The sequence below is a fragment of the Nuphar pumila genome, chromosome 6, assembly GCF_984573655.1.
Source record: "Nuphar pumila chromosome 6, dmNupPumi1.hap1.1, whole genome shotgun sequence".
NCBI classification, from domain to species: Eukaryota; Viridiplantae; Streptophyta; class Magnoliopsida; order Nymphaeales; family Nymphaeaceae; genus Nuphar; species Nuphar pumila.
This window is the reverse complement of record NC_143254.1, coordinates 10,929,722-11,059,543: the sequence shown is the minus strand read 5'-3', so window position 1 is coordinate 11,059,543 and position 129,822 is coordinate 10,929,722. Positions and strand designations below refer to the sequence as shown.

At 37.5% G+C, this 129,822-nt stretch overlaps 3 protein-coding genes and 1 pseudogene across 6 annotated transcripts; 3 read left to right on the top strand and 1 right to left on the bottom strand.

Moving 5' to 3' along the window:
* The first annotated feature begins 19,412 nt into the window (after positions 1 to 19,412).
* On the top strand, positions 19,413 to 22,763 carry LOC149833947 (uncharacterized; annotated as a pseudogene). The gene is made up of 2 exons (XR_016432488.1): positions 19,413 to 19,654; positions 21,514 to 22,763. The product of XR_016432488.1 is annotated as an uncharacterized LOC149833947 (transcript).
* A 7,683-nt stretch (positions 22,764 to 30,446) lies between these two features.
* LOC149833946 (glutamate--glyoxylate aminotransferase 2) lies at positions 30,447 to 50,478 on the bottom strand. 3 transcript variants are annotated; one of them, XM_090011125.1, is made up of 14 exons: positions 50,185 to 50,478; positions 49,109 to 49,254; positions 42,367 to 42,432; positions 41,832 to 41,949; positions 41,625 to 41,706; positions 40,716 to 40,803; positions 39,652 to 39,810; positions 33,075 to 33,248; positions 32,856 to 32,987; positions 32,491 to 32,556; positions 32,202 to 32,266; positions 31,658 to 31,749; positions 31,431 to 31,587; positions 30,447 to 30,803 (listed from the first exon to the last, which is right to left on the bottom strand). In XM_090011125.1, exons 2-14 carry the CDS (start codon positions 49,226 to 49,228, stop codon positions 30,674 to 30,676), a joined length of 1,449 nt encoding a protein of 482 aa, XP_089867251.1. In that variant the 5' UTR covers positions 49,229 to 49,254; positions 50,185 to 50,478; the 3' UTR covers positions 30,447 to 30,673. The 3 variants fall into 3 exon arrangements, with proteins under 3 accessions (XP_089867251.1, XP_089867252.1, XP_089867253.1); XM_090011126.1 differs by having other exon boundaries at positions 49,109 to 49,229; positions 50,185 to 50,407; XM_090011127.1 differs by lacking the exon at positions 50,185 to 50,478 and adding an exon at positions 50,120 to 50,136 and having other exon boundaries at positions 49,109 to 49,229.
* A 27,243-nt stretch (positions 50,479 to 77,721) lies between these two features.
* LOC149833945 (Tetratricopeptide repeat (TPR)-like superfamily protein) lies at positions 77,722 to 79,313 on the top strand. Its single transcript, XM_090009241.1, has one exon. It carries the CDS (start codon positions 77,722 to 77,724, stop codon positions 79,009 to 79,011), a length of 1,290 nt encoding a protein of 429 aa, XP_089865367.1. The 3' UTR covers positions 79,012 to 79,313.
* A 41,249-nt stretch (positions 79,314 to 120,562) lies between these two features.
* LOC149833944 (glycerol-3-phosphate acyltransferase 1-like) lies at positions 120,563 to 122,398 on the top strand. Its single transcript, XM_090009239.1, has 2 exons — positions 120,563 to 121,294; positions 121,523 to 122,398. Exons 1-2 carry the CDS (start codon positions 120,569 to 120,571, stop codon positions 122,396 to 122,398), a joined length of 1,602 nt encoding a protein of 533 aa, XP_089865365.1. The 5' UTR covers positions 120,563 to 120,568.
* Positions 122,399 to 129,822: the final 7,424 nt, after the last annotated feature.

Here is a 129,822-nt window from a genome sequence, read left to right as displayed (position 1 = left end):
GTTGGACGAGTTAGGTACTTGTGGTTTTCGTATTTATAAAGATAAAAATTCAATAAGGCCTCATTTGTTTCATGCAACTTACATGGGAAAGTGATGAGCTGACTACCCTGATGTAATCCTTTCCCACCATGAATGAAACAAACATCAAATCATTAGGTTGAAACTACAATGTTCTGTATATTCATTTTGACATACAAGTTTAATGGGACTCGATTCATGGGTGTTATTTGTTTAACCCAAGCCAAAACATTAGGTAGTATTTGCAAAATGAAAAACTGGTGGATACGTTCATTAGGATAGAGTTTTTGTGGTCACTCAAAGTTTCCCTTTGTGGATCCTGCTGTGAAGCTTTTACCAGTACCAGCTTCAAACTATTCTGTTGGACAATGATATCAACGACCAAGCTAATAGATGTATCACCGACCTTTTCCCCATTTCCCACATGCAAGCAAGCGTGAGAAAAGAGGCAATTTGATTCTGAATCGTGTTTGAGGCCCATTTTATTCATTTCTCATGCGATTCCAAATCACATTGTCCACCCTATGATTTGAAAACATATGATTCTCGTTCACATGAGATGCTGGCATGAATCGAATGCTAAAACTCCCGGGTGCTGCTCAATGTATGAAGCACCTGTCTCTTTTTAATGAGCCCCTTTATGAAATAAGGTTGATAAGATATGGATTAGTTGCCTTCTAAGTTCTAAACAGTACCATCCATCAAATGTATATGAATTATCATGGCTATAGCGCGGATAAAATAGTTGGACTGGTTAGAACCATATTATCCTGACTGAGGTGTCTTAGCTTCGAATCGCAGTGGGGCTACCGCTAAAGCTACTCAGGATTATCATCAAGCTTTGTTCTCATGTATCCGGTTGGTAAACCCTTGAGATCCCCAAAGGACTATACCCAACTTTGACCTTTCCGCAATTGATGCCCTTGGTGGCTTCCAAGCTCGTGACATCCCCGTAGACTTGGTGGCATTCACAAGTCACCTCTACCAGATGAGCGGAGCCCCTGTGGGTACCTTGCCTTCATGTTTATTACTTAAAAGTAAGGGGGAAATGAATGTGTGATATAATGTCGAATACATATTCTGGAAGGTACTTGTCAAATATGAATCTAATCTCTCTCCCCCAACCCCCATTGCACAATGCATGTGCACATATATATATATATATATATATATATATATATATATATATATAGAGAGAGAGAGAGAGAGAGAGAGAGAGATCATGTAAATGGCAGATCTGCAATTATACTATGTTATGTGCCGTACGTAATATGTTTAGTTATGGCATGGTATTTGATATAAATAGTTCATCATCTACCATTTAAAGTGCCAAATTTATGATACTTGCATCAGAATGAATTACAATATCTCATATCAACAAAGGAGAAAAAAAAACAATATCAGGCGACTGCATGTAATAGCATCACCAATTTTATCAAAAACAATATCATTTTTTCATCAAAAACACATGATCCAGATGTAGATTCATCGTAAATCAACCATGCCCAACACATTTATAGGGTATGAACTGCGAAAAAAAAATACCGAAAGGGCAAAAAAACCAATTTAGCACGGATCGTTTAGCACATATCAATTTCACACCTACCCACTATATATATATATATATATATATATATATATATATATATATATATATATATATATATATATATATTGCTGTGATGTGTTATGAAACCGATTTGCAAGAAAATTTGGATGGTCATTACATCGACGAAAAATCTTGGCTAGTAATGGCCATGTATCACCATCATACTAGGGTGAAAGGTTTGTGCATAAAGAAGAGAGAGAGTCATTAAACAAGAGATAGAGAGTGTATATTACTTTTGAATCATAATATATAGTAAAAAAGTTATTATTATATTTCATATTTATAAAATTTAAAATTTGGCAAAAAATATAAATCTAAAAAATAAAAATAAAATTAATAGTATTCTATATACTTTTAGAAAATATTAATCAATAACTTTGACAAATAAAAAATTAAAATCAATAGTATTTATGCGATTCAAATTTAAAAAATATTAATCTATAATAAAGTAAAAACTAACTACCTTTCCAAATTAAGTAGATTATATGTTTGCTTTAACTTTCATTATGGTAGACTCTACATAGTAATTTTATTGTTTTTTGGCATGTATTTAAAAGTAGCATATTTTTGATATAATATTATTATATAATCAATATTAACATGACACCAATTTTAAGAGTATAATTAGATAAATTTTTATTACTTTATTTTAGAATTTAACTAGTTATATAATTTAATGTGGCATTGACAATGTTGCCAGTTAATCATGATTTTAGCGATTAATCATGATTTGATAAGGAATTTGCATGCCAAGGTTGACCGATTTTTCTCCTGATTAACCATGATTTGCGGAGGGTAAGTCCTGATTAATTGCCAGAGGATGAGTGTGGTTACTAAGAGTCTAGAGATGAATGGAATATTCTAAGTAGTCAACATTTTTATCAAAATAAGAAAGTGCATAACTATTATCAATATAAATGATATCATGATGTCGTAGTGAAAGATGGTAAATGAAATGCTTCTTAATCTATGGATATTTTTGTCAATAATGACATAAAAAACAAAGAAAGGGAGGTACAACTGCTTAGCCATGCTCTGAGTGCAAGTCCAAAGCAACCACATCCAACTATTTCACTTGATTAACTTCTTTTTGTTGAAAAATATTTTACTTAGTGGGTTGGGCAACTGAGCATGGACCAAGTGTGCTTGGAGGCATGCGTTATATGCGTTATCTTTCAAGTGATAGTTGACCCACATAAGATCATTTTTTTGGTGCAATGGGTGTTCGTGCAACTTTACTCCCAGGATACAACCAAGCTTTCACCTTCTGAAAATTCGACTATGCCTTGCACTGGGTGTGAATGATATCCTCGATGAAGACCACCTTGAATAGCCACATCTATGGCTATTAGATCTACATTAAAACGATTTTCAAAAACTCAAAATGGTGTTTTGGAAGATTGGTTTTGAGAAAACGATTTGAAAAAGACTAGTTTCAAAACCTTAAAAAGCAAAAATTATGTGAATAGTTAGATCTGTATTTTATTGAATTATTTAACATATATAATGAATATAGAAGGATGTTGTTGAGTGTTTTTCCATGGATCTTAATGTTATAAATATATCTCTTGCATAGATCTTGGTTAAAAATATGCTAAAATCATTTTGAAGAAGGTTTTGCCAAAAATGTTTTAGGGTTTTCATGTTTTATGATAAAGAAAGTTAATCTGATTATATATGGTAGATTAGTACATGAATATCATGTAGCATGTTATTGCATAAATAATCCATGATTCTATACTATTTTTATGTCTCTTGTAATTCTTGCACAAATGAAATTGTATTTGAGATATTTCATGGAGGTTTTGTATTTTTTGGATTATGTTTGTTAATGTTGTAGCAAAATTAACTTAAATATGATCAAAGACGTGTTGTATGATATTGTAAATATGTTTAGAGCATCTAAAAATCGTGATTGTATGAGTTTCATCATATTTCTTGTTTTTGCTTAATAGATTTTGCATGAGTTTGAATCTTGGTTATTTTTTTGACCAGTTTTAGAAAAAAAATCTATATCTCTATAAAAATGAAGTCAATAAATAAAAATAAAATATTAAAGTATTCACATCTAGGGTTCAAATTTAGAATTTTGTTTCAACCCGTTTGGTTTCATTTTGAGGTCGAAACATCTATTGCAACTGAGCATAGATTTTTTATCCTGTTAGAAGGACAGTTCTGACCAACGATTTTGAAAGTTCTGAAACCCCAATCAGAACTAATCAAAATAAATTGTAAAATATATGGGTGAAAGGTAACATGTATAACAAGATTCTGTAAAATGGATTTTGTCAAAAGATTTTTTTGTAAATCTTCAGAAATTCTTCAAACCAAAATAAATTTGTGCAGTTGACAGAATTTGTTTGATACTTTTTCTGAACAAGGTTCAGTCCTAGATTTTTTTTATTTTATTACAATAAATTTTGCAAATCTGTTTTATGGACTTTGTTCCTAAGATGATGGGAAAATCTCAATAAAATTTTGATAGTTAAATTCGATACCTATGATTTTTGGTGGGGTTTCTAAAATCTAGTTAACAGAGATCCAAACTGCACTGTATGGCATGTATTGATGCTGGATTGTATTTTATTTTGTGCAACATGTTATTGATGTTTAAATGAGATATTAGACTGATATGGATGTTAACTGAATGCATCTCATTATTGATTGTATTGGGCATGTCTAAATATCAATGATTAGCCCACTTTGACTGTGTACATGCATATTGATTGCATCATTGTATTGATTTTATGGTATAGACTAATCAAATGCATGCATTGAGTGCCATAAATATTGTTGCATATGAACTCTGAATGTGGTTGCATATTTGCATTGAGACTATTAACAAGGGAGTTAATTCATAAATCAAAAATAAAATTAATTCTCTTGTGGCTTATTGAGAGAGTAAGCTTGATACTGATGGTTCTATGAAATATTAGCTTAACACAAAATGTTACTTTTGTCCCCCAGCCATAGGAACCGTAACCAGGAGAACTGCCATGATTTATCCGTAGTGTGATAGGTAAGACTCATGAAAAAAATTTGATATATCGCGTTGCAAGAGTTGAGAATTCTCTCTATAAAATTATATTCACTTTTCGGAGTAGTCATGCAGGTTAATAAGAAGACACAATTGCTTGAAAATACAAACCTGATCCATGCCTCCATCTGAGAGAGTCTGTGTCGTACCTACAGACAGATATTAGCAAGTGAAACAAAATTATAAATTACATGTAGATAGAACATGTCATGCATCATTTAAGCAAGAAAATAATAAGTGAAGATAAAAAGCTATTCATGCATGAAGGGCTCACAACACTGGAATGGTAAGTCCATGTATATTGTATATGTTTACCCATTTTATAAATGTTTATACATATGAATAATTTATTGTATTGATGTGAATTTCAGCATTAGTGGATGCATATTAAATTAACCTGTTATTCTAATTGTTAGCATGATTTTTATGTTATAGTCTACTAAGATGTGTATTACTTGATTGATATATCTAAGGTTGTGTTTGCATGTATGCTGATATCATGCATTTATTGTAAGTATACTATTTTTTACTCGACTTTCATGAGTCTTACTCATTTTATGAGGTTTTTAGGTAGATTATGATGTACAACTGTGGAGCGGATGCAGAATGCTTAGGTGGCATCGAGAGCTAGTCTTTTCTTTTCTCGGAGATAATTAAAAAAAAATAATTATTGTTATAAAAATACTCTTATATGTATTTTAAAATATTGAAATTGAATTAAATCTTAATGTTCACATTTTAATTCAGTTATGATAATTGATTGTACTCTAACCCGTATACAATGTTTAACCCAAAGAAAAATGTTGTTTTCGTTGTTTTAAAAAGAAAAAAAGGTTTTCTCTAAAATTTAAGAGCTAAAATTTTAAGGTGTTACACAAATTGGGTATGATCCTAAGCTCAAATTGGGTATGAACCCTAAGTCCTGATTGAGTAAGAACCCTAGTATTGTCTTAGGTGAAGCCTTGACCAAGTCAAAGTCTAAGCTCACTAGAGGAAGTACTAGAGACAGAGAGCAGAAGAGAGAATAGTTAGCAAGCACTTAGATAAAGATAGGGAGCAAAGTTCGATTGTGAGAGAAGGAAAGAGAATAAAAGAGCCTTGAGTGTTAGGAAGAATGCAAGAGGTAGGCCTCAACCCTCATAAAGGTCTTAAATGGGAGCCCAAACAATTGGCCGTTATGGGCTTGGGTTGGCTAAACATCCAGCCATAATTGTTCAAATGGCTAGCCCAATAAGGGCGTTAAAAAGAGACAAAAGGGCATTACTTGGGTCCAAAATGACCCTAGCAAGGTTAAGAACATCAAGAACCAGGTTAAAGTCAATGGTCAATGAGCTTGGGTGGCTCTTGGATTGTTTGACCATTGATGTCACATGCAAAGATGTTGGGCGTGGTCCAAACAGATCTTGGTCAATGTTTAAAAAGATTCAAGGTGATTTAAGAGCTGACCAAAGTCCATTAATAAGTTGGCCAATGGTTAGTTTTAGACTTAAGGATTAAATTTGTCCTAAGTACTAAAAAGATTGGTCAAAGACTAAACCGAACCGAATTGAGTCGGGACAAAACTGAATTTGAATCTAAATATAAATCCAACTCCAAGACCAAAGTTCAAGGTCTACGGTCCAAGGTCTAAGGTCCAAGGTTCAAAGTTCAAGGTTCAAGGTTTAATATCCAAGATCCAAAGTTCAATGTTATTTGACAAGCCCAAGATCCAAGCTCCTTGAGGGTCTTGTCCTCCAAGGCAACACCTCTTTGTATAAGGACATGAGAAGTTCTCACAACCTTTAATGTTGGACGAAACTTTTAGGAAAGACAATACACCACTAACTTAAGTAAATAACTTAAGTCAATATAGGAAAATGTATAGTAAACTTATGATAGTTTTAAGTCAAACCCCAATAATTCCCTAGGTGGATCAAAACTATGAAAAAAGACTCAAGGTATTGTTCACAAAGTTTCAATGCATAAATGAATGTATCTTTGGGTTTAAACCTCTATATTTGTGTTACTTAGTCTTTTATAGTATGAGATTCCAAAAGTATTAGCTTTGAATTGAGAATTTTAATTGACTTTTCAGATGTTGTAACACACACTTTCTTCAAATGGTATAGTGTCTACAAGTATACAGAAGTTGCACATTATGGGTCTTGTGTTGTATCTCAGTTTCATGAGTGTATAGATAAAGTCCAAGTTGCATAGAGGATGACTCCCACCTTCACACTCATATAAGTCCATCAAGGGTATAAACTTGCTTGAAACACCCCAACCATAAGGACTATGGATCATATTAAGAGTTCAATTTTGAATTCATCCTCCATACACAGGTTTCGATCACTTGACAACAAGAATGAAAGAGTATTAAGTACTCAGTTTAATCACTTAATGACTTATTCTTTCTATTGAACTACTAGTCTAGGTTTGATCTTTATCATGTGGATGAGTTTTCATTAACATTGATTGTTTTTATGTACTTTAGTCTAATTCCCCTCAATGTCTTAATGATAATTTCTCGAAAAAGTTTCTTTACCAATGGATCCACTAAGTTTTGACAAGATTTTACATATTCAATTGAGAGTACTCTTAAGTAAATTGTTCACATAATTATGTTTTAGACTAATATATCTAGATTTTTTACCATAATTATTACTTTTCGCTTTGTATATAGTTGCTTGACTATCATAATGCATAGCTATCAAGAGTACCAACTTATTTCTTAATGTATTTTCATTAAGAGATTCTTTAGTCACTTGGTTTCAGTGTTAACACTAGGATCGAACAGAATAGCAAAAGATTTACAATCATAATGATGATATTTTCTTAAGATTTTCTCAATGTAGTAGGATTAAGCTAAAGCATATTCATTCTTATGTCTAATCAACTTAATATCAAGTATAACATTAACTAAGCTCATATTTTTTATGTCAAATTTGGATGAAAGAAATTTTTTAGTATTATTTATGCATTCTACATTATTATTCATAATTAACATATCATCCATGTAAAGGCAAATAATTATAACATGGTTACTTTATACTTTATTATATATGCATTTATCAAAGTCATGAATCTTAAACCTGTATGAAATGATTACTTCATCAAATTTCTCATACAATTTTTAGGTGATTTTTTATAAACCGTATAAAGACCTTAACAATCTACAAGTTTTTCTTGACCTAGTACAACATAGCATTCAGGTTGTTCCATATAAATCTTTTCATCTGAGACATCATTCAAAAATATAGTTGTGAATTTTAAATTTGAAAATTGATGCCAAAACAATCATAGTTCTACTTAATGTAATCTTACTAACAGGAGCATAGGTGTTAAAATAATCAAGTCCAAGTTTTTGTTTAAAGCCTTTAACTGCAAGTCTAGCTTTAAACTTTTCAATAGAACCATTAGTTCAAAGTTTTCGCTTAAAAATTTATTTACATCATAAATGTTTAAAATCAGAGGGTAAATAAACTAAAATTCAAGTTTTGTTTTCAATAATAGAATATAATTTACTTTCTATAGCCTCTTTTCAAGGAGCATCCAAAGAGGTCATAGATTTTGAAAAAGAAACTAGGTCTCTAGAGATGAACATCAGAACTAAAGTCTTTTGGTTTTCTCAATCTTTTACTTTTTCAAATTTCAGAATTTTTGGGCTCACAATTTCTTTTTCTTGGATTGTTTTCAATATCTTTTGGAGCTTCAAGTGATTTTAAAGTTAAAAGTTTTCTAAATTTAATTTGGATAGATTCTAAAATAATTTTAGTTTTAATATCTATAAATCTATAGCTTTTGCTATTTTGAGAATATCCAATGAAGATACATGTTCGGATTTTTGAACAAGCTTGATTAATTTTGGTTCAATAAGTTTTACATAAACAATGCAACCCCAAACTTTTAAATAATTAAAGTTTAATTTTCTATCTTTCTAAAGTTCTTAAGGTGTAGTGTTTGACTTAGAATATGAAACTCTATTTAAAATATGATAAGAACTAGGCAAAACATCAACCCATAGATTATATTATATCTCAGAACTTATAATCATTGAATTAATTATATCTATCAGAGTCCTATTTTTACATTTTGTTACACTATTATGCTCAAGAGTATAAGGACCACTATTTTTTCTATGTATCCCATAAATTTTACAAAATTCAATAACCTTATTTGAAAGATATGCATCACCTCTATCCGATCTAAAAGACTTTGTTTTGTAATTATGATTTTTTTTTAACTTTTATTTTAAAAATCTTAAAATTTTTAAAAAATTTATTTTTTGTTTTCATGAGATGGACATAAGAATATTTTGAAAAATCATCAATAAAAGTTATAAAGTACTTATTTTCTCACAAGTTAGAGTATTTTTTAAATCACATATATCACTATATATTAAATCGAGTAATTTTGAATTTCTTAACACTTAAAAATGTGTCTTTTGCAAACTTTACTTGAATACAAGCATCACATTTTTCAACATGTTTAGTGTTACATTTATAAATACTTCTAGGTTATATGTGCTACTCAAAGACTTATAATTAACATGTTCTAATTTAGTATGTCATAAATCATACGAGTCAAGTATATAAATAAAAAATGAATCAACTTTATTGATCAAACTGAGCTTAAACAACCCATTGATGGAGTAACCTTTACCTACAAACTTATAGTTTTTCAACAGTATAATAGTGCTGAATTTCATTAGAAATTTGAGAATGATGTTTTTCCTAATGAAAACATAAAAAATGATTGTTTCTCACAAAAAAAATGACTTATGTTTACTTTTTAATGTTTCTCAATTTCAATTGGTTCGTGATATGTTGGTTGGAGCTGAAGGTCAATTTTTTATCATATCATGCTAATAGTTTTGCGAAATCAAATAGGAGAGGGGGTCTATGTAATACCCCGATCTGGGACCTCAGGAGTCCGAGTTCGGTTGGTATTACTTCCCAGAGGGAAGAGTGCAAAGCTTACACAGTGAAAACGTGGCTAAAAAAAAACTTTTTATTTCATTCTCATCAATCAAACTTTTTCTTACAATTGTTCATCATTCATAATAACTAAAACAATTACATCTTATTCAATGACAAGGAAAGTAGAAATATACCACTGCTCTGCTGAATACTGAAAAAGAACTGCTCACAAGCGACTGATTTAATACCTGGAACCTACAGTTGTAATTAAACACAAATGGGGGTGAGTCTACAACCCAGTAAGAGATAATCATAAGTAAACAAACAACAATTTACAACTGTAGTGGGCTCTAAGCCCCTAGTCTTATTTTAATTCTCGATACACCACACATGTTTGTCTATTTTAATTTCCCCCATTATCATTCTCAATTACTCTCTTTCACACAACTATCACTAGGCTGGCTATACCGGTAATAGCCATCTATGGGCGTAGCAACCCTGTAGAACACCTCAATTCTACATGTTGGCCAGACAATGAACCATACACTCCCAGTGGTCCCCAGACCACCAGGCACTGCAGTGAACCACCACGGGGACCCCACCGGTAGCTAGCCGGGGGATCAAGCTCTCAATCTCGGCATGGTTCATGCTACATCCTAAACATGATGGTTATTAACCATCCATGGTCCTCTAGAGTCTCAAACCAGTGTGAGTGAAATCCTAAGTCATAGCCAAGTTCACACATTGAACAATATTCTCAAATTCAAAGTTCACTCGTTCCCTCACGAGTGGTGTCATGACTAATCACAACAATCTCATTCTCAATCTCATGATGACGTTAGGACTCACACCGCTCTCACTTAGCACGCAATGATGTAGTGTCTCTACATCATTAAATCACCGGCGGCCCACTCTCCATGGTGGCTGCACTTTGGCCGCGAACCAGGTAGCCCTTGCCACAGGTCGCCACTTCTGGGATTTAAGGGGTACTGCATGCTGAACTCTAAATATCCATTCACACCACATGAATGAATTAAATGAGACTCTAATCTAACTTAATCTCATCACAATGCATGATATAAATGCTCAATTAACATGCAATCATAAACACAATCTCTTTCTATCATGCATGACATATTAACACTAACATGCATCTCAAAATAAACATGTATTTAAAGTAACTCATAATTGTCAAGCATGGAATTTATGCATGTCAAGGTCTAACACAAAGCTATCATGCTAATCACATGATCCCTATAGCACTACGATAACAAGCAACGTGTAAAGGGTTTATTCACATCTAAAATCACTTATAACATCCCTTACCTCAAGTGCTGACTCTGTGCTCTATCTGAAATCGAGCCTCACGAAGCTCTAACACCAGGATCTGGTCATTAAGGTAATTTACTTTAATCAGTTCACAAACTTCTTACTAAAATTACTAAATTACCCCTCCCGAATCTTATTAAAGAAACCATAGTTTCTGTATTACTAGTTTGACTGAAGTTCATAGACTATTGGATTCCTCTCTTTAATACGAATCCAACGCACCAAACCTCGCTCGATTCCGAGTTCGGAGTGCGAAGCTATGTCCATTTTACTGAACTGGATCTCACGGATCCAAATGGATCTCTGGCGCATTTCGGATTTCGGGCCAATCCGAAACTATATTCAGATCCAATCTTGATCTGGATCCAAACCCTGTCTGTTTGGATTCAGATCCTTCTCATGACTGGATCCAAAACTGCTGACTGGATCCAGAAAGTCTCACCGGGTCTGAACTGTATCCGTTCCTTTCTGACTGGATCCAGAATAGCCCGACTGGATCCAGGAAAGCTAGGTTGGATCTGGGCCTGCTGGACTGGATCCTGGTCAGTCTAATTGGATCCAGACCTGTCTGACTGGATCCAGGATCATCAGACTGGGTCCAGACCTGCCTGACTGGGTCCAGATCTGAGACTGATCCAGTCAGATTTGGACCTGGTTGATCTGGATCTGAGAGAGGTCCAGATTGAACTGGGTCCGAACTGAAAAACCCAGATCCAGATCCGAAAGGTTTGGTTTGGACCTTGGTTCAACCGGGTCGGTTCAGACCCGATTCGGTCTGAACCGGTTCGATTTGAATCTGAAATAACCGAACCCGGTTTGGCCTGAACCGGTTCAACCCGAACCAGTTCGACCTGAACCGGTTCATCTTAAACCGGTTCGGCTTGAGCCGGTTTGCCCTGAACCGATTCAACTGGAACCGGTTCGCTCCGAACCGGTTCACCCCCACTTATTTAACCCGGTTTGGTCTGGGTGCGACCCAGACCGACTCGGTTCGGTCTGGGTCGCACCCAGGCCGAACATTTTTTTTTTTTTTAGAAGGGCTCTGTCTGGGCGCAACCCAGACCGGATGGCTCGGTCTGGGTCGCACCCAGACCGACCCGGGGTGACCGGACCGAACCGGTCCCCTCGATAAAAGGGGCGGAAGGGCTGTGCCCCTTCCGAATACCGTGACCCTCTCTCTGCATCCACCCACCTGGGTCGACATTCGGGGCCGGCCATCGGTGTTGGTCGGTCGCCGGATGTCGGCCGTCGGAGTCGGCCGCCATAGGGGCCAGCCGACTTCCCCCCCTCTAACTCTGTTTTTTTTTTTCATTTGTTGAAACTCGCCGGCAGCCATGGCTGCCGGCCCTCTGTGCTTCCAGCCGAAGAAGGAGATGGGGGAAAAGTGGAGCTTACCTCGCTGCCGCCGTCGCCGCCGCTGCCGCCGGGTAAGACTCTTCTCTCTCTCACTCTCTTCCTCTCTGTGCAGGGTGTGGAAGGAGACCCTGCGTGGGGGTTTTTATAACCCTCACGCAGGGTGAGGGGGTGAGGATAACCTCGCCCCCCTCCCGCGGATTATGGGGGGTGAGGTTTATCCTCACCCCCACTTGTTACGCGGTTTCCCCCTTTTGGGGGGAAAAACCGCAGTTTTTTTTTTTCTAACTTATCCCCTCCGGCGACTTTGCCGGAGGGGGTTTTACAATTCTACCCCCCTTAAAAGAAGATTCGTCCCGAATCTTACCTGGGAACAACTGTGGAAATTGCTTGCGGATGTCTGATTCACGCTCCCAAGTAGCCTCCTTATTGTTGTGATGACTCCACTTGACCAAAACCAAAGATAACTCCTTGTTTCTAAGCTTTTGAACTTTCGCGTCTAGGATTTCGATGGGCTTTTCTCTCATACTCAGATCATCTTGCAAATCTAATACAGTCTCGACTGTATCCAAAATATGAGAAGGATCTGGCACGTACTTCCGCAACATGGAAACATGGAATACGTTGTGAATTCGAGATAAGGAAGGTGGTAGAGCTAACCGGTATGCTGCCTGACCAATCTTCGCAAGTATCTCAAAAGGTCCAATATATCTGGGGTTCAATTTTCCTTTTCGACCAAAACGCATTACGCCCTTAAACGGAGATATCTTTAAAAACACGTGATCACCTTGCTCAAATTCTAACTCACGACGTCTTTTATCCGCATAACTCTTCTGACGACTTTGTGCTGTGAGGAGACGCTCTCGAATGAATCTCACTTGATCTGTCATTCGTTGAACCATCTCTGGCCCTAACAAACTTCTTTCTCCGACTTCATCCCAACACAAGGGAGTTCGACATCGTCGGCCATACAATGCCTCAAATGGAGCCATGCCTATACTTGCTTGAAAGCTGTTGTTGTAGGCAAACTCCATTAATGGCAAAATGTCATTCCACGAGTCGCTATACTCCAAACTACATGCCCGGAGCATGTCCTCAAGGGTCTGGATGGTTCGCTCTGACTGACCATCTGACTGAGGGTGAAAAGCTGTACTCATTTTTAATTGTGTCCCCATAGCTTCTTGAAAACTTTGCCAAAATCGTGATGTAAACTTCGAGTCTCTATCTGAGACAATTGAATCAGGTACTCCATGAAGTCTCACGATCTCTCTAATGAATAATTGAGCCAATTGATCACACGAGTGAGTTGTCTTACAAACTAAAAAGTGTGCTGACTTAGTTAGCCTGTCGACAATCACCCACACAGAATCCATCCCATTCTTCGTCTTAGGAAGCCCCGAGACGAAGTCCATTGATATATCTGCCCACTTCCACTCGGGTATGGGGAGTGGTTGCAAAAGACCGCCTGGTCTTTGGTGCTCAATCTTCACCTGCTGACAAACTAGACATTTGCTCACAAACTCAGCAATGTCTCTCTTCATACCACTCCACCAAAACGTATCTTTCAGATCTCGATACATTTTAGTGCTACCAGGATGGATGGCATATCTAGAATGATGTGCCTCTTCCATTAACTGATTTCTAAGTTGATCGTCCTTAGAAATGCACACTCTCTGACGAAATCTAATAAGTCCTTGATCATCAATTTTGAATTCTGATCTTTCATCTTCTGAAATCTTATTTCTTACTTGCATTAATTCTGGGTCTAAGGGTTGTTTTTCCCTAATTTGGTCCCACAATTCTGACTTCAATGCGGTCTGCACAAATAATAATCGACCTGGTAAGCATTGAACTTCTGCCTTCTGATGAGCCATCGAGGAGAATAATTCCCAATCTGCAAGTCTAGCTAGAGCTCCTGTCTTTCTGCTAAGAGCATCAGCGACAACATTCGCCTTACCCGGATGATACTTTAACTCGAAATCATAGTCTTTCAAAAATTCCAACCATCTCCTTTGCCTCAAGTTCAAATTTTTCTGAGAAAACAGATACTTAAGGCTTTGATGGTCGGTAAAGACCTCAAATTGCTCTCCGTAGAGGTAGTGCCTCCATATCTTAAGGGCAAAAACTACTGCTGCTAACTCCAGATCATGCGTCGGGTAGTTGACTTCATGCGTTTTGAGCTGACGAGATGCATAAGCTATCACTTTTCCGTGTTGCATCAGAACACAACCCAATCCTTTGTGAGAGGCATCACTATAAATAGTGAAACCTCCAGATCCAGAAGGTAAGACCAACACTGGAGCAGTGGTCAAACGCTTCTTTATCTCTTGAAAACTTTGCTCGCATTTCTCATTCCACTCAAACTTTACATCTTTCTTTGTGAGTTTCGTCATAGGAGCCGCTAACAACGAGAATCCTTCAACGAATCTCCGATAGTACCCAGCTAAACCCAAAAAGCTGCGAATCTCAGTAGGATTCTTGGGTGTAGACCAATTGGTGACTGCTTCAATCTTTGCAGGGTCTACCATAATCCCGTCTTTAGAAACAATGTGTCCAAGGAATGACACTTGTTCTAACCAAAAAGCGCACTTAGAGAATTTGGCATAGAGCTTATGTTCTCTAAGTGTCTGCAAAACTATTCTCAGATGTTCTTCATGTTGCTCCTTTGAGGTAGAGTATATGAGGATGTCATCGACAAATACCACGACGAACTTATCCAAAGAAGGTCTAAACACTTTATTCATCATGTCCATGAAGGCAGCTGGTGCGTTGGTCAGACCAAAAGGCATGACCATAAATTCATAATGGCCATATCTTGATCTGAATGCTGTCTTGGCCACATCTTCTTTCTTAATCCTCAATTGATGATAACCTGATCTCAAATCCAACTTTGAGAAGCATGCCGCTCCTTGTAGTTGATCGAACAAATCGTCAATTCTCGGCAAAGGGTACTTATTCTTTATGGTTACTGCATTCAATTGACGATAGTCGATACACATACGCAGTGATCCGTCCTTCTTCTTCACAAATAAAATTGGAGCACCCCAAGGAGATACTGAAGGTCGAATAAATCCTTTCTCCAATAACTCCTGTATTTGCTCCTTGAGTTCCTTGAGTTCTGCAGGGCCCATCCGATAGGGAGCCTTCGAAATGGGTGTTGTTCCCGGAACTAGATCGATTTGAAACTCAATCTCCCGATCAGGAGGAAGACCTGGAAGATCTTCTGGAAAGACATCATTATATTCACAGACTATGTCTACATCTGATATTGAGAGATCTTCTTTCTCTTCGGTTTTCATGTACGCCAGGAATCCCATGCATCCATTTTCAATATATTTATTGGCCTTCAAACACGATATGACAGTTGGCTTATGCAACTTTCTAACACCCTGGTATGTGAAAGTTGGAGTATGGGGTATCTGAAAGCTGACACACTTTCTTCGACAATCAATAGTGGCATGATGGTCCGACAACCAGTCCATGCCCAGAACCACATTTATATCTTGAAGTCGAGTTGCAACAAGTTCACAGGCAACTTGCAATATTTAGATACACAGTATCCACAATGGTGGTTGCTCCTATAGGTGTCTCTATTAAGTAAGAAACACTCAATCGAGAAGGTATCACTGGCAACCACTTTCTAAAAGTTGAAATGGTAAAACTATGTGTAGCTATATTAAATTAATCGCGTAATAGGCTTCTTATTTGATTCATTTATACTCGTATAAAAATTCTATCACATATTAACGATTACGCCACTCAGTTGCTTAAAAATGTCTTATTTCATTGCTCATCCAAGTACACATAAATAAAATATTACTAAGCAAACAAGAAGAACACAAAGCAAAGTAATAGATAATCGAACTAGACTAAATAAAGCTAAGTATCCCTAAATTCATCGTCATGTTCCTCTTCGATCTATCTGAAGCTTGGTTCTCTTCTTGAACTATTTTGCATTGATTGAAGGTGGGTCGGAGGAGAAGTATTCAAGTCATATTGTGTCTATGGTCTGAATTATTCATCTTCTATTTTCTTCAGCAATAAACTCCTCGATCAGATTTACAATTCCTCAATTGGTTGCACTCATGACAGTCACCTAAATGGCTCGAAACATATGTTGTGTCCTTGCACTAGCCATACAAAACCCTCCCTGAAACGCAAAGTTTGCGCTAAGGGATTATCTCCTTGTAACTTCTCATCAAGCCATCATCTAATCTCTCATCATCTGACCACATACTGACCGAGATCTCTGACGGTGGGATTGGTGAGTCCCACGCCCATAGGGCTATGACTATTGCCCGAAAGTAGTGTCGATGTAGTCATGTCCATACATATCTCTTCTCCTAAATATGATGTAAATTGGTGACGTCGTGGTGTAAGATCTATAACAATTTGAGACATGCTTGCCATGACTTCGGTAGTCATCACCATTGCAGTGATGAACACTTTTCTCTCTCTGACGGAAGGCTCAGCATGGTCTTGAGCCCTTGGGTCTTCGTGGTTTCCTCATTCGCTAGCTATTCCTAATCACGCAACAATCTAATCATTAACGTGCCTAATTCGAGCAGAGACTTACATCTTGTCATTGAGTCTTATTATGAATGATGAACAGTTTTTCTGTGTAAACCTGGCTTTGATACCACTTTGTAATACCCCGATCTGGGACCTCAGGAGTCCGAGTTCGGTTGGTATTACTTCCCAGAGGGAAGAGTGCAAAGCTTACACAGTGAAAACGTGGCTAAAAAAAAACTTTTTATTTCATTCTCATCAATCAAACTTTTTCTTACAATTGTTCATCATTCATAATAACTAAAACAATTACATCTTATTCAATGACAAGGAAAGTAGAAATATACCACTGCTCTGCTGAAGACTGAAAAAGAACTGCTCACAAGCGACTGATTTAATACCTGTAACCTACAGTTGTAATTAAACACAAATGGGGGTGAGTCTACAACCCAGTAAGAGATAATCATAAGTAAAAAACAACAATTTACAACTGTAGTGGGCTCTAAGCCCCTAGTCTTATTTTAATTCTCGATACACCACACATGTTTGTCTATTTTAATTTCCCCCATTATCATTCTCAATTACTCTCTTTCACACAACTATCACTAGGCTGACTATACCGGTAATAGCCATCTATGGGCGTAGCAACCCTGTAGAACACCCCAATTCTACATGTTGGCCAGACAATGAACCATACACTCCCAGTGGTCCCCAGACCACCAGACACTGCAGTGAACCACCACGGGGACCCCACCGGTAGCTAGCCGGGGGATCAAGCTCTCAATCTCGGCATGGTTCATGCTACATCCTAAACATGATGGTTATTAACCATCCATGGTCCTCTAGAGTCTCAAACCAGTGTGAGTGAAATCCTAAGTCATAGCCAAGTTCACACATTGAACAATATTCTCAAATTCAAAGTTCACTCGTTCCCTCACGAGTGGTGTCATGACTAATCACAACAATCTCATTCTCAATCTCATGATGACGTTAGGACTCACACCGCTCTCACTTAGCACGCAATGATGTAGTGTCTCTACATCATTAAATCACCGGCGGCCCACTCTCCATGGTGGCTGCACTCTGGCCGCGAACCAGGTAGCCCTTGCCACAGGTCGCCACTTCCGGGATTTAAGGGGTACTGCATGCTGAACTCTAAATATCCATTCACACCACATGAATGAATTAAATGAGACTCTAATCTAACTCAATCTCATCACAATGCATGATATAAATGCTCAATTAACATGCAATCATAAACACAATCTCTTTCTATCATGCATGACATATTAACACTAACATGCATCTCAAAATAAACATGTATTTAAAGTAACTCATAATTGTCAAGCATGGAATTTATGCATGTCAAGGTCTAACACAAAGCTATCATGCTAATCACATGATCCCTATAGCACTACGATAACAAGCAACGTGTAAAGGGTTTATTCACATCTAAAATCACTTATAACATCCCTTACCTCAAGTGCTGACTCTGTGCTCTATCCGAAATCGAGCCTCACGAAGCTCTAACACCAGGATCTGGTCATTAAGGTAATTTACTTTAATCAGTTCACAAACTTCTTACTAAAATTACTAAATTACCCCTCTTGAATCTTATTAAAGAAACCATAGTTTTTGTATTACTAGTTTGACTGAAGTTCATAGACTATTGGATTCCTCTCTTTAATACGAATCCAACGCACCAAACCTCGCTCGATTCCGAGTTCGGAGTGCGAAGCTATGTCCATTTTACTGAACTGGATCTCACGGATCCAAATGGATCTCTGGCGCATTTCGGATTTCGGGCCAATCCGAAACTATATTCAGATCCAATCTTGATCTGGATCCAAACCCTGTCTGTTTGGATTCAGATCCTTCTCATGACTGGATCCAAAACTGCTGACTGGATCCAGAAAGTCTCACCGGGTCTGAACTGTATCCGTTCCTTTCTGACTGGATCCAGAATAGCCCGACTGGATCCAGGAAAGCTAGGTTGGATCTGGGCCTGCTGGACTGGATCCTGGTCAGTCTAATTGGATCCAGACCTGTCTGACTGGATCCAGGATCATCAGACTGGGTCCAGACCTGCCTGACTGGGTCCAGATCTGAGACTGATCCAGTCAGATCTGGACCTGGTTGATCTGGATCTGAGAGAGGTCCAGATTGAACTGGGTCCGAACTGAAAAACCCAGATCCAGATCCGAAAGGTTTGGTTTGGACCTCGGTTCAACCGGGTCGGTTCAGACCCGATTCGGTCTGAACCGGTTCGATTTGAATCTGAAATAACCGAACCCGGTTTGGCCTGAACCGGTTCAATCCGAACCAGTTCGACCTGAACCGGTTCCTCCTGAACCGGTTCGGCTTGAGCCGGTTTGCCCTGAACCGATTCAACTGGAACCGGTTCGCTCCGAACCGGTTCACCCCCACTTATTTAACCCGGTTTGGTCTGGGTGCGACCCAGACCGACTCGGTTCGGTCTGGGTCGCACCCAGGCCGAACATTTTTTTTTTTTTAGAAAGGCTCTGTCTGGGCGCAACCCAGACCGGATGGCTCGGTCTGGGTCGCACCCAGACCGACCCGGGGTGACCGGATCGAACCGGTCCCCTCGATAAAAGGGGCGGAAGGGCTGTGCCCCTTCCGAATACCGTGGCAGAGGGTCGGCCCCTGCCGACCCTCTCTCTGCATCCACCCACCTGGGTCGACATTCGGGGCCGGCCATCGGTGTTGGTCGGCCATAGGGGCCGGCCGACTTCCCCCCCTCTAACTCTGTTTTTTTTTTTTTTCATTTGTTGAAACTCGCCGGCAGCCATGGCTGCCGGCCCTCTGTGCTTCCAGCCGAAGAAGGAGATGGGGGAAAAGTGGAGCTTACCTCGCTGCCGCCGTCGCCGCCGCTGCCGCCGGGTAAGTCTCTTCTCTCTCTCACTCTCTTCCTCTCTGTGCAGGGTGCGGAAGGAGACCCTGCGTGGGGGTTTTTATAACCCTCACGCAGGGTGAGGGGGTGAGGATAACCTCGCCCCCCTCCCGCGGATTATGGGGGGTGAGGTTTATCCTCACCCCCACTTGTTACGCGGTTTCCCCCTTTTGGGGGGAAAAACCGCAGTTTTTTTTTTTTTCTAACTTATCCCCTCCGGCGACTTTGCCGGAGGGGGTTTTACAGTCTAAAACATGAGACAACCTATCAAAAGAAAAGGACAACGATGTGAAGAGATTTCGAATGAAATCTTTGATAATTTCGGAAATGGCAACAAATAACTGTATGCATTAATGAAAAAAAAAGCTGGTTTGAATTTTTTCCTTTTCTCCCCTTATATTTTTTTCTTTTTGTTCTATAAGTGCATTGGGATTTTTGACATGGTTAGGAAGTCTTGATTTTTTATTGATCGACCTTTTCTGAAAAAAGCCTAATTCTAAAGTATAAAGCCATGGACTTCTTTCATACTTCTAGAAGCTCTGATCTCATCCTTCAGATGGAGGCTACCGTCTATTGGCATATAGCCAAGTAGTAAGCAAAAGGCTTTGAGAGTCTCTCCTGATGGGAAGGGTAACTTATCTTCCAGTGTTGATTATGTTGATAGGCAGTTGATGAAGGCTTATCTGTTTTGCTTTAAAAAGAACGTTGTTCCTGAATTCCCAAAGCTGCCAAACAACGATTTGGAATGTTAACATCCAACTTTAATAGACACTTATCTTTGAAAATTTTGATTGATCGAGTGTTGGGAAACGTTTCCTCCCAAACAAATGAAGTACTTGCCTCCTAATGCAAGCAACAACTTTGCAGTGAATGAATAGATCATCTATTGTTTCAACTTTATACCAACACAGAGTGCATCGATTTTTGCTAGGGAGATACCCATATGTTGCAGACGGTCCTCCCCCCCCCGCAAGAGTTTAAAACTCTCATTGGAGCTCTTACCTGGCTGCTCCCAACATAAAAAAATTTCTGCCCCTCCAAGAAAAAAGAAATATCTTGTTTATGTTTGCCCCCCAACAAAAGTTTCTGGGTCCGTCCCTGGGCCCTGGGTTGGCAAATATTTCCCTGTTGTTGCTAGTATCTGTGTAAGTGCTGCACGAGGGGAGTGATATTTGCACCAGATTGAAGTAGTAAGCGAAAATTCCTCACCTTTTTGTCTTAAAATTTCCTAAGCAGCCCTTGTAGAAAAATGTTTTGTTGGTTCCTGCCAATATAGCTGGTCTCCATATAAGAGAATTGAGGTGGATTAGTGATAGCTTCATCTACTTCATGGAGAATGAACAAATAAATCTTAAAAAATGGATTAAAATCTTCAAAAATGGATTGAAGTAAAACAAGTTTTATTTTACTTTTTCATGCACACTTTCTACTTATATGGTCTTTTCTTACTGCTGCCCTTTCTGCTTCTTGAAGGCTTCATACCACTTCTATTATGGGATTTTCAAAAAACAGGCTATATTTGTGATTCTCTAGATTTTTTCGAATATTATATTTTTCAATCGATTGTCCCGGCAACGGGTGATACTGGTTTGAAGTTTTGAACTAAAAACCGGCAGGTTGACACTACCCACACGCCCATCGTTCTGTCCCATGTATCTCTCAAGTCTCAAAAAGGATCCGGTCCTTTGTCGATCCTAGCCGTCCACCTGAAGCATCTGGACGACTATATCCAAATGAAAATGTGAACTAATCCTAACCGTTGATTGGACGGTTAGGATTGAATGTACGATGAAACCCATCCTACGTCAAAGGACTGTCTCTCACTCACCACACACCAATTCTCTTACAGGCTACAAGCCTTCTCAAAGTGCAACGATGGGCTCCCTCTCTTTCCCCTCTCCCTGTGCTCTCAGAGTGGAGGCACCGTTCCTCACCAACGTCCCCATCCGCCACAAAATCCCACCGTTGAAAACAACCACCAAAACCCCACATCACAAAACCCTTTCCTTCCCCTCAAAACCCTACCAAAACCACCACCCCCATCTCAGAATCCTCAATTCCAGACTCCCCAAATCCTCAAACCACCAAACCCAGCTCACCAACGGTCGAAACCACCAGGAAGAGCATGATGGCATTCCCACCGACCATGTCAAGACCCTGGCCAAATTCAAGAGCAGGCACAACTACATCAGGGTTCTAGAAGTTTCTAGAAGGTTGGACCACTCCTTCTCAGGCTCCAGGCTCCTCCTGCTTGACCGCCCAGGGAACATCCACAGTATCGCCTTCCTCTTCAAACTCCTCATTGATACCTACTTTGATGTCTTTGCCACCTTTCCAGCAATTCTGAGGGATGGCCCATTGGGCATTCTGGGTTTTGGTGCAGGAACAGCTGCCACAATGATACTGCAGTTGTACCCACAAGCTGAAATCCATGGGTATGAGATTGACCCATGTGTTGTTTCAGTTGGTAGGGAATATTTTGGGTTCTCAAAGGTTGAGAAACAGCATAAAGGGAGGATCTTCATATACATAGGTGATGCCCTCTAGGCAACTGTGAGAGAGGGCTTCTCTGGGATGACGGTTGATCTGTTCTCAAAGGGTGTTGTGATTCCTGAGCTTCAAAACTCGGAGACATGGGTGAAGTTGAGAAACAATTTGAGGAAAGGAGGGAGGATCATGGTTAACTGTGGGGGGAGCTGCCTGGAGCCGGAGGATGCGTCTAGAGACGGCGCGTCGATCATGGAGGAGACTCTGCAGGCAATGGATCAAGTTTTTCATGGTCAGTTGCATGTCCTGAAACTTGGGAATCAGAAGGAGGATAGCTGCCTCGCGTTAACGGGTCCGTTGTCGGATCGCGTCGCTTGGAAGCAGGCATTGCCATCTTCATTGAGGCATTATGTTGATATGTGGAGACCTTATCGAGGGTAGATCGCGCCTCCCTCTTTTTTCAAAATTTGAATTTTATAATGATGATTCGCATTTATTCTATCTCTGTTTATATGATTGAATTTCAGTTTTTATTAATATGGATGGTCACTGGTATAGGAGTTTGAAATTGTACGAGACAAGTAAACCAATGTGAATTTCTCTATAGGAAATAAAACCAGTAGAGATGCAGCCTGGCTTGCTGCAAGGCATTTCCTTTGTCAAGTGTGTGCTTTTACTATTGATTGTTACAATCTCCCTCTATATGATTGAATTTCAATTTTTATTAATCTAGATGACCACTGGTATAGGAGTACTGAAAGTGAAAAGATCAGGTGCAATACTATTGCACAAATATTTGTCCATTAATCACCTATCACCCTCTATCTTGGGGACAGGCCTGTCAGTTGTGGGGCCCAAGGCATGATGGAGGGCAATCAGGTGCTTAATGCACAAATTTTGTGCCTTGTGATTGCACCCGATCCGGACAGTATTGAAATCGTATGAGATGAGTAAAAGTAAACCAATGTGATTTTCTCTATAGGAAATGAAACCAGTAGAGATGCAGGCTGGCTTGCTACAAGGCATTTCCTTTGTCAAGTGTGTGCTTCTGTTATTGACTGTTGCAATCTCCCTCTGAGAAGCTGATAGTGCTACTCCATATGTTAGATGCTGATGGTTGTTGAAACATCATGATTCAGTTGTCGGCTTCTTGGACCTGAGGTTGTTGTCATCCAGATCCATGGTGAATTTGTCTGTTTCTGAATGTTTGTTGGAAAACTCTCCTAATTGGGTTGCGAAATAGCCAACCAACCTAAAGAAGAAACTCAAAGCATGGTTAATCCCCAAGTCATGTCATGTCATCAGAGTTTTTCCATCGAGTTCTTTGATGTCTGTGTGGGGAATTTGAATCTTGGTATTCACCTCCCTTAAGTTTTTCAAATCAGCTACAATGTCGCGTTGTGGAGCATCTAAGGAATTTTGTTTTATGAGACATAAACAAGGATTATTTGCTTTTGTTGCTGGTAGAATCATGAGCTTGAAGTAGGAGATGTGACCAGAGTTACCGGAAGCTTCTTAGGTAGGTGGGAAGCGCATTTCCCGGAAACTCGCTTTGAAAGCACAATATTCCTCACTTCTGAAACTTCATGGGAATCTTGATTCCCCTACGCTTCTTCTATGCTTTTCACATGCATAGTCTATGCTTCTTGTATGCTTTTCTCATGTTTCTTTTCATGGTTTTACTCAGAGTTACCGGAAGCTTCTTAGGTAGGTGGGAAGCTCGCTTCCCGGAAACTCACTTTGGAAGCGCGATACTCCTCGCTTCTGAAACTTCATGGGAAGCTCGATTCTTCCACGCTTCTTTTATGCTTCTCACATACATAATCTATGCGTACTATATACTTTTCTCACGTTCATTTTCATCTTTTGTATTTTCTCTCACGCTTTCACTCATTTTTCATGTACTTTCTTTAAATTGGTAACCATCATTGTTAGATTTTAACAAAAATTTAACTCTTTTACAGAAAAATCATGAAATATAAGAATGATCAATTTTATTTTAGTTTTTATTTGTCTCTTGTTTGATTCTATATTGCTTCATTTTTTATTCATATTTTGCTTTTAAATTGAAACTTCGCTTCTCGCTTCGTATAAATTTTAAAATGCCTCGCTTCCGCTTTCCATATCGTTTCCCACTTCCGCTTCCTAGTTTGGCAACCTTGATTTTACTTCTCATGTGCTTTCTCTAAATTGCTAACCATCATTATTAGATTTTAACAAAAATTTAATTCTTTTACTGAAAAATCATGAAATATAATCATTTTGCTTCCTATTCAGGTACCATATTACTTCATTTTTTATTCATATTTCGCTTTCAAATTGATACTTCGCTTTTCGCTTCCTATAAATTTTAAAATGCCTCGCTTCTCGCTTACGCTTCCCGTATCATTTTCTGTTTCTGCACTCTAGTTTGGCAACCTTGGATGTGACTGCCCACGTGGAAGGATGAAAGTGCTATGTAGAAATCAGCTAGAGAAGTTGCATATCCTGTACTGGTTGTATGCGTACAGTGGTAGAAAATTATTGCTACAAGGTCAGGATAAGCACAAGTAGCAGTTAATCATATGGTATACAGAATTAGTTTCCACACAAGTCCGTCCACAAATGTAATGAAATGGGAGATCACAAGAAATATCCCTAAACACAAAAAAAAGACCACTAATGGCAATATACATAAAGTCACAAGGTGCTGAAGTACAATAGCACAAGATAGCATAAAATAAATAATGTGTTTTATTGAAGAAATGCTCTAAAACAGCCATACAATGAGAGGGGATAAGGTCCCCTATTTATATTACAAAGGAGAGCTCCCCAATGGTCACATTTGTGACCATTGGTAAGGATCCCAACAGTCCTATTAAATGGACCAGGTTGTCCATGGTCAAAAGTACAAAAGAATAGGTAAGAAAATAAAAAAGAAAGAAAAGTCCTTAGTGGACGGTGCTAATTACATAAGATAAAAAAGACAAAAATACCCTTGAAGGTTATGACTATTCGTAGATATATATATTTTGATATATATGTATATGATAACATATATATATAAAATCTTAACACCCCCCTCAAACTTACGGTGAGATCACCGAAAGTTTGTTAGGTAGAAAAATAAAATGAGTGAAAAGGGCTTTGCTGAAGAAATCTGCAAGTTGGTACTCCGATGTGATACACGATAACTCAATGATTCTTTTTAAATATTCATCACGAACATAGTGGCAATCCATCTCAATGTGTTTGGTTCTTTCATGAAAGGTGTGATTGCTTGTTATGTAGATTGCACTTTTGTTGTTACAACACATCTTTGAGGATTTCAAGATGAAAACTCTCATGTCTTGAAAAAGAGATCTGAGCCAAACAAGCTCTATTGTTGTCATTGTCATTGCGTGATATGCTGCTTTAGTTGATGATAACGAGGCATTCTAGTGTTTCTTACACCTTCAAGAGATCAATGAATTCTCTAAAAAAATACAAAAACCAATAGTTAAAATTTTATCATTTAGGTTACCACCCTAGTCAGCATCAGTATAAGCAGTTAAATCTAAAGATGAGAAAAATGATAAGAAAAATCCCTTTTGAGATTGTGTTTTTAATGTATCACACAATATTCATAATTACAACCATGCACACTGTAGTAGGGGCATGTTGAAACTGACTTGTTGCATGAACAATGTGAGCGATGTCAGGTTGGGTGACGAAGACGTAGGTGAGAGATCCAATCAATTGATGATATGAAGTAGGATCTTCAAGCAATACGCCATATTCAAGTCTTAATTTTGTATTTATGATTTATGGAGTTTTCACCTTCTTTTCATTTAAAACTCCCGACCTAGCACATATATCAACAACCAATTCCATTTGGGAGAGAATATATCCTCTAGGAGAGTAGGCAACCTTAATTCCTAAGAAATATCTTAAAAACCCTAAGTGAGAAATATCAAAAGTTTTCTTTAAAATCGATTTAATTTTAATAACACATTCTTTGTCATTTTCTGTGATGATCATATCATTAACATATAGAAGAAGAATCACAATTGTAGTATTTGTTTTCTTAACAAAGAGAGCCATGTCAGAATAACAAGAGATAAATCCCAAATTAATCAAAACATTACTAAATTTATCTTATCAAACCTTAGGAGCTTGTTTAACACTATACAAGGCCTTTTTAAGTTTTAATTTTTTTTTGTTTAAATTAACCAGTGAAGAGAGTTTCATGTAAACTTACTCACCAAGTTCTCTATTTAAATTTTTTTTTTTAATATTTAATTAAAAAATTGTTCATTTTTTAATAGAGGCAATGGTAATGAGAGTTCGAACGCTAGTCATTCTTGCGATGGGAACAAAGGTTTCCTTATAATCTATTCCATATTCTTGGGCATACCTTTTAGTGACTAATTTTGCTTTATGTCTTTCTAATAATCTGTCACTTTTGGTTTTGACTTTAAATACCCATCTACATCCTATAGGTTTCTTACCTAAAAGAAGATCAACTATTTTTCATGTGTTAACTTTTTTAAGAGCATTAAATTATATTTTCATTGCTTCATTCCAATGAGGGTATTGTTTGACATCATTATAATAAGATGATTCATAATAAGATTGAAGAGTTATTAAATATCCTCTAAAGTTTAGAGAAAATGAGTCATATGATACAAATCTACTTGGAGTACTAGAGATTCGATTTGATCTCCTAAGTTGAGATTCTTTTAAGGGTATGTTTTGAGAGAACTTGTCAAGGGCACATGGGTGATTACCTTCCTCTCGTCGAGTATACACATGCATATCATTTGATACATTTTCATTCAAACTTTCATGTTGATGACTAACTTCATCGAAAATTGGATGATCAATACTAGAGTTATTGTCCAAAGAATCAAACACCTCAATAAAGTTAGACTCATCATGTCTTGGCAATAGATCAAATAGAAATGAGTAATCAATTTTTTTTAGGTCCTTTGCTATCAAACCCATTTTCATTTTCAAGAAAGGTGGCATCTTTTAAAACATAGAGATTTTTATTTATTGGATCAAAACACCAATACATTTTTGGTTTTCACAATAGCCCAAGAAAATACTTTCAATGGTTTTTTGAGATAGTTTATCATTTTTATGAGTAAACACATAATACTTACAACCAAAGATTCTTAGTTCTTTAAAATCATGTGTCATTTTAAAAAGTTTTTCAAATGAAGAGACATTTTGTAACGAAAACGAATGAGTTCTATTTATTAAGTAAGTTGAGGTTAAAACGACTTCGGCCATTTTTTTTTAGAATGTCCCTTGAAATTAAAAAAGTCTTAGTGGTTTCTATTGTATGTCTATGTTTTCTTTTCGCTAATCTATTTTGTTGTTGAGTTCTAGGACAAGATCTTTAATGACAAATTCTATTTTGTTTCAATTAACTTTGAAAGTCATTTGACATGTACTCTCCTTCTGAATCCAATCTAAGAATAGATATGTTGTTAAGAAATTGATTTTTAACCATTATATGAAATTTCTTTAAGAAAAAAAATACATCAAATTTATGATTTAGAAAATAAATCCATGTGTATTTAGTAAAATATTCATAAAAAATAACATAATAGGAGTAACCTCCTTTTGATATGACCAGTGAAGGATCCCATACATTTGAATGCAATAATTCAAAAGGTCGAGTAGAAATAAAGGTTTTATAGGAAAGGGAATAACTTTCATTTTTCCAAAAATGCAATCTTTACTAGATATATCTTTTTTATTACAAATATTTTTTTAAAAAAAGAAAGAGATACATCTTCGAAAAACTAGGATGCCCAAGTCTCTTATGCCAAGTATTAATATTTTTGTCTTATACGTAATTACAAAATGACTTCGGTGGAAGGGATAAAAAATCTATAAAGTAAAGTTCACCTGAAGATCCTACACGGTGCAATCTTTAGATGAGAAAGAAATTTTGCAACTATGATCGAAAATTTGAGAGACAAAAAAAAATTTAAATTTAATTTTGGAACTATCCCTATTTTTGGAACAATTTTTTTTGATAATTTTTTAAGTCAAGTGTTCCAATACTATTTATTTTTAAAGAAGTTTCATCGGCCATTGAAACATAAGATGAAGTATAATTAGTGCAAATTTAAGAGAGAATATTTTTATGAGGTGTTATATGAAAGGAAGCATTCGAGTCAAGAATTCACAGAACTAGAGGAGATGAAGATGATGCAATGGCGGTATCTGAAGTAGAAGATGATTTGAGAAGTTGTTGAAGTGCCTCCGATATTTGACTAAGCGTATTTTTAATATCTCCTTCATTTTTGCTTGGTTCTTCTTTCTGGGCGTGATTTCTCCAACGAAAACGATTTTGCCTATAAGCTTTAAGCATACCAGTATAATGTGTCCCGGTTCATTACAATGGTGGCAAATGATACTCTTCCTATATCAAATATTATAGTTGAATTCATTATTATAGTTATTTTGTTTTACAAAGTGTGTGTGTGTGGGGGGGGGGGGGGGTTATAGGCCCTTACATCGGAACTCGGCCTAGTAACGACTAAAACATCATCATTCTTATTAGTCATGCCAATGTGAGTTTCTTCTTGACATACTTTGGCAAGAGCATCTTTAAGAGGCATAACCTTGGTTCTATAAAGGAAAGAAGACCTCACTTGTTCAAATTTCGGTCTTAGATCATGAAGAAATTGAAAAAAATATTCCTTTTCAATTTGCACTCTTCTAATCTTAACATCTTTGGGAGCGACCCATTTAGGCTTAAGAAGTGTTAATTTATCCCAAAGATGAGACAAAATACTAAAATAATCACGGACACATGTGTTCTCTTGCTTAGTGGATTTAATCTTGTCTTTACAAAAATATTATCTAGCAAGATCTTTTTGGATATACACAACCTTAAAAAAGAACCAAACTTTATTAGCTTTTCTAAATTTAGCAATGTTGGCACATTTTTATATCAACATTGTTTATAAACCATGCCAATTTTAGCATGATTGTTTTCCCAATCATTTACCTTTATTTAATGTTCATTGATGGCTTTAATGCAATCATCTCCAAAAAGAGCTTTCTCAAAACCTTCTTCAATTTTGGTGATCTTTAACGATGGTTCACGAGTAGTGCCCATCACAAAACCCCAAAGTTCATGATTTTTCATTGTTGAAGCTCACGTCAAGTAGTTGAATTTATTGAGTTTGAAGTTGAGTTATACTCTTGATTCATGCTCCATGACGAAAAAGAGATACGTAGAGAGGAAGAAAAGGCAATACACCTTAGTCACGAACCACAAGCAAGACTTTCAAGGTCAAGAGAACCCAATGAGCTATGATACCATATAATGAAATGAGAGATCACAAAAAATATTCCTAAACATATAATAACAAGGTCACTAATGGGCAAGATACATAAAGTCACAAGGTGTTTAAGTACAATAACACAAGAGAGAATAAAATAAATAAAGTGTTTTATTGAAGAAATGCTTTAAAAAACCATAGATTGAGATGGGACAAGCCCCCCTATTTATACTACAAAGGGGAGCTTCCCAACTGTCACATTTGTGACCGTTGGGGAGGATCCCAAGAGTCCTATTAAATGGACCAGCTTGTCTATGGTCAAAAGTAAAATAGAAAAAATAGGAAAATAAAAAAGAAAGAAAAGTCTCTAGTGGACTGTGCTAATTAAATAAGATAAAATGACAAAAATACTACTGAAGATTATGACTATTTACACACACACACACATATATATATATATATATATATATATATATATATATATATCTTCCACACTTAATTTAGCATTAGACACATCCAACGCATTGGTACTTAAAGTTGATCCCATGTTAATTTGTTTGTGCCTCGTAAAGTCAACTTTGAAGCCAACACCATGTAGTTGAGACAAGGTTTCTTGACAGAAGAATAACAAACTATTAACTACTAAATATGTTGAATATCATAAGAAGGATTACTTATCTTTTGATAAGCCCATCTCCCAATTATACCTTATTGGCCCAAATCACACGCGAACAGAGAGAATAGAAATATCGCCTTAAAAAGGAAGAAGGCTGGTCTGAAATCCTTCCCTTTGCTAATTTGAAAAAGGTTATGCTAATTATGAGTTTAAAGGATGCAGATGCTCTCCTCTCCCTTAGTTTTGAACTTTCACTGATGCTCTGAATCACTAAGTAGCTTTATGTTCTCTATCAAAATGCCGAAGTCATTGTGGAAACATAAGGGGAAGGATGAGGGTCAGGTACAACCAGTGGAACAATGCAAATGAACCTACACCACACAAGCTAATGATGGATATGGAAGGAAAAGGTAAAATCTTAAAGCAGAATATCTATTATTACTTTCCATTTTATGTGATTCATAAGTCAGATTGATACATGTGAATCGGTACAACTTCATTTGATGCATGTCCAAAGCCTGGAAGTGATGAACCACTATCTGAAGCTTACTGACAATTATTGGATAAACTTGTGAACTTGCATCACTTGAACATCGAACATACTGAAACTATTGAAAACTTGTGTAACCATTTGTCCCTCAGAGTCTTGAGTAGCCTCGATAGTTTTCATACTGCTCCATGAATTCATCATTGAATTTCTTGAAACTAGCCATAATTTGGGGCATGTCTTCTTCTGCTGGCAAGATGGTGGTTCTCAAGTGGAAAACCCTGAATCAGAAATGCATGTCATATTCTCTGACAGAAATCTCATCAACTGAATGTAGATAAAAAAAGTACGAATTCATAACACAGACATGATTTATGACCTAAAAGTAGAAGGATCAGAACTTTTTCAAGCGTCGTCGAGAACCTATAGATGAATCCACGTACATGAATTCCCTAGGGTTCAGACAGAAAAAGTCACTTAGACGTTCTGTCGACTATTTGATCCTGGAAGTGTTTCAGTGAATTAATGTTTGAAAAGCATCTCAAAATTAACCTCCATCAGAGATATTTTATTCCATGTTCATCATTCCCAAAATTTTGAATAAAAACTTCATGCTTTTGACAATAATGGTCCAGTATGACTCCTATACCATGTATGTGCACACAAGCATGATCCAGTCATGCATTTAGTTAGTGAACCACGTTAGGGATGTTAACAAAAGTGTAGGATGCTTGGAGAAAAAATAGATGTTCTGGTTGCTAGATCTCTCTGACACATGAATATGTGGTGACCACTGAGAAACCGGCAAATAATACAAATCAGAGCATATCACTTGCTTTAGTTCTGCACTTTTTTTTTTTCATTTATTAACAAAATTGTGCTTCGAAACTTTCTCAAAAGTTGGTTACCCTTCTTTCTGACCAAAGCCAGAGCCTGGAACAGTTGAAATGCCAGTTGCTTCCAAAAGTTTCAGACAATAAAAGACGTCAGGGACTTTTCCAGCTTTCTTTGCAGCTTCAATTGCTCTAGGTGGTAGACCTATTTGTGGAAAGGAATACATAGCTCCTGCAACCAAAAGTGCAATAGATTAATGCATGCTCTCTCTCTCTCTCTCTCAGCAATCTTCAGGGCCCACCTTCTGTGAAATTACAGACTACATTTCTGCAGCTGTTGAATCCATCGGTCATTATGTGTGCTCTTCTCCTTAGAGATTCGAGGACTGCCTTGCTGCATATTTCACCATAAATATTACCACGACACCCTGAATAATGTACATCATATTTTAAAAGCATAGAGCTACAAGCACTTATTATGCATTTATCATGCAGCAGCCATATAGATAACAGGAATAAAATGCCCCTGAACATGGAAATCATACATTCTACAATGGGGGAAAGTGTTCCAGCCATTTGTTTGGTTGATGTCACACTGCCAAGCATGTGAAATCTTGGTTTAGAAAATTACATATTTTTCCTGTATTATTATAGGTAATGAAATGGGGGTACTATGTGTAAATAATGGTTTCATTAGGATAAGACAATTGGGTCAAAACCTTTTCAACAAATCCATGTATGCATGTATAAAAGAGTATTTCTCTTGTATGGGTTCCACCTGCTGTGAGAGAGAGAGAGAGAGAGAGAGAGAGAGAGAGAGAGAGAGAGAGAGAGAGAGAGGTGTACCTCTCTTGCTCATATTTCAGGTATGAGATGTCTCCTGGTTTGGGGGGATTAACCATCAATCCTAACTGAAATGCAGAATTTCATTCTTTATGTAAGAAACCTAAGTAACGCGAAAGGGCCCACACACATTGCATATTATAAATGCATCAGTGAAATACATAATTAACGCATAATTAGTAGAACACAAATAACTTATCAAGCAGGGACTGATACACGTACAACCTCAATCAGATTCAGAATCTCACTTAGTGTGCAGTAACAATATTAGTTGAAGTATGGATTGTCTTACAAATATCTGGCCAGGAACATTTGGACTGAGAGATACTGATGCAACTTTGTAAATTTCATCAACTGTCTGCACCAATCATCAACAGAATGGAGGAAACAAAAGAAAGGAAATAAGTATGTCTGACATACAAAACATAAGTAGTGATGCTTTTCTGGATTTCCCCCAAAAAAGTGATGCTTTTCTGGAGAGCCATTCCATGTTTAATTGAAGAAAAGCAATGCATAAGTACCGGCCATTCACAATCAGTCAGCAGTCTAAGAAAATGGTTTAGGTGAAATGACAAATGACCTAGTAGTTCTTGAATTTAGTGAAGGCATGCAAACTTATTTAGAAAGACAAACAGATATATTTTGCAAATTAAAAACCTTTGGAGGGATGTTTGTCATCTCGAAGTATCCTCCACGTTGTCCACATTCACCCCAATATCCTTTGGACACGGTGTGGAATGACACAAGTTGGACTTCTTTGCTAATGGGTGGGCCCATATCCATTAGAATCTGGTAGTACAAAGAACATTTAAATAGGTTTTAAGGCGAATACATGTAAAAACAGAATAACAATTGACATATTTTTTATAAGTATACCTTCCTCGCGCTTATGAATGGACGCCCATCCTGATAAATATTTTGTTGATAAACTTCATCAGCAAGTAAGACTATATTTTCAGCAAAACAAAATTCCAACATTACTCTCAGGTTAGCTTCACTTAAGCACTGGCCAGTTGGGTTTCCAGGATTTATGATAACCATAGCTCGAACCTGAATTCTCAACAGCATTGTAAATGAGTTTTTTAAAGACATATAATCAAATTGCACAAAATAAACATAATCAGGAACTAAGCACAGAAGCAATATTTGAAACAGATGATTTAATGAAATAATCTTGTATTCTAGAAAATCTCTTTGCAAAAGTCTAAATAAAGACAAAAAAATAAAAAACAGATGAAATCCCCCAGACACCACAAGTAGTGGAATGCCTGGAACCAAAAGAAATGTGGACTACCAACGTGGATTTGCAAACAAGTGACAGTCATGCTTATATGAAGCTAAATTTTACACATTATTGAGAGGTAGTTAAGTTTCTGGGCTTAATTATTTTTCAAATGCATCATAATGGACATGTTAACTCTGATATTGATGTAAGAAAATGAGAATCTCCAAGTCACCAAAGTGGTAAACAAAAGAGCTACAATAAGATCTACGAAGACACCAAGATGAATTCACAAAAAACCATAAATAGGATCACACACAAAATCCACTCAATGGGCACAGAAGGAACACTCACAAGTATAAAAAATATTTTTTTATTCAAGTGGAATCTATGCAAGAAGCATACATTGAAGAGGGGCTTTGCCCCATATTTATACACAATGAGGAGAGGACTCATATAGAGTCGTTGGAGTCCAAACGATTGGGAGCCCAACGACTCCCTATGTTTAGTCAACAAATGTTGACTAGTTCAAAACAAAAAAACAATAAACCTAAAAAATCTAATCCTAGTTACACTCTAGTTATATTACATATAAATATATATATGTACATTTATTTTTAACACTCCCCCTCAAACTTACGATTGGATAACCGAAAGTTTGTCTAAGAGAAAGTAGAATCTAAGAGCAGCTAGAGGTTTGGTGAAGAAATCCGAAATGAAGATCAATAGTGCCGTGTAAAAATTCCTCTCGAGCATAGTGACAATTCATCTCAATGTGTTTGGTTAGTTCATGGAAGGTTCGGTTGTTGGCAATGTAGATGAAACTTTTGTTGTTACAATACAGTCGTGATGCTCCTTTACTCTGAACGCCCATGTCAGTCACCAGTCTCCTTAGCCAGACCACTACCATAGTAATTGTAGCCATGACTCGGTATTCTGATTCAGTTGGAGAGAGAGAAACTTTCTGTTGCTTCTTACACCTCCATTAAATCAACATTTACCTAAAAAACACAAAAACCAGTTGTTGAGTGTCGATTATTTGGATCACTCCCCAGTCAGCTTCAGTATAAACAATTAAATCTAAGGAGGAAGAAGCAAATAAGAAAAGTCTTCAAAAAATAGAAGTTTTGATATATCTAATAACACGTAAAACAATTCTCATATGAATAGTCGTGGGAGCATGTTGAATCTAGCTCATTGTGTAAATCGCATGCAAAATGTCAGGTCTCGTAATTGAGAGATATGACAGAGTCCCGACAAGTTGTTTGTATGATATTGGATTTTCTAGTGGTTCCCTATCATCAATCTTCATTTTAACATTTATAACTTCGACAACGTCAACCTTCTTATTATCTGAAATACCTGACCTGACAACAATGTCTAAAGCAAATTTAAATTAAGTCAGTAAATAACCTTTACAGGAATAAACTTCTATACCAAAAAAATACTTTAAAAACCCCAAATCAGTCATTTCAAAATGTGTTTTGAGAAGTCTTTTAATGTTTTCAACTCCCTATTTTTTACCTCCCGTGATGATCATATCATCTATATAAAGAAGAAAAATAATAATACCTGCATTAGAAATCTTAACAAGCAAAGTTGTGTCAGTTAAGCAAGATTGAAATCCAACATCAAGTATAACTTTACTAAACCTATCATACCAAACCTTTATAGCTTGTTTAAGGTCATACAAAGCCTTATCTAAATGAAGAGCCTTTTCTTTAGTAATAACTATATTAGGCGGTGTCTCCATATAGACTTCTTCAATTAATTTACTATTGAGAAACACATTCTTAACATCTATTTGATATATATGTCATTTTTTTATAAAGGTAAGGGCTACTAAGGTCCTAACTGTTGTCATTCTAGCAACTAGAGCAAAGGTTTCCTAATAATTTATTCCATACTCTTAAGAATATCCCTTGGCAACTGACTTTATACCTTTCAAGAGTTTCATCACTCTTGATTTTAACCATATACCCATCAACAACCTATAGGTTTATTTCTTGAGAGAATGTCTTGGACCGTCCAAGTATTCACCTTTTCTAAGACATCTAATTTTACTCCCATAGCTTCTACCCACTCAAAATGTTCATTTGCTTCAGCATAGTTGGAATGTTTTATATAAGAATGTATTAATGCAATGGAGACTTGATACTTAGGCGAAAATGACTCATTGGACATAAATTTTTCAGGGATTTTTGATACTCTAGATGACCTTCTGGTTTGTATTTCTACATATTTTTCATCATTAGTATATTTTTCAAGAGCACGCGGATGTTCGAAATTACCAAGACTGAAATATTGGATACACTTTTGATCCTTATGAGATTGTTCTTCACTCATCATATTACTTTTAACTTCCTGATCTTCATCAATATCACAATCACCAATCTTTAGAATTAAATCCAACTGAAAAGAATACTCATTTATTTTCTTAGTTTTCTTAATTTAAAAAAAACTTTCTTTTTTTAAAAAAGGATACATTCCTTGAAACATATAGCTTCTTAGTTTTAAAATCAAAACATTTGTAGCCTTTTTGATTATTTGCATATCCTAAAAAGATACAAAAAATAGCACAAGGAGAGAGTTTGTCATTTTTGTCAGTAAAAACACTTACATAAAAAAACTCTCAATCTAGAGTAATCTGGGACTTGTTTAAAAAGTTTTTCAATAGGAGATATGTTTTTCAAAGAAGAAGATGTCATTCTATTAATAAGATAAACTGCAGTTAACGTGACTTCAACCCAAAAAACTTTAGGTACTTGGTTTGTAATAAGTAAAGTTCTTGTTGTTTCTATAATATGCCTATGATACCTTTGAGCTAAACAATTTTGTTGAGGGTAGAAGAACAAGATTTTTGGTGTGTGATACCATATAGGTTTAGGTAATCTTTAAATTCTTTTAATAAAAACTCTTCCTTGAATCAGTGCGAAAGATGAAAATATCATTCTTGAATTAGTTTTTAACTAAATTGTGAAATATTTGAAAATGTGAAAAAACTTCAGACTTGTGTTTAAGAGAATAAATCCAAGTATGTCTAGTAAAATCATCCACAAATATTACATAATACATAATACATAATACCACCATTTGATATAACATGTATTAGTCCTCATACATCCGAATGTATTAACTCAAGTGGCCAGGAAGAAACAAAGGTTCTTTCTTGAAATGGTAATCTCTTTATTTTACCAATAATACAAATTTCACTTGTAAAATTTTCAAAATTACAAAAAATTTTCATCTTTGGAAGAAACTAAATCTTGGATATACTAGGATGACCAAGTCTCTTGTGCCATAGATTCAAATCCAATTTTTTAACATTGCAACAAAATGTATTCTTGGATATTTCCAAAAAATCCATGTAATACAAGCCTCCTTCTCTATAGTCTGGCCTTCCCCGATCAGCTTCCTTGACTGGCGATCCTACACTTGACAACCATGAGAGAAGGAAACATTGCATCCATGGTCAGATAATTGAGAAACAGATAAAATGTTTAAGTTTAATTTAAGAATATATCTAATTTTTGAAATACAAAATCTTTTTGAATTTTGAGAAATGTTTTTAAAATTTTCTATTCCTTTTATCTCAAGCTATGTCACATGGACTCGGCTCCAAGGTTGACGCACCCGCGTCGACACGCACCAACATGGGTGCGGCTCAGACTCGGTCAACCCGACCCTGGGTGTGGTCAACGCACCTAGGGTCATTTTGGTTCATTTTTTGGATTTTTTTTTTAAATTTCTGGGCTACAGAATTAAAAAAAAAAATCTTTGGGGGGGTGGGGGGGGTGCTTCCCCCTTATAACCCCCCGCCAGGGGTGGCCCCCCCCTAGACCCCCGCCCGCTGACCACGCAGCGGGACCCGCGCAGGGGGGAACCCCCCCCCCCCCTCCTGTAAGGAAAAAAACCCTGAATCAGGCTTCACAACTCATCACCTGTCCCCTAATGGGCACAACTTTGACCGAGTCTTTATATATATATAGCCGAGTCCCCGTGTCCAAATTTTTTGAAATTGCGCCACACCCTCACCCATGTGACATAGATCTCAAGAGATGTTCCATCAACAGTGAAAACATTTGACCCAGTTGAGTTATGACATTCGGATAACATATCACTATTTGGTGTCATATGAAAAGAGGCACTTGAGTAAAAAAGCTAAAGAGATTTATCGGGATCAAAGAAACCGAAAGAAAAGACCGCGACTCTAATGGATGAGGATGCTCCTTTGAGTAGAGATTGAAGAGTCTCTACTAATTATGTCAAGGATATGTTTAGATGAATCACTTGATTCTTGTGGAGGTCCAACAGAGGCAACCTTCTTATATGGTTTCTTCAATTTAGGACTATGTTTTCACATGTCCCGGTTCACAACAATAATTGCAAATAATTTTTTTTATTTCATACTCATTGCCTTGCTTCTCATCATTTGGTCTTCCATAGTGTGGTAGTTTGTAGGTACGGACATAGTTTCCTGGTCTAGATACGGCAAGAACCGAGTCATCATCACTCTTAGAGATACACTTTTTAAGCCCATTCTCCTCCATACTTAATTCTTCTATAATGTCTTCTATTGACGGGACTTTCCCTTGACAAAGGAGAACATATTTGGTGGATTCAAACTCTGATCTCAACCCATTAATAAATTGGTAAAAGTGTTTCGCGTCTATTTGATTTTGGAGGAGTTCTATGTCTTTCGAACAATGCTACTTTGGTTCAAGAAGAACCAACTCCTCCCATAGTTCGAACAAACCATTATAGTATTTTTTAATGCTTTTGTCTCCTTGAATCATATTTCGTATCTTATCTTGCAAGTTGCACACATGTGCAATATCCTTCAGAGAATACATTATCTTAAGATAATCCCATGCATTGTTTATATGTTCGAATCTAGCAAGACTTGAATACTTCTTAATGTCGACGCTACTAATGAGCCAAGTAATAATCTTGGCATGTCCCATTCTTAATTCCTTCCACTTCTTTGCATGTCCCATTCTTAATTCCTTCCACTTCTTTTCATAAGTGGTTATTGTCTTATTTTTCTCAACCTCTGTAAGGGGTACCTCTTTCTCACCTTCTACTTTGGTAAGGATTAGTTTGGGTTTCAGATAGGTCCCATCCACTAATCCCCAAAACTCTTTTCTTCATATGATATGCTTCATAATTGAAGCCCATGTTACATAGTTTGAATCATTGAGCTTGATGGGTTTTATGATGACATTTTCATTGTCATCTATTTTATAAGAGTAAAGATAAATAAAAAAACTAGAGAGAAGGAGAGAAAGTATAGAAAAGAGAACAAAAGCAAGGGTGAAAATCACGAGTACTTCACCACCATGCAAACGCCACCGATCAAGAGCACAAACAGTCCTTTTCCATGTAAGCACCACCAACCTATTTCTTGAAAACAATTATGATCATACCACACTTGAATAAGAATTGCAATAGAACTTCAACACTTTCAAATTTGGAGCGGCACACTTCGCAGTGTACCAAAAGCAATTTCAGCTTGATCACCAAGCTTTGATACCATGTAAGAAAATAAGAACCTCCAAGTCACCAAAGTGAATACACAAAAGAGCTATAATAAGATCTATGAAAACACCAAGATGAACTCATAAAGAACCATAAATAGACTCACACACAAAACCCACTCAATGAGCACACAAAGAACACTCACAAGTATAAAAAATATTGTTTTATTCAAGTGAAATCCATGCAAGAAGCATACGTTGAAGAGGGGCTTTGCCCCATATTTATGCACAATCAGGAGAGGACTCATAGAGAGTCGTTGGGGTTCCAACGGTTTAGAGACGTTAGGAGAGCGACTCTCTATGTTGACTAGTTCAAAACCAAAAAGCAACAAACCTAAAATATCTAATCCTAGTTACACTCTAGTTATATTACATATATATACATATATGCATGTATATATACATATAAATATATATATATACATATATATATATATGTACATTTATTTGTAACAATTGTAAAGATAATTAACCCAAAGGATTTACACCCAAGAGGTTCCAACTTCTAACTCAAGCTTCACAGCCTTCACTCATTTCATGTGGCCCATAGCCAAGCAGGTCACAATCTTCTCCCCTATTAGAAAATAGGAAGCACTTGATGAGGTGTGGCTAGTTGCTAGCTTGCATACATGGGTGTTTGTGGGTCAACATGCATGACCTTCCATAGAAAACCCATAAAAGAAGCAAAACTTACAGTTATTCCTTTGTTCCGGGCTTCTGCTACCGCCTGACGTAGGTTTTTTACATCAAGGCCCCAGTTTGCTGACTCTTCCAGGTAATATGGGACAAGCAACCCACCGTACAATGATATGGCAGCAGAATAAAGAGGGTATTGGGGAACAGGAACAAGAATCTGCACATATATGAAAGTAAAACACATGAGATCATGGGTTATCATAAGAATAACAAATGAACTCACACAGAATGTAGATCATTCATATAGTGCTTTGTGCATTCCTACTTCAGAATTTTAATTAAAATCATCATAAAAATGCAGTGTAACATGCTAACTGGATGATCTAGATAAAATTTTAAACCGATTGTGACTCATGTCATGATATAAATATACTCTACATTTTAAACATTCTTTTATGACAAACATCTTGTGCATCTGTAACAAGCTGTATCAACCAAAAGAAAACTTAGCCGTTTATCTTGCAACACACTCCAATGATCTAAATATGTCCTACATTTTAAACACTCTTTATGACACACATCTTGAGCTTTTGTAATAAACCGTAGCAACCAAAAGAAAACTTAGCAGGTTCAATTTCTTAAAGATTTTACGCTTGCAAGTCGGACACATTCATTAGATGTCCGAATGGTTCCATAAAGCCCACCATATAATAATGATGTCGTCTGAAGTTCCAAGGTGGTTCAACCTCTAATGGAAGAACTTTGTGGACGTCACATTTTTCCATAACTCGCTTTCAGTATATTTTTATGGATCTATATTTACTTTGGTGATTTTCAGATTAAAGTCACTCTGAGAGGTTTTAGTTTGATTTAAGATTGGAGAGAGAGAGAATACATCTTCAATCATTAAGTGCATGCCTGATAAAAATAAAATTAAAAATAATCAGAGATGATGAGCTTGCAGCATTTAGTAAATTTCAACTACTAGAACAGGTGTTGGAGGTCCCATTATGTACTGCTGTACAAGTCTCAGATTCTTGAAGATGCATGCAATGCCTTTATACAACTGTTTTGTATGTCTCATTAAATAAATCCTAAAAGTCCATATAACAAAAGCTTTACCCCATCTCTGTTGTTGCGAATGATGGTGTTCAAGATCTGCATTACTCCTTTGCTAGCACCATCTGTGAGATATATGAGTTCCGGATCACTGCCACAGGTGAAACAAAAGGTAACTCATCTTATCTTGTAACTTGTACAAAACTGATAGCATCAGGTCTCCAAACAAGAAATCTCTTAGAAAATAGAAACAAGGTGACAAGAGGACAACCTGTGACAAGTAATGCATAATTGAAATGTGACAATTGCTTTTGGATAAGGAAATCTATTGACTCTAAAAGGCACAATAACACTAGGTCTCCTCTTCTTTCACCATAAGTTGTATTTGGAACATTACCCTTCTGAACACCAGGTAGGAACCAGAGATTGAAACATGAGTGTAGGTGGTAAAAAAAGTATGACATATAGCATAGCCTGACTACTACATTATGCTCATTTTTTCAAAATGTTATTGGCAATCCCTTTCACCATGGGACCTTTTTCCAAATCAAGCATAACTAGAATGAGAAAAAGATAACATATGTTGCATGATATATCTAACAAACCTGTGGAATCCACATATACATAATTACAACATAAGATACAGAGATAATTTCTTCAGAGTATTCATATCAAGAAAGAAAATTCATAGTAAATCACAGGAGAAGACACATGAACAAAAGCAGATGATGAAAAGGCTTCAGAATGTCCTTGATAGCCCTTTCACACATGGCACCTTTATCCGAAACAAGCATACCTAGAGTGAGAACAAAATAAAATATGCTGCATGATATATCTAACAAGCTTGTGGGATCCATGGATACAAAAATTCAACCTTCAGAGGACATATCAAGAAAGAATATTAATGTTATATCAAAGGAAAAGACAAGTGAATAAAAGCAGAAATATTTTGATCAGAAGGCAGCAGAGAACCTTGGATACCCATCACGCCTTTCAATAAAATCAGCCACTTCCTTCCGTATTCCTGGTAGACCCCTTGAGTCACTGTAAGCACCTATTTGTTTAAAGAGGCATGATATTTAGTTAACTGTAATCTGATGATAATTTTGGTTCAGCAACCTTCAAGAGGCTATATTTTGCTCCAAACCAAACAAGAAAACATATAAACACATCACCTACCTAGACCACCTGATGTCAATGAAAGATAATGTTTTGCTCTTGCAATAGCATCAGCAGGGAATACAAGTCCCACATTGGGATCATCCATCAAAAATGGTGCTTGACATAATGCTATCACCTGTAAGTGACCACATACTAAATTATCTAAATTAGATCTTTTCCCTAATTGACTTTGAATAATGAACAAATAAATGGATACATGCCTCTAAGCATTTAAATCTGAAAGAAGAATAAACCAGCATAAAACGTGATTTATTTTTCTTGCTCTGGGAAAAAATGACTGAAATCCTAAATGCACAAAATACATTGAACAACAACAATTTAATACAAAAAATATTGAAAAGGAGAAAATAAGAAAGGAAGAATGGTTAAATTGCATTGTATGTGTTTCGTAACAACCAAAGTTTCTTCAAGTCAAGATCTACATTCATGAGCAAGTAAAAGTTCTACAAAGAACACAAACATCAAAAGAAAAAAAATTACAGGAACACTTCAAGTATCCAAATAGAATATGAAAAATGTAATGGTAATGAACCTGCCGAGGGAATGTAAGTGGCTTCTGTCCTAGAGCATGTGGATTTCCAACATTTGTAAAAATAATCTGCAAAAAATATATGGGATCATGAGTAGACCAAAACTATTCTATTGTTGGAGGCCATTCCAGTAAAAGACATGAAATGATTTTCATGGAAAAAAACAGGATAACATAGTAATAAACAAAATTAACTAAGATTATTAAGGCATACAGCATATTTAGATATTTCAGACTATTTGGTTATAGAAGATACAACCGATCATGCTGGCCCATGTATGAGATGTTCTTTCAACTTAAAAAAGATACTATTGGTTTCTTTTGCCGGTAATTAATATGCAAGAAGGGATACATAGAAACACCTTCAAACAGTTCACGACAAATTCAAGTTTCCATAGGACCATATGGCTCCATGAAAGCTGTCACCATGGGTTTGCAATTATGAGTACACTTTCAAATAGTTCACAACAAATTTCTTCTTTTGCCGATAATTAATATGCAAGAAGAGATATGTGAAAACACCTTCAAACAGTTCACAACAAATAAGTTTCCATAGGACCATATGGCTCCATGAAAGCCATCACTATGGGGTTGCAATTATGAGTACACTTTCAAATATCACAAAAATTTTTCAAATTCAAGTAGTTAGATCTGTAATTTAATTACACAAATAAACCACCAAGCCAACCATGGGAAGGACATAACATTGACAATCTAATTTTATTTCATGCCAGATATCATGTTCAATCTCAAATTTACAGAAGTTTATTGCATTTTGGAAGTCTAACTCTTCATAAGCCACAGAAAACAGCTCCTGTCAAATCACAGTGGCTAAGTACTAAAGCAGCAAAAGCACAATGCTGAGAAAAAAAATTATCCAGCACATATACCTCAAAGAAACAAGACAAAAAAGCCTGTTTAACATGATTATTTGGCCACATGCATGAAGTATTAAAAAAATGTTAAAGAAAAGCTTCAGGCTGCTAGCAAAGAACAGTACAAATATATTAATTCAGCAGTACGAAAGGTAATCAGTAATCACAGATAGAACAATGCCAAACTGCCAATGAAAGTCCTAGGATTTACTGCAAGCTTTCATGTATTTGTTTCAGATACTAAGTGTTACATCCTATATTTTCTTTTTCTCTTTTGAGGATTAATTCTTTCCTATAGATTTTCTTTTGTAAAACGGGGTTCCTGACACTTTTATGTATACATCATAGAGTTTCAGGTAGAGAAGTTTCTGTTAAAATATATGTACTTATCCTAGAACACCATAATACCCGATAGGGGTATTATGGTCATTTCACACAGTACCCGATAGGGGTACTTGTTTTTTTTATTTTTATCATTTTTGTATTTATTTTATTATTTTATTTTTTATTCTTTCTTTTAAGCCACTTAAGGGGCCCCACCATTGAGTCGTTGGGGCACCCAACGGTCACAATTGTGACCGTTGGGGGCTCCCAATGACTCCATGTGAGCCCCCTTTTGGGCACACCTTTTGAGGCCTCCCTTCCTCTCCCTTACTTCTTGTATAAATAGGGGTGAACCCCTTTGTAATTGATATGCTTGAGAGCTCTCTCTCTTTTTCTCAATAAAGAGGTTTTTATATTTTTTCCTTTCTCAAGGCTTGTGTATGTGTTGTCCCTTAGTGGACTTGGCTATTGTCTCTTTTGGTTGTCCATTGTAAGACATTATCATTTTATTTTCGCATATTTCATTACATGGTATTAGAGCCATCCGATTCTTCCAAGGTGAAATCTTGTCTCTCTCTCCACTTCTTTTACATACTCTTATTGAAGCAATGGAGACCAAGATCGACCTATCATTCAAGCTCAATGAAAAAAATTACATAATGTGGGCATCCGCAATGAAAAATAATCTCAAAGGAAAGAAGCTTTGGGGTTATTTAATGGGGATCGTTCCGGAACCTCAACTTAAGCTCACAAAGATGGAAGGGAGGTCAAGAAAAAGCTCTTTAGGGAGATGCTTGCCTCAAAGCAATAGAAGACCATCAACGTCAAGTGGAAGATTGGGAAAGCAACCATGCAAAAATCCTAGCATAGTTTATGAATAATGTTGAACTTAAGGTATGTGCAAATATTGCTAAATTTCGCTGAGCCAATGAAGCTTAGTTTTTTATGAAGGGTATGTATACCCAAAAAGATTTTGCAAGAGCCTATTTCTTACAAGAAAAAGTTAGAACTACAAAACAAGGGAATATGAGCATTCAAGATTACTATAGTGCTCTAAACCCTTTGTGGGATGAGTTGGCCCTTTTAGAGCCTAAATGGGTGGTTATGGAAGATGTTGAGCTTAGACAAAAACAAATGGAACAAGATAGATTGTTTCAATTTTTATTTGGGCTTCATCCCGAATTTGAACAAGTGAGATCCTCACTCCTTCATAGATCTACTTTTCCTCCTTTAGAGGATGCCATAACCGAAATTACTCAAGAAGAGACTCGGCATAGCATGAGTAAAAGCATGGATGATGTTCTTGCCGTATCTAAACCCGGCAATCATGTTAAAACATACAAGCCACCTCATTTTGGAAAACAAGGGAATGGTGGAAGGAAGATGATTATATGTCATCATTGTTATGAGCCGGGACATATTAAACCCACATGCCCAAAATTAAATGAGACTTTCAAGCCTAAGGTGGCTTCCGTTGAGGAATCCTCCACTAAAGAAGATGAAGGCAAAAACGGGGATCTCAAAGACACTCTTGGTCAAATATCTATGGCTCTCCAACAAATCTTAAAGGCTACTTCCTCCACTTCCGGTGCCGCCATTGCCTCTTCATTATCTCCCGGTACATATTCTTGGATTTTAGATTCCAGAGCTTCTTTTCACATGACTCCCCATGAAAATGATATAACCAACGTATGCACCAATTCAAAAACATCTTGTGTCTCTACGACCGATGGAACTTTTCTCAAAATAAATGGCATTGGAACTCTAGATCCTAAAATTTTTCAAAACTTTTTTGTTCCAAAAGTAAGAATAGTTCCTAAACTAAATCTCAACCCTTTTTTCGTTTCCCAAATTGCCGACAATGAATGTGAAATATCTTTCTCATCTCAAGGGTGCTTTGTGCAGGATCTCCAGTCCGGGAAGCGGATTGGGCAAGGCCATAGAAAGGGAGATCTTTACTACATGGATCACTTGACACTCCCTACAAAAACTTTTGTACTTATGTCCAAGATAAAAGTATTGAAACTTGGCATAAAAGACTTGGACATCCAAGTTATTCTAAAATGTATCTTTTTCCTTTTGGAAACAAGTTTTGTAAAATAAAAGATATCAATTGCAAAGATTGCATTTTTGAAAAAATGAAGTCGATTCTATTTCCTACAAGAACCTTTATTTCAACTAGACCTTTTGAATTTGCGCATTCCGATGTATGGAGACCATCTCCGATTTTATCTAAAGGTGGTTATTCATATTATGTGACCTTTATTGATGATTATACTAGATATGCATGGATTTATTTTCTTAACCTTAAATCAGAAGTCTTTACCTTTTTTAAAGAATTTTGTGCAAAAATTCAAAATCAATTTCAAAGTCACATATCCATTCTTAGATCCGACTCCGGAAGAGAATACCTATCAAATGAATTTCAAACAAATCTAAAACAACATGGCATTTGTCATCAAAGATCGTGTCCAAGAACTCCACAACAAAACGGTCTAGCGGAAAGAAAACATAGGCATATCTTAGAAACCACTAGATCATTACTTATTTCTAAAAATGTTCATAAAATTTTTTGGGCTGAATCCGTGTTAACCTCCACTTAATTAATCGAATGCCGTCCTCAAAATTAAATAATATTTCTCCTTATGATTTTTTTTTAAAAATCTCACCCGATTACAATCGTCTTCATATTTTTGGATGTAAATGCATTGTTCTTTTACATAAAAGAGATAAATTATCACCAAAGGCTATTGAATGTGTATTCTTGGGATATGGTGAAAATCAAAAGGGCTATAAATGTTTTGATTATAAAAACAATAAGTTATATGTATCAAAAGATGTGACTTTTTTAGAAGATGAGAACAGATTTGAAATATTAGACAAACAAAATGGAATTGAATATATGTTTTTAAATGATCTTTTAGAAGATACAAATGATGAATCTTTAAGTCATTCAGAAATATTAGAAAACACACATAATTATAAAGACACACATAATATTGAAATATCACCAACTAATAATGTCAATCTACATGTTTACACCTGGCGTGAGCAAGAGAAACCTATTAGTGCTTTAGAAAAATTCTCGTGGCTTAATGAACCTCTAGAAAAAACTTTCCTTAGGCGCTCCTCTAGAGAATCAATCCCACCTAATAGGTTTGTTTCATATGAATCTCTCTCACCAAATTATAGAGCCTGTCTAATAGCTTTACATTCATACTATGAGCCTTCTCATTATAATCAAGTAAAAAATATATCACATTGGATTGAAGCAATGAGGGTAGAACTAGATGCCTTAAAGAAGGCTAAAACTTGAGAATTAGTTCAACTTCCTCCACATAAAAAAGCTATTGGATGTCGTTGGGTTTACAAAGTTAAGACTAAAAGTGATGGTTCCCTAGAACGATATAAAACAAGATTAGTGGCTAAGGAATACTCACAAGAATGCGACATTGACTATGAGGAGACCTTTGCCCCTGTTGCTCGAATGACTAGTGTTCGAACCCTAATTGTTGTAGCATAATCTAAGAAATGACCTATATTTCAATTAGATGTTAAAAATGCCTTTTCTTAATGGTCAATTAAATGAAAAAGTATATATGGACCCTCCGTCGGGAATTACTCTTGAACAAGGTCAAACCCTTAAATTATTAAAAGCTCTATAGTGTCTTAAACAAGCCCCTAAGGCTTGGTATGATAGATTTAGTGCTATCATGATCAAGTTGGGATTTTGTTCTTGTTATACTAACACTGTTCTCTTTGTTAAAACTACAGATAATAGTATTGTTATTCTTTTACTTTATGTTGATGATATGATCATCACAGGTAATGATGAAAGTGGTATTATCGACGTTAAAAATATGTTAAAAGATAACTTTGATATGTCTGATTTAGGATTTATCGATATTTTCTTGGTATGAAGTTGCATACTCTCCCCGAGGGTATATATTGTCACAGATGAAACTTGTTGCAGATATATGTTCTAAATTTGGAATTTCAGATGACAAAAAGGTGGAGACTCCAGAGGTCATCAACGCTAAACTATGGTTGGAGGATGGGGTTCTACTAGATGATGCTACACCCTACAGACAACTCATTGGATCTCTCACCTATCTGACCATCACCAGGCCGGACATCGCTCACGTTGTTCACTCTGCCAGCCAATTCCAGCATGCTCCTACAACTGTGCATATAAGTGTTGTGCTTCAGATTATTCGCAATATAAAAAATACTCTAACTAAAGGTCTATTTCTATCCTCACTCTCTTTATTAGATTTGCTTGCCTATACTGATGCTGATTGGGGAGGAAACCCAAATGATAGAATCTCAACTACTGGTTTTTGTGTCTTTTTAGGAGATTCGCTAATTGCTTGGAGATGCAAGAAACAACGAAAAGTCTCTCTATCATCTACTAAGGCTGAATACCGGGCTATGACAACTACTACAATGGAACTTGTGTGGCTTCGAAGTCTTCTTCAAGATATGGGAGTTGAAATTTTCGGTGCCTCGAAGCTTTGCTGTGACAACAAAAGTGTCATCTATATTGCCATCAATCACACCTTTCATGAGCAGACCAAACATATAGAAATGGACTGTCACTATATTCGTGATGAGTATCTTCGTGGGACAGTTACACTGCCATATGTCACATCTGAATATCAGCTCGTAGACTTTTTTTACTAAAGTACTTCCTGCTCCTCGCTTATTGTTTCTCCTTGGCAAACTTTCGATCATCTCCTCGTAAAGTTTGAGGAGGGTGTTAAAATATATGTACTTATCCTAGAACACCATAATACCCGATAGGGGTATTATGGTCATTTCACACAGTACCCGATAGGGGTACTTGTTTTTTTTCCTTTTTTGTATTTATTTTATTCTTTCTTTTAAGCCACTTAAGGGGCCCCACCATTGAGTCGTTGGGGCCCCCAACGGTCACAATTGTGACCGTTGGGGGCTCCCAACGACTCCATGGGAGCCCCCTTTTTGGCACACCTTTTGAGGCCTTGTGGCCTCCCTTCCTCTCCCTTTCTTCTTGTATAAATAGGGGTGAACCCCTTTGTAATTGATATGCTTGAGAGCTCTCTCTCTCTCTCTTTTTCTCAATAAAGAGGTTTTTATATTTTTGCCTTTCTCAAGGCTTGTGTATGTGTTGTCCCTTAGTGGACTTGGCTATTGTCTCTTTTGGTTGTCCATTATAGGACATTACAAGTGCTTATAGCACTCCTTTTATTTCCGCATATTTCATTACAGTTTTATCCTTTTCCCTCTTGTGGGACCATGGTACCACCACTTCTGTGCAAATTCAGATTTCTTCAAGAAAAAATTATTCCATAAGTTTTGAATTTTTAATTAAACATTTGATCAAAAAAGCAAAGAAGTGATTCTTTCACAGAACATAAAGACATATAAAATGTTTTGTCATTAGGAAGCTACTTTTGCACTAACCAATTCAATACATTAAGATAAAATTATAGATTAATGATGTGTAAATTTCAAAATGAATTTTTTATCACCATTACGAAACAAGAAAGACAGCATTACGTTACCTTCTTCCCTTCTTTCTGAAGCTCAGAAGCTCGGAGATATAGCTCTCCTCTGACAGCATACGCAACCTTTTTCACATTATCATTTATAGTGTCATAGTCTAAGGCCTTTGGTGGTGGCATCCTGGAAAATTTATCAACGTCACCAACTGAAAAATCATCACAGACCAATTTTATTATGGAAACTTTGCATTACCAGATAAATAGTAAATGTAAAAAAAGCATAAGCACATGCAGAAAATAAAATCCAGAAGGCCAAAGCAACAAAGAAATAAAAAATAACACAAGATTTAAATTACATGGTTAACCAGTTTCAATTATAAACAAGAAAAAAAAACAAAATAAATAACCGTACGGAAAACAAACTATCTATAACTTAATAACGTTCAGACATAATTATATTTGACAGGGAAAATTGATTCCGCAGCAAACCAATGCAGCATTCTGATACATGATCCTAAAGAATCCAAATGTCCACTTCTCAAAAGAAGAAAGAATAAGAGAAGGCCAATAAAAAATACATAGAGGAAATGGTTTAAGATGAAAATCTGTGACCTCAAGGATTCAACCACAAACAGCAGATCACATCAATTAATCAGAAGAAGAAGAATGTAAAAGTAAACGAAGAACCAAAACAATTCACAAACATAGGAATGTAAAAGTAAGTTTAAAAGTTTGGAATCAATCATTGGACTTTTTTTAATGAAGAACCAATTATTAGATTAATATCGTCCACGGTGTAATACAAGCAAACGAACAATTTATTGAACTCACACCTGACATTTATCACCACCAAGATTGGCCGTAGAACCCCGAAAAAGCTTCAAGCTAAAAAATGAATTCATCTTTTATGACACCGATGATGACCAACATGCACCATATGCAGAATTCAAGCAAAAAGAGGATAAGAGATGCCTATTAGACCAAAAATACAGACGCCCAATTATTAAAATCTGTCAATGACCACAGTTACGACAAGAATCCTACACAATCGAGAACAAGCAATTCACTCACACCAACTATCGAGTAGACAAAGATACACTATTCGTTGCCTTCGTTATACAGATAGAAATCGATACCTTGTTTTAGAAGCAGGCAGAAAAGAGGGTCCTATGCACGCAAGATGAACAAGAAAGGATCGCAAGATTGACTCTTCCAATGAGGTTGTACCCCAAAAGGAGGAAAGAAACAAGACCCACGTTCAGCTGTGCCCCACAAAGAAAGGAACAAGAACCAAATTGAAGGGTTGGCCTGTATTGCTCCTGTAGAATGGATAACTGGATACTGTATCACCAGAGCCACTGAACGTGAACAAAACCCACCCTCAAATTTAGGAGATAAGAGGGTCTTCTTCAAGGGTAGGGCCCCAGGAACCTCGCACATACGTGTGGACCAGCGTCTCCACCCAGGGATAACATCTCTCTCTCTCTCTCTCTCTCTCTCTCTCTCTCTCTCTCTCTGTAATTGCTTTAGTCTGAGTGAAAGGAGGAGCTTTGCTTTTCTATCCAACATCTCTCTTTCTAAAGAATGACATTTAAGTCATTTGCTACCATAGGAGTCATTATTCTAAGCATAAGACAAAAGTTTAAATTGGAACATACTGGTGGCATTTTTCTGGTAAAAATTGAAATTTTTATTTTTCTGGTGGTCTTATTAGCAAAATGTCGGCAACAAAAGATTAATTAAAATATAAAATAATATTCACAAATAAATAAAAACAAAAATACTTGGCAATTTTTTCTTAAATGACCTGCAAAATATATCACTCTTTTACGTTTTTTCTAAAACATGCCACCATTTGTCACTGTATGATTCTAAGCATGAAAAGATCGTAGATAGAGAAACACAAAAGCAAAGTGATTACTATTGCTCGTGTTCCAAAAACTGTGCAATGATGTTTTCTTTAAATTACTGAATGTCACTTTTGTAGCTTCCAATTTTTGTAGCTTCAGTTGAAAAGCAAACAAGTAACTTCAAAAGGTAAAAGTAACAGGCTGCCAACCAAAGCAATTTATGAAAAAACAAGCATTTATCTTAAATATTCGGAAAACTGAGACAGCCAAATGTAAATTCAATATGCATTACCTACATGTAAATTTCCATTAAAACAAGCAAACACGGGTCCAGCCCCAAAGTGAGTTTATCTTGGCAGTTGGGAGTGAACAATGATGCTGCAATTCGTTCCCTGTCAGGGGTATGCGTGGTATTGTCGAAAGAATCATTTTACACTGCATCAGAGACTAGTCTTTTTTTTTCAATCCATCATGAATGAATGCTTAGTTAAGGAATGTTTTTCTTATATTTTTCGCCTCATATGGAGCTTATATTCAAGGAGTCCCTTCATGAAAGCTTATTCATTGTTTTTTTGTCAGGGAACAATGCTTCGACCCAGCATTGAAAAGCAAAAGAAGAAAAAACAGTCGCACACAAAAACAACAATTTTACATAGTTAGGTCCAGAATTGCTTATGTCCACGACAAAGCTAAACATTCTTCTTTATTGATTGAAATACAATATACGAGCCAGATTACTTCCTTTAAATAAAAAAAAATCTACTAGTGTTGTCAAATATAAATCGTTTTGGGAGTTAATGCCCCCAAACCTTTACCTTACGGGCATTGGAGCTGACCCCATTGTAACCTTCTCATAACTTACTGTGAAATTAGATCAGCAAAAATTAAATATTTATATTAGGAAAGAAAACAGGCTTCACACTCCTCTAACATTTCTCACGATTCTTTTATTGAAAGGAAGACTTGGTCTTTTTATTATCTTGGACACCATGTTCTCATAAAAGGATCATCAGACTTTATGAGGTCTTTTGATCTTAAAATGCAAAGTGAGTTTCCTCTTATTTATATATTTTTAATAAGCAAGTTGTGCAGGGAACAACAAGAGTATTTATTTATACAGAAAAATCAATCACATACAAACATCCTAAAATGCCAGAGCACAAATCTTGTCCTTTACACTAAAATCAAAATGTCTACATGGATTGATATGATAAACTAATAGAAAACCTATTGGTTCTTTCAATTGAATCTTTTGGAATAGCATGCCAAAGATTCATTAAAAGAGAGACATCTATATCTACACGACTAAAGATGGAACGAGGGTAGTCCCTTGCAAAAATGATTAGTGAACTTAAAAAAAAACAAATGACGACTATAACAAACTATCATGAATGTCATTTTTAGAATTTTTAGTTTCTTCACATGTTATGAAGCCACATTTCCTTAGTTTTTCCGGTTCCAGAGGCTATACCTCATGTTTTTAGTGTAGAGTAACGAGGGTAACAAAAATATTCGCGCGGAAGCAATATAGGATCTAATAAAGGCACAATCAAATCACAACATAAGAGTTTACGTGGTTCGGTCAACACGACCTACATCCACGGGGCATAGAGAGAATAATTCACTATAATAAGAGTAGATAGTACAATATAGAGAGTACAACGTCCAATAGCTTGCCCAAAGCTAAAGAGAATAACAACAAAGGAATCACAAGAAGAGATGGATACAAAATTACCTCTCGGGTGCACAACCCGAATCAAAACTCACACCACAACCAACACCTCTCTCTAAGGATCAATGCGTGGTGATGAACATTCTTCTTTCCTCTTCTTTTCTCCACCTCTCTCTTATTTCTTCTCTCTCTACACACTGCACACAACCACTCTGCTCTTCTCCCACCAGCACACAACCTCTTTACCTCTATTTATAGATGATATAAAGTCTTCTAGATGTGAGCCTTCTAGACTCATTCCAAAAACCGAAGGGGTTTTGACCCTTCAACTTTCTGCATTAATGGGAAGTGGGTGGCTATTCTACTTCCCCATATCATTAATGAAAAGATAGGGTTGACCCTTCAACTTCTTCTGCATTAATGAGAAGTAGTGGGTGGCTATTCCACTTTCCCACACCATTAATGAGGGATAGGGCTGGACCCAACATTTAGGTAATTGAGATTGTATCACATTCTTTTATCTTTCCCTGTATTTTAATAGATACTTTCCCTTTCATGGTTGGTGTCCACCAATTTGTCAAGAAACATTTTTTAAAAGGAATTGCCTCACTCCCATTTAGGTCTCCTTGTTGCAGATTCTATAAAAGCTTCTTAGTTCTCAAGTTTTTGGCAAGTGGGAAGAGAATGGAGGAGACATGAGAATTTTATATTGAAATAAAAAATTTAATTAAATGATGAGAATTGTTGATATTCCTTGAATATATGGGCCGATTGGTTGAGTACTCTCTCTCTCTCTCTCCTGCGTATACCCATGATTCCCAATTAGATTGGACATTTGTAGCACCACGTCCAAACATTCTCTCTCTCCCATTATCTTTCTCTGTGGAGGGCGGGGGATATTGGCTACACTCGATTGCACCAAACTTTCTAAGAGAAAACATCAACTTTTCATGTTTTCTTGATTTTTTTTTATAGATCAAGCCCCATAGATATGATCAATATGGTTTGTTTAGCCAAAAGCGAATTTTATACAGTCTAGTTGCATTGTACGAGCAGAATTTTTAAGAGCTTTAAAAATCAGATGTCCAGTGTGCACTAAGATTTCATGATTGATAAAGCCACTCAATTCCTAATAAGTAGACCATGCTGATCACATTTGTGGAGTCAAACTAATCAAATAAAGCTCGCACCTATGAGTTTCATATGAAGAGTTTGGTACTCTAAAACGGAGTCAATATTTTTCTATAATATGTGAGAACTTTATCTAAGAAACTCGACCAAGTACTCCTGAAACTTTGAGAGAAGAGATGCCTCATCGTAAAAGGGATCGCAGTGACCAGTCCAGGACAACTATTTAATAAAAAAAACTGTCTTTGCAAAGTCACAAGACCATGTATTGGTGACTTGATGATGGGGGAACTATTGAGTGAAGCCCCCAGTGAACGACAACCGTAATAAAAATGGTCCCAAGATAGTGAAATACTGAAATTCCTTGTTAGAGAGAGAGAGAGACTCCATTTGTACCATATCTTATAGCAAAAGTTAGAGTGCAAATCAATCAAACCTGCAAATATGATGAGCATGGTTTCACTACAAGAAACCTGTGGATTAGCGACAACCTAAATCCGTCGCTAATCCGTCGCTAAACTGTTTAGCGATGGATTAGCGTCGGATTAGCGACGGATAACTTTCATCGCGAATTTTTCGACGCTAAGTAGTGCCACAACTTATTCACCGCTAATTCCGTCGCTAATTTGCGACAGATTAGAGACGAATATGATCCATCGCTAGTCCTTCGCTATTTTAAATTAGCGATGGATAATATCCGTCGCTAATCCATCGTTAAATTTAAATAAAAAAATAAAAAAAAATGCTCGCTGCTGGCGCGTTCTCCGGTAGGGAGCAATTTTTTTTGTACAGAACCGGCGTCGGGACGCTCTTCCGCAGCGAGCCAGTCACGGCTGGAGATGGGATCCGACGAGGGAGACGGGATCCAGCGAGGGTCGTAGTGGAGATGGGATCCGGCGAGGGAGAGGCGGAACAGACGGTGGAGACTGCCGAGGGGCACCGCCGGGAGGAGCGGTCAAGGCAGACGGCGTAGCCAGGGTTCACGGGGGAGAACTTGCAGGAGGCCTCGGGCTGGACGACGACGCGGAGGATGGAGGTGCCATTGGTGCCCGAGCAGTCTCCACCGAGAGGTGCCTGAGAATGGAAAATGGAGGTGCCGTCGGGCTGGACGACGAGACGACGACAAAGGGATCGCTGCAGAGCGGCTGCAGAAGTTGTGCGTGGTGCGAGAGGTGCCGTCGGGCTGGACGATGAGACAGGGACGGAGGGATCGCTGCATAGCGGCTGTAGAAGCTGCGCGTGGTGCGAGAGGTGCCTGAGAAGGTCGACCTCCGTGGTGTGAGAGGTTGTTGTGCATCGTCAGAGGAAGGTGGGGATGGTTTAAATCGAACGGGAGGAGGAAAAAACAGAGGGAAGAAAATTTTTGAACAGTGGGGAGGGAAAATTTCGTGCCTCAGGCGAGACGGGTTTAAATCGAAAATTAGCGACAGAATTAGCGAGGGAATTTTTCCGTCCCTAATCTGTCGCTAATTAGCGACGGATTAGGGGCAGAAAAATTCCCTCGCTAATTCCGTCGCTAATTAACATTTTTTTGTAGTGTTTTGGCGACAAAAAAACATTGTCGCTAATTTGTCGCTAATTAGCGACGGATTTAGCGACGGATATATTTTCATTGCTAATTTTGCAAAAATTTCAAATGTTAGCGACAAATAGTTTTCGCTCGTTGATCCGTCGCAAATTTGCGACGGAAAAAATCCGTCGCAAATTTCCGTCGCTAATTAGCATTTTTCTTGTAGTGTTTGTTTATTAGGAATTGCACTTTGGATAAATTATTTGACATAAACACATGATTTTTTAATCATGAAATTATGTTGCCTTGTGAACTAGGAAAGGAGAAATCACTTCCTTTAATCCTCTCAAACTGGAACACAAAAAAAAACTAGAAAATCAAACAAGAATTCATAAGAAATTTGGGAAAAATTGAAAGTAGGGCATTGAAACCCTCTTTGCTTTCATTAACCTTCAAAACTCTCACTATATTCATTTTGACACATGAAACTCATATTCGTCTCAGTGGATACCCCATTTCTTAATTAGGTTATACTTTTTTTTCTTAATTAGGTTAGGATCTTACTACTAAGTAGGAAGGATCTTTCTTATACAATTAGGTAAATTAGATATTCAATTACATGAGACTATATTTATGTAGAACTTGTTGACTACATCAATTTTTCCTTTTGATTCATCCTCAAACAAGGAGACAAGTCCCGGTCAAACTTCACTACATATAATATGTAAAACTTTGAGTTGCACGTTTGACCCACTGAATGAGTTCGGATTTATTGGAAATACTACTAGATTATGACAAGTCCAGCTTTCTAAAATGAAGGAAACAATCCAAGCAGTTGGAATAGTCAACAGTTTCTAAAATGAAGGGAATCCCATTATTATTATAACAACTTTTCTTTGTATAATAACATTTTGTAACTTCTGTATATTTAACTCACGTATTCATGAAATGTGAAATGATCACGTCTTTTTCTTCCATATATTTCACCTTACCTTTGAGTTTCACCACACCATAAATTTTATTATGGTAACAGAGCGACTTGTCTAAGGAACTCGATCGGGGCTTCTGAACCATCACATAATTACTCAGTTGCGAATGATGATACGACAAGCCATTACTATCTTCGTCATTCAGATAGTCCAAAAAATCCATTGGTGTCTGGGGTTCTCCTTGGTAAAAATTTTTTGATATGAAAAAGAGCCATGATGATGGCCTTGAATGCCAAGAATAAAATGACATTTGTGAACGACTCCATAGAGAAGCCTATGGAGCCACCAAAGCTTGTAGCCGCCAGAGAAAGATGCAACAACTTAGTTTTTTCATGGATAATAAACTCTATCCATAAGGACTTAGCCAGCAATGTCATTTATGCGAGTTCTGCCATTGAAGTATGGAGTGAGTTGGTGGAAAGATTTTTCCAATCAAAGGCTCCACGCATTTATCAAATTCAATAGGAGATTATAAACTCCCTGTAAAACCCCCTCTGGCAAAGTCGCCGGAGGGGATAGACATTAAAAATTAAAAAAAAATAAAAATAAAAAAAATAAAATAAAAAGGGAACTGCGGTTCCCCCCCCCCCCCCCAAAGGGGGAATCCGCGTAACGAGTGGGGGTGAGGATAAACCTCACCCCCCATAATCCGCGGGAGGAGGGGGCGAGGTTATCCTCACCCCTCACCCTGCGTGAGGGTTATAAAAACCCCACGCAGGGTCTCCTTCCGCACCCCACACAGAGAGACAGAGAGAGAGGGAGAGAGAGAGAAGGCTTACCGGCGGTGGCGACTGCGGCAAGGTGAGTGCCTTCCTCCCCTTCTCCAACTTCTTCTTCTTCGTTTTTTCTTCCTGTTGGGAACTCAGAGGGCCGGCAGCCATGGCTGCCGACGAGTTACAGTTTAAAGAAAAAAAAAAAACAGAGTAAGAGTGAGGGGTCAGCCGGCCCCTATGGCGGCCGACACAGACAGCCGGCCCCTATGGCGGCCGACACAGACAGCCGGCCCCTATGGCGGCCGACTCCGACAGCCGGCATCCGGCGACCGACCAACACCGATGGCCGGCCCCGGATGCCAACCCAGGTGGGTGGATGCAGAGAGAGGGTCGGCAGGGGCCGACCCTCTGCAACTGTTTTCGGAAGGGGCACAGCCCCTTCCGCCCCTTTTTATCGAGGGGACCGGTTTGGTCCGGTCACCCGGATCGAACCGGGTCGGTCTGGGAGCGACCCAGACCGAGCCCACCGGTCTGGGTCGCGCCAGGACTGAGTACTTTAAAAAAAAAAAAAATTTGGTTTGGCCTGGGTGCGACCCAGACCGAACCGGGTCGGTCCGGGTCGCACCCAGACCGAACCGGGTTAAGTGAAATGGGGGTGAACCGGTTCAGGATGACTCAAGCCGAACCGGTTCGGGTTGAACCGGTTCAGGCCAAACCGGGTTCGGTTATTTCGGATTTAGATCGAACCGGTTCAGACCGAATCGGGTCTGAACCGACCCGGTTGAACCAAGGTCCAAACCAAACCTTTCAGATCTGGATCTGGGGTTTTCAGTTCGGACCCAGTTCAATCTGGACCTGTCTCAGATCCAGATCAACCAGGTCCAGATCTGACTGGACCAGTCTCGGATCTGGACCCAGTCAGGCAGGTCTGGACCGAGTCTGATGATCCTGGATCCAATCAGGCAGGTCTGGATCCAATCAGACTGGTCAGGATCCAGTCCAGCAGACCCAGATCCAACCTAGCTATCCTGGATCCAGTCAGGCTATTCTGGATCCAGTCAGAATAGAACGGATCCAGTTCAGACCCGGTGCGACTTTCTGGATCCAGTCAAGCAGTTTTTGGATCCAGTTATGAAATGGATCTGAATCCAAACAGATAGGGTTTGGATCCAGATAAGAGTTGGATCATAAGATAGTCTCGGATTGGCCCGAAATCCGAAATGTACCAAGAGATCCATTTGGATCCGTGGGATCCATTTCAGTAAAACGAGCATATCTTCGCACTCCAAACTTGGAATCGAGTGAGGTTTGGTGCGTTGGATTTGTATTGAAGAGGGGAATTCAATAGTCTATGAGATTCAGTCAAACTTGAAATCGAGAAACTGTGGTTTCTTTAATAAAATTTGGGAGGGGTATTTTGGTAATTTTAGTAAGAAGTTTGTAAACTGATTAAAATATATTACCTTAATGACCAGATCCTAGTGTTAGAGCTTCGTGAGGCTCGATTTCGGAGAGAGCACAGAGTCAGCACTTGAGGTAAGAGATATTATAAGTAATCTTAGATGTAAATAAACATTTTTACGTTGGTTGTTCTTATGTTATTATTGATTAGCATGATAGTTTTGAGAGATCATGACATGAATAAAAAAACCATGCTTGACATTTAGAGTTGAGTTATATACATGTTGATGTGATATGCAAGTTAGTTTTGATATGTCATGCATGATGAAAAGAAATTCGAATTGTGATTGCATGTTTATATGATTGCTAAATATCATCATTGTGATGAGACTATGCTTAGTTTAGAGTTCCATTTAATCTATTCACGTGTGAATAGATACTTTGAGATCAGCATGCATGACCCCTTAAATCCCGGAAGTGGCGACCTATGGCAAGGGCTACCTGGTTCGCGGTCAGAGTGCAGCCACCATGGAGAGTGAGCCGCCGGTGATTTAACGATGTAGAGACACTACATCATTGCATGCTAAGTGAGAGAGATGTGAGTCCTAATGTCACCATGAGATTAAGAATAAGATTGTTGTGAATAGTCATGACACCACTCGTGAGAGAACGAGTGAACTTTGAATGTGAGAATATTGTTAAATGTGTGAACTTAGTTATGACTTAGGATTTCACTCACATTGGTTTGAGACTCTAGAGGATCATGGATGGTTGATAACCATCATGTTTAGGATGTAGCATGAACCATGCCGAGATTGAGAGCTTGACCTCCCGGCTAGCTACCGGTGGGGTCCCCGTGGTGGTTCACTGCAGTGCCTGGTGGTCTGGGGACCACTAGGAGTGTATGGTTCATTGTCTGGCCAACATGTAGAATTGGGGTGTTCTACAGGGTTGCTACGCCCATAGATGGCTATTATCGGTATAGCCAGCCTAGTGATAGTTGTGTGAAAGAGAGTATTTGAGAATGATAATGGGGGAAATTAAAATATACAAACATGTGTGGTGTATCGAGAATTAAAATAAGACTAGGGGCTTAGAGCCCACTACAGTTGTAAATTGTTGTTTATTTACTTATAATTATTTTTACTGGGTTGTAGACTCACCCCCATTTTTGTTTAATTACAACTGTAGGTTCCGGGCATTAGATCAGTCGTTTGTGAGCAGTTCTTTTTCAGTCTTCAGCAGAGCAGTGGTATATTTTTACTTTCCTTGTCATTGAAAATAATGTAATTGCTTTTCTTCTGTTATGAATGATGATCAATGTAAAAAAAAGTTTTATTATGCAATAAAATGAAAAGTTTTTTTTAGCCACGTTTTCACTGTGTAAACTCTGCACTCTTCCCTCTGGGAAGTAATACCAACCGAACTCGGACTCCTGAGGTCCTAGATCGGGGTGTTACAAAGTGGTATCAGAGTCAGGTTTACACAGAAAAACTGTTCATCATTCATAATAAGACTCAATGACAAGATGTAAGTCTCTGCTTGAATACTACATGTTAGTGATGAAATTATTGCATATTTATGAATGGCTAACAATCAAGGAAACAACGAAGTCCCATGGACTCAAGACCCAGTTGAGCCTCTCTTTGTGGGAAGAGATGAATTCTTTGCCGCAATGGCAATGGTTACGGGAGTCATCACAAGCATGACTCAGGTGGTTAGAGAGTTGACGCCTCAGCCACCTCCGATCTACATAATTCTCGGAGACCGGGATGGTTACCGTCAGAACTACCCCTACACTACTCAGGGGCCACATCCTCCACCTTACGAAATGAGAAATCACCAATGCAACTGTCAGAGGGTGAGGGCTGCACGTGGGCGAATGGGAGGAAACCGGATGACGGCACGAGGAGGCATCGGGAGAAGAGCATCTCCGAACACCAACTTTGTGCCTCGGAGAGGTTTTCGTATGGCAAGAGGTCGGGGACGACATATGTCCTGGGCTAGTTATATGGCAGCCATGAGTGGGGGAAACCAGAGGGTTCCACCTCCATTCAATGAGCTTCTGGCTGAAGAAGCTCGGAGAGCGGCTTTTCAGGCAGCCGAAGCAGCTCGGCAAGCAGCGGAAGCCAACCAAGGTGACCCAGGGTTTGGACAGGGGCGAGGAAATTCAGAAGAGAGAGGCGAGGATGAAGACCCGAGTGATGATCCTGCCTCCCCTACTTACACTCCTACCACACCTACCCACGCATCTTCGTCATCATCATACACTCCTGCTACGCCTCAGTACGACTTGAATGCTCCTCCCGAGACTCAGACTCAAGGGAGTACAAGGAACAGGCCCTGCTTCGGATGGATCGAAGAATGATTAGGACTAGTTAGTTTGCTTAGTAGAATAATATTATTTTAATTGCATTGTTCGTCCTTTTTCTTGATTAGAATGTTTCTCAAGTATGAAACTTTTTGGAATGCAATAAAGTGAATTATTTTGCGTAAGATGTGATAAAAATCTGGTGAGATTCCAATGAAACATGTGATGTTAAGTAAGAATTTTACTGCAGTATAAATGGCTACTCGCAGAGAAACTTCGTATCTTTCCAAGAACACGGTAGCAGCTAGGCGGGAAAGGGAAAACATTGGTGGACCGTCTCGTAGGGCACCCTCATCTTCCCCTACTACGGAAGGGGTACGAGTTCAAGGGAGCCACGCGGCAACGCACACGCCGGAGAGATATACTCATCATGAAGGTAGAGAAGAAAGTATGGAGATTCTACCTGGATCCCCAATGAGTCAGAGTACGAGGGTACCGCCTGAGTATACTACAAACCGCATATTGTATGAGCTGCTGCAAACGACTAGGGCACAACAAAGTCAGCCACAAACGGTGATTTCTGGTATCACCTCATGGGCGGAGAGGTTCAAGAATATGCAGCCTCCGCTCTTCGATGGCACTCCTGACGGTGTCGTGGCAGAGAATTGGCTGATGCAAGTTGAGAAGGCATTGAATGCTATCCAATGTCCAGATGATCAGAGAGTTTGGATAGCTGTATCCAATCTGACCAGCGATGCAGAGCACTGGTGGAGATCCATCAGGGACACCTTAGAGCCGGACACTTACTTGCCTTGGTCCACTTTCGTGAGGAGGTTTTACAGGCAGTTATTTCCAAAGTGTCAACGGGTGAAAAAAGAAGAAGAGTTCAGGAAATTGAAGCAGGGTGACATGTCAGACGCTCAATATACTGCACGTTTTAACTCTCTCTCCCGTTTTGCCAAGTCCTTGGTGGCAAATGAGAAAGAAAAGTGCAGAAGGTTCGAGAGGGGTTTGAGGCCCGATATTTTGAGGTTGGTCGGGCCACAACAAATAAAGAAATACAGCCGACTGGTGGACTATGCCTCCAGGTACGAGTTTTGGGAGATGCGGACGGCTGAGAAACCGCAAGTGAAAGAAAAAGTCAAGACGGAAGATAAGACCCAGCATAGCGGTGGCAATATGGCATAATCTTCTCGAAGGAAGTTTTATTCTAAGGAAAGATTTCAGCACGGAAATAAGAGGCATTTCGGAGGACAAAACCCTGGTCAGAACCAGGGTAAGCAAGTCAAGAATGCTGGCAATCAGCAAGCCAAGCGACAAAGGTTCCAGAAGCCGGTCCAGTCTGACAATGCTTGTAAGACTTGTGGTCTCCAGAGGCACGAGGGTAAATGCGACTTGAAGAACGTCAAATGCTTCAACTGCCAGCAGATGGGGCATTATGTTAATGATTGCCCACAGCCTGATCGAAGAAACAACGCTCCACCAAAGCCGAAGCCAGCAGTACCAGGTCGCGCATATGCGACTGCTCTGCAAGAAGCTCTTGCCAACCCTGATGTGGTTGAAGGTACACTTCTTATTTCTGGTGTTCTTGCTCGTGTGTTATTCGACTCAGGAGCCACACATAGTTTTTCTTCTTCAGCTTTTGGGAAAAGGTTGCCAGTGGCACTTTCTCCATTGAGTGTTTCTTACTTAATAGAGACCCCTATAGGAGAAACCACTATTGTGGATACTGTGTATCCTAATTGCGTTGTGATAATTGAAGATCGAGAGTTGCCTGTGAACTTGTTGCAACTCGACTTCAAAGATCTAGATGTTGTTCTAGGCATGGACTGGTTGTCGGACCATCATGCCACTATCAATTGTAGAAGAAAGTGTGTCAGCTTTCAGATACCCCATACTCCAACTTTCATATACCAGGGTGTTAGAAAGTTACATAAGTCAGCTGTTATATTGTGTTTGAAAGCCAATATATATATTAAAAAAGGATGCATGAGATTCTTGGCGTACATGAAAACCGAAGAGAAAGAAGATCTCTCAATATCAGATGTAGACATAGTCCGTGAATATGATGATGTCTTTCCAGAAGATCTTCCAGGTCTCCCTCCTGATCGGGAGACTGAGTTCCAAATCGATCTAGTTCCGGGAACAACACCCATTTCGAAGGCTCCCTATCGGATGGACTCTGCGGAACTCAAGGAACTCAAGGAGCAAATACAGCAGTTATTGGAGAAAGGATTTATTCGACCTTCAGTATCTCCTTGGGGTGCTCCAATTTTGTTCGTGAAGAAGAAGGACGAATCACTGCGTATGTGTATAGACTATCGTCAATTGAATGCAGTAACCATAAAGAATAAATACCCTTTGTCGAGAATCGATGATTTGTTCGATCAACTGCAAGGAGCGACATGCTTCTCGAAGTTGGATTTGAGATCAGGTTATCATCAATTGAGAATTAAGAAAGAAGATGTGGCTAAGACAACATTCAGATCAAGATATGGCCATTATGAATTTATGGTCATGCCTTTTGGTCTGACTAATGCACCAACTGCCTTCATGGATATGATGAATAGAGTGTTCAGACCTTATTTGGACAAGTTTGTCGTGGTATTCGTCGATGACATCCTCATATACTCTACCTCGAATGAGCAACATGAAGAGCATCTGAGGATAGTTTTACAGACACTTAGAGAACATAAACTCTATGCCAAATTCTCTAAGTGTGCTTTTTGGTTAGAACAAGTGTCCTTTCTTGGACACATTGTTTCTAAAGACGGGATTATGGTAGACCCTGCAAAGATTGAAGCAGTCACAAATTGGTCAAGACCCAAGAATCCTATTGAGATTCGCAGCTTTTTGGGATTAGCTGGGTACTATCGGAGATTCGTTGAAGGATTCTCATTGTTGGCGGCTCCTATGACGAAACTCACAAAGAAAGATGTAAAGTTCGAGTGGAATGAGAAATGCGAGCAAAGTTTTCAGGAGATAAAGAAGCGTTTGACTACTGCTCCAGTGTTGGTCTTACCTTCTGGATCTGGAGGTTTCACTATTTATAGCGATGCCTCACACAAATGATTGAGTTGTGTTCTGATGCAACACGGAAAAATGATAGCTTATGCATCTCGTCAGCTCAAAACACATGAGGTCAACTACCCGACGCATGATCTGGAGTTAGCATCAGTGTTTTTTGCCCTTAAGATATGGAGGCACTATCTCGATGGCGAGCAATTTGAGGTCTTTACCGACCATCAAAGCCTTAAGTATCTGTTTTCTCAGAAAGATTTGAATTTGAGGCAAAGAAGATGGTTGGAATTTCTGAAAGACTATGATTTCGAGTTAAAGTATCATCCGGGTAAGACGAATGTTGTCGCTGATGCTCTTAGCAGAAAGGCAGGAGCTCTAGCTAGACTTGCAGACTGTGAGTTATTTTCTTCGGTGGCTCATCAGAAGGCAGAAGCTCAATGCTTACCAGGTCGATTATTATTTGTGCAAACCACATTGAAGTCAGAATTATGTGATCAAATTAAGGAAAAGCAACTCTTAGACCCAGAATTTATGCAAGTAAGAAAGAATATCTCAGAAAATGTAGAATCAGAATTCAATATTGATGATCAAGGACTTCTTAGATTTCGTCAGAGAGTTTGCATTCTCAAAGATGATCAATTTAGAAATCTGTTGATGGAAGAGGCACATCATTCTAGATATGCCATCCATCCCAGTAGCACCAAAATATATCGAGATCTGAAAGATACGTTTTGGTGGAATGGTATGAAGAGAGACATTGCTGAGTTTGTTAGCAAATGTCTAGTATGTCAGCAGGTGAAGATTGAGCACCAAAGACCAGGTGGTCTGTTGCAACCACTCCCCATACCCGAGTGGAAATGGGCGGATATAGCAATGGACTTCGTTTCGGGGCTTCCTAAGACGAAGAATGGGATGGATTCAGTGTGGGTGATTGTCGACAGACTAACTAAGTCAGCTCACTTTTTAGTTTGTAAGACAACTCACTCGTGTGACCAACTGACTCAATTGTTTATTAGAGAAATTGTGAGACTTCATGAAGTACCAGATTCAATTGTTTCAGATAGAGACTCGAAGTTCACATCACGGTTTTGGCAAAGCTTTAAAGAAGCTATGTGGACACAATTAAAAATGAGTACAGCTTTTCACCCTCAGTCAGATGGTCAGTCAGAGCGAACAATTCAGACCCTTGAGGACATGCTCCGGGCATGTAGTTTGGAGTATAGCGACTCGTGGAATGATATTTTGCCATTAATGGAGTTTGCCTACAACAACAACTTTCAAGCAAGTATAAGCATGGCTCCATTTGAGGCATTGTATGGTCGACGATGTCGAACTCCATTGTGTTGGGATAAAGTCGGAGAAAGGAGTTTGTTAGGACCAGAGATGGTTCAGCGAATGGCAGATCAAGTGAGATTCATTCGAGAGCGTCTTCTCACAGCACAAAGTCGTCAGAAGAGTTATGCGGATAAAAGACGTCGTGAGTTAGAATTTGAGCAAGGTGATCACGTGTTTTTAAAGATATCTCCGTTTAAGGGAGTAATGCATTTTGGTCAAAGAGGAAAGCTGAACCCTAGATATATTGGACCTTTTGAGATACTTGCAGAAGGTTGGTCAGGCAGCATACCGGTTAGCTCTACCTCCTTCCTTATCTCGAATTCAAAATGTGTTCCATGTTTCCATGTTGCGAAAGTACGTGCCAGACCCCTCTCACATATTGGATACAGTTGAGACTATATTAGACTTGCAAGATGATTTGAGTATGAGGTAAAAGCCCATTGAAATTCTGGACACGAAGGTGCAAAAGTTGAGGAACAAGGAGTTATCTCTCGTATTGGTTAGATGGAGCCATCACAACAATAAGGAGGCTACGTGGGAGCGTGAATATGATATTCGCGAACAATTTCCACATTTGTTTCCAGGTAAGATTCGGGACGAATCTTCTTTTAAGGGGGGTAGAATTGTAAAACCCCATCCCACAAAGTCGCCGGAGGGGATAGCCATTAAAAAAAAAATAAAAAAATAAAAAAATAAAAAAAATAAAAAAAAATAAAAAAAAATAAAAATAAAAAGGAAACTGCGGTTTCCCCCCCCAAAGGGGGAAACCGCGTAACGAGTGGGGGTGAGGATAAACCTCACCCCCCAGAATCCGCGGGAGGAGGGGGCGAGGTTATCCTCACCCGTCACCCTGCGTGAGGGTTATAAAAACCCCACGCAGAGTCTCCTTCCGCACCCCACACAGAGAGACAGAGAGAGAGAGAGAGAGATTGAGAAGGCTTACCGGCGGTGGCGACTGTGGCAACAGCAGCAAGGTGAGTGCCTTCCTCCCCTTCTCCAACTTCTTCTTCTTCGGTTTTTCTTCCTATTGGGAACTCAGAGGGCCGGCAGCCATGGCTGCTGGCGAGTTACAGTTTAAAGAAAAAAAAAAGTAAGAGTGAGGGGTCGGCCGGCCCGTATGGCGGCCGACTCTGACAGCCGGCGTCCGGCGACCGGCCAACACCGATGGCCGGCCCCGGATGCCAACCCAGGTGGGTGGATGCAGAGAGAGGGTCTGCAGGGGCCGACCCTCTGCAACTGTTTTCGGAAGGGGCACAGCCCCTTCCGCCCCTTTTTATCGAGGGGACCGGTTCGGTCCGGTCACCCGGACTGAACCGGGTCGGTCTGGGTGTGACCCAGACCAAGCCCACTGGTCTGGGTCGCGCCCAGACTGAGTACTTTAAAAAAAAAAAAATATTTGGTTCGGCCTGGGTGCGACCCAGACCGAACCGGGTCGCACCCAGACCGAACCGGGTTAAGTGAAATGGGGGTGAACCGGTTCGGGTCGAACCGGTTCCAGCCGAACCGGTTCGGGTTGAACCGGTTCAGGCCAAACCGGGTTCGGTTATTTCGGATTCAGATCGAACCGGTTCAGACCGAATCGGGTCTGAACCGACCCGGTTGAACCAAGGTCCAAACCAAACCTTTTGGATCTGGATCTGGGTTTTTCAGTTCGGACCCAGTTCAATCTGGATCTGTCTCAGATCCAGATCAACCAGGTCCAGATCTGACTGGATCAGTCTCGGATCTGGACCCAGTCTGATGATCCTGGATCCAATCAGGCAGGTCTGGATCCAATCAGACTGGTCAGGATCCAGTCCAGCAGGCCCAGATCCAACCTAGCTATCCTGGATCCAGTCAGGCTATTCTGGATCCAGTCAGAAAAGAACAGATCCAGTTCAGACCCGGTGAGACTTTCTGGATCCAGTCAAGCAGTTTTTGGATCCAGTTATGAAATGGATCTGAATCCAAACAGATAGGGTTTGCATCCAGATAAGAGTTGGATCATAAGATAGTCTCGGATTGGCCCGAAATCCGAAATGTACCAAGAGATCCATTTGGATCCGTGGGATCCATTTCAGTAAAACGGGCATATCTTCGCACTCTGAACTCGGAATCGAGTGAGGTTTGGTGCGTTGGATTTGTATTGAAGAGGAGAATTCAATAGTCTATGAGATTCAGGCAAACTTAAAATACAGAAACTGTAGTTTCTTTAATAAGATTCGGGAGGGGTATTTTGGTAATTTTAGTAAGAAGTTTGTAAACTGATTAAAATATATTACCTTAATGACCAGATCCTAGTGTTAGAGCTTCGTGAGGCTCGATTTCGGAGAGAGCACAGAGTCAGCACTTGAGGTAAGGGATATTATAAGTAATCTTAGATGTAAATAAATATTTTTACGTTGGTTGTTCTTATGTTGTTATTGATTAGCATGATAGTTTTGAGAGACCATGACATGCATAAAAAATCCATGCTTGACATTTAGAGTTGAGTTATATACATGTTGATGTGATATGCAAGTTAGTTTTGATATGTCATGCATGATGAAAAGAAATTCGAATTGTGATTGCATGTTTATATGATTGCTAAATATCATGCATTGTGATGAGACTATGCTTAGTTTAGAGTCACATTTAATCTATTCACGTGTGAATAGATACTTTGAGATCAGCATGCATGACCCCTTAAATCCCGGAAGTGGCGACCTATGGCAAGGGCTACCTGGTTCGCGGCCAGAGTGCAGCCACCATGGAGAGTGGGCCACCGGTGATTTAACGATGTAGAGACACTACATCATTGCATGCTAAGTGAGAGAGGTGTGAGTCCTAATGTCACCATGAGATTAAGAATGAGATTATTGTGAATAGTCATGACATCACTCGTGAGAGAACGAGTGAACTTTGAATGTGAGAATATAGTTCAATGTGTGAACTTAGTTATGACTTAGGATTTCACTCACACTGGTTTGGGACTCTGGAGGATCATGGATGGTTGATAACCATCATGTTTAGGATGTAGCATGAACCATGCCGAGATTGAGAGCTTGACCACTCGGCTAGCTACCGGTGGGGTCCCCGTGGTGGTTCACTGCAGTGCCTGGTGGTCTGGGGACCACTAGGAGTGTATGGTTCATTGTCTGGCCAACATGTAGAATTGGGGTGTTCTATAGGGTTGCTACGCCATAGATGACTATTACCGGTATAGCCAGCCTAGTGATAGTTGTGTGAAAGAGAGTATTTGAGAATGATAATGGGGGAAATTAAAATATACAAACATGTGTGGTGTATCGAGAATTAAAATAAGACTAGGGGCTTAGAGCCCACTACAGTTGTAAATTGTTGTTTATTTACTTATAATTATTTCTTACTGGGTTGTAGACTCACCCCCATTTTTGTTTAATTACAACTGTAGGTTCCAGACATTAGATCAGTCGCTTGTGAGCAGTTCTTTTTCAGTCTTCAGCAGAGCAGTGGTATATTTTTACTTTCCTTGTCATTGAAAATAATGTAATTGCTTTTCTTCTGTTATGAATGATGATCAATGTAAAAAAAAGTTTTATTATGCAATAAAATGAAAAGTTTTTTTTAACCACGTTTTCACTGTGTAAGCTTTGCACTCTTCCCTCTGGGAAGTAATACCAACCGAACTCGGACTCCTGAGGTCCCAGATCGGGGTGTTACACTCCCAACATGCAAACTTCGGTTGCAGTATACTACACAAAGATAAAAGGACTATGGGATGAGTTGACTTCATACTGCATGTGTGGGACAATGAAGTTCGTCCATGACCTGCATCAACAAGATAAGCTCGTGCAGTTTTTAATGGGTCTTAATGAGAGTTTTGGATTCATATGAAGCCAAATACTACTCATGGACCCATTGTCATTATTACCTAAGGCATATTCTCTCATTGTTCAGGAGAAGAGATAAAGAGAGTTGTGAATCCAACCATCAATCACTAATGATTTTGTTTTTGTTGCAACAACTTCTAATCCTCAAATGCGTTTCCAAGCCAATCCTAAAAATCTATAAGGCCAAGGACATGTTCGCCCCCACTGCGATCACTGCAGTAAAGTGGGTCATAACAAGGCTAAATGCTACTTTCTCCATGGTTTTTCTGCTAAGGTCCGTCACTTAAATTTTGATTCCAATGCCATGAATTTGAATGTCAATGTTGTTGCTAATAGCAAAGAGAAAGAGAAAGAGAAAGTAGTTGACCCATAATTTATACCTGAGCAATGTCAAGCATTCATTGCTTAAGGCAAAACAAAACCATCAGTCAACCTAGTAGGTATTTCCCTTTCTTTCGCTTTTGTCCCATTTTCTCAAGAATGGATCATGGACATCGGCCCCACTGATCACATGACCCATTCTTTTTTCAGTTTGATAAATCTCAAACCTGTAAATTGTCTTTATGTTAAACTGCCTAAGGGGCGTCGATGCCGGTCACCCATGTAGGAGACATTTCTTGATCAGTCACATTAAAATATCTAATGTACTTTGCATTCTCGATTTCAAATTCACTCTCATTTTCATCTCAAAATTGACCCGAGAATTGAAATGTGTTGCCTTCTTTAATCATGATTCTTGTGTTTTACATGACCCTCACTTAAAGCGAGCAATTGGGAGGGGTAAACTGCGAAACAGGCTTTATTTTCTAGAGATGGCTGGTGACTTTGCTTTTTTAGTTTCTTTCACATCTTCTTATCTTTGGCCCTCTAGACTTGGTTATGTTTCCATTGCCCATCTACAAACTTTGATTGATTATAATAAGATTGAATGTCATGTGTTTAATGATCATTGTCATGTTTGTCCTCTTGCCAAGCAAGATCGGCTCTCATTTTCTAATGGAGCCATTTATACTTACAATCCCTTTGAATTGATTTACATTGACATATGGGAGGATATAAAACTGTAGGAGACATTTCATGTTTTACAAATTTTTTTTATCATGATACACAATCAATTTAATACCCATGTGCTCCAAATTAAAAGTCATAATGATGCTGATTTTTTCTCTAAGGAAGTGTGAGCTTTCCTAAATGAGAGAGGGATTCTTCATCAACATAGTTGTGTGTCAACCCCTCAACAAAATGGGGTTGTTGAGTGCAAACATCGTGATTTTCTTAACATAGCCCAATCTCTTCGATTTGAAGCAAATTTATCATTAAAATTTTGGGGTGATTGTGTTTTGACCTCGGCATATCTCATCAATAGGTTACCTACCAAAGTCGTAGCAAGAAAGACACCTTATAAAGTTTTATTTCGTCAAATTTCTTGCTACGATCACTTAAAATTTTTTAGATGTCTTTATTATGCGCATAACATTAATTATACACATAAATTTGACACTCATGCTAGAAAATATGTATTTATTGGATGACATTCCCTTTTCAAGAAAATAAATGTGCCTCAAATAATAACGGAGATAATGTCCTTATCCCCATACTTGAGTTTTATCGAGACTACGCCTAACAGGATGCTTTAGAGCAAACTATTGAGGTACAAACTGATCACTCTAATGTCTCCACCAACATTGATCAACCCAATGTCACCTCCAATGCTGATCCCTCCAATGTCACTACCACTGAAACCCATCTTACCATTTATAATCATATTGTCAATCCTCACCTTTGACGATCTCATAAGTCAAAAAGCACACCAGCATATCTCAAAGATTATGAATGTCACGTTGTAGCACTTTCCAACCAATCAAAGGCAAAAAGTATGAAGGGCACACAATACCCACTTAACAAATACCTTAGCTACCAAAAATTTTCTTTAGCAGATATGGCTTTTCTTGTTACCATTCTTCATTCCCATAAACCAAAAACTTTCTTACATGCAAGATGCCATGGCTGCAAAAATTTGGGCACTTGAAGAAAAACACACATAAAATATTATGCCATTACCACTTGACAAGCGACCTGTCAATTGTAAGTGGGTTTATAAAATAAAGTACAATTATGATGGTACAATCAAAAGATATAAAGTGTGTTTGGTAGCTAAAGGTTACACCCAGATAGAAGGAATCAATTTCAATGAAACATGTGCTCCCGTAGCCAAATTGGTCACCGTGAGATGCTTATTAGCAGTGGCAATCATTCAAAATTGGCATCTTTTTTAACTTAACATTAGCAACACATTCCTTCATGGCGAGCTTGATGAAAAAGTATATATGCAATTGCCTCTTGGATTCTCTCATAACAGGAACAATATGGTTTGCCCGTGAAATAAATCAATTTATGGATTGAAGCAATAATCCATGAATTGGTTTCTAAAGCTTTCTCATGCTCTCAAAGAAATTGGTTTTCTCCAATCTAAAGTCGATTATACTCTTTTTAGCCAGATTATTGGCAAGACTTGCACTTTTATGCTAGTTTATTTTGATGATATAATCGTAGCAGGAAATGATGAAGAGCACAAAAAGTCCTTAAAAGGTCTATTGAGTTCTATGTTTCGGATCAAAGATCTTGGTGTGCTAAAATACTTTCTCGGAATAGAAGTAGGCTGATCCAAACAAAGGTATATTTCTATCTCAAAAAAGTATACTTTGGACATCCTTGATGACATTGGCTATTTAAGGGCACGACCCACAAGTTTTTTGATGGAGCAACACCTTAAGTTGGATAATTCTAAAGGTGAACTCCTTCATGATGCGAGTCAATACAGGCTACTTGTGGGTCGACTCATCTATCTCACCATCATTCACCCATATATTGTTTATCTGGTTCATATTCTCAATTAATTTGTTCATTAGCCTAGACAACCTCACTTGGATGCGATTCTAAGACTCTTGATGTACCTTAAAGGCACACCTAGTCTGGGCATCTTACTATCTTCTACCAGTTCCTTAGAGCTCATTGGATAATGTGACTCAGATTGGGCCGCATGACTAATGACTCGGCGGTCCATTTCAAGGTCCTGTACCATGCTTAGTATTAGCCCCATTTCCTGTAAAACAAAGAAACATACCACAATTTCAATATCTTCGGCTCACTATAAGAAATTTGTGGATTAGTGACGACCTAAATCCATCGCTAATCCATCGCTAACCGGTTTAGCAATGGATTAGCGTTGGATAACTTTCATCACGAAATTTTCGACGCTAAGTAGTGACAGAACTTATCCGTCACTACTTTCGTACTAATTTGCGACGGACATGATCCATCACGAGTCCTTCACTATTTTAAATTAGCGATGGATAATATTCGCCGCTAATCCGTCATTAAATTAAAATTTTTTTTTTTAAAAAATTGCTCTCTGTCGGCGCGTTCTCTGACAGGGAGCAATTTTTTTTTGCACAGAACCTACGCGTTTCGGCGTCAAGACACTCTTCTGCAGCGAGCCAATCACAGCGGAAGAAGGGATGCGGGCAGCTGCAGACGGCCTCTCGCAACGGCCGATCAAGAAGGAGAACGACTCCCCCTGGAAGGAGACCGACAAGCTCTGTGTCGATGGCCAGAGGACCTCCGACGCCCCCATCACGAAATAAACTGTTGGCAAAGGAGTGGACGCGTGGGAGGGGGTAGAGGAGCAGCGTCGATCGGCTGACTGCGAGCTTTTTGGGGTCGTAGTGGAGAAATGATTCAGCGAGGGAGAGGCGGGACAGGCGGTGGAGACTCGCGAGGGGCACCGCCAGGAGGAGGAGGACGATGCGGGGGAGAGGTAGCGGGAGGAGGAGGACGATCCGGGGGTCGACACCATTGTCACGCTCGGAGGGCCTCAGGCGAGGGAGAGGCAGGACGGACAATGGAGATTGGCGAGGGGCATCACCAAGAGGAGGAGGAGGGCATGGGGGAGAGGTAGCGGGAGGAGGAGGACGCTCGGAGGGCCGACGCCATTGTCACGGCTCGGGAGCCCGTTGCGCGTCGTTAGAGGAAGGGCGGTTTAAATCGAACGGAGGGAGGGAAAAACGGAGGGAGGGAAAATTTTGAATGAGGGGAGAAAAAATTTCGCGCCTCAGGTGGGACGGTTTAAATAAAAAATTAGCGACAGAATTAATGAGGGATTTTTTCCATCGCTAATCCGTCCCTATTTAGCGATGGATTAGCAACAAAAAAAATCCCTCGATAATTCCATTGCTAATTAGTATTTTTTTGTAGTGTTTTGGCGACGGAAAAATTTTGTCGCTAATCCATCGCTAAGTAGCGACGGATTTAACGAGAGAAATATTTTTGTCGCTACTTTTGCAAATATTTCAAATGTTAGCAACAAATAGTTTTCTATCGCTAATCCATCGCAAATTTGCGATGAAAAAAATTCGTCACAAAATTTTGTCGCTAATTAGCATTTTTCTTGTAGTGGCTAAAGTAGAATACTTTTTGATGGTATTGCATGTTGTGAGCACACATGGCTAACTTATGTATTATGGGATCTTGGAGTTGATCAACTTCATCCTATCATTTTGTTTTGTAACAATCAGGCTGCACTTCACATTTCTGCCAATCCAGTGTTTCATGAGCAAACAAAATACATGAAATGGACTGCCACATCATTCGAGATAAAATCCAAAATGGAACTTTGCAAACAAAGTATGTTCCATCAAATCTATAATGTGCAGATTTATTCACAAAGGCCCTTGGGTATGCTCACTTTCATTCTCTTAAATCCAAGTTGGGAATGACTGATCCACTTGAGACTATTGAAAATACTATTAGATTATGGTAAGTCCAGCTTGTATTACAGAAATTGTTGGACTTAGTATAACAACTTCCCCATAGATCGCTGGAATCAAGGAGTTGTTGAAGTATTGTCAGAATTCAATGCAGATAGGAGTTGCTAAAATGAAGGAAACGTTCCCAAATAGTCAACAGTTGCTAAAATGAAAAAACTCTCGTTATTATAGTAACTTTTCTTTGTATAACAATATTTTGTAACTTATGTATATTTAACTCACGTATTCATGAAATGTGAAAATGATCACGTCTTTCTCTTCCATCTATTTCACCTTACCTTTGAGTTTCACCACACCATAAATTTTATTAGGATGGGCCCAAAAATGATGGCATCAAATCCCATTGGCGCATAACGGTTGCTGTTGATTTATCACTGCTGGGGTAGGTAAGGCTGGTGGCTGTGTCCTCAACCTGGAGTTTTACCTCACAGGGAGGCAGGCCCATTAAGCGATCTGGTTTTCAGTGAAGGTTCCATCGTCATAAAAAAAACATGCAAAAAATATAAAAGGATCGGATTTGATCAGAGCAAAAGCATGGATCCAACATAATATTTCGACCTAAATTCAATCTAGGTCCGAGAATAATCCCATTATCCAAATCCAAATCTGACCCAAATAGATATTGGATCCAGAACTCAAGTGTCAAATTTGGATCCGAGACCCAGAAAGACAGAATCCATTTTTACCACCTATTGCTTCCAACATCCCCTCTCGTCCCCAAGGTTTCATTCTTCCTCAAGCATTGATAGTTCTTTAATTTCTCAATCGTTTTAGAGACCGCCGATAAAGAGTAATCTCGTTCTTTCTCAACATAATGGGCACATATTTCACGAATAGTCAAAATTTTATCGAGTTTAAACAAACTTTAGCGACACCCGCTTCCGTTTTTGGGTATACCATCTTGCTTATGATGTATGAAATGCCCAAAACATGGTGCCCAACTAGGGGTGGCAATTGGGTTGGCGGGTCAGCATACCTCAACCCGAAGCCGACCCGTTTATTAAATGGGTCGGCTGTGGCAAACACGAACCCGACCCGTTTAATAAACGGGTAACCCAACATGACCCGCCAACCCATTTAATAAATGGGTTGGGTCGGGTAAACGGGTTCTCAGGTTGGCGGGTCGGGTTGATGGGTTGACGGGTCGGGTTGGTGGGTCGACGGGTTGACCCGCCCGCCTAACCCGTTTAAACGGGTCAGCCGGGTTGGCGGGTTGTCATACCCCCAACCCGAACCCGACCCGTTTAATAAACGGGTTAGGCGGGTCGACCCGTTTATTAAACGGGTTGGCTTAAGCCCAACCCGAACCCGCCTAAGAGGCGGGTTGGCGGGTCGTGTCAGGTTTTGCCACCCCCTATGCCCAACTGTGTTCCTTGGGTGCTATGTTGAATTTCATAACCTCTTGGGCCAAAATGTTTTCAGTGTTATTGAACTTGGAACAGATTTTAGCGACTCCCACTTTCGGTTGTGGTGATACCATCTTCATTGTGATGTATCAAACGCCGCTAGACATGATGCTTAATTCCTTTCCTTGAGTGGTGAGTGAATTCACAGCTTTTTGAGCTCATTCTTTCATAGATGCTACTAAATCTAATAACCCGTTGCATGTTAAAATGGTTATCAGCAATGACAACGAAGAGAGAATGAATATTTAATTCTCATTGATGTGTCTTGTACATGATGATTTTATACAAGTTGGGATTCATTACAAACAAAATACAAAAAAAGAGAGAAAAATCTACAAAACAGGTAATTTGCAATTTGAAACCACAGGATCACAAATCTAGATAGGAAATAGGCAACTCTATTTGGCTTTATCTTGATGAGGTCATCAGTCTCGTTTGCAAGGATCACAATTTTTGAAAGTTGCCTTTTCCCTTGACCTAGCATGCTCTTCCTCAAGTTGGAGTGTGGGTATTGATAACGCCTAACTTGCCGTTGAGATAAATGAATTGATCATGCCTTAATGATTTTGTGACACTGAAACAAGCGGTATCTTGATTAGGCCGCTCTCGATATCTTTTCTTATAATGTGGCAATTGATTTTTATATGTTTGGTATACTCATAAAAAACCGAATTTGCTACAATATGCAATGTTGCCGGGTTGTCAGAAAACATCAACATGTGTTGGTGATTGATTAACATGAGTTGATGATGATTGATTCTTCCGTCAATAAATATCTTAACCAAGTCAACTCACAGCTAGCAAGGGCTATAGGTCAAGACAGGAGACTTAGTTTCCAATATAGCGTAATATCATTTGCTCATTCTAAATCAGAATACACTGAGACTGAAGCATCTAAGCGTGGCATTCTTGGTTGGTGCATGCATAAATTGGCTTAATGTATTTACACATAAACTATGTCTGACCAAGTTATAGTAAGGTATATCAACTTCCAGTTAGACGACGATAATGAGTTGGGTCATTTAATAACTCGCAATGCCCGGAGTTGAGCTTGAAATGTTGCTCCACAACAAATTTTGATGGTTTGACTCACAGGTAACCATGGTCCCCAAGATGCATCAGTATATCATATGAGGCACATTTCTTAACAATCCATGCCAATGGATTTAATGTTATGAATAAGTACAAAGGCTAAAGGGATTGAATTACCCGTGAATTCAGGCAATCCCAATCATCAACTAATGGTTGATTAGGTGATCTGATGTTGTTGAGGAGCTTAGGAGCAACGTCGAGAAGATGGCCTATGACTTGGGCACTCCTGTCAGGAATCCCTCAAACCAGATCTGCAAGCTCCAAAACCAGATCTGCCCCAATGAAGCAGGAATCCCTTAAAGAAGTAGGAATCACTTCACTTCGGGAGAAGCAACCGTAGCTCACCGGAATACGGTGATCGGCTCCCGCATCCGCCTTCAGAGCCCGTCTCCTTCTGACGCGCAAGCCACCTGACAAACGAGAGAGAACCAGATCTGAGACTGGTTTCGTTAATGGCGAGAGAAAGGGCGAGAGAGGGAACCAGATCTGAGACTAGTTTCGTTAATGGCGAGAGAAAGGCAAGACAGAGGACTAGAGAGAGATGGCTGGTTTCGTTAATGGCGTCCTGAGAGAGAGAGAGAGAGGACCCCAATAGGCAGGTCGTACAAATTCTTTTATTTCTTTACATTCAAAAGTTAACTTCTGACGCCCTTAACGAAAAAGTTGTGACACGTGGCTTACATATGAAACGGGTAAGGATGGCCATGATGTTCGGATGAGCAGAAGGCTCATTTGCAAAATGACCTGATCTGCTTCCGGATTCATGACCCTGGATGAAGCGAATCTGCTGAAAAGGCTCCTTAGAAGGTGGCCCATGGTCAATACTCTTGTCTTTTTTGGATAACCAGATACTCTTTCCTGCTGTGACTGATTGTGATGAATCTCATGTACTGTGCTTTAGGCTAGTTTCAAGTTAATAATGTCAATAACATTTTGTTTATCATGATGCAGGCCATGTATGTTGAAAATATCTTTTATTATTTTGCAGGTTTTTGATGAGGCTAAATACTGGGCTATGGTGCAAGAAAATCCAACTGAATTTGGCATTTGGACATCTTTAATAGCAATTTTGGAGAAGATGCAGGCTGTAAGTGATAGCTTGTGTAGAAATTTGAGCTCTATAACTTCTAAGAGCTCCTAATCTAGAGGCTTTAAATGTTTTTTCATAACCATTAAGTTCACGGACTAAGAGTTGCCCACTAAAACCATGCAATGGACAGTTGGGAATATTAAGAATGCTCTTGGCATCCATTCTCTCACATCCTCTCACTCTCTCAAAAACATTGCAAGTCCATGCATTCATAATAACGTCCGGGTTATCCCACGACCCTTCCTATGCAACCAGACTCGTTCGGCTATACGCCATTAACGAAAAACTCTGCTTTGCTCGCCTTGTTTTCAATCAAACACCCATCAAGAATGTGTTTCTATGGAACTCAATGATCAGAGCGCTCGCCATTTCTCACCAATTCACCCATGCTTTCTCTCTCTACAGTCTCATGCAGCGATCTGAAACCAAACCGGACAATTACACCCTTGCTTGCATCCTACGGGCTTCCTCTGATAACCATAGTGCTCGAATGGCAAGAATGACACATACCCACGTCGTCGTTTCGGGTTTTCGGCGTGATTCGATAGTGGCAAGCGCCCTTGTTAGTGCGTATGCTAAACTTGGTCAGATTAATTGGGCACACCAAGTGTTTGATGAAATGCCTGAAGTGGATGCGGTCTTATGGAATGCATTGATATCTGGTTATGGGTCTAGTGGGTGTTGGGAGAAAGCGTTGGAATTGTTCAATAGTATGGGGAGTTCCGGTGTGAGGCCAGATGGCTTTACATTTGTTGCACTTGTTTCGAGCTTTTGTGGCAAGAGTTTGGTGAGGGTTGGTGAAGGTGTTCATTGTTTGGTTGTTAAACATGGGTTGGATTCCAATTCTCATGTTAACAGTGGGTTAGTGACCATGTATTCAAGATGTAATTGTTTGGATTGTGCTTATCGTGTCTTCGTTAATTTATCGAACTCTGATTTGATCACATGGTCTTCTTTAATTTCTGGCTATATTCAGTCTGGGGATTTCAGTACTGCTCTCTTCTTATTCAGGATGTTTAATTTCACTGTCAAAAAACTTGATCCGGTAATGGTTTCATGCATGTTGCCTGCATGCGCTAACTTGGCATCCATAGAATATGGGAAAGCGATCCACGGTTGTGTCCTTCGGCGTGGTTTTGAGCTCAAAATTGCAGTTTCTTCCTCTTTAGTACATATGTATTCTAAATGTGGGTTTCCAGCATTGGCGAGACGGGTTTTCGATACAGTTCTGAACAAGAGTGTTGTTGTTTACAATGCAATGATTTCTGGTCTTGCAGTAAATGGGCATGCTCATGAAGCCATCACATTGTTTATGGAAATGATTAATCAAGGTAAATTTCCTGACAATTCAACATTTTCTGCTATTCTCTGTGCTTGTTCCCACCGTGGTTTGCTGGGTGAAGGTCTAAAGTTTTTCAAAGAAATGGAGGACTTTGGCATTAGGCCAAGCTTGGAACATTATGTATACGTGGTGAACCTTCTTGGGATGGCTGGTAAATTGGAAGAGGCTTATATTTTAATTCATGCCATGCCTATGGAACCTGATTCTGGCATTTGGGGTGCACTGTTATCAGCTTGCAGATTTCATGGGAACGCAGAGATGGGCGAGTATGTGGCTCATCAACTCTTCAAGCTCGAACCAAGAAAAACTGCATATAGGGTTATTTTATCCAATTTATACGCTACAAGTGGGAGGTGGAATGATGTTGGGAGCTTGAGAGATGAGATAACAGGCAGTGGATTGAAGAAAATACCTGCTTTCAGTTGCATCGCTGACGGCCGACTGTAATTACTAATAAATGCAGTGGTGTATTAAATTGAGTGTGGTTGCAATAGAAGACTCACAAAAAGCATACATCGGAATCATTAGATTAGTCTAGAGGATGAATTCATTTGGTTTATCATGCTCTATTCACTCCCTTGGATCTGAATTACTCTGTGCCGTCACTGGGTCACTCTAATTAAGAATCTGTTTGCCACAGGTGATGGAATAACATCTATTCTGTATGCTGCCGCCATGATTTTGTAGTGCTCCACGATGTTACAATTTATGAATGTAAATGCGACATAAAGAATAGAATTTGGAATACTTTTGAATCTTTGTTTCACATTTTGAAGCGCAGATGAAACATTATCTTTTCCATACTATCGTAAAACCTTTTCAATCCAGATGAAATACTTTTATTCTTGCAATGATCATACTATAGAGCTAAATTTCATGTGTTTTTCTTTTTCTAGATGATCCCTAGTATACGAGGATCACTTAACAATAGAAAATGAAAGGAGAGCATGAAAACGAAGCATCAAATGCTAAAACAATAACTTGTCATTGAAGAACCACATGAATGTATGTTGCAGTATTAGACTGCATTTTGGTAGACAAATTGGTATTAAACTGCAGTTGGTAGACAACCACATGAATGGTCATTGACACCCAAGCCTTAACAAAGCCCACCTGGTGGGAGTCAAACCTGGGATCAAAGGGTCAGCAGGCTCTGCACCTTCTCCTCAGGCTCACTGCCACTCGGGCAACCCCGGTGGGTGTACAATGGGAATGTTTTTTTATTTTGAAGTTTTCTTGTTCACCAGCTCTCAACTGCTACATGTGCTTCATCCTGCAATGTTATTAAATTCTACTGGCGGAGCATTTTGGCTTTGCTATAATCCTTTAGGTAGCGTTCTTCATGCACAACATTTGTGAAAACTTACCTCTCATTTGGATTATTTTATAAAGAAAAAAAAAAAGAAAATTTTTCAAAAACACATCTACGTTTTGGCAATAATAAAAAACACAACCAAGTTTCAGATATTGTTAAAGACACACCTAAGTATGTGCATGGTTAATTAAAAAGATCCAGGGTTTCCCTACGTCAAAATTTACTGTAAACTGTGCTCTGAAATTACCACTGTGCCCTCTAAATAAGTTTTCAAAAATTTTAATGTCACGCCTACCATCTTACTTCTGATGTCTCCTCTCCCTCTTTATTTTGTCTTTGCTCCTCTGCTTCTCAGTCCCTTGTTTCTCTGCTCCTTGCCTTGGTGATTTTTCGTCACCAAGTTTAGCCCACTTTCTCTTCTAATAAAATCTTTATTCCTTTGTTCAACTAAAAAAGTCTCTTTAAAAGCTGTGAGTTTGAAACAACCAAAATCTGATGATGAGGGGAGGAAGAGAAGAGGTAGGATGGGTGGGTGAGTTTTGCTCACCTTGACCTACAAAATTTCGGCCTTTGTAGATGGAAAACAATGGAAGTGGAAATGCCTACAAAGATGAGAAGAGAGTTTTGAAGGGTACATTTGGACATTTAACCAATTAACTCAACTCGGGTTAGTGAATCTTTAGTGGGACCCTGGGGTTGATTGCCACTATATCCCTAGTGTAGCAATCCATCCTCAAATTGCCACCATGTCTTTGTCACTAATGTTGAACATTGCTTGGCACGATATGATAATTTTAAAATTAGAACATGAAAACAGGGTCACATACACAGATGCAATAAATGCATGCATCTAAGTGCTTCTGTAAAATAACAATCTCAAATAACTATAATTAAAAACATTAGCTAATGAAAGTAAGGGTACGTTCAGCCCTCAACTCGCACTCTGATTTGTAATCAGAGTTTTGATGTTGTGATTTTGAATCAGAATGATTGGACGGCTGCCTAAATTGAAAAACATAATTAATGGAAAATTTTAAAATGAAAAAATTTAAATCCAAATAAGTAAATAAGATCATAAAAAAAATAGATAAGGTTAATGGTACAACAATGATTGTGTGTTAAATTGGTTTGATTAGGATCATGTTATGTCATGTCTGTCAAGTGTCCAAATGTTATGTTAAGTGAAGTGTTCATGTGACAATCCCGAGGGAGGACAGATCAGGTGACTTGACAAAACATAATTTTTTTGTCTTCCATCATTTCAATCACCATCATTCATTGTACAAGCATTGGACCCACCAAAAGTGATGGGTGGTGGTGATTTCAAAACACAAGTATTTGTGTTTTGTCAAATCACATGATCTTGTTCTCTCCTCTAATCTTAGAATGAACTAAGGTCTTGTTTCACTGGGTCCAAACCAGTGCACTTGTGTTTGGTATGATATTTCATAAACCATACTCAGCTCCGTATACTAATGAAACACTATCGTACCTACCCGGATTATTAATTGGGCTACTTTATTATGAAACTCAAATTCAGCAGGATCGAATATAGGTGGGGATTGGGTCGTACCTGACCAATTGACACTGGTTCAAACTTGATCCAAATCCAAATGAACAGTATATAGCTAATTATAACGAACATGTATGGACCATTAGTCCATTACCCAGGCGCAAGGTGAAAGTCCGGGGACTCTAAACATCTGTACCATCAATGTTTCCTAGAAACTCCTTTCTGTATGTGACATCTAGGGACTGGTTTATTATCAGTGCTTCCTCAAATTTGTTAATAAAGCCCAAGTGCTCAAGGAATGCTAAATTGTGAAGATAATATAAGTTGAACTTCTTTGGTAGGATAAAATTTAGACTTTTTTGCTGAAATGAGGAAAATTACAGGAGACTAGTTTTACATGATCCAAAACCCATCAAATGATGGACTCTACATTTTAAAGGCAAATCTGAATTAGAACTTAAAGAAACATGAAATAAATAATGCCTTTATATGAAAATCTTGACAGTCTTAAATTGTAGAACATATTGGAGGTCTCCCTAATTTTACATTGATCTTCTATGATCAGACCCAAAGAGGCTTCATAGGATCTAGTAGAATAAGTGATGTGGCGTGATCTAGATTATGTTCTATCTATTTCACTTCCATTTATGTAACTTATGGTAGGGAATGCATTCGTTCCCTTGGAATGACCCCAATCTATGATACTATCGGAGTGAAACAAGGGATCTAAGGGCGTCATGATACTGTTATTTCATGCAGTCAAGAGAGTAATAAAGGGTAGTTGATTTGCATGGTAAACAAAAACACTCAATACACAAAATTCATGATAATAATGTGGTTCGGTGAGCAATCACCTACATCCACCATACTCCACTCAACAACTCACGTGCAAAGTTTTTCACTATTTAAATAATTACATTGTCTATCGACTTCCCTCAATCGATTATCTTGATTATTATCCATTCGGTTACATTTGATAAGATTAGCTACCTTGCTATTAGTAACTTGATCTTTTTGGACTCTTATCGTATTAGCCTCTTGAGCTCGAACGATAATCTCGACCTCATTACATTTGTCATTATCGTGATCTATTGTTAGAGTCTCATTTGGTGCAGGGTGATCTTGGATAAGTTGATCTGTAGTTATAGAGATAAACTTGATTTTATCGAGTTTATCTATTTTAGCAGTATTGTGACCTGCGCTATTATCATGACTTGCTGCATTACTGTGATTTGCATTATCGTGACCTGCAATCTTATCTTTGTTAACAATGCCCCTCAAACTAGTCGCGGGCGGAGCCGAGAGACCCAACTTGACTCTTAGATCAAGGAAGTGAGTGTGTGGTAGAGGCTTGGTAAAGATGTCAACAATCTATTTAGAGGTCACATAACGAGTGATGCGAGTGCCCAGTGCAACTTTTTCATGAACAAAATGATACTCGATTTCAACATGCTTCATGCGGGAATGAAATGCAGGCTTGATGGTAGTCTAAAGTGCCAAAATATTGTTACAAAAGAGAACAAGTGGTTGGTGAAGAAATACACCCAAATCATGCAAAAGGAATGTGAGTCACAAAAAATCAGCAATGGTGGATGCCATGAATTTGTATTCCTCTTCCAAACTAGATCGAGCAATGGTAGGTTGCTTTTTGGCACTCCAGAAAATGCAATTGTTAACAAGAAATGTGCAAAAGCCAGAGGTAGAGCGTCGGGTAATGGGGGCAACTTGCCCAATTGACATCCAAGAAGATATATAATGAGAAAAAGTTATGTGATAGTAGTCAGAGTCTGTGGTCAATAGTGTCGTGAACATAATAAAGAATATGCTTAACCATATGAAAGTGGGCATTGGTTGGGTTCTGCATGAACTGACTGACAAAGTTAACACTGAAGGAGAGATATGGGCGAGTCATAGTGAGATATTGAAGGCCTCTAACAAGACTTCAATAAAAGGTAGCATCCTGAAAAGGCAAATCACCATTCATGGTGCTAGTGGCATGAGTCACCATAGGCGTAGAGACAGGCTTGACACCAACCATCTGAGCTTTATCAATAAGATCATAGGCATAACACTTTTGATTAAAAAATTGCCCCCCTGAGTACCATTGGACTTCAATACCCAAAAAGTAGTGCAAGAACCCTAAATCTTTCACTGTACATTCTTATCTAACAGTTTTGATAAATTGACTAAGAATTTGAGTATCATTGCTGGTAAGAATAATATCATCAACATAGAGTAAGACAATGACTATTATGGATCTACTTTTGCAAATAAATAATGAAGGATCAACAATGTTGAAGAAAAAACCAAGGGACAGAAGGAAAGTGCCAAATCTATCATACCAAGCTCGAGAAACCTGCTTTAGCCCATATAGGGCTTTCTTTAGTTTACAAACAAAATTTGGGCATTGAGGGTCTTGAAATCCTAGAGGTTGTTGAAGCAAGACTATTTCATTTAGATGACCATGTAAAAAAACATTCTTAATATTCAACTGTCGAATATCCCAGTTATAAGCCAAGGCAATAGTAAGAACAATACGTATGGTAGCTGGCTTTATCATTAGAGAAAAGGTTTCCAGGAAGTCAACACCTGGGATTTAATCAAATCCCTTAGTAACAAGATGAGCTTTTAACCATTCTATCAGGTCACACTTTTTAATTTGGTTTTGTAGACCCATTTACTTTAGAAAATATGCATGTCATGCTCCTTAGGCATAAGATCCCATGTGTCATTGATACTAAGAGTATGCATCTCCTAATGTATAGCATCACATTATCCTTTATGATCAAGGGCATCTTTAAGACTCTTGGGTTCTAGGGACACATATAGAGCAATAAAATATTTGGGATTGGGCTTTACTATTTTGTCTTGCATGATGAACTCGAGAATTAAGAGTAGCGGATGTGCCTTCTTCACTTTTTTCATTAGAAACTGACTGTCTACTGTCAACAAGACTAAAAACTCTTGGCTGAGTACCCTGAGATGAAACACTGACTGAATCGTTTGGAATAATCTCTCTTTGCATGACTGGCTCACCATATGGCAGCTCACACATCAGATTCCTTGGATCATGTTGGTTATTAGATTCGACCGAAGGGTGATGATAAAATGAGTCTTTCTCATTTAACCATTCTTTCAAGCTTATTAACTCACTCACTTGTTGATTTTCAAAGAATAGTAACCCTGGTTTATGGTAAGAAAAGACACCTTTATCAAATATGACATGTCTTGATGTATAATTTCAGTCAGTGGGGAAACTAGACAGTGGTATCCCTTATGGTGATCACTATAACCCAGGAAGACACATGGTAACATTTTTGGGTCAAATTTGTTTGTAGCATAGTCTCAAAGATAGGAAAAACATCGACACCCAAAAACTCTCAAACTTGTATACTTTGGTTTCTTCATAAACACCTTCTCATATAGAGTTTTCATAGACAAATTTGGCATTGACAAACGATTGATTATACATACTGTAATTAAGAAGGCTCCCACCTAAAATCAAACTGGAATTTGAGCATGAAAAAACATAGTCAACCCTAGTTCGGTGATTGACCTATGCTTTTGTTCAACCATTCCATTTTGTTTTGAAGTTTTTGGGCAACTTTTATAGTGACCAATCCCATTCATCTTTAAGTAAGTCCCGAGTTCAATATTTCCAAACTCATTCCCTTCATCTGTTTGAAATATCTTTATTTGTTTTTCAAACTGATTTTGGACATATTTATAAAGTTTAATAAATTTAGTGCATAATTCAGATTTATGTCTTAGAGGGGATATCTATGAAAAATAGGAATACTCATTAAAAACCGCATAAAATCTGAATTTTTGATGGAAGATAACAGAGGCAGGTCCCCATAAGTCACAATGAACTTTTTCAAACAACTCCGTGCTATGATCATTAACAGATAGAAAAGGAAGCCTACTTATTTTACCCATTTGGCAGCTTGCACATATGGCACTTTTAATGAACTTTGATTTTATTGAAATAGACTTATTTTTTTCCAGAAAGTCAACAACATGCACATGCACAAGCCCAAGTCATTGGTGCCAAACTTCCCAACTGAAGTTTTTAAACCGTGAAAAAAAAGAAAACTTGGTGCTCATGAGCAATCTTGTTCCTTGAGTTGTTGAATCCATATAGGTTTTCTACTATACTCTCTGTCACCACTGGCTTGTCTGTCCTCTTGTCCTTACCTGGGTTGGCAGTAATGTGCAAGATAACTCCCGTGTCAGAAAACCAATCTTGATATTGGCTATCAGCTAGTTTTGTGGCAGCAAGAGTCTGTGAAACATCTTCAGCTTGAGACACATGATTAAAGCGATGCCAACAATTGATGACACTATGATTCATTTTGCCACATATTTGACACAACCCCCTTTTTTTTTCTTGGTTAGTTTTGGTATTTGGTTGATTTAAACCGATTCAACTTTGTTTTGATTGAATTGACTACCACCCCGACCGACTTGGATGAAGCCATGACCCTTTGAGCTAAATTATTGCTTTGGATTGAATCAAATTTTTTTATTATTAATTTTTTGCCCCAAAAAGGCAGAGTTCTCATTCATACCTTCTTCATGCACGGTGCACATGGTTTCACGCCCTTGAAGTAGGCTGACCATATTATCATATGATAGAATGGGCACCTTTAGTTTAGTTTTGATAAAGGCATCATGCTTATGGCTAAGCTCATTCAAGAGCTAGAACACCATGGTTTCATCTTCCATGGGCTTTCCAATAGCCGCGAGTTCATCACAAATCTTTTTTAACCCATTGACATATTCATTCACCGAGAGACTTCTTTTTTGATAGGATCACAACTTTTGCGTCAACAAAAATTCACTCTTTGGAGACGTGAGCAAAATCCTTGATGAGACCCAACACTTCTTCTGATAGAGTGCCTGTGATCCATCCTCGCAGCAGTCTATCAGATTTCTTCCAGGCAATGAACTCTGGATTCAAGACACCATCTATTGTTTGAATTGGAATTGGAGTTTTGCCATCTACAAAACCAATCATGTCTTGGCTCTTGATGAGGCCAAGCAGCTGTGTTTTCCACAACAGAAAATTTGAAAGATTGAGTTTAATTGTGACAAAATTCATCACATTTAGGCTAATTAGGATTCATGTTTTGGATAATGTCTTTTGGACATAAAAATAAGACTTTTTACTTCATGAAATTTTGGTACATTGTGAGTTGTTTGATTTTTTAATATCATAGAAAACCTGCTTGCCAGTCATAATCACATGATCCAAATCTTGTTTTTCACTAAATAATTATTTTAGATCATATCTAAATAATTATTGTAGATCATATCTGTACGGTCTGATCAACAAAAAATGCTCATAATTTTTAAAGGGGTACATGAACTTGATGGAGTTGTTTATGGATGTTGATGCCATTGAAGAAGACAATACAATCACCCAGGATGCAATATGCTTTGATACCATAAACAAAAACATACAATACATAAAATTCATGATATTAATGTGGTTCGGTGCGCAATCACCTATATCCATGATACTCCACTCAACAACTCACGTGTGGACTTTTCCACTATTTAAATAATTACATTGTCTATCGACTTCCCTCAGTTGATTAACTTGATTATTATCTATTCAGTTATATTTGATAAGATTAGCTACCCTGCTATTAGTAGCTTGATCTTTTTGGACTCTTATCATATTAGCCTCTTGAGCTGGAATGATAATTTCGATCTTATCACATTTGTCATTATCGTGATCTGTTGTTAGAGTCCCATTTGGTGCAAGATGATCTTAGATAAGTTGATCAGAAGTTATAGAGATAAACTCAGTTTTATCTCTTTTAGCAATATCGTGACCTACGCTAATATCGTGATCTGCATTATTATGACTTGTGATCCTATCTTTGTTAACACATGGAACATCTATTTCCTATTGATTGTAAAAGAAATGTTGAACACCGAGCTTAATTAAACTTTATATCTAAATATAGTAATTCTTGCTATTAATATTTCAGATTTAAATAGTTATCTGCAAGTTGGAGAGATGAGCTTGAAACTAAGGGAGATGGTCAGAAAGTAAATGATTCAATAGATGTTATCAATGGTATAGTTTCAGAGATAAATTATAATCAAGATTATCTTATATTAAAAGAAAGGAAATACGAAAGAAAATGTTAGATAATGTCATTTACCATGTATATCCTACCACTCTTGTTGTATTCGGTTATTTAAAATCAAGGAAAGAAGGATCAACTGGCTGATATCACACGGTTACTAAAATCAAAGGAGGATCAACTGATATCACACAATTACTAAAATCAAGGAAAGGAGGATCAACTAATATCAAGGAAAATCAGCTCATATAAGGAAAGTGGTTTATCTCCAAGATAATATGTAACAATATATATGCAACATTTTCTACTTTTTTTTTTAATCTTTTATATTCTCGATTCAACTTTTCTTTTATGGTATCAGAGCACTTGGGTAACATCCTAATATAATGGATAACATAAATGAAAGCACATCAAGCCAAAATCCTGAATAAATGGAAAGCCCGTTTTTCCTCCATTACTCAGACAACCCTGGCATGTTGCTAGTATCACAATTGTTAATTTGGATTCGTAGATGGGTCCATAAAAAAGCCGACCTCTCCCATCAAATCTGTTGCAGGCTGGGAACACTGCAACAACATAACCCTATCGTGGCTTCTCAACTTGTTATATCCAAATCTGTCATTAAGTGTCTACGCTAAAACTACTGCTGAAGTGTGGACTAAACTCCATGATCGATTTTCTCATTCAAATGCCCCATGCATATATCAAATCCAATAAAAAATCATAAATCTCAAGCAGATGCGGACCTTCGTGGCAACTTACTATAAAAAAATGAAGGGCCTATGGGATGAGTTGTCCACATACATGACTAGTCATCCGTGTACATGCAAAGTGATGAAGGTTGTTCATGAGAAGCAAAACCTGGAAAGACTAATACAAACTCTAATGGGCTTGAATGCAATTTGTAGTTCCATAAGGATCCAACTGCTCATGATGACACCATTGTCGAATATATCCAAGACATTCACACTACTAGTACAGGAAGAAAGACAACATGATCTTCGGGTCACGACTAACCAAGAGCCATTGTCAACAACTGTAAATGGATCAAATACTCAGATCAACATGGATCCAAGCAAAAATTGACAGAATCAAATTCATCCAAAATGCGATCACTGCGGGAAACTCGACCATGTAAAGGCCAAATATTTTTATCTCCATGGGTTCTCAAATTGATCTGTACACCCTCCAATGCTCGTTAATGGAGTCAAACTAGTGACAACTCTATGTCTTCTGAAGGCAATAAGTTTTGTCCCATCCAAACCTCCCAATGACTTACCCAGGAATAACTTGATCAAATAGTTGCTACGATAAATCTAGGTAATTCTAAACCAGCACATGCGGTCAATCTAATAGATATTTTTATACTCCTTTTATTGGTTTCATATCGTTCAAAAATTGGATCATATACACAGATGCGACAAACCACATTATAAATTCTTTGTCAAACCTGATACTTCCAATTCTCACCGTCTTTCATCCTATTGAATTACCAAACATGTCCTCTATACATGCGACTCACATGGGTAGTGTCTGGTTGGTGTCAAACATTCTCCTTTTGATTGTTCTTTTTGTTCCAGAATTCAGATTTAATCTCAGTTTCATGAGTAAATTAATTCAAGATCTGAAATGTGACGTTTTCTTTTATGATTATCATTATGTTTTTCAGGACCATCTCTCTCGAAGAAGATTGGGGAGGGTAAGCGACGTGGTGGACTTTATATTTTTTAGATCAGTGACAACCTTTCTTTAAGTAGTTCATCTTTTGATTCTAATATTTGGCACTTGAGGCTTGGACATCTTTTAAATTTTATATTACAAACTCTCATAAATTGTAATAAATTGCATAGTTATGTTCTTCATATTCATTATGATATTTGTCATATGGCCAAGTAAACTCACCTTCCTTTTCCAAGCAGGTCTATGTCTTCATCAAAGCCTTTTCAATTAATCCACTGGGGCAGATATCAAACCACTTCATTATCCAGAGCATAATAATTCTTGACCATAGTGGATGACTACTCTAAAACTACATGGGTTCATCTTATGCATCATAAATCATGGATCATAGTTCAGATCATTTTTTTTTTTGCTAGTTAAAACCCAATTCAATAGCAAAATTCTAAGTCTTAGATCTGATAATGGTATTGATTTTTTTAAAATAATATGCAAAACTTTTTAAAAGAAAAAGGGGTTGAACACCAGCATAGCTGCATTGTAACCCCTCAACAAAATGTAGTGGTTGAGCACAAGCATAGAGGTTTACTAAATGTTGCAAGAGGCTTCAAATCGATTTCAAGCCTCTTTACCCATTAAGTTTTGGGGAGAATGCGTTCTTACAGCTGCATATATCATTAATCACATCCCTTCTAGAACTTTAATGGGCAAAACGTCATATGAGTTACTTCATGGTAAGAACTCCGTTTATGATCACTTTCACATTTTTGGATGTCTGTGCTATGCTCACAACATTCATTATTCTCATAAATTTGATAATTGAGCACACCAAGGAGTTTCATAGGGTACCCATATGGTCAAGTAGGTTATCATGTGTATGATCTTGAAATAAAAAAAATCTTTGTTAGTCAGGATGTAAAATTTTATGAAAATGTGTTTTCATTTCAAGATCATAACATTTCAGATAAAGAGGAAGGGAGAGTCCTACACATATCCATATATGGTCAATAATATAGAAATTAATCAATTTTATAATAGTAAAGATAAAATACGAGGTAGCTCTTACCAGTGATAGAGAATCTTCTAGAGTACGAGTCATGACTTTCTGACAAGTCTTAAATACCAAAAGACAAGGTTGGTATACAAAAATAGTTTAAATGCAAGATTTTGTGGCTTGACTCTGATACCAACTCTGTAACGACCCCAAATCATCTTCATTGAAAATTGATTTTTTTTAAACAATTATAGAAACCAAAACCTAAGAATCTAGGGTCTCACAGACGTAACAAAATTTTAAACCACAAGGGATCTCTACATTGAACCAACCAATCAAAATAACTAACTTTATTAATCAATAATCAAAGTCTGAGAACTGAATTAAAGTAAAGCATAAAATCCCAGAGCAACACTGTCCAAGAATAATATAAATGAGTCATGCGATCTCGTAGATTTACTAATACAGTCATCCTCATCACTGAGCTCCAGGTCCTAGAAAAAACATATGGAGTACTATTTAAGAATCAAAGATTTTTTGTACGAATTCCTCTAAAAATCTAAATAGATAAAAAAAATATAAATCAAATTCACGCAAGTATTCAGAGCAAATACAACAACAAATCTCCTAAATAATTTATTATTCAAACATTTAAAAGCAGTTATCATGCAATAACAATTTCTCACATGAAACAGAAACAAGTAAGAATGCATGAATTAATGCAGAACACTAAATATGCACGATTTCAGTGCACATGCATGAATAATTTATTAAGTTATTATCAAAGTTCTCTTTTGAATACATGTCTTTATTAACTGCAACCAATTTTAGTTTCACTTTCCATTAAACCTGCGGATACTTAAAATTGCACAAAAATTCTTGAATTCCAAGATAGGTTTTCAGTTGTAGCTTAGCACATAATTTATATTTTATTACTGGGTTTCACACTTGTTCCTCAACTGATATCAGGAATCAACACCATCAATCAGAATATTAGAAATCAACATGTAATCTCGGGACACTAGGAAAATTAATATCCATTGATGTCACTTTCTTGGTATACCAATAATAACAGTTGTATCTACAATACCACCTCTAGGCAAAGTGGTTGAAAACTCTCTAAAATCGTGACCGGAAGACGAACCATCATATTGGGTTAAGAGGTACAATCACATATGGAGTTTTAACATTCTCACATTTTTTTCAAAACCGTCATCCAGATTTTTCACACTGTAGAAGGGACATATAAGAAGAAAAATACTAATTACATTGTTTATCTTTTTTATTTTTTTTAACAAAAGTCAAGCTCTTTACACAAGAACCGTTTTGCAAATCAACATGCAAAACTCAACACGAGGCCTTGCCCGTTACAAATTTAACAATGTAATTAAATTAGAAAACCAATCATTTCATAATGGATTTTGCAATGCATACACACAAATCTTAGAGCAACACATGCTCCTGACCTACATGACCTATAATGGTTCACATCTGACCAGCGATGCATCTTATGCAAAAATCTTCAGTGAACATATAACCACATAATTATTCAAACATATCCACAATGCATATTTATTTAAATACAACAAGAATGTACATATAAAACAAATTTATATACGCATGCAAAGAGATGCTTGCAACATACGCTTTCATGATCCATTTTTTGTATAAGCTCTCAAACATGCACATGATTATATTTATGCAAACATCAAAATAAATTTCAGAATTTTTAATGCCTTTGACATGCAAAACTGCAAATTGATCAAATCAAAATCATATTTATTTATCATTTCACATAAAATGCAAATATTAATATTAAATATGTACTTGATCACATTCATGTATTAGTCAACTATGCAGAAATTCCTTATCGAGCCAACAATCAGAGTAGCTACATGTACATGGTGAAATTCATGTACATGAGTCTATCAATACTAAAATTACATATTTTCAGCATGTTGGTTGATCCTTGTACATTCAAAATCATGTACATGGGTCAGCCAAACCCAATATTACTTTCATACCAGCATGTACCAGGCGTTACGCCTGATCCATATACATGATCAAGAGCATGTGCATGGGTCAGCCACACCATAAAGCATGTATATAAGAGCTCGTTCATTATATTAGCTGCATACATACTTCAATAAAACTTAACCTTATGCAGATGCATGAGCAAAAAATTTAAACCATTACATTATAATGCATTATCATGTAATTCGAAAACATAGTATTCTGATACATGAACATAACAAACCAAGTTTGAATCAAAACTAGCAAATTTCAACTGTACATTCATGTAACATAACCGATTTGAATCAAACATTGAAAGAACACATACCCGACAAATTTGGACCAGATATGCCTGAGTATGCACTCGACAGACCAGATTCAAATGAACATGTCTGACTAAATTTGTGCCCTCATGCATACGACAAAATTTTGTCTGGTTTGCCAACATATGCAAGTCAGCAGACCTCCCTAGGTCTATCTACATGCAAGAGCACATAAATCTAACCTATACAACAACTCAAAAACATGCTAAACAGAAAAATATTCAGCTGCAAATTCCTAAAATCAAAACAGGATTTTAACAACTCATGTGTTGATATCCAAACTAGTTTTGAACAACCTAACAGTGTCCAATATGGTTTTAATATTCAACATTTATGACAACCTCGAAATAGCTTTACTAGGAAACATTAAAAGTGCTGAAAAATATAGAATTACGTTGTTATTCATCTAAACACAAAATCAACTCTACTATTTCTTCTCTCAGCCACTGATTTTCAGCATATGCAAACAGGTTTGAATGATAGTTTTAAAACCCAGGCATATCAGTAGTTTATAAGACAGTTTTGCAACATAGTTATTTCAAAAAAGAAAAGGTTTAATGGCAGCAAAAAGGAGCCCGTAACATGTCTGTTTTATATCATACTTGATCCAAAACCAGACCCCAATTGGTCACCTATAAAGTTGGTTGATCTCCACTATATATATATATATATATATATATATATATATTAGGCCTTGCTGCAGGTCTGATTTGCTTTGCATGAAAAAAAATCAGCAGATCTGAACCAGATCTGCTCACCTACGAAAATTGACAGATCTGTTCACATGTATAGCCGAACAGATCTATCCACATGTACACGTGACAGATCAGAACTTATGAACATATATATTACATCCATTTGTTATGCATGAATATATATAAATCACACGAACGATAATGAGATCACTCAATCTCAAAATTTTTTATTGCATTCATTATACTTTTGCTATGCATATGCAGAAAATCGACAGGTATAAAAAAAAACAAATTTTTGATACATAGTGAAAATTGTCCTTTATAAAAATAAATCTGCACACACACACACACACACACACACACACACACACACATATATATATATATATATATATATATATATATATATTCATAAAAAACAGATTTTCCTTTTTCTTTTACCACCAAAAACATCACATAAATCTAATTTAGGCAATTTCTTTCCATTTGAATGAATAGAGGGACATGTACCTTCAATTGGAGACAAAAATAGAGTAGAAAAATAAATTGCCAGATGCTAGAAATGAAATGAGATCCTTCTCCTTCTCCTTCTTCCCTCTTTCCTTCCTCTTTTCTTTCTCTCTCTCTCTCTCTTTTCTCTCTTTCTTTCTTCCTTCTATTTTTTTTTAAGTCTTATATAATGGTTGGGATCCTCTATAGAGTGATGCCCCTCTAGAGTCCCCATTTGGCTTAGAGATAGAGTTCTTCTAGTGTAGATGTCTATCTCTAACCTCCTTTTTCCTTTTTAACTACTTTTTTATCTCTTTGTTATTTTATTATTTTTACTATTTTACTTTAACCCTATTTGGGATTTCCTAGAGGGTGATGCCCCCCCTCTAGAATCTCTACATAATAGATAGAGTTCCATAAATGTAGAACTCTACCATATCCAAAATAAAATTTTGAAATTAATTAATTTTTAATTTTTATTTATTTATTTATTAAATAATGATTTTTTAAAAAGTTTTAGAAGGTATCCTCCCCCTCTAGGAGTCTTTTTAACTTGGAATTTTATTTAATTTAACTTATATATTGAATTTAAAACTTTAAATTGGTTGGAATTGAATTTCAAATATGAATCCAAATCCAAATCCAATATCTATATGAATCACATATTAAATTAGATCCTAATTAATATGGGCCTTGGATTGGGTCAAGAAACATATCAATTTGGATGAAATCGATCCGATCAGATCCAATCGAGAACTGGTCACATCGAGGTGGGTCATTTTTTAAAAAATATGATTTTCGGGCCAACCGTAACTTGAATTCAGAAAAACAAAATATCAATGTTTTTAGAATTTTAAGACACATCTAATGATATATTATCTGATTTTTGCCTCCAAATTTTGCTTGAATTTAACTTGAATTTCTCTCAATTTTAAAGATCAAAAATAAATTTTCTTTACTAAATCTTATTTGTCTCATTTAGGTCTTGTCATTGGGTCATGGGTTATGCCCAGACTCAATTGATGCCACCTAAAAATTAGAGATTTCTATAGACTTTCAAAGTACTTAGTTATTTTTTTTTTAGAAATCTCAGTATCTATAACGAAGGAAAAGTACACGATATTACATTTTATGTACTTTTTTATATAATTGGGGTACCGACTAGTCCTGCATACTCCTTGACTAGTCTTTTTAGGGGTCTACCGACTAGGCACCGCCTAACATTTTGACTACATAGACCGATTTAGATCAATTTTAACAACATTTCTTTAAAATAAGTTTGATTGTACATCTTTTGGTTATATATAAGGGATCCTTCAGATAATTCAAAGCAAAGTGATTTGATGTTTGTCTCATTTTCATATGACATGACATATCGATAGAAATACTTCTACACTCCATTTTTTTTGCTTTTATTTTTTTATTACATGATAATTTCTTATCATCCTCTTACGTGCTATATCTATTAATAAATATGATTTCCTTTCTTTCAAATATTTGTTTTTTGTGAGGGAGAAAATAGATGATAATGAAATTTATCCTACAATTTATGGATGGTTAATGGTAAGTATTTGACTTTTTTTATAAAGACTCTTACCTCTTGAAGTCATTGGTTTTTGAAAGACAAAGTGTCCATGGTCCTTGCCCACATTCAATTTATAAGTGGTTCGAGTGGTGGTGCTAGGATGAGTGACATAATAATATGATGTAGCGGTTAAGATAAATGTAATATCGTGGTTTAGTTACTGAGGTATACTTTATCATTGCTTCATTTGTATTTGTTATTCTTTGTATCCTTTTTGTTTTCTAGGTATACCTTTGGTATACCTATTAGGCATTTAATATTTAGATTAAGTATACTTAAATGAATATTTGTAAGGTTAGAATATGTATTTTTTAATTTGTATTTGTATGTTTATTTTTTAATCATTATTTGATGACTAATATTTTTGTATTTTTTTTGGTCAAACTGTTTTGACCAAGCTAGCCATTAGTCCTCTCCCTTTCTCTCTCTCACTCTCTTATATAAAGGGTGTGTATGTGTGTGTTTAAGTGAGAGAGGATGGATGTATATTGAGTGTGTATGCATGAGTGTTGTAATGAGGTTTTTCTTGTGTATCATTTGTATTTATTTGACATCAATAAAATATTTAACTTTTTATATCTTGTTTTTTCTCTTGTATTTAATTACATGACTTATTGTATCTAGCCAAATGCATCTTTATAATGCATTTGGATTTTATCTATGTTGCTATGTTTTGTTTCTTGTATCTCGGTTTTTGTGTCATTTCGTGACATGCTATCAAATTCATGAAAAACTTTCTTGGTATTTTGTTCTTTGGTCTTGGGAATCTTTGGTTCGAGTTCGTACTTTGTAAAAGAATCGTGATCAATGCATGGCTTGGATTCAAAGATGATCTTAATCCAGTATGTATATCTTATATCTTTATGGTTATTTTGTTTGAGTTGTTTATCTCATGGAATGTGCATTTTTAAAAAATTATTTGTTATTTTTAAGTTTTTTTGAAAAATTCTTGTTTTATTCCTGTTAATTAACAAATGATTATTTTAAAAAAAACTTTAAATATTTTTTAAACTTAAGTATTGCCCTTTTTTGGATATAATTGCATTCATATATGTGCTAATTTAAAATTTTATTAAATATTTTTATAAGGTTTATAATATTTATTTGATTTTGTGAAATGATATTTATACATGCACGAATACTTTATAATATTTTGAGATTTTAATATTAAATCATGCCTTTTACCTTCATGGCATGTTTTCTTATGAAAATTATACTATTATCTGGTTGAATTTGTAATACATATTATTGTGTCGAGTGTATTAGGCACTTTTGCTTATATTTTAACATGCATTAGAACTATAGGATTATATTGTGATGCATGTGTTCTTTGGATATTTATTTTTTTCATGCATATTTTGTGCATTTTATGAGACTAATAAAATTAATACTTTTTATTTGTGTGTGCTCTCTTGCCTTATTGGTTTGTGTTTATGCCCTTAATGGCTTTGTATGTGCCCACCTTTTAATTCATTAAAATTATTAATTATGTGCTCCTTTGCATTAATGGCCTTGTTTGTGTTGACTATTTTCCTTTTGAATTGCCTTTCATTTGTCTTCCTTGAGAGGTTTGTGAGACTTATTTATCTTATTAACTTTCAATTTCTTGAGGATGCTGCTGCTCGGACTCGTAATAGTGGTCAGTGTTGATGGTACTATACCCTCCTAAAGCACTGCATGCTTCGTGCATGCACTAGTTCGTGATTGCACACACATGCATGCATACCCGCAACTGTGAAATACTGACCATAGTTACCGAAAATGTGCTATTGTTAAAAAGGGAGAAACTCGTTTTTTGTTTCTTGAAAGCATGCTTTTAACTCACTTTTCAGATCACTTCCCTCTCAGATCTCTTGTTTTCCACTCACTTTCCCATTGCCCCATGCTTCTAACTTGCTCTCCCTCACTTTTCACTAGTTTCCTCTAGGGGTGGCAATCGGGTCGGGTTAGCTGGTCAGCATACCTCAACCCGAACCCGACCCATTTATTAAACGGGTCGGCTGTGGCAAACACGAACCCAACCCGTTTATTAAACGGGTAACCCGACACGACCCACCAACCTGCTTAATAACTGGTTGGGTCAGGTAAACGGGTTGGCAGGTTGGCGGGTCGGGTTGGCGGGTCGGTGGGTTGGCGGGTTGACCCACCCGCCTAACCCGTTTATTAAACGGGTCAGCTGGGTTGGCGGGTTGGCATACCCCTAACACGAACCCGACCCGTTTAATAAACGGGTTAGGCGGGTTGACCCGTTTATTAAACGGGTTCATTTTTGCCCAACCCGTTTATTAAACGGGTTCATTGGAGGGCTGCAATCCGGTTGAGGAGAGAAGCTCATCCAGTTCCAGCCATCATCCGGTTATTTGATGGCCGCCAATTATTTTGCGGCAGAGGATCCCAACATTGGGTTATGGGCCTATGCTTACCTATTGCATGCTGCGTTTTATGCCCCTTTGATGCAACGATGTTTCGGCAGTTAGGTCCCTTTTCGGCTACAAGGCATCAATGTCCCCCCTTCAAGAAATTGACCCTATAGGGTTCGTGGAGGGAGATATATCGTTGTGCCAGACGTTTTCTCTGTCGGGTTTCGGGAATGCCGGGCGTTATGCTGGTCGTTTCCTAAAATACCCAAATCAAGGTTCTTACCGGTCACCGACGGGTGTTTTCGCTTTTTTCTTCTGTGAGGAGCCTTTTGAAACCACCATTGACTGATGGCCATGAAAATGGAAGTCAGTCGATCTTCACTGGCAGTGAAGATTGACCATTCGATCGTGGTCGCTGGCTTCTGATCGCCACCCATTTATGGTTTCTCTATCGCGACAGATCTTCGCCTTTCTTTTGGTGGTCAGCCAGAACAGAATGATGGCCACCCCCTTTTTTCGTTTGCAACTAAAGTCGTCGACCTTTGGTTGACGATGACATCTTTCGACGATGAGGTTTCGAAAGGGGGCAACGACGATGATCTTTCAAGAAGAAAGAGAAAGATCGGAGGGTTATGAGTTTCTGAAACCCTACAACAACAACAACAACAACAACTACTACTACTACTACTACTACTACTACTACTACTACTACTACTACTACTACTACTACTACGCCTTCATCCCAAAACAATTGGGGTCGGCAATATGAACCAAAAAAGAAAATCATTCTGGGTCTTCCACATGAATCCTTCTCCTCCATTCATTTCTATCTAATGCCATGTCTTCGGTGAGGTTCAAAGCAATTATATCCTTTCCTATCATCTCCATCCATGTCTTCCTAGGCCTACCTCGACCTCTTTTAACTAATATATTTTCCCATTTCTCCATCCTTCTAACTGGAGCATCATTAGGCCTTCGCCGAATATGTCCAAACCACCGTAAATGATTCTCTCTCATCTTATTTTCAATGGGTGCAACGCCTACCTTCTTACGTATCTCCTCATTTCAAATCTTATCTTTTATTGTATTTTCACACATCCATCTAAGCATACACATCTCATCTACACTCATTTTTTGAATATGATGTCTCTTGGCAGCCCAACATTTCATACCATATAGTAAAGCAAGCCTAGTAGTCATCCTATAAAACTTTCCCTTTAACCGCAATGGTATTCTACGATCGCACAACACTCCAGTTGCACTTTTCCATTTCATCCACCCAACCTTTATCCTATGATTTACATCTCCATCAATTTCTCCATACTTTTGAATGATAGATCCCAAATATTTAAAACAATCATCCACCGATATTTCTTGCTCACCAAGCTTCACTACACTCCCATCACTACTTCGTTGCTTACTAAATCGACATTACATATATTCTGTCTTACTCTTACTCAACTTAAAACCTCTTGCTTCCAATGTCTGGCTTCATAATTCTAACTTAGCATTAACCTCAGCTCTAGACTCATCAATCAAAACAATATCATCAGCAAACAACATATACCACGACACATTTTCTTGAATTGATCTCATAAGCTCATCCGTCACTATAGCAAATAGGAAAGGGCTTAAAGCAGATCCTTGATGTAACCCAACCGTTATAGGAAAATTGGTTGTCACCCCTCCACAAGTGCAGACATTAGTTACTACTCCTTCATACATATCCTTAATTATACTATTGTACTTGAGAGAAACACCTTTCTCTATCATTGTCCACCAGAGAACGTCCCTAGGTACTCTATCGTATGCCTTCTCCAAATCAATGTCCATGAGGTTTCTGAAACCCTAATAAAAAAAAGTGATTTTTTATAGTTTAAGGTTGGGTCCATTTTAGGATTCAGACCCTTCCCACCCAAACTGATCCATGAGGTTCAACTGGATCGGGTCTATGATTTGGGTGAGGGATATTGTTTTCTTTGAAACCCAAACCCATGTCGTTTTTGGATCGGGATCACGTCCATAATTGGATCAGAACCCGACTTACTTGTATCAATCCATAAAGGTTCTTTGAATCAGATTTAGTTCTCGGGTAAGAGACCCAGACTCTTACGATCCTAACCCGCTTTGGTTTTGGATTTAGGTCAGGTTTATGGAACCCGATCTGGACTCTGTATCTGTATCTGATCCATACTGTTTCACTGGATCAGGTCATTGCTTTAGATCCATATATGTGCACCCGTACCAACCTATAAAGTTGTTGGGTTGGATCTAGATACAAGGTTGCGGATCACAGTACCCAAGTCCAAATGTCCCTGGATCGGATTCAAGTAATTGGATCTGGTTCTATTTTTGTCAGATCTATAATTTGGTTGAACCGGGTTATATGGTTCTAGATCTGGCAAATCTGACAGAACCATGTCCACTAATCTGTAACAGTAATAGTGAATTGGTTCAACCATTTCATTGGGTTTCTAAATCGTTTCAGGCCATTCAGGAACAAGTTCTCAGTCAACTGGATCCAATTCAGAGTTTCTAAGATCGATTCAGACTGTTACAGACCCAATTCAAGGATTTTATAACTGATTCATAAGCTTTTAGGACCGGTTCAAGGGTCTTATGACCAGTTCATCCAATTTTAAGACTGGTTCATACCATTTTAGGACCGTTCAAGGGGTTTATCATCGATTTGTGAGGTTTTAGAACCAGTTTGAGGGTTTTTATAACTGGTTCATAAGGATTAGGAACCAATACAGTTAATTAATGACTGATTAAAGCCTTTATTTCACTGGTTCATCATATTTTTTGATATGGATTGTTGTCTTTTCTTCGGTTCATAGGCATAAACATTAAGTTACAATGTGTTAAAAGCTTTATTTTGTCACGTTCATGCATTTTATTTGTAATTATGCATGCATAAATGAATGTATAATATTGGCATCAACGATAGCTAGATGATTTAGTAAATTTATGTCACCAAAGTGACTGAATACATGTATGTTGTCAAATTTTTGTTCTATCATATAGCTTTAACAAATATTAATGTTGTACTTAGATTCATGAAATGATAAATGATCCAAATGTAGTTTTATCGTGTTTGAAATTTAGGTAGGGTAAAATAAGACAAATGTGTTGAGATACATCACACATGAGTATCCAAAGGTACCTTGTGATGATGGTCTAGCTTCACATAAGCCTTAGTTTTACCAACTATAGTTGGTAGGCAAAGTGATTACGCGTATTGCAGTTCTTACCAAAGTAAGACTTCAATGATCCCCTGCACTCACCACGAAATAAGCATATCAAAGGCTTTTCATTTATTGCTTTTTTCATCAAGTTTGTCTCGCATGAATTCTTTTTTATACAAGTCTTTTGTCATGCAGTTCCTAATCTTGTGATTCTAGATGACTCTAGTTTTATTCCTTTTCTTGATGAATCTAACTTAAGTGATTGAAAAGAAACTATTTTTTTCACATTAGGGTATATGAATTCAGATCTGACCCTAAGGATAGATGAACTTGCTACCCTGACTGATCAAAGCACTGCTGAACCAAAGAGTGATTTTCAGAAGTGAGAGCGCTCAAATAGGTTTAGCATGTTGCTTTTGTAATCTAAAGTGGCTAAGAACATTCACAATACTATCCCACAATGCAAGACATTGAGGAAATTTTTGAGTGCTATTGAAGCACAATTTGTTAGTTCGAATAAGGCTAGAGTTAGTACCCTAATGTTGAAACTTATATCTATGAAATATTCTATAGAAGGTAATATTCACTAGCATATTTTTTAAATGAGGAACATAGCATCTCAGCTAAATGACATGAAACTGGTCATTTTTTACTCATTCCTAGTGTATTTGATTCTAACGTCCTTACCATTAGAGTATAAATATTTCAAAATCTCTTACAATACACATAATGATGAATGAACATTCAATGAACTTATGTCCAAGTGCATTAAGGAAGAAGAGAGATTGAACGAAGAGAAGGTGCAAAGTGCACATATAGCTTCTCATGGATCCAAGGTAGGACCAAAGAAAAATGCATTTAAGAAAAATGCTAGGAAGAAGTTTACAGGACGATATTGACAAAGCACAAATGAGTGCTTATCCATATGCATCAGTTATTGACAACTTGCAATATGTGCAGACTTGATCACGTCTAGATATCTCTTTCGCCATAGGGGTGCTTGGTAGATTTCAATCTAACCCAAGCATATCTCATTGGAAGGTTGCTAAGAAAATCATGCAGTATTTATAAGGGACAAAAGACTATATGTTGACGTATCATAAGGTTAATTACCTCGAGGTCATTGGCTACTGAGATGTGGACTTAGGAGGATGCCTTGATAGTAGAAAGTCTACTACTGGATATGTCTTCTTACTTGCTGGGAGTGCGATCTCTTGGAGGAGTGGGAAGAAGACGACCACTGATGCTCACACCATGGAGGCAGAATTCATAGAATTGTATGAGACTACTTCGCAGGCCATATGGTTGAAGAACTTCATATCACAGTTAAAGGTAGTTGATTCCATCGAGAAGCCACTGAAGGTCTACTGTGATAATAAAGTTGTGGTGTCCTTTTCGAATAACAATAAAAGTATTATGTCATGTAAGCATATAGAATTAAAGTACTTTGTTGTTGAAGAAAGGACAAAGAATCATCTAGTACATATTGTTAATATTAGTACCAAAGAGATGATTGATGATCCTCTTACTAAAGGGCTAGCACCAGGATTGTATTCCAAACATGTATTAAGGATGAGCTTGTTAAACTCTTTTTGACATATACATATGAATAAAATGGTCACATACAGTTTATTGATTCTCATTATGATTGTTTGTTGTTAATCTCATCAGGATCAGAGATTCAACTAAGGATATGTAGAATAGATTTGTAAAGGCCAATCTATTTATCAAGTCATTCCCATAAAGTTTTCTGGTTAAGGGTTTATCGTTGGGACAAGTGGAAGAATGTTGGAGTAACCCACCTTTTATGTGGTAGTTACCCACATTTTAGGACTCCTCAAGAGGTGTCCCTTCCGATAAACATAAAAGATTAGTGGGAACAATTAAGATAATTGCTCCTTAACTAAAGGCTATAAAACATGTGTTAATGAGAAACCCGAATCAAGTGAGATCAAAACAAAAATAGAGAAAAGGATTAAGGTAAAAATTACCTTTTCTGAGCATTTTTCATAAAGAGAGAAAAGAGGGATCCTGCTCACCGATTGCTGAAGGTACCTATGCTCATTGGAGGGCTGCAATCTGGCTGAGGAGAGAAGCTCATCATGTTCCAGCCACCAACACCAACCACCAACCATCATCCGGTTATTCGATGGTCGCCTTAGGTACGCTCTCAATGTATGCAATTTTTTTGCGCACATAGGATCCCAACATAACAATCCACATACTCAGCATACAACTACAATATAAGGTTAGTTGGTGTCATGTGGTTTATATCAAACGAAGATGATTACTTCCATGCCAATTCAACAATATTATTTCTTCATATTTCTTGAGATGAATAATGGGTGTTTCATATATATGCATACCGAGATATTGCCTGATATTTTCTAGTCACAAGTTTCAGTGACTTTTTCTTGAAAATCTTCTATTTTTATAGCGAGATTTTTAAAACTCAATATAATCTAAAAAAATGTGACTTTTCAAAATATTGCTTATTTTTAAAATATCATGTTTCACGATATTATCACATTATTAATGCAATATGTAAAATTTTCTTGTATTTTTAAATATTTTGTGTATTTTTAAAATATAGATATCTAGATACTTTTTTGTGATTTTCTCTAGAAAAGATAATTATTTAAATTTATTTTCGTGAGAGATTTTCTTGGCCGAGAAAATCCCGATAACGAGATCTGTGAACTATGATATTTTCTATATGCTTCCTAGCTTGAGAGAAATTACATTAAATATAATAAATCTATTAGGAGATTAAGATTAAACCCTGTGAACTATTATTGTCAGGGCCTACCTGTAACTAGGGGTGGCAAACCCTGACACGACCCGCCAACCCCCCTCTTAGGCAGGTTCGAGTTGGGCTTAAACTAACCGTTTAATAAACGGGTTGACCTGCCTAACCCGTTTATTAAACGGGTCGGGTTCGTGTTAGGGGTATGCCAACCCGCCAACCCGGCTGACCCGTTTAATAAACGGGTTAGGCGGGCGGGTTAACGCTCCAACCCGACCCTCCAACCCGCCCGCTAACCAGCCAACCCGTTTATCCGACCCAACCCATTTATTAAACGGGTTGGCGGGTCATGTCGGGTAACCCGTTTAATAAACGGGTCGGGTTTGTGTTTGCTACAGCTGATCCGTTTAATAAACGGGTCAGGTTCGGGTTGAGGTATGCTGACCCGCCAACCCATCAGGTCGACCCGCCAACCCGACCCGATTGCCACCCCTACCTGTAACATATGTTTCATTACTACTCACGGGTCACGAGGAACTTCTTCTTGAACCATCACAGTAAGAACAGTAATGCAACAACATATCAACTAGCCCGACATGCATGTTTTGGTGGGAGTAATATATATACCAAAAAGTATGTGTCTCATAGGCTCTCTCTTTTTGTTGGTTTAGTTTTGTGATCAACAAGAAATCATTAGGATAACGCTTTGGAGTAAAATTGACTTTCTTATTTACTCAAGAGATGCCTATTTAGGATGATCCAGATCATAAAGAGTAATACTAATTTTGGAAAACAAGAGAGGGGAACAAGATAAAGAAATTACATTTCGTGCTAATAACGCGAAGGTCGCAGGTTCGAAACCTGCATGGGCCACCAAACTCCGCCTGTGTAGTTATACACTGCCGGTCCCAAGCCCGGATAAAGGAGGAGGGTTGCGGTAGGCCTGTGACAGCCAGCATAAAAACTTTGTCATATCCTATGAAAATGAACCAATATGAGAATTTCGTTGGGGCGTTCCCTACTGAGCGACGCGCTGTACTCTCTAGGCCCGGAGGCAGTGATAAATGTGCAAGGGTTGCTAGGTCGTCGCCCAGAAGCGACGCGTCACACCGGCGCCCGGGTGTGGTGTCAAATAGGCAAGGGTTCCCTCACTTTGTTGGACGGGTGGGGGTAAAGAAGTTAGTCCAAGACCATAAAATTAGGTTAGCCACTTGGAACATAGGGTCTTTAACTGGTAAGTTGGTAGAGTTAGTAGATGTTATGTGTAGGAGAAAGATTGATATTTTATGTCTTCAAGAGACCAAATGGGTAGGTGAGAAAGCTAAAGTGATAGAACCTTGGGGATATAAGATTTGGTATACAGGAATAAATAGGAATAGGAATGGAGTAGGGATTGTTATGAGTCGTCAGTTTATAGATAATGTAGTTGAGGTCCGTAGGAAGGGTGATAGAATTTTACTTATTAAATTAGTATTAAGTACGGATATTATTAATATTATTAGTGTTTATGCACCTCAAGTAGGTTTAGATGATTCCATTAAGCATCAATTTTGGGAAGATTTAGATGGAGTAGTACAAGAGACATCTTATGGAGAAAAGCTTTTCATCGGCGGTGACCTTAATGGACATGTAGGCATTAGTAGGGATGGATTTGAGAATATCCATGGAGGCTATGGTATAGGAGAAAGAAATGAAAGTGGAGAAAGGATTTTAGATTTTTGTTTGTCCTATGATATGATCTTAGCAAACACTTGGTTTAGGAAGAGGGAGTCTCACCTAGTAACATTTAAAAGTGGGGTTAATACGAGTCAAATAGATTTTTTCCTACTTAGAAAGAGAGATAGGGGTTGTTGCATCGATTGTAAGGTTATACCAGGAGAAAGTGTAGCTACACAACATAGAGTCTTAATTTTAGATCTTAGAATTAGACAATGCCGCAAAAGGGATAGACATAGGATAGATCCTAGAATTAAGTGGTGGGCACTGAAAGGAGCTAAACAAGGAATGTTTGTAGAGCAGGTAGTTAAGGAAGTTGATTGGTGTCTCGAGGAGGATTCAGAATCAATGTGGAATAAGATAGCGGGTGGTATGAGAAAAGTAGCTAAGGAGGTATTGGGTGAGTCTAAAGGCGGTGCACCACTAGGTAAGGATACATCATGGTGGAACGAGGATGTCAAATTAGCTATTAAGGTTAAAAGAGAGTGTTATAGAAATCTAAGTAAGAGTCGTGATAATGAGAATTTGGAGAAGTATATGATAGCAAAGAAGGAAGCTAAAAAAGTTGTTCGAAACGCGAGGGCTAAGGTATATAAGGAGGTTTATGACAAGTTGGATACCAAAGAAGGCGAGAAGGATATTTATAGGCTTGCAAAGATGAGAGATAGGAAATCGAAGGATTTGGGTATGGTTAGATGTATCAAAGATGAAACGCAAAGGGTTTTAGTCAAAGATGAGGAGATTAAGGAGAGATGAAAAGATTATTTTGATAAGCTATTTAATGATAGTCATGCTCAAGATCTTGGAGACTTCTCCATTCCTTTTCATGAGATAAATCGTGACTTCATGCGCAAGATTCAAAAGAAAGAAATTGCAGAGGCTTTGAAGAAAATGAAATCAAGAAGGGCAGTTGGCCCAGATGGTATACCTATCGAGGCTTGGAAATGCTTGGGAGAGAAAGGTTTAGAATGGTTGACAAATCTTTTTAACTTGATTTGGCGAACAAATAAGATGCCTAATGAGTGGAGGAAGAGTACTTTGGTGCCTTTATATAAGAATAAGGGTGATATACAAGATTACACAAACTATCGTGGTATAAAACTCATGAGTCATACTATGAAACTTTGGGAGAGGGTGATTGAGTCTAGGTTGAGGAAGGTTGTCATGATATCGGAGAATCAATTTGGTTTTATGCCTGGAAGATCAACTATGGAAGCTATACATCTTCTTAGACAACTTATTGAAAGATATAGAGAGAGGAACAAAGATTTGCATATGGTTTTTATTGATTTAGAGAAGGCATACGATAGAGTACCTAGGGACGTTCTCTGGTGGACAATGATGAAGAAAGGTGTTTCTCTCAAGTACATTAGTATAATTAAAGATATGTATGAAGGAGTAGTAACCAATGTCCGCACTTGTGGAGGGGTGACAACCAATTTCCCGATAACGGTTGGGTCACATCAAGGATCTGCTTTAAGCCCTTTCCTATTTGCAATAGTGATGGATGAGCTTACGAGATCAATTCAAGAAAATGTACCGTGGTGTATGTTGTTTGCTGATGATATTGTTTTGATTGATGAGTCTAGAGCTGGGGTTAATGCTAAGTTAGAATTATGGAGACAGACATTGGAAGCTAGAGGTTTTAAGTTGAGTAAGAGTAAGACTGAATATATGGAATGTCGGTTTAGTAAGCAACGAAGTAGTGATGGGAGTGTAGTGAAGCTTGGTGAGCAAGATATACCGGTGAATGATTATTTCAAATATTTGGGATCCATCATTCAAAAGTATGGAGAAATTGATGGAGATGTAAATCATAGGATAAAGGTTGGGTGGATGAAATGGAAAAGTGCTACTGGAGTGTTGTGCGATCGTAGAATGCCATTGCGGTTGAAGGGAAAGTTTTATACGACGACTATTAGACCCGCTTTGCTATATGGTACGGAATGTTGGGCTGCCAAGAGACATCATATTCAAAAAATGAGTGTAGCTGAGATGCGGATGCTTAGATGGATGTGTGGAAATACAATAAAAGATAAGATTCGGAACGAAGAGATACGTAAGAAGGTAGGTGTTGCACCCATTGAAAATAAGATGCGAGAGAATCGTTTACGGTGGTTTGGACATATTCGGCGAAGGCCTAATGATGCTCCAGTTAGAAGGTTGGAGAAATGGGAAAATATATTAGTTAAAAGAGGTCGGGGTAGGCCTAGGAAGACTTGGATGGAGATGATAGAAAAGGATATGAATGCTTTGAACCTCACCGAGGACATGGCGTTGGATAGAAATGATTGGAGGAAAAGGATTCATGTGGAAGACCCAAAATGAATTTCTTTTTTGGTTCATATCGCTGACCCCAATTGTTTTGGGATGAAGGCGTAGTTGTTTGTTGTTGTGAAGCACACTGGCCGGGGCAGGGCTCGTAAAGGAGCTGAACGATCCAAAGGGTATTCAAGCTCAGTCCATTCTTGTAGCAAGCCTACCGAGTTTGAGCTCATCAGGAGCCGGAGTTAAATAGGCCCAACTTGAGCTGGCTCATTTAAAATATATATATATATAGGAAAATGGGTCCATGCTAAACCCATTTGGTGCTAAATGGGTTTTTCGGGAACGAGGTTCCTGCCCCATAAATGTGTTGGGCAGGGTGGATTTACTAAGAATTCATACCTGAATCATGTGTTTTTGATGAAAAAAATGATGTTTGGAGTCTCAAAAATTTACAAAATTTTTGGACCGTTGATTTTTTAAACTTTATAAAAACCCACCCATGTATTGGAATCAGACGCTTCAAGCGTTGTTCCCTCTATAATCAAGTACATAGATCGTACGGTTAAAATTTAAAAATAAAATGCAAAAAGCCCCAAAAAAACCATTTAGCACGTGGTTTAGCACCAAATGGGTTTATCACAGACTCATTACTCTCTCTCTCTCTCTCTCTCTCTCTCTCTCTCTCTATATATATATATATATATATATATATATATATATATATATATATATGTAATAATGGGTCAGTGCTAAACCCATTTGTTGTTAACCCGCATGCTAAATGGTTTTTCAGCTTCTCCAGTGCTTTTTATGCAATTCTGGCCCTATAAATGTGTTGGGCATGGTCGATTTACTAAGAATCCACACCTTTATCACCTGATTTTGATGAAAAAAATGATGTTTGGAGCCTAAAAATTTTACAAATTTTGGACCGTTGATCTTTTAAACTTTCTAAAAGCCTACCAATGTGTTGGATTCAAACGTTTCAGGAGTTGATCTCTATAAAATCAAGTACATAGATCACATCTGTACAGTCAGAATTTAAAAATAAAATGAAAAAAGCTCAAAAAACCTATTTGGCATGCAGTCTCTCTCTCTCTCTATATATATATATATATATATTGTGCTCCAAGAATACCTACTCCCATGTACTAGAAATCATTGTCGGTATCTTCTCAATTAAACCTTATGGATGTACTTAACATAGTTTATTTGATAGGAATCATGCTTTTGGATCATGTTTATTGGACATAAAAATAAGATTTTTTAAATAATAAAATTTTGATACATTGCGAACCATTGATTTTTAAAGTTCTTAAAAAAACATACATCATCAAAAATTTGTTTTCTACTAAATAATGCTCATAGATTATATTTATAGGGTCTGATCAACAAAAAAATAAGAAATTTGAAATTCTAAAGCTTCTATTAGGTAGTAGCGACTCTCAAAGCACCCATTATTACCACACACACACACACATATATATATATATATATATATATATATATATATATATATATATATATATATATATATATATATATATACTAGTTAACGAGGCGAGCTGAGAAGAGCACTCGCTGTTTGTGCTCAGCTTCCCCAGCTTATTTCATGAGTTGGAACAAGCTCTTGACGAAACAAACACAACCTGAGGCACAAGCTGTTCATCCCGTTTCCCCAGTACTACACTGACCACGAAAGTCGCCTCAAATTTAACTATAAGTGTGCACAATAGCAAACTGACCACGTAAGCCATATCTTTTTATTAATTTTCAAGAATTAGCCACCTCACATTTAAAAGTTTGAATGGAGAGAGAGAGAGAGAGAGAGAGATGGTGATGTTGATCGTACAAGCATGAACTCGAGGCCATGCTCATGTGAGGTTGTCCTCCATCCCGGCCGCCTGGTAGGTGAAGGTGTTGGTGAGCAATATTGTTTCATTGGCTGCATGAAGTTTGAAATCTGCTCTTGAATTGTTCTTAGGTTCCACGTGGAATGCACCAGCCTTCCCTAAATTCTTTGAAACTTGTGGGTTCTTTGAACAAGATGCATATATCACCCGATTTTTTGCTGAATGTTTGGTGCATGTGTTCCAAGGTTAACTTTACCTAACTTTCTATTCTAACTTTTGGGTTATTTTTTGTCTTTTGAATGGTCTCTCTCTATATATATATATATAGAGAGAGAGAGATGCTAATTGGGTTTTTCTGCCCTTTGTGTTTATTTGGTGGTTCCGACCCCATAAATGTGTTGGCATGATCGATTTACAAGGAATCCACACCTGGATCATGTGTTTTCTATTAAAAAAATGATATTTGGAAACTCAAAATTTTACAAAGATTTTGCACTCATGATTTTTTGAACCTTTTAAAAATTCACCCATACGTTGAAATCGGACACTTCCAGCGCTGATCCCAAGTACATAGATCACATCTGTACGGTCAGAATTTAAAAGTAAAACAATTTTTTTTTTAAAAACTTAACAAGTATCATTTTATCACCTATCATTTCACACTAACCCGTTACTATATATATATATATATATATATATATATATATATATATATATATATATATATATATATATATATACACAAAATCCGGTGGTTGCTTACCTACTTTCTGGCTCATTTAGCACCTTTCATTTCATACTTACACATTTCTCTCTCTCTCTCTCTCTCTCTATATATATATATATATATAGAGAGAGAGAGAGAGAGAGAGAGAGAGATAGCTGCCTACCCACTTTCTTGCTAACCATCAGCCAACGTGCACGTTTATCAAAGAGTCAAAGGACCCATTAGCACATGCAAAAACCGATTCTAAAGGTCCTCAGGCCTTAGCAGCACTTTCCACCTGTCGCTAAAGGCTTTTATCCTATATATATATATATATATATATGAACAAACATCTGGTGATTGCACCAATATGTACAAATTAAGACAGAGAGAGAGAGAGAGCTGTGCATTGATTTATCCATGATCATGGTGTGCACGCTAATTTCAATTTTTTTCTGACTGTATTGTGGATCAGATTTGAGATTGTCTGATTCCAACATGTAAGCTTGTTTTCTTAAGGTTGCACAGAGAATATATATATATAGGACGAGTAACAAACCGAGTAGTTCGTGACTCTCACTACAAGAAAACCAGCTTTTGCTGGCACACCTTAGCGGTAGCGCCATTGTAAAGTTGCATTTACTGGTACAGAAATGAGTTGCGCCACCAAAAACTTTTTCTCCAGCACAAAAATTATGAAGCCAGTAAAGAATGTTTTTGTTGGCACAATATAACACAGCGCCACCAATAAAAAGTCTTTTCTGGCTCAGGCTCATAATGCGCCAGCCAAAAACACTCTTTGCTAGTGAAATATAATACTGAGCCAGCAAAGATTTTTATTGCTGGCACATGTTTAAATTGCGCCAACAAAGAGTTTTTTTCTTCTTTGCACCAAACATAATCCCCTTCTCTTTGATCTTCCCCCTTCTCTCTCTCAACTTCCCTCTCCCCCCGCCCCTCTCTCGAATCTCCCCTCTCCCTTTTTGAGATCCGTCTTCGCCTTCTCTCTCTGATCTCCCCTCTCTCCCCGCCCCTTTCTCTCTACCCTCTCCCTTTTTTGAGAAAATGGGGTGTCTTGGCACCTCTCTCTCTCTGATCTCCCCTCTCCCCCTGCATCTGTCTCTCTGATCTCCCCTCCCGCCCCGCCCGACCCCGATCTCATCTCCCCCAACCCCTTATTTCTTGTAGTGTCGGCTTTTCATGAACTTGCCCCTGATTGGTAATTCGTATGACTACCAATCTGAGCCACGAGCAGCTCAATTATCTTAAAGTTGTCGAGCCTAAACACAGAGTGCTCACCTCGGTTCGGCTCAAGAAAGCTCACATTACAAGAAAAATGTTAATTAGCGACATAAATTTATGATGAAAATAATCCATCACAAATTTGTGATGGATTAGCTAGAGAAAACTAGTCATCCTTAAAATTGAAATTAGTTACAGAATTAGCGACAAAAAAATTTGATCACAAAATCCATAGCTAATAAGCGATGGATTAGCAACAGAAACATTTCATCTCAAACTCCGTCGCAACTTCGAGATGGATGAACGACAAAATTTTTTCATCGCTAATTTACGATGACATTTGAGATAAAATATTTTTGTCGCTAATCTGTCGATAATTTTTTATGTTATACGGCCCATCTAGGGCACGAAATTCTCCCTCGCTCTCTCTCTGATTACCCTTCTCCTCCCTCTTCCCTCACTCCTCCTCTGTCGTCGACTCACACCATCATTGGAGACCCAGCGAAGCCGCCGTCCTCTTCAAGTACGTCAGGGATCAGTCGCCTTCTCCCCTCTGCTCTCCTTTCCCTTCCCTTCTTTTTTCCCCCTTCCTTTCTTTCTCTTGTGTTTCCCCTTTCGTTCGAACGCCAGCCATCGTCGATGCCCCTCCGACGAAGATGCTGATTCTCTTCTTCTCCTATCGCGGCACCCGACGGTGGCCTAACCCAATGCCCACGACCAGCATACTTGGGATTCACACTCAACTACAAGTTGCAAGGTTCACAAAACAATAGCTAGTGTGATTCACACCCAACTTCTCCAAATGCATTGCACGAGCTGGTCTCCATGCCCAGCTACACCAAACAACACACGACTAGCTGGGTTTTCATGCCTAGCTGCTCCAACATGGTGCAATGGAGGGTGCATCTACTCACCCAACTCCAAGATGTCGGTTGTGGGGCATCCTAAACATTCTTTATTCTTGGACGTGTTCAAGTGGTGCTCCTATACCAGAAATCACAATTTCCATAAGGGCCACAAATTCATAAGTTTCTGATTTTTGGTTGTTTTCTTTTTCAAGCCTCAAGCTTCTTTCAAACTTCCATTTTTTGAAAAAAAAATTCAAAGGTAGACAAAACAGTTTTCATATTTTTTCTTGAACTTTTGTATAGGAGATGAGACCCGACATTCTCATTGGTCACAATGGAGGCCAAACGGGGGCAAGGCGGGGTGGGGCCTGTTTCCCCCGGTCCATTGCCATCCCTACTTGTTTTGCCAGAACCTCCTTTGTGTGTCCTCGTGAAATTGTTCACAAGTTTGACTCAAGTTCCTACTGATTGAGTTTAGGTGAAATTGATCTAGAGTCTAGACTGACTTGTCCCATCTCTTCAAATAACACCGAGTTTGAAATCAATAACACAAGCACATTGTAGAAATGTTAGAATTATATTATATTTCCTATATATTCATGCATTGCAGGTGCGTACCTGAGCATATGCGTGATTCTTAATGCTAAGAATCACATGCAGCTAAAAAAGCCAAGCAAAAAGAATGCAATAATAAAATGAAAAATGCAAATGCAAAAGAATGCAAATCGAGTAAATACTCGTGGTGAGTAAGTGATGCAAGTGCATCACATGTTATTTACTTTCTTGGATGCAACACTTTTCTACTCACACACTCACTTAGTTGTGGATATCTAGGACTGTTTTACTGAAGTTTGGAGATCATGTTGAGCATGATTTGAATGTATGAGAATAGAAGTGCTCTTATTTTTGTAGTTCAGATTCCATGTCAGTCATGGTAGTAGTTAGCGAGATATTGAAGTGTGTTTGTTGCAGGTACATGTTTGAAATTGTTGTGATATGAATGATTGAATGTATTGCACTATTTGACATGACTATCCATGCTTGCTTGAAGTTATTTTGAATTTGATTATGCATTTCATGTGAAATTGTATCATGAAAACATGATTTAAATGAATATATTATGTGTGTAATATATATATATATATATATATATATATATATATATCAAATTATTACATCCACCATCAATGCATGATGAATTAAATATTTTCTTCATCATAGCATTATTATGATTCTCTTTAAACTGGTTAAGATAATATCCATAACATCATACGATAAAATGACTGCAAATCGTGAATGGATGTACCGTAGGATAATTGATAGTGAGATGTCTCTTGAATATATGGATGATGTCGACAGTTTTATTGAATTTGCAATGGCCAGTGTCAGTATAGTGGATCCCACCGATCGGTTCAGGTGCCCCTACACGATGTGTAAGAACAATCAATTTGTAGAACCTGATGACGTTAGACATCACCTATACAGGAAGAGTTTTGTTAGTGGTTATCAGAATTGAATGCTTCATGATGAAGAATTTTGACACAATTTTGATATACGGGTGGATGTGGTGCACGATAATCTATATGTAGATTTGATATTTGATGTCGCAGGATCAAAACTGGATTCTGCTATGGGTCCTAGTGATGTACCAACTGGGATAGTGGAAGAAGCAACAAACGATACAACTAGTAGATTTTATGACTTACTTAGAGATGCTGATAAGCCACTATGGAATGGTTGTGAGAGTCATACTATCTTGTCTGCAGTTCTTCAACTATTAAATTTGAAGTCGGAGTATAATTTGAGTCAATTATGTTTTGACCGTATGTGCTCTATTATGAAAAGTATGTTGCCCAAAGATGATAAATTACCATAAAATTTCTACCATAGGTTATAGTCAACGCTCTAGGTATAGGGTATCAAAAGATAGATGTTTGTCCAAATCACTGCATGTTGTATTTCAAAGATAAAAAAAAATAGCAGATTATGTCTGTCATGTGAGCATCATCGGTTCAAGCCAAAGACAAGGGGTAATGCTAGCACGAGGTCAAAAAAAGTGACATACAAGTCACTTCGATACTTTCTTCTTATCCCCAGATTGCAATGACTGTATATGTCTTCGAAGACAGCTAATCACATAAGATGACATGCAAATAATGTTTGACATGATGAAGACAAGATCATGCATCATGTTGACGTGAAAACTTAGAAGTACTTTGATCGTACTCATCAGTCCTTCGCAATGGAAATGAGAAATGTTAGGCTCAGTTTATGTACAGATGGATATAATTTATTTGGGGGTAGATCAACCCCATACTCATGTTGACCGGTATTTGTCACCCCATACAAACTTCCTCTAAGCTTATGTATGAAGCATCAAAATCTTTCTTGTATCTATTGATCCCTAGTCCGACGTCTCTGAGTCAAAATCTTGATATATATTTAAGGTCATTGATTGATGAACTGAAAATACTATGGGATAACGATGTTCTCACGTATGATGCCCACAAAAAATAAAACTTTAATATGAAGGTTGTTGTTCTATGAACAATTAGTGACTTTTCTACATATGGTATGTTATCTGGTTGGAGCACACATGGGAGGTTGGCATGTTCGTACTGCATGGAGGATACAAAATCTTTTAGATTGATGCATGGAAGAAAGTCATGTTGGTTTGATTCTCACTGTCGATTTCTATCCAGCGACCATCCGTTCCGACGACAAAGAAATATGTTCTGAGCAGGCACAACTGAAATAGAAGGTTCACCTACACGGTTGTCTGGCATAAAGATTTTAAGACAATTGTGATACTTTTCATATGGACTGACAGATGCCCGTGATGCGACACCCTTCCTTGGATTTGGGAAGGATCATAATTAGACAAAAAAATCTATATTTTGGGAACTACTATATTGGCCGACTTTATTGATACGACATAATTTGGATACGATGTATGTGAAAAAAAATGTGTTTGATAATGTGTTCAATACGATAATGAATGTCAAAAGAAAAATGAAGGATAATCTGAAGGCCTGTATGAATTGAAAAGTAATATGTAAAAGACAAGAATTGAAACTCCAAGAGTACAATAGAAAAGTACTAAAACCAAAGGCAAGGTACATGCTTGGACCAAATCAAGTAAAGAAGATATGTAAGTGGTTGAGACAGTTGAGATTTCTAGATGGATACGTCTCTAACATTACTCGGGCTGTGAAGATAGACGAGAGACAATTATATGGGTTGAAGAGCCATGATTGTCATGTCATTATGCAATAGTTGATTCTCCTAGCATTCCATGATATGTTAGACAAACCTATATGGGGGGTACTATCCGAGTTGAGTCAATTTTTTAGAACATTGTGTGCATCGGAAGTTGTAGTAACTGAGGTAAAGAATCTCGAAGATTCTGTCATCACTACTATCTGTCAGCTAGAGAAGATATTTCTGCCACCATTTTTTGATGTTATGGAGCATGTGATCATACACTTTCTATATGAACTTAGGGTTGGTGGTCTTGTGCAATATCGGTGGATGTACCCATTTGAAAGGTATATTTTTATTTATATTTTTATCTCTAATGCTATTAGGAATTTATTGTATTACAAGATATATATTATTAACAGATGCATGTTTGGCCTTAAAAAAAGGTTTGGAATAAAGTGAGAGTAGAGAGTTTAATTTGTGAGGCATACACTTTAGAAGAGATTTTAAATTTCTTATTTATGTACTTTGAACCTCACATTCTAACACATTACACTTGCCCATCTCGTAATGATGATGGAGAACAAGTTACCGTGGGTGACAAACTATGGATATTTAAACCACTTGGGCATGCCTGGTGGGATAGATGATCAACTGCAGTGGAAAGGTCATGGCCCTTCTACTATCAGGTCAGATTATTGGGATGCAATATGCAACAAGTGGGCGAGCCATGAATTTCGAAACCGCTCAGTAAAGGCTGCACAAAACTGAGTGAAGATGCCCGATGCCCATCTACACACAGGTGGTTCTAGGACTTTTGAGAGCCACCAGAAGAAAATGGTAACTCATCAATATATATATATATATATATTATCAAATTTATAAGTATTTTTGCATACTTTCTAATTGATTTTTTTATTATTTAACCTTCCAGGAAGCCAAAAAATAAGACATTGTGCCTTACAATGATGTGTTTATTGAAACACATAAATGTAAGAGCACGAAAGAGTTTGTATCAGAGAAGGAGAGAGCGACAATGGTATGTATTTATTGTATTAATAAATATTATAATATACAAGTTAGCATGAATTACATTATCATAAACATTGTAATTCTTAATTATTAATTCATATTGTAATCATTACTTTGTAGGAGTCATATAAGCAGCAGATGGTAGAGCAATATGGTGATGATTCCACTCAGCATCCGCTTTTTGATCTTGCAGCATGGGTGACTACAACCAGTGAACTGCAAAAAGGTCGTATGTTCGGGATTTGGAGTAATATGAACACAACACTAGTTGTTGCCTCCTGCAGTCAGGGCTCTCAGAGTTCTCCTGCCAGCATCAACTCCCACCGTCCGATTGACCCTGTTATTTCTTGGGATGGTGTCTATCAGCTTCTTCAGGACACAATGCGTGACTTTTTACATGAAGTCATTCCCAACCTTGTTCATAATGAGTTATAATTTTTTTTTTGAGATAGAAGAACTTTGTCTACATTCAACGAGCTCTGGTGCCCGTTAGGTATAAAGTCAGTGCTCTCAAAGTTCTCATGTCATTAAATTTCAAGCTAATATATGCATGATTAAATACATATATGCATGATTGAATCACTATGAATGTTTTTTACACCTTTAAAACATATATATGCATGATTGAATCACTATACAATTTTTATGACAGCCTTAGAACACATATATGCTTGATCGAATCACTATGAATTTTTTTGACAACCTTACAACACATATATGCATGATTGAATCACTATAAAAATTTTATGACACCCTTAGAATACATATAAGTATGATTGAATTACTATGATTTTTTTACTGCCTTATAACACATAAATGCATGATTGAATCACTATGAAAGTTTTTTGACAACCTTAAAACACATATAAGCATGATTTCATCACCAAGAAATTTTTTGACTGTCTTATAACACATATATGCATGATTGAATCACTATACAATTTTTATGATAGCCTTAAAACACATGTATGCATGATTGAATCACTATGAATTTTATTTGACAACCTTAGAACACATATATGCATAATTGGATCACTATGAATTTTTTTTGACAACCTTAGAACACATATATGCATGATTGAATCACTATAATTTTTTTTGACACATTTTGAACACATATATGCATGATTGAATTACTATAAAATTGTTATGACACCCTTAGAACACATATATGCATGATTGAATCACTATGATTTTTTTTTACAACCTTGGAACACATATATGCATGATTGAATCACTATATAATTTTTTTGACAACCTTACAACATATATGCATGATAGAATCACTATGAACTTTGCTTTTATTGACAGTCCTAGAACACATATATGCATGATTGAATCACTATGATTTTTTTTGTCAGCCTTAGAACAAATATATAAATGATTGAATCAGTATAATTTTTTTTGACAGTCTTAGAACACATATATGCATGATTGAATCACTATAACTTTTTTTTACAACCATAGAACATATATATGCATGATTGAATCACTATAAAAAAATTTTGACTGCCTTATAACACATATATACATGATTGAATCAATATGAAAGTTTTTTGACAACCTCTTAATTTTGTTAATGTCCTTCACTTTAATGTTAGTCTATGTGTCATTCAACCATGTTACTTTGATTGCCTTAGATTAGGTGCATTGCATATCATTTATTTCATTATATTTTATTTATCAATACTAACATTTTGGTTCTCTTGTAGGATGATGGAAATGATTATCGTAGAGGAGCTGGTGGAGGCATGGATGAAGGGGCAGATCGAGACAATGAAAAGGATGATGCTCTGAATCTTGGCGAGGATAGATTCATGTGTTGAATTTGTTTCACATACTTGTTGTTTTAAATGAAACTCTTTGTATATGTTCAATTGTAACTAATTAGAACTTGGCGAGGATTATACTGGGTTGTTAAATTTGTTTCACTTATAACTTGTGTTAAATTTTTTTACTTGTTTTGTATATGTATTTTTTATGTGTACTTTATTTTTTATACACAGGTTATATAAATTGTATAATGAGAATTTTTTTCTCGATATTTATATTTCAAATATTTTTCTTTTTAAATTTGCGACGGATTAGCGACAGATAATATCCGTTGCTAATATCCATCATCAATTTAGCGACAGATTAGGGATGAATATTTATCTGTCTCAAAAACTAAAACAGTCGATGTTTTGTGACAGAATGTTATCCATCGCTAATTCGTCGTTAAATTGGTAATGAATATTAGAGACAAATACATATTCGTCGTTAAATTTTAGTGACGGTTTAACGACGGATATGTATCTATCACAAAATCAAATCAGTCTTTATTTAGCGATGGATCATGACATTCGCTAATTCGTCATGATTTTACGATGAAAGTGGCGACAAATCAATTTTGTCGCTAATTAGCAACCAAGAAATTGCGACGAACGCTATCCATCGCTAAGTCGTCGGTAAATAGTTCAGCAACAGAATTACGATGGATTAGCATCAGATAGCGTCTGTTGCTAATCCGCAAAATTCTTGTAGTGTTATATATATATAAAGTGTAATATTTCAAAAGAAGAATGCATGAAATATATATACAAAGCAAAGGGCTAATGAAAAATATATACATAAATATAAACCATTAATTATATAAAAATATATGTATAAATAATATATAATGCTTTTACATGAGCCAGCTGGTGTTCCAACTCATCTCATTCTGGGACGAGAACTCGGCTAGGCTAAACACAAACACAAGCCAAGCCATGAGCTCAATCTACTGGCAAACGAGCCGAGCCCAAACATGCCTTGTTCGGTTCTTTTGGCTCGTTTACCAGCTCTGTGTGTGTGTTCCTACCCATTGTCATTGTGTTCACTACAAAGAAAAGCATAGCTGCATGCGTTTTCTTTGATTAGTCTGAAATTGCAGATTGTGTTTATCAGTCTACGAGCTTATTATTTTAGGAAAGAAAAAAAATTAATGGCGGATCAAAGCTTCATATCATAAAAGTTTCAAGTTTTTTTTATTATTAAATCAATTCAATGTAGGTCATGTTCTTTAGTCAATAAGAAATGTTGAACACATCTGAAAAGTTCATATTTTTGGTTTCTTGATGATATGCACATGAATTCTAGGCCTGGGGGGATTTATGTGTCTTATACATGCATGTGGAACCTGAAATGGTTTTGGCTTATTGAAAGTCTTCTAGGTTGGTCAGATGTCATTTTTCGTCACTCTAGCTGAAAGTCCACTGGGACGAAGATCTCCCAGCCACGTCTGCATGTTGAAGATCTCTTTCAAATGTCAACTATGTTACAATGCATTTAGACTGGGTGACACGACTTGATACACTATGACGCGTTGACACATGATTCTAATATGTGCAGAAATTATTTTAACAATTTTAGTGCTTATCAACTTTTTAATAATAATAAGTCAATAAAAAATACATTTTTATATATTAAACTGTTAAAAAAACAGTTTTTTATTGATTAAAATTTTAAAAGTTCCTTGTTCCCATGTCTTATTTTTAAGATTTTTTTTTAAATCGTGTATCGTATCCGTATCTTTGTGACACGTGAATAATTAATATGAGACGCGAAAAGAGGGGGAAATTAATGAGTTGTGATTTCAACAGTCAGGTACAGATGTTGGTAGTAGATGAACAGTTGCAACTTACAAGATATTAATGTTGACTAAGGAACCCCCCCCCCCCCCCCCCCCCCCCCGCACCACCACACACACACACACACATATATATAAGCTCGGTTTTTCCTTACAGTACACATCAAGATGGGTTAACCCACAATGCCATGACTTGAATTTCACCTTTGGTGTACTTTTCAAGTAATTTGCAGTCAATGCAGCTGTACATTCAAAGACAGAGGAGTGATGCCATATTTACTTACACGTATCGAACGAAAAGTGATAGCCAACTTGTGGTCTTGGTAACTTCCCATTTTCCATAGACTCATTTGCGAATGTAGGGTACATTGGTAGTTTTTATCTAAGCCAATGGCACTCCATCAACATTGGTTCTATATATAGGCCCTTTCCTTTTATGCTTTGATTCATCTCTGTATCCCAAGTTTTTGTTATCTGACACCCTACCCAGTTGGCTCTTTCAAGAAAACATCCTACCCAGTTGGAGTTTCCAATGGTATTCTTCAAGTTAGTGGACTGGGTTCTGTACCAGCTATTGGCCAACTCTTATTACAGGGCAGCTAGAAAGATCAGAAGTTTCAGTTTCCAAATTAGGAATAGGAATACTACTAGGTCACTGCCCTTAACATCCTTTAAGCCATACCCATCTGTAAGCAAGTGTCCTTTAGATGGCAGGGCAAACCAGACTGTGGTATGTGACATCAACGGCTGCCTTTTGAGATCACCCTCTTTCTTCCCCTACTTCATGTTGGTTGCCTTTGAGGGGGGCAGCATTCTAAGAGCCTTTATGCTCTTGTTAGCTTACCCTTTTCTATGTTTCTTGAGCTATGGTCTTGGCTTGAGGGTCATGGTTCTCATCTCCTTCTGTGGCCTAAAGCTTAAGGATGTGCAAACTGTTTCAAGGGCGGTTTTGCCAAAGTTTTTCTTAGAAAACCTCCACCTTCAAGCCTATGAAGTGTTGGCTTCCTCCAAGAGAAGGGTGGTGATAACAAGTGTGCCTGGAATCTTGGTGGAAGGCTTCCTTAAAGAGTACTTAAACGTGGACGTGGTTATTGGAACCGAGTTACAAATGATGGGCAACCGTTTCACTGGCTTCCTAACTACTTCAGGTCTGCTTGTCAAACACAAGGGACTAAAAGAGATCTTTGGAGATATCAAGCCTGATATTGGTCTTGGAAGCAACAATCTTGAGGACCAGCATTTCATGTCTCTCTGCAAGGTACACCACCACGACACAATCTCTTCCTCTTCTTTGTTATGCGTCATTGTTTAACAGTACTAAAAGTTCAATGTTTTTCTTGTCTGTATATTGGATAACAAGGAGGTTTTTAAGTCTCAGTACTAAAAGTTTCATGGTTTTCTTTCTGTATGTTGGATAACAGGAAGTTCTTCAAGTCCATCAGTACTAAAAATTTTCATGGTTTTCTTTCTGGGCATTGATTAACAGGAAGCTTATGTTGTGCACAAGGAAGATGAAAGGAATGACTTGTCTTCAGTCATGCCAAGGGAGAGATACCCCAAGCCTCTGGTGTTCCATGATGGGAGGTTGGCTTTTTTGCCTACACCATTGTCCTCCTTAATCATGTTTGTTTGGATTCCTTTTGGCTTCCTTCTAGCAATCATCAGGATGTTATCAGGAATACTTCTACCTACCAACCTCTCCAGGTGTGTAGGAGCCTTCAGTGGTGCGAGACTAAGTCTCAAGGGGCTCAATCTATTACCAAAAACCAATAATAAACAGGGGGTTCTGTATGTATGCTCACATAGGACACTCCTGGACCCAGTCATTCTCAGCATTGCACTGGGGAAGCCACTAACAGCAGTCACATACAGTTTGAGTAGGAGCTCTGAGATCCTTTCCCCCATTAGAACAGTGAGGCTCACCAGAAACAGAGAGAAAGATGGGGAAACCATGAAGAGGCTGCTCAAGGAAGGAGATTTGGTGGTGTGCCCAGAGGGCACCACATGTAGGGAGCCCTACCTCCTTAGGTTCAGCTCATTGTTTGCTGAGCTTGCAGATGACATTGTTCCAGTTGCCATGAATGCATCTGTGAGCATGTTCTATGGGACAACAGCCAGTGGGCTCAAGTGTTTTGACCCAGTTTTCTTTCTGATGAACCCATCTCCACTCTATGAAATAGAGTTCTTGGGGATGGTTCCAAAGGTGTTGACATGTTCTGGTGGAAAGTCTAGCTGGGAGGTGGCTAACCACATTCAGAAGCAACTGGCTGATGCATTGGGGTTCGAGTGCACAAAACTTACTAGAAGAGATAAGTACATGATGTTAGCCGGAAATGAGGGTCTTGTATCTCAAAACATGTAAGGGATTCATGAGAGAGAGAGAGAGAGAGAGAGAGAGAGAGAGAGAGAGAAGTTTAGTGTTTAAACTTCAATTAATTAAACCTAATGTGGCCCAACTTATTATTGATTTATATCATATTATTATCATTGTTGTGACAGTAGGTGGCTGTTTCTTGTGATTAAATCTGGCTCTATCGTTAGGAGGATTGATACGGATTGTATCCTTTGTGAAGAGGAAGAAAATCTGCTGTCTACGTGCGTGGAGCCCATGTGCCCATGCAAGAGCAAGACACACAGACGGGTGGGACACGGCATCCCGTGCATCCCTCTGGGATTCTTTTTAGTGTCCAGGGGAATTCTGCCCTCCCCCCTGAAACAGGAGAGGACCGAATACCCTGGATACCTTTGAAAAAAAACAAAAAAAGTGTCCTTATCCAGCCTTGGACAAGGACAGACATGAACAGTACAGGACAGGACACCATGTTCTTGTCCAGGTCTGTTCGCAAATCAAACACCCCCTTTTTATATGGGTTCTGTGTTGTGCCTTTGTTGAACTTATTTCCCTCTCTCTCTCTCTCTCTTGGATTTGTAGGTAACCATTTGCATGTTAGCAAGGCAATTGTTGAATGATAGTGTATGCTTGGGTCTTTAGTCAAAGATTTAAATTGCCTATTAATTGGGTTCCATGGGTGTTTTCATAAATGTTATGTGTAGAGATTTCAAGGGTAATTTCAGTATTTATAAAATATTGTATAGGTAGTGTAGGCATTTAAAAAGAGTCAATATGTAGTGCATAGTAGGCCTAAGTAGTGGTACATGCCGAGTTAGCATGCATGTAATGGGGTTGTGAAAATAGTTGGTATGTGAAAAGCCCACGTGGAAGTAATATGAGTTAAACGAGCTATGTATGCATGTAGTAATGCATTAATGAATCATTAGTGAGTAATTAACATAGAATTCTGCAGTTAATGTTGGATGATGGACTTATAAGTAGTGTGTCAATGGGTCGGGTTTGGTTTGGACCCAGGTGGTACCAGACTTGGACCCAGTTTTGGATATGTGTAAACACCCCAAATTTTCACCTTCATTCAGTGTTTACATGTCATGTGCTATTACATATCACCGCATGCATTTGACATATCATTTCATCGCATTGCATGTCATTACATCTCATTATCGAGATTTAGTATTCCTGTTTTCAAAATCTTTTAATCCAGATTCGATTTTAAAACTCATCTTTCAAAAGAAATTTTAAATACTTGGGTTTTGAATCGACATTTTGCTATTTGCCAACCCCCAAGGTCTTATATTTCGAAATATTTTTCTCAGAAAAATAATCTGGATTCGTTTTAAACTCAATTTCAATTGATTTCAATCCTCAGATGAGACCCATCTAGGTTGTGTCACTTCTGGATTCTTTCATTTATAAAATTTCTCAAAAATTACAAATTCCTAGTTGGATCAAGACTGTCTTTTTATCTTTTTAAACCTTTTTTAAAAATTCTACTTTGGTTTTAATCAGTGGTAGTCATATCCTCTGTCCATTTCCTCTATTTTTTTTTTGCCAAAATCTAAGAGTCTCAGTCGGATCAGGATACTTTTTCCAGAGTCCCAGTTGGATAAGAACTCTACCTTTTATTATCATTTTACCTATTTTTGAGAAAAGCTTTCAAAATCCTTTGTTTTGGCCAAAATTTTAGAGTCTCAGTCGAATTAAGACTCTTTCTCAGGGTCTTAATCGAATCAGAACTCTATCCCAATTTCACTCTTTACTCTTGTTCTTCACTTATTTTCAAAACCTTCTCATCTGATTTTCAAAATCTTTCGTTTTAGCCAAAATTCTAGAGTTTTAACTGGATCAGGACTTTTTTTCCAAAGTTTCAGTCAGATTAGAACTCTACCCTTCATCGCTATTCTGCATATTTTTAACCAAATCTTTCAAAGAAAAGTCAAAAACTCAGAGTTTCAGTTGAACCAGAACTCTATTCAAAGAGTCCCAGTTGGATCAGGACTCTGACCCTGATGTTAATTTTGAGAGAATCTTTCCAAAATCTCTTCATTTATCTTTTCAAATTTCAAAATTGTTACACATAGTTTCAAAATTCTGGGATTTTATTTCAGAGTCCTGATCGAATCAGGACTCTATCCCAAAGCCCTGATCAAATCAGGACTCTATCCTGAGTTCACTTTCTCGCTTCATTTGCACTGGTTTTCAAAAGTCCTTTTAAAATCGCATCATTTACTTTGCAGAAAACCAAAAATTCTCAGAGTTCTAATCGAATCAAGACCCTTCCTTAGAGTCCTGATCAAACGAGGACTCTAACCTGACTTCAATATTTACCTCATTTTCACCTGTTTTCCAAAATCCTCTTATCTGTTTTATCAAAAAATCCAAAATTCTGAGAATCCCAGGCAAATTAGGAATTTACTCCCAGAGTCCCAGTTGGATTAGGACTCTATCTTGATTTCACTGTTCGTTGCTATTTTCACTGGTTTTGCAAAATCTTTCATCTGTTTTCAGAAAAGACTCAAAATCTAGAGTTTTAGTCCGATCAGGACTCTGTCATAGAGTCCTAATTTGATCAAGACTCTATTTTGAATCTTGTTTTACCTCCGTCTTCACCTTCTTAACTTATTTTTTAAAAGAATTAGATCATTTTGTGGAGTTTCGGCTGATTCAGGACTCTATTTTAGAGTTCTGATTGAGTTAGGACTTTAACCCTGACTGTATTTTCTGACTTATTTTACCAATTCTGATAAATTCTTTCAAAAATTTCATCATTTGGCTTTTAAAAATCTAAAATCTCAGAGTCCTAATTGGTTCAAGACTCTGGTCCAGAGTTTTAGTCCCCTTAGAACTTTATTTTCAAAACCTTTGAATTCCATTTGTCGATTTTAACCCATAAAGCCATTTTCATTCTTTATTTTAAAATTTTCAAAATCCTGATGAGGAGCCCACCCAGTTGGCATCACATCTAGAGGAGTTCTGACACAGTCAAGACTCCGTGTTATTTCAAAACTTTCAATCTAAAGTCTACTTTTGAATATCTTTTGAAAAACCTCTCATTTTCAAGTTTTAAAATTCTTTTTGAAAATTCAAGTGGGGCCCACTCGAGGTGGTGCCACATTTGAAGAAGTCAAGGTTAGACTAGGGTTAGTCAGTGTCCTACTTAGGTTAGATGTCTAGGTGAGACAAAGTTTGTTTTTAAAACTTCCATTTTTACTTTTGTTTTTAACTTTGATTTTAAAGCTTTAAAAATTAGGGTTTTCAAAAACCCAAATGAGGCCCACAAGGGGCGGTGCCACATTTAGAGTATTTTAGGGTTTGGATTAGGGCTTAGATAGGCTAGTAATTAGGGTTTGATTAGGTTAAATCCTCTCTAAAAAAATCGCCTCCCACATGCATAAATAAGAAGAGTTCTACTTAAACTAGAACTCTCCTGAATTAAACCTAACTTTCCCTATTTAAAGAGAGCCCAAGGGGGGGTCGACCCCTATTCCTCTCTCATTAGAAATCTTGGAGCTTCTCTCTCCTCTCCAGCACCTCCTCCTTTCTCCATTGCAGCTGCAACCCCCAAGGTAACTTTCTATACTCTATTTCATGCTTTTTATTATTTTTTTATGATTTTTTAATTAATTTCACCATGGGTGCCCCCTTTGTTCATGGTTTTTAACTATGGATCTTATCCAAGAACCTCAAGTTCGGTCCAAGAAGATGATCTAACTTTATTTTATGCTATTTTTTAGAATTTTAATCCATTAGAATCGTTTAGATTGTTGTTTTTTATATTCTTAACTAACGAAATATGAGATTTACCCATTAAATGGGCTAAATCCATATTTTCAAAGGGTAAATCAATTTCATCCATGAATTCTCTGTATTTTTTTATTTTTTTATTATATTAGTATTTATTTTATATATTCCAACATTAAATTAAGTTTTGATAGGTTGTTCAAGTATTTTTTTATTAGTTTCCATGTTTAAATCAGTTTTTTTAGTGTTTTATTAGATTTTCGTATGTTTTGATTCTAGGTCTGTAGAAATCATGTTATTTCATATTTAAATATTAGATGGAAAATTATGATTTTTTTATGTTTACTTCATAAATTTGTTAGTAAGTCTCTGTAAAAAAATCAGAGGTTTTGGGGTTCAGGAACCCTGTCAAAAAAATATAAAGTTGAATCGTGATTCATGTTATTTAAAATCGCTATTGATATTCAGGTATAATTTGCAAATGCTATATTTTTGTCATCCAAGGTCCGATTTGCAATCTGTAAATTGCAATAGATTTGTGTTAATGCCTAGTATTTGCTGTAATTTTCCTATATTTTTCTACCACTATCTGCTATTTTTCCTTTGTCAGAAAGTAGGATCAACTTCTCAGAACTCGTTATGTTTTATTTAAACCTTAAGCTGAATTGTGTTGATCGTATCTCCCTAACCGGATATCTGATAAATTATCTGTAAAAAGGAAAACTTTTTATCTATCTATCTATCTTCTATTCACTGCTAAAATTTTAGAATTTCTGATGTGGTTTGTTATTTTTTCTTGTATTTAAAACCGGAAGTATCAATTTTGATAATTTTTATATTTGTTAAATTCAAGTACAAATTGCCAGAATAATATCTCCCTAACTAAAGATGATTTTTTCAATCTGTAAAAGGAAAAATCTCTATTTTTTATATTTTATTCCCTTGTAAATTTTATGAATTTTAATGGTGATTTGGCCCCTGATTCAGGTCTGACACTGGGACAGGTACGTGCCCACAGGTAAAAACAATATATTTTAGGGTTTTTGTGTAATTTTTATATTAAAATAATGTCAAAAATAAATTTTTATGATTCTAATTTAATTTTAGGGTTATCAGAAGTTTGTGTTGATTTTTATTAATTTTGGAATTCATTTAGTATTTGAATCGACTATATTGCGAAACAGGGTGCTCGGAGGATCCCGAAACACTGGCAAAATCGTGTTTTCATGATATTTTTAATTTTCTTCATAAAAGTTCATGTTTTAGGGTTTGTTCATGTTTAGAATCATGTTAGGATATTTTATATTCGATTTGGCTTTGATTTGAGTCTTTTTAAACCCTAAATCCAAAGTTTTACCAAAATATTTTCTGAAAAACCTTGATTTCAAGGCCATAGTCTTGTTTTTAGGGGTACTTTTATCAATTTCCCCTAAATTCTGAATTTTGAAGTTATTTATCTTTATTATTTCTTCAATTTTATATCATATTTTATTATATTTATCTCAGGAAAACATGAAAAAAGGTTTATATCTAGGTAAATGCAATAATTTTCAGATATTACTAGATAAATCTAGAAAAACCAACTTATCTTCACTAACAAGCTTTTCTAGTTTTGCAGGGATGTTCAAGGCTGTATTTTCTTTTAATTTCCTTTATTTAAATCCAATTAGTGATGTAAATTGTAAATAAATTTGGAATAAGAATTTAAATTCCTGCTTAGAATTAGGGTTTGCATTGCATATAGTTTAAACTTTGATATATAATTGTTATGTTTGTCATTCATACACATATTTCAATTTCACCATGGTCTACACGAATGGCACATGCACTAGCTTCTAAAGAGTTGGTAAATTCGATCGAGTTTGTATTTATGGTCATAGACAGAATACGAACGAAATTCAGATTTATCATCTTCTTTTAAGCTACAATCAGCCTACACTCTTAGGCTATTTTCAAAAACCATTGCATACTTCAAAGTTTTATAAATGTTTTTATCCTTTTGGAATCAAATGAGATACATTTAATCCATATCTGTGGCCATAGTCAGGGATATGAGGCAAATTTATTTCATTGAAGTTCTATAAGGCACATAAATTCCTTTTTCAAATGATTTTTCTCATTCCTTCAAAAAAACAATTCTTTCTCAAAATCATATCCATGCATCATTTAGGTTTAGATTGCATCATGAACATATTTCACAGGGCCACACGCCCATCCTTTGATGTATTTTTTAAATTTCATCTCATAAAATTGATTTTTTCAAGTGTGCCCTGATTTTCCTCAAAATCGACTTTCTCAAAAGCCTTTGGTTTTTCAAAGATTTCTCATGTATTTTTCAGTCCCAATTCCTAATTTTCCAAGTTATATTCTCATTTTCAAAGTTCAAATTTAGAGAAATCAATTTTCTCTAAGTCATTTTGAGTTTTATCAAAAATCAATTTTTCCCAAAACTTCAAGATTTCTTCAGAAATTGATTTTCATTTTCTTCAGAAATGCTTTCTCACCATGATTCACGATTTTCAAAGTATTATCTTTTTCAAGGATTTCTTAAGTATTTCAAATCTTTAAGGAAAACATCATGTTTTCAAACCTGCATTTTCATAAATTCATAGCACATGCCTGATTCTTTGTGTATTTAGAAAATAGAACACAATTTAAACAAGTTGAGCAAAGCATTTGATTGATCATTGATTCAATTATCCCTGATAAAGGTGTCAGGAATGATTGAACCTCGTACTGACAGGCGAGTCTCATTCTTCAGAATTATCCCGCATTTTAAAACGGAGGCGAGTTATTTTCAAAAATGTTTTCAAATGTCAGTTTGACTTGCAAAAGTAAAATTTTGCAATGATAACAATATAGTATTGGGTCTAAATTCAGGTCTAATCTCGGGTCCAGTATAAGAAAAGTCATACCCAGACCTGATAAGAACTACATGAACCAGACCCAGACCATACCCAATAAAATCATATTATTTATCATTTTTACATTAAAAATTTTTGGGTCTTAATCGGAACTCAAGTCAGGTCTGGGTCTAGTATAAAATTTCATAAACTATACCCGAGTTCATGTATTAATCGGATCTTCAAGTCCAGACTCGGGTTTTAATCGGGTCTTATTATTTATCACAAAACCCGGACCCTATAGGGTTTGGTTCGGGTCCTTTTAAACCAGGCCGGTTGACACCCTACTTATAATGTCGCCAAAACAGATTAATAAAAATATCACACATTATTAATAATTTTATCGACGTTTTTTCTCTCTCTTACTCAAAAGGTAAATGAGTTTTCCTTGTTTTACCAAGATGTCCTTTACTAGAAGCCCACAAGGTCTTGGCTTCGGTCATCTACTTGTAACAGTCTCTAAGTTAATGGGACGTCATGAATTCGAAATTCATGCGGACGTCCCTTGCGGCAAGGTAGAAAATGTATTAATTCTATGGTAAGTAAGGGGTAAAGGGTAAGCCCACGAAGTTTTACAGTCAGGACAGCAAGAGTACTGTATGGCAAGCAAAGCAGCTCTCTGATCTTAGGGACGGTTTCTCTGTGTAAATGTCAAAAAATTAAAAAATCACCTCAAAGGTTTTATCAATCAAAGACCTGTTAACATGTCGTCATTGATAGGGGTTTTCCATTGGCTTAGTAAAAAAAAAGCCTGTTGCCAAAAGGTGAATGATGGGATCTAAATTTATT

Excerpts from the sequence above, each read along its gene's own strand:
- LOC149833946 (XM_090011125.1), bottom strand. The coding sequence starts at position 49,228 with ATGCCACCACCAAAGGCCTTAGACTATGACACTATAAATGATAATGTG. Across the intron at positions 41,950-42,366 it reads CACTTACATTCCCTCGGCAG|GTGATAGCATTATGTCAAGC; the intron begins GTTCATTACCAT and ends GGTCACTTACAG. Across the intron at positions 31,588-31,657 it reads AGTCTGTAATTTCACAGAAG|GAGCTATGTATTCCTTTCCA; the intron begins GTGGGCCCTGAA and ends TTTTGGTTGCAG.
- LOC149833945 (XM_090009241.1), top strand. The coding sequence starts at position 77,722 with ATGACACATACCCACGTCGTCGTTTCGGGTTTTCGGCGTGATTCGATA.
- LOC149833944 (XM_090009239.1), top strand. The coding sequence starts at position 120,569 with ATGGTATTCTTCAAGTTAGTGGACTGGGTTCTGTACCAGCTATTGGCC. Across the intron at positions 121,295-121,522 it reads ATTTCATGTCTCTCTGCAAG|GAAGCTTATGTTGTGCACAA; the intron begins GTACACCACCAC and ends ATTGATTAACAG.